This window comes from Cygnus atratus, chromosome 4 (genome assembly GCF_013377495.2).
Source record: "Cygnus atratus isolate AKBS03 ecotype Queensland, Australia chromosome 4, CAtr_DNAZoo_HiC_assembly, whole genome shotgun sequence".
Taxonomy (NCBI): Eukaryota; Metazoa; Chordata; class Aves; order Anseriformes; family Anatidae; genus Cygnus; species Cygnus atratus.
In genome coordinates, this window is record NC_066365.1 from 53,160,827 (window position 1) to 53,287,822 (window position 126,996).

The 126,996-nt window shown below is 44.2% G+C and overlaps 2 protein-coding genes across 7 annotated transcripts; one reads left to right on the top strand and one right to left on the bottom strand.

Annotated features, from left to right (window-relative positions):
* Positions 1–3,421: 3,421 nt before the first annotated feature.
* On the top strand, positions 3,422–83,018 carry RBM47 (RNA binding motif protein 47). Of its 6 annotated transcripts, none has more exons than XM_035551901.2 (6): positions 3,422–3,446; positions 5,794–5,927; positions 72,904–74,063; positions 75,596–75,802; positions 78,652–78,854; positions 80,283–83,018. In XM_035551901.2, exons 2-6 carry the CDS (start codon positions 5,878–5,880, stop codon positions 80,538–80,540), a joined length of 1,878 nt encoding a protein of 625 aa, XP_035407794.1. In that variant the 5' UTR covers positions 3,422–3,446; positions 5,794–5,877; the 3' UTR covers positions 80,541–83,018. The 6 variants fall into 6 exon arrangements, with proteins under 6 accessions (XP_035407794.1, XP_035407802.1, XP_035407811.1 ...); XM_035551909.2 differs by lacking the exon at positions 3,422–3,446 and adding an exon at positions 5,522–5,645; XM_035551918.2 differs by lacking the exon at positions 3,422–3,446 and adding an exon at positions 5,524–5,645 and having other exon boundaries at positions 75,599–75,802.
* A 24,722-nt stretch (positions 83,019–107,740) lies between these two features.
* CHRNA9 (cholinergic receptor nicotinic alpha 9 subunit) lies at positions 107,741–111,942 on the bottom strand. The gene is made up of 5 exons (XM_035551977.1): positions 111,873–111,942; positions 110,628–110,773; positions 109,685–109,839; positions 108,583–109,115; positions 107,741–108,297 (listed from the first exon to the last, which is right to left on the bottom strand). The coding sequence occupies exons 1-5, from the start codon at positions 111,940–111,942 to the stop codon at positions 107,741–107,743; spliced, it is 1,461 nt and encodes a 486-aa protein (XP_035407870.1).
* Positions 111,943–126,996: the final 15,054 nt, after the last annotated feature.

Sequence of the window (126,996 nt, forward strand, 5' to 3'; positions counted from 1 at the left end):
TATCTCCTGTATCTGGGTGACCTTCCTGTTTCATGGGCCCGTTTTCCTGCTGTACAGCCCTGCTGCCTGTGTGTGCACTGGCTCTGTGTGCAGCACGTGTCGCCGTGCTGGAGCACTTCTATCCATCTGAGAGTGGAAGGGGTTCAGCGCTCATTATTTTTGAGTCACTGAGTCAATTGCCTGTACTTTTTTGGCTAACCACCCGTGACTATTATGGGATGTGTGTGAACACCCCCTGCCTCCACAGGCGCAGACCTTCCTTCTCCTTCCCCTGACCTCTGCACAAGCTCACACCCACTGAGCACACAAGTGTGTGCATGTGCTGTGGCAATACCTGCTGTTGTCTTGGGGCCTCTTGTTCTGGGAGACAGAAATTGTGAAATTAGACAGCTTCTTTTGTTTTCTTTTCCCCCTTTGCAGGGATTAATAAATGACTGAATTCTTCTTGTCTTGATTTTTTTTGCCTGTTCTTAGAGCTTGCTTCAGTAAATAACGACAATTTCCTGCTGAAATGCTTCTGCTGCACTTTGCCTGTTTCACTTCCCTTCAAAAAGAAGTGACTGCAGAGTAAACACCAGACCAGTGCTCAGCACGCCTCTTAACCAGAGTTAAATCTAACCACATCGCCTTGTGATTTGACCCAGCTTCTGATTTCACCAGCTACAGCTTCCAGCTTTGAGCTAGAGAAAAGTTTATTAGTTTTGAAGACTGTGCCCAAGTCTTAGACTATGAATATACAACTTTTCACAGGGCAGAAGACATCTCCAAGATCCAAGATAGTGCAAACTATCCGCTCTTCTCATCTGGGAAACTGAGAGAGAAGCAATGCTACCTTCAGAGGCTTTTATCTGAGTATTTTCAGGTTCTCATCTTATTGTAAGGGCTGAAAAATCATTTCACATATGTGAGAGAGCTCAGCATAAAAACACCAGCAAGGGCATTACTCTTATTTCTGTGCTGTAAGAGGTATGTGGAAGTAGAGAGCTGCCTTCCCTCCGGAGCTTCACTAAAAGCAGGAGGGTTGAGGAGCAGCCACGTGCTGCAGCTCCCTCCAGGGCTGAGGTTAGAGGTGCAGCGAGGGTTATCTAAGGGCATGTTTACATGGAGCAGAGGTGTACCATGCACAGGGCCCTTTTAGGGAACTAAAATGCCCTAATGTGCCTCTCCAGCTCCGGGGCCCCCCAAGGAGCATTTGGTGGCTGAATGCAGGAGGAGCACATACCTGCCATGCCCATTTTCCTGGGGTGAAGGGCTTGCATCAGAGACAAAATAGAGCTGCTCCTATCAAAGGCACTGCAGCTTGCTCAGTGAAGAATTTAAGAAGACACCTGTAGCTTTTCTTACTTTTAGCTTGGGGAATATATTTGTTAACGTGGGGCTAGCTGTAGCTCTTTTCCTCTCCTACATGAGGAAAAGAGACGAGACTTTTATCCTACTCATAAAATATTTCTGAGCAGACTCTTCTGTGCAAGGGTGTGATGTTGTTTATGAAATTATGTGTCTGGATTTGACATGTGAAAGGAAATTCATTCTCAGATTACACTCTTTTGGACACAGTGGAAACTGATTTGAAGGCAAGCTGGTTTAGTTAGCAAAGGGCATTGTGTCCAGGCCGTGACATCTCTGTGCACATCCCAAGTGATAGGAGTTAGTTTAATAATTCTGGACTGGTACCAGCAGCGAAAAACCTGTAAATATGTTCTGAGGAGGAGCTGAGCATTCATGATATTGGGATCTTTGTCAAAAAGAGGCATCTAAACCTGCAGGCGGCAGCCATGCTGACAAACAGATGATTTCTGGCCAGGCTGGGCTTGGCAAGCTGATGGGACAGAAGAGTCCCTGGGAGGGGACTGAAGATTCACGAAGGGTTTCCTTGGGTGTCTTTCCTTCCACTCCCCTCCTCTATTCTCACCTCTTCTTCCCCGGAAATGCAGTTCCATGGAAATGTGGCAGGATGCATCTCTCTGCAGCACTGTAATCGTCCGGGGCTCCAGGCTCTGGAGGCAAGAGGTGGGATTGGGTATTCCCTCACTCCCACAGCTCTTCCTTCTTCCAGCATCACCAAGGTAAAGAACTTCCTGTTCACCTAAAAAAAAATGTAGTTTACTCCCCTGTCTATCTACTTTGCCCATATGCGTTTGGTGGTGTCCACATTAATGCTTCTCCTAGACAGAAGACAAAATGCCTATGGGCTTCCACGCAGGACCTCTCTAGAGGAGAAATTGCTGTGTCTCAGGCATACTGAGATCTTTTACTTAGGAAAACACCATATATTACAGACTACTTTCAAAAATTCTTGTCCTCCAGCCTTCAGCTTTAACTGGGAAAAAAAAAAAACCTGCAGAATTTAAATATAAGGTTAATAGCAGACTGTGTTTGCTTACTGAATTGTGTACAAATACTTAACCTGTAATCATGCACTAGGAAACATTTTGTGTTACAAAACAAAAATACAGAATTGAAATGGAGGCTTTTTAACCTCATTATTATTAGTATTAGTATTATTATTACAGAATAACAGATATTCCTTACCTCTCCAATTAGTTTTCTCTTATTTAGAACCATTTCATTATTGGGTAACACACCTTGCACTCATGATCTCCATAGCTTCCCACTTCATAAAACAAACAAACAAACAAACAAACAACCTGTAGGGGGGTTCATAATCTCCTGAATGAAATGCAGCCACCAAACTTTAAACAAGTGGTTTCTTGCTGCAGCAAAGTCAGCTCTTGGCAGTGGTGATAAACTGTAAAATATTTATTGCACATTTGATACCACAATAAGCCCTGTTCAGAAGGAAACATTACCAACTGGGATAACGTCCCCCCAAAAAACACTACCCCTCAGCTTTGACTATTCATAGCCAGAAATTTTTGATTGCCATTTTAAGATCAGTTTTGGAGGACACCTTCCTTGATCAAATACTCTTGCCTTGAAAGATTAGTGTTAGCGGCCTAATCATGCTACACTTAGCTTAATTCGCTTTGCTACGGACTCATTAAATTCTTTTCTTTCAGTTAGAAACCCCACCATGGCTTGGCAGAGGAACAGGAAATCTCTGCTGGGTGCTCCAGGGCTGTGACTGCTCTTTCGTTTTAACCCACAGACTGGAAGGTGCTGCAGCAAATTGTGTCTGGGTCACTCTTCCCTTCCTATGAAAAGAACTCACAACCATTTAAAACACTTTGTCAGCTAAACAGAGAGGGAGAAAAATTACTCTGATGTAAAAATGGCTCAGACTGGTGGTAGATCAATAGATTAAACCTAAAATTAGGTTATACCTAAAACCTCCAGTGGTAACAAGCTCCACAACTGATCATTAATTCTCAAGGATGCTTTCATCCCATCCCACCTTGCAATAGATCCAGCACTTGGTGGTCAAGAAGAGGCTTTCCTGAATGGCTGCTGTCATCTGGATGGATGATGTACACCGAGAAAGAAAAGTAAGCTTCAAGAACCACTGGGCAACATTTGCTGCTTCTTTGAATTGGGCTCTGTGGATCCGAGTACAATTTGAAATGCACTACCTATCGCCACCAGCACTGCATTTTGTGGAGGTTTGGCGTTACTGCTCTGCTGGCAGCTGTGCAGTTCAGAAATAGTTGTTATTGCCACAGCCTGGAAAGCCCTCAGACAGCTGTGTGCAGACCTGTCATGGACACCTGTGCTTCTGCCAAGGTGTGCAGGGAGATGTGGTGCTTTGCAGTCCTGCGTGGGTCAATGGAAAGCGTCTGCCGCATGCAAACAGTGGGCACTGGTCGATATTTTGACTGTCAGGTGGGCTAGTGCCTGGCATTAGCTCTAGCTGCAATCCCCCCGTGCTGTAACCCTCTTTACCTGCAGCTGCACTGCACTAAGGAAAATGTCAAACTCCTTCCTATCTTCAGTATCTTCAAGGCAAACCCCTCTGAATCCTCCACCAGAAAGAAAGGCACAAACTTGCTGTCAGAGCAGGTGGGGAAGTCTCCACGGCCTGATCTCAAGTGGAAGGATGCCCTGTGGCAGGATAACTGGCACAGGTGTTATTAGAAGAGGAATTTTTTGTTTTCCAGCATTTTGGCTAGGACTACCCTGGACTTCTTTGGGCAGAGATATACCAGTCAGAGCTACGCTTTTAGCAGCATACCTTACAAAATTTGGCTTCGCTGAACTGGTGCAGCCACATTTCTTGGTGGTAGAGCTGCTACACAGGACAGTATATTCATTATTTCTTACAATTTTCTGTAATATTGATTAAAATAAAACAAAGTCTCTCATTTAGAAGAAATAATCTGCAGATGTTGGCAAAGAACTTCTGCCAATAATGCCTATTTTGCTCCTCTGAACAGAGCAAATGGAGCATAAGCTGTCTATACACAAGGTAGATTCCCAGGGGAATTTATGGGCAAACTTATCAGATGAAAACACTGTGGAAAAGCCTTGCTTTTGGACAAATTAGCCATGTTTTTAAGGAAGGTGATGCTAGAATACTTAAGAGATTTTTCTACCGCTGAGACCCTCCATTTGCTTTTCTGGAATATTTTCCCTTAAAGAATTTAACTGCATAAAATATTTGCAGCTAATGTTGAACTCTCAATTCAATTCAATTCGAGTACTTGATGGCAATTTCCCTCCTGATTATTTGCTCACCAATGCTGGTTAGTTCTGAAAGATTTTTTTATACTTGCCACATTTGCAAAATCTGGAATCGCATCCCTTTCTCAACTTTTGAATTATGATAGTCTGGAGAGAACACACTGCTAACTTGAACTTTGCAGTATCTGACTCTTTGGCTTCGTTATACCAATAGTGGTTTGGTTCTTCAGTTCCTGCTTAAAGCGAAACTCTCTTAGGTAGTCAAGTGTGGTTCGCTCAGGTAAAACCAAACAAAAAGAGCACAGTTAGATAAATACCTGTTTGGAAGGACAAACCCCTTTCAAAAAAACATGTAGGTTATAGAATAGTAATAAAGCAAGATATTGTATACTCAACCCTGGATATTTCTTTTAAAAATTAAGAAGAATTAAGAAGAATCCTTAATTCAGAATTTGTAAGAATTAATTAAGAATAAAAAGAATTATTTTAAAAATTAATAGGAATTATGAAGAATGAATTTATTTCACTAGCTTTTATCACCATTTTTATTTATTCTTTAAAGATTTAACTTTCAGGACTGCCAATCTACTGTTTGTTAGGGGCTTGCTTTGTCCAGCTGTCCTAGATTAAGATCCTCTGTCCAGTCAGAAATTACAGAAATTAACTTGGGGGGAAACAACAATAACAAAACAGCTGCAGAAATGTCCTCCACAGGCAAACAAACAGATGAAGAAGATTTTAAGATCATCGCTGATGGGAACTGTTGATCTGTTAAGTATTTGCATATATACGATTAAACATTGTCTGTACTAAGCTTTCCAACAACAACAAAAAGAACTCTGTTTGAACAAAAGTCACCTAAGCTGAAACCCTTTTTTTTTTTTTCCCTCCCATGACAATGCAAGCAGGAATTACTACTTTTAAAAAAAATCCGATGGTGTGTGCTTCCTGTTCCAGTTTGTTTAGTCACTAGTCTGAATTAGATCTCTGTTGGTTGGTTTCATTTACTATAAACAGGTCTTGCGCTTTGTTTCAATACATCAAAGCCCATAGCCAGGCGCAGACAGGTAATGTAAAAGGGGGTGAGAAAGTTTACAGCCTTGCTTCATTGTTTCTCTAAGTATTCAAGACAACGGTCAGAGGGATCAGACAGAGGTTAAAAGAAGGCTTGGCAGCTTTTTTTATAAACTAGTTTCCCTTTTGTTCCTTTTCTAGAAACCAGATGTAACTGTAGGTCAGAAAAGGGTAAAATGAGGTACATGCTTGACCGCTGCTTTGGGGTGACTGGAGCGGAGAAACATGCAGGCTTCACCCCTTGCTATGCTAACTCCGGCGATGCTATCCTTCAGGTGAGTACACATGGTTTGTTTTCCCTTCAAATCTCATCCACCCCAAGGATACAGATGACTGAGGAGGGTATTTTCTCTTGCCTGACACTGGTGGAAAAAATAAAATAAAAAAAATCACTGGCTTAGCCCTTTAAAGATAAAAGGGAATTGCTCCCTCCCACAGTATTCTTAGTAAAGCTGCTCTAAAAGTTTGCTTCCTTCCAGCCTTTGCATCTCTACAGGTTTCCCTCTCTCTTTTCTTTTTTTTTTTCTTCTTCTTCTTTTTTTTTTTTTTTATATCTGCCCTCCTAAAACAACAGGAATGCTGCACTGGCCCTCCGCCAGCAAAGGCTCAGCGAGCAGGGTAAAATTTCAGTTCAGATTTACGGGAAGGTGTTGGGAGTAAAAATCTGGTTCGGTGAGTTTAAGGCAAGGGAGTAGCCAGGAGACAACCTTGCTACTGTGAGCGCAGGGAGAAAGGGAGGAGGAGGAGGAGGTGGGGGGAAGAAAAAAAAAAAAAAACCCGACCCATACTGGGGGGGAGATACCAATTTTTCCTCTCTCGGAGTTTCGGCGTGCTGCTGAGCTCCAGCAGCGCTATCAGGACTGCAGGCTGGAAGCGGGGCGTGCGAGCGCAGCGCAGCACAGGAATGTGCGGCTTAGGGCAGAGGCTTTGGCTGAGCCACTGCTAATCGCACGGCTTTCTCCCCACATCGGACTTCTCAAAAACTCCTAAAAAAAAAAAAAAAAAGAAAGTTGCATAGAGCCAAGAGAGGAGGTTAAGGCTCGGAGAGCGGTTGCTCCAAGTGGCAGCGTCGTGAGGAGTTGCTCAACCCTCCTCGCATAGCGGTGGGGCAGGAGGAAAAATGCATTAGGTCGCTGCCCCGAAGCTTGGCCTTTCCGTGCATGGTGCCGAGAGCGGCTGCGGGTGCACCGGGGCTCCAGGTAGGTGCCGTCCCTTTCTGGTTTGCTCTGCTGTCCCTCTGTCCTTCTGCCAGGGTTCACTCTTCTGAAATTGGGTTCGCAGCGTAATGGGACAGAAGTTTGCCCAGAAAACACATTTTGAACCCTTTTTTTTTTTTTTTTCTCTCTCTGGGGGGGATGAAACCGAGAGGACTGCAGAGATTGTGAGTGAAGTTTTGGTGGTCCTTTCCGAGTGAGAGCTTTTTTGCGCATTTTAGCCGCGCTCTGCGAGCAGATGACAGATGAGAGGCAGAAGCAAATATTAACTAAGAAAGTGAGAAGTCATCTGCAGGTTTGAAACTTTTAATTAAAAGGTGTACATTTCTCTGTATCAACACAAAATTACAGCGTGATGTGCCTAATGTCTTTGCAGTAAATTTTGGAAGGAGTATTTCATTTGTTTGGCTGTTTCTTATTTTCAACACTCAAAACCCTCAAGTTTGTGCAGCAGGCAGCGGTGACACAGCCCTGAGAGATGTCAAACGGGCTCAGAGATAGGCTGCTGTCTGGAAGCCTGTTACACACCATTAGCATAAGAATGGGATCTTATCTTGGAAAAGTTTCTGATGACCGTTTGAAATACGTGTATCAATCAGGAGGTCAAGCCTCTCCTTTGCTCTGAAAGTAGGTGATTAGATGAGACATGCCGGGGGCTCCTTATCCATGTTATAAGAAATAGCTGTTGAGGTTTTTTTGGGGGGTTGTTTTAGAGGGAAAGCTGCACAGCTCACTTCGTTGTAGGAATTTAAAATCAAACTTTGCGCTAAGACAGGTCGGGACCTAACAGACCGCAAAATCCCTCCTGAATGTTCCCAGCACAGCGGGGCTCTCGCAGCGGGCAGGAGAGTAAGAAGGGGCCGCAGTGAACCGCCTGCGTCCAGCGCCAGCTGACTGCTGGTGCCTGTGTGAGCCTTCGAGCCTTTGCAGGGGACAATTTGGGCAAGGCTGGGTTTGCATGATGTGAAGAGGGAAAGCCAGGTCTTTTATGAGCAGTAGGCCGGCAGCGTGGCTGCCGCAGGTGCCATGGTGTGGGGTGAGAGGTCGGCCTTCATGCTCGCTGGGCCTGGCAGGGAGCTGCAGGCCTGTGAGGCAGCGGCAGCCTGCGCTCGCCAGAGGGAAACGGAGATAACGCCGGGAATACGCTGCCGTCCGTGTCCAGCCGGCGCATGCCAGAGCTGCTAAAAGGCTAACAAACTGCTGTCTGGGAGATAAACGAAGAGACAAACACTCTCCTTGCGCGTTTGTTCTCTCTCTCCCCCACTCCCCCGCCTGCTCTCTTCCCAGGACAGGGATTTTTTTCCTGGCGGAGCTGAGGGCAGGTGCTCGTGGCCCGCATCCCTGTGAGGTGGGACCTGGCTGTCCCTGCACTGCCAGGCACTGCCGTGCCCTGAGACGCAGAACAAAACACTCAGCCCCGTGTGCTAGGTGTTGTTAAGGAAATGTTTGGAGTTGCCTGGCATGTAAATACAGTTGCTAATCGTTTCTGCGTGTCCCTGTGGCGGCCTGGGACGAGAAATCTTTGTTTGAAGTTTTAGAAAGTAAAGGAATGTGCTGCCTCCAATAAACTAGATTAAAAAATGTCAAAAACCTTGGGATAAAAGTATTTAATATAAGCAGCAGAGCCTGCAGGGAGTAGTGCTTCAATTGGAGTTTGCACCAGGGTCTGCTTTCAGGGCTCTCCATGTTTTGGGGTCCCGGTGGCCCAACTTGGCCTCTGTTGGCCAGTGTGTTGGTTCCCTGTAGGAGCTCACAACACTATTCAAGTGACAAACTCCAGCAGATGTTATATTTCTCTTACGAGTGAAGCAATAATTATATCTCAACTTTTTCATTCAAACTGCTGGCCTTGATTATCTGTGCATGATTTCCCAAATCACCAATGCTCTGATTTATTGAGAAATTTAATAGGGTAATATATGCACTGTCTGCGAAGAAATGGTGATAGGTCTCTAAGTTGCCAGATTCACTTCCTGCTGAAGATGACACAAATCAATGACTTTGATGGAAGTAAAGATCAGGTTTGCTTCATAGCAGGGAAGTAAATCTAATCATTTGGCCATGAGAGGACAATCTCCATGCCTGTGTATCAGTGTATGTAGCTGCCTCCTTAGTCAAGAGGTTTAGATCTCCAAATGACCAATGACCTATACCCACAAACACTTCTGTATATTGTCAAGTCACTTTGAAATTTGTTTTGTATGGGGATTTTTAGGTCCAGTTTTCCAGCTTCTAAAATGGATCCTGTGAGCAGGACATTTTTTCATGCCACTTTAGAAGAATAAAGGACTCTGACCTTTATCTCTCCAGTGAGAGGCTTAAAATAATATCTCTTTCTGTTGTTGTAATTTTTTTTTTCCAATAAAATGCTTCTGGGTACACCTAGCTCTTGCCAAGATCAGGAACATCTTCTCATAGCCTTGCAGAGACAATGTAGGCTTTGTATAGCTATGGCTGTTGGGGTTTTGGTGACACAGTAAACTCAACAGAGCAAAGCAACTTCTTAGCAACTGCAAAGCTGACTACCTGGTATGTAAGGGCATTTTTGTCCTTTCCAGTCTTTCAATTGCCATGATTACAAGCCAGCTTTTATTTGAAAAGAAGAGAGGGTTTTTTGATATATATTTTTTTAAAACATATGTTTTACAAAACATGCTTAGAGGCTGGATGTTATCTTTTACCTAGCTAGCTCAGAAAGCAGAGACTAAATCAGCATAGATGAGCTTATTAGGCACGGGATGGAAAGAAACTACAAATGCATGAGAAACCTCTGCCATGTGGTATAAAAGAATCATGAGACAACAGTAACTTTCAGCTATTTCCAAAGCAGGCAAGGCTTAAACAACCACTGAAAAATGAAACACTCTCTGTCCTATTCACCACCGTAAGGACCATCAGGAAGCACCACTCCAAGTGATGTTGTTCAGGGTCTGTATTTGTGTTTTGGCCCGTGAGTGACCAGTGGATATGCTTGAGTTTTGCCTTGAAATAAACTGAAATACTGCCTCTGTATTTTTGCCTTTTGTCATAGAAACCTAGTGAGATCCACCATGGGTCAGGGTGTAGGTTCAGCCCCAACAAGTTGAGTTCCTGGTAGAAGGAAAGATGTCATCTATTACTACATGGTCATAGGCCTGGGATTCCTGATCAGGGTGTTGCTGCTGTGTGTGTAACCAGACTGCCACTGCCGCGCGGGGTTTCTGTATGAAATACCCAGCAAGGGACAATAAGTGGGTAAGGCGTGGGGTGGAGCACAAGGAAATTGTGAGACGGGTCAGTCAGGTGTGAAGCGTGGCTGCTGCTGCGTTGTTTCAGCAGCACGGAAGAAATATATTGTATTTCCTAGAAAATAGAGAGCTGGTAAATGGAAGCACAAAAGTGAGCAGCTTACTCAGGCATAAGACTATGAAAATGACTTTTGTAATAGTATTTGGAAGATGTAGCAGTAGTTTGAGATTGCAGTTATGAAGTCAGAGAAAAGGATGTTGGTGCTACTGAGATAATGAGCGGGTAGGATCCCAGAGAAGAGTTTTAGCTATGAGGGTGGGTAGAACAGGCAACATCTTGGACATGGAAGCAGAAAGCATCAACAGGTCTTAGTTGTACCTTGAAAGAAAGGCTGCCTGAATAAAAATTGTACCCTGCCTGCCAACAGGACAGTAATTCTCACTGAGGAAAGGAGAGAAGAGATTTTGGGTATCCCTTGAGAGTGAGGGTGCCTGGCACACTGTTTTATGCGTGTTGAACTTGGAAGCGATGTTCAGGCTTTCAGCAGACTGCAGAAAAAGTGAGAGAGGGACATCAGCTGGGCTGGATATTGATGGGAAAGCAAAGCAAAAGAAATTGAACTATGGGGAGAATTTGCAATTGAACGTGGTGGAAAGAAGAGGGTTGAAAGCAAAAGAGAAGTCATCAGGGCTGATGGAGTGGAAATCACAGGAAGGCTGAATGGTGGGACATAAAGGGGGAGGCTAATGGATGGTGCTGAATAGGACCACTTGAAGGTTAGTGCAGGGAAAATTCAGCAGTGCAGTCTGAGCAGTGCATCTCAAATAAACAGTCTTTTTATGAGCAAAAGAAAAGAATCAGGGCAGCAGAGGAAGGGAATACGTGAGACGGACATAACATGATGAGGGGGTGATATGGGTCATCAGCATAAATCAGCAGCAGTGAGAAAGAAGCTTGTGAGAAGAGGAAAATGGAGAATCAAAACCAAAGGAGGAAGGTGGAGGAACTGGGTGAACGGGAGGCGTCTGCAGGGCAGGGAGGGAGTCAGAAGTGAGGGATCCTTGTAAAGAGACAGAGGGAGGACGGGGGAAAAGATCAACCCACAGGGTACAGCCTGACCCCAGTTAGGGAAAATCTGAGGAGACACTTCATTAAGGCTGGAAAGGCTTGCTGTTGAAGCCACAAGGAGGTTTTGGGACCTGGAGGGAAGGAAGCATGAGAGATTGTGGCTAACTGAGGTCTTTAAAGCTGGAATGTGTGCTGTAGGACAGGCAGGGTGCGACTGCGGGAGCTTCCCAGGCTGGGTAGGGAGGAAGAGCATGAGTGAGGAAAAATGGCACCAAAGGCAAGGAGGGAAGGTAGAAGCGAACACGAATGCACACGCAGGGACATGTTCTCAAGGTGTTTTTACAGTAAAAGAGCACATTCAGTTCACCTTAATAAAATATTCACATTATTAACATGACCTTAGGCCATGTCCACGTCATTGTGCGTGCTTTTGGCAGCAAAATTCCTGTTGGCTGTGGATGCTGCAATTTCTCCAGAGTTCATGCACTGGTACCCGCATTCTAACATGAATGCTACTCCTCACGGGCAGCATTTCAGTCATTAGTGTTCCCATTAAAGATAACACTAACAAGGTGCCTGAAGCACACAGGAACATTGCAGCAGGTAAAGCTGCGAGCAGAGAGAGATTTGATGGGCAGATGTCTTGAAATGGCTGGGACTGAAGTAAACTTTGGCTCTTGAAGGCTGATTCTGCCCTTTATTTTCTGGCTTCAGGAAGTGGGCACGAACAGACCATGTGTGCTCAGTGGATGGGAAGCTGGAGGTGCCTCAGGTTGGGTTGAGGTGATCTGCACCTATTGTAGCTGCCCTGTGTTGCATCTTACCGGGTGTTTATGAAGTAAACAGGGCAAGCAGATGCTGCTGACAAAGTTGTCTCTGGCTGCTCCTCCTGAGGGCCCCGAGGGTCACAACGAGCCCAATACAACACCTGCATCCTGCAAGGAAGAGAGAGATGAAGAGCTTTCCATACACACTAATTGTATTGAGCGATCCTAAACGAAAAGGCTTCTCTGTGCTCTTCCCACACATTGAAGTACCAAGTATCATCTTACCTGTGTGAATCCCAGGTCAGGCTGTACATGTGCAGAATAAATCTTCCCAGACGCCACAGGGGTGACAGGGGTGTCTGGTACATGGAGAGGGTGCTTTGTCCCTTTGTTTTTACTCTGACCCATGTTTTACCACTGCTGTTTGCAAGTCCTTCTTTGAGGTGCTGAGAAGACCAAAGACCAAGTCTTCCCATGTTTGTTTTTTATTTCTCTTGAAAATTCTTTTTTTTTTTTTTTTTTTCCAATGGTACTCCTCTACAAACTCACATTCCCAGTGAGCAGCAAGACAGACTGACAAACAATACTAGTTTTTTACCGTCTAGTAGCCGTATGACTCTAAGTGAGAAAATTCCAGCAGAAATTCCTGTGGAAATTCCTGGCCATTCCCATGGCCACTTGCCTTGGGACAGTTTATCAGCTCACTCTCTGCTTGATATATGGGACTCAGTAGGTACAAACCCCACAGCTCTGAGGGGTGCAGAGTGAACTGCACTAAGTACAGCTAAGTGTTGCAAAACACGTGGTCTTGACTGTTGGCTTTCTCTTCAGGGTGATAAATCCCAGGGACAGCAGCTATTTTGCTCATGGAGCAGTTCTAGGGCTTTTCCTGCCCTCTGTCTATGGCATTATCTGGAGTTTTTACCGTGGCCCTTTGATTCCTGGCATTGCCATCTAGATTGCAGGACAAAAACAAATAATAATAAAAAGAGAAGGATGTTGTATTTCTTTTGGTATTTCTTCTGCTTCCGTGTACAAACAGTGGCCTTTCTTGTGTCCTGGTATCAGTGACCACTGATTTCAGTGAACTCAGCAAGAGTGCTCTGGTAACCTCTGTATGTGAGGAGGGCAAGGCTTTGATAAATTTAGCTTTGCAGCTGTTTGAGGAATACCTCGTTTCTTCTAACCAGGCATAGGCTTCTCTGTATATGCACAAGTATCAAAACAGATGAGTCTTGGTGTTGTATTTTTAATTCACCAAACACTTGCCTTCATCTGTCAGTGCTTGGTTACCAGCTTTGTCTCTGGTTTAGAGCGAGGTGATCCTGAGGGGACCATTTTTGCTCACTGTGCCATAGTTTCCCCATCAATCGACAAGAAATACATTTTTTCTCTTCCCTTCTGAAACACTAGACACTGTAGGAGACAAGCTGTTAAAGAACACACTGCTTGTATGTGAGAGATGATAACAATACACCTGCCTCTGGCATGAAGCATCTCTCCCTCTGAATTTTCTAATAGTGTGAATTTTCGAAAAAAACAGTGGTGATGCTATTTTTTTTTTTTAATAAGTACATTGTGTAAGAATACAGGATCTCCAAAGAAAATGAAAGCAAAACTGCTGATTGTGCAATCTACTTACAGATAGGCAGAATAATAAACCCAGCTTTATGAAAAATGCCATATATCCAGAGGCCTTTTCTTAAGTCCTAGAAGTTTAGATTTGCACTAAAACTTTCCAGTAATAGTGAAAATCAGTTAAAGACCAGAGCTCACCATGAATACTGTCAGTGTTCAAGGCACAGACTGCGTAGGGCAGCCAGTATGCTGTAAGCTGGGGTGTAAGTTTATATATCTTCTGACACACCTTTGTGTTTTTAATACGCAGGCAACCGTATGTTCCTTTTTCTTGTACTCCAAAGTAATCAGAAAGGATCCTGCTGTAGTTTGGGAGCTGTAATCATGCTGCCACAGGGCGGCCACAAGGCTATCTGCCCCCCTGTGTGCAGCCGTGCCCTAGGAGTACCCACAAAAGGGTCGGACAAACCCTTCCCAGAGCTACAGCTGGCGCAAAGGGGATCAGATAAGCTTGGCAGTCGTTGTTGCGCAAGCTTCTTTCTGAGCTATGGATTCAAAGCAAAACTCGGACAAAACCACAGGGCTGAAACTTCTTGGTGGACTCCATCCACGGCATGCAATAGGGCAGCCAGCATGCAACCCATACTGCTGACTCACTGCTTCCCCATCCTTCCGTGTCCGCCTTCACCTTCCGGCACGGGCACCAGTTTTTGGGGCCACCATGCTCCTGGGCAGCTCTGCCTGTGTACCTCAGTGATCTTGGGTCTACAGCTGGGCTCCCAGGTCCCAGGCTGGAGCAGGATGGGTGTTGGCAGTGATGCATAGCAAGGGGTGGCTGAGCCGTGGTCTGTGGAGTGCGTGGGCACAGCCGTGCTGGGTCAGAGCTGCTGGTACCATGAAGGCGGAGGGGGTGAACCTCCACCCCAACAGGTCTGGGAATGCTGGATAGCATGGCAGGTGAAGGAACCAGGCTGTAATTTTCACTGTGTTTCTACGCTGTTCAAATCTGGGTTCCAGCTGTGATGCCAAAATGCAGAAAAGGCCCAGCAGCTGCCTTACCTCTGACAAGGGAGCGCGTCTCCAGCAACAAACCCTGTAACACAAGCAAAGTGAGAGCAGCATTTCATTGCTCCTTCTATATATCCAAGCCATTTCAATCACATTTCCTCTTCATCTAATCTTATCTGTTGCGTGTTGCAATCCTTGCTGTGCTTCCCTATTTCCAAATCAAAGCACGATCTCTGCAAAAATCTGAACGCGGCCTCCATTTTGAAACGCGGCCTGCTCCAAACAAAGGCTACCAGTCTGTTAATTCGCTGCTAATCCTTACCTGAAAAGTAACTGATGCCAAAATAATTGCGTTCTCTTGAGAGTGTCAATCACCGTTAAAAAGCTTTCCTCTCGGTTCACAAGTACTATTGTACATATATATGCAACAGGGTGTAGAACAAGCCAGACAAGAAGAAAATGAAAAGCATACAAATGACTGGTTCTGCAGGAAGGACACCAGCGTGAGGTCTGGGAAACCTGGCTGCACGTCCCTGCCCCACCACAAAAAAATGGTGCGAATGAGTAAATAACAGTGTGGCCAGTTTGCTGGTTGCTGTGGGTATTTCCTATGCCTGTAATTTATTTATTTTTTTTCTGCTTGTTTTAAGCCATTGTTTTGATGGGTTGGTTGGACAGCTGTGCTGGGAGAGCCCTGGGGTGAGACGGAGGAAAGTGACGATCAAAAAGGAAAAAAAAAATGGATTTAAGCAAGATATAAACCTCTGAAAAATCACAGTTTCCATGCACTTAGTGGAGACTTCAACTTCTAACATCCAGCTCCCAGAAAATACTGTTCGCACTGCATATGTTGCAGTCTGAGCAAGACTGCAATTGCTGTGGCACTATGAGGCTGCCAGGCTCCCTGCAGCTGAGTTGGAGAGCAGGGTTTATGGCATCTAAAAGTAAAGGGAGCCAAGGAAATAGGGCTGGGGGCTGGGGCTGGGAAGGACAGGCTGGATGGAGGAGCAAGGGAAGGGAAGAAGAAGAGGGGAGCTGGCAGGGTAAGGAGACTGCCTGGAAAAGCTGATGGGGAGTTGATAGAAAGAGACTTGGTGAGATAACTCGAACAGAGGTGACCGAGAATTGGTGGCTGGGCAGAGAGACAGCAGCTATGGCAGCAGAGTCCAGCGTGGGGGCTGCAAATGGAGCCCACCGGGCTGGGGGCCCAAGGGACAAGAGGGATAGGGGTGAGCCTGGGGCACAGATGGGACAAGGGATGGGTCTGGGGGGTGAATGGAGCCCAGGTGGGAGCATTTGGGATGGTGAACTTGGGGTCTTCCAGCCAGCATCGGGCCTGGAAAAGTGAAGTGTTGGCTGGGCAGGGGGAATGGGAGAGGGATTGGGATGGGGCAAGCCCCACAGTCCTATGTTTTCCCCCATTCCCACTGCTGCCAGCAAAACCCAGGCTGGAGTTTGCTGTGATTTGGTCTGTTCCTTCAGCTAGCTGAAATCTCCCTGTGGTAAATGGCATGTGCCACCCCTCCGTGTGACACACACGTCAGTGGGATGCCACATGATGGATTTTTTTTTTTAAGTTTGCAGAAAAAAAAATAAAGAAAGAAAAAAGAAAAAGAAAACACCTCACCAACATAAAAGCTTTGGAGGTAGTGCACAGATATATCCTCCTCAGAAAAAGTATAAAGTGTGTAATTCAGACAGTACCAGGTTTATAGTCTGCATAATCCTAATTTGCCTTCTGGGGTGTATTTTTATAGCGTGATTCTTCTCTTCTGACATTTAGTACTGCCGTGTGGTGGTGTTTTTTTCCAGGGCTCTTGCCTTATACCATGTATGAGGAGGAGGGTGGTCAGCAAGCAGTTTACTTTACACTTCCTTTTCCTGCTGTTCAGGGTGTACGTTGTTAGTTCTCTTGCACTGCTTCCAGCTATAAGGAGAATGATTATTTCTTGGCTTTTTAAATGGGGTTCATCTCTTTACATTTAATTACTTCACAAATAGTAATGAGCTAATCTGCACAACAGCCATTTGACATTGATTTAATAAAAAAAAGTAGAGTCACAGAAGGTAAATTAAAAAGTTTACCATAATGTTGAGAGCACAAATTAGGATGCCAGGGCAAGGCATGGGAGAAGTTTTTTAGTTAAATGTCTTCTATACTGGAAAATGTGTTTTAGGATTAACAAGCTTTAGCTACAGATTTATGTCAAGTTTAAAAGGTTATTTTGGGTGAACAAAAATAAACATATTCCAATAAGTTGAAATGTGTTATTCCCACAATTCCCAAATGCGGCAATTACATTCCTCTTGCTTTAGAATGACATTTCATTTAGAAAGTTGACTAAATTTAACAATAAGAAGTGGGTAGGGAATCCAGAAATGAAATGTTTGATTTGGGGCAAAACAAATTTCCTCCTTTTTTTTTTTTTTGCTGGTGCATTTCAGCTAGCAATGTGAGTCAGTCACACTGCTCGCCTTATGACTCTATTTTCCAGAAAGCTGCATTTTGTTTTAAGATTCTCATTTTTGAAGTGCATTTCCCAGCGAAATCACTCACAGCTCTCAGCACTCTCTGCTTCTGCAAGGGACTGCAGATCAGAAAATGTTCCCACCCCAAAATAAGGAACAAGCAGTTGGTGACCATCTGTACGAGGCTTGGCTTAAATGACTTGGCCAGTGATAGACAGGAACTGGGTGCAACGCGGGGACAGAAAGCAGTTAATTGTGAGCCAGTTCATCTGCTTCGGCTGTGAGTTCCCCTTCCTCGTGATGTGTCCCCTGCAGCATCCCCAGGAGGGTGGCAGGGATGGAGGCCACCTGAGCAGGGCCACACAGTGGGTAGAGGAGGCCACCATCAGCTGCGAGGGGCTGCGGAGGTGCAGGATCTGGTTTGCAGCAGCCAGCTTCCAAATTTTGGGTGCTCCTTGGGGCATCTGTTGTGGAGAGCCTGTGTGGGGTGTGCATCTGGGGACAAGTGGCCCCAAGGGGCTTGGGGATATGAGGAGAAATTGCAAGAAGAGGTGTCCTCACCACCACAGCTTCTGGGCTGGGAAGGGGCGCTGCCAGGCTGTATTACCTACCGCGTGGCCTGGCAGGAGTGAACACAGCCAACGCACCTCTGACTGCTGCATTACAACTCTTCCAGTGGTCTGCTTAATCAAAGTGGTTTGCAAAAGCTTGAATCAGGTACAGAAACCTGTGCTGCTGGGGTGTTTGTGTCTCCTTTTCCTCATAGTTGACTGGAGTTAAGCTGTTCTCAGGTGAGGAACTGGATTTTTGGAGCATGACCATTGCTCATATTTCCTGTAACACACACTGTGGATGAGACCAGACTGGGGTAGGCAACTCTAAACAAAGCAAACCTACACCTCTACACCTCCCTCAATGCCTGCAAGTGCATTGGCAGAAACGTACCCAGAGCCGCATCAGCACCACGCAGATTTCCCCGGCCATGCGGGATTTGCATTTTTTTTTTTTGGTATGAGCAAATGAGGAAGGACAGCAAAGGTCCTTTTATTACATTCTTCTAAAGCAGAAGTGGACAAATGAAAGATGCCCATTGCACTGGGTACCGCAGACAGCAGAGGGAAAGGCAACCTCTGTTCAATAAACAGGAAATCCAGAGGCAGAAACGAAGCCTGCCCAACAAGTGGCTGAAGATAAGGGTGAAACATACTGCTCCTGAGTGGGCTGCAATGCAGAGGATCACGCTGCAGCCTTCATTGAGCAAGCCCGAGCTGTGAACATGCTTATGGCAACTAGTGGGTGGATGATTCACAGCCAGAGAAAAGGGGAAAAAAAAAAAAAAAAAAAAAGAGGAGGAGTTTGTACCCCTCCAATAGACAACATGATGTTTAAACCCTTCTCCCAACCGGGCATTGCCCATTCTCCAGTTCATTTAATGGGGCGTTTGTAAACTATGCAAGCCTGCTCCTTTTCATATTCAAAGCTTTGGTCAGGTCTACAGTGCAAGTTTTCATGTGCCCAGTTGTGTTGGCCAGACCGTATTTAACTCTTCCTTCTCCCTCTTCTACCCTCCTGCTTTCCTGCACCAACTAAATTAGGGTTGATTAAGGCTGACCACCTTCCTCAGGTAGGAAAAGCTCCCATGCACCCACGGCTGTACTGGCAAAACTCCCTGCCTTGGGGAGAATCTATTTCACTGGGAGGCAGAGGGCCTGAGCAAACTGCTGGCCAGATTTTGCATGCATTGGCTGTAGGGTACATCACACAGGTGAAACACAGCCTGCATTTTACTTGAGCCATCCCACCGCAGCTCACCATCTCAGTTGTCTGATGGTGGCAAGCAGAGCCCGTGTCTGAACCGGTTATGACTAATTACTTGAAACTGGTGAAAACCAGCACGTGGTTTTCTGGCTTCCCAGGCTGAATTGGCATCAGCCCCCATGGAGGGAGCCTACATTATTGGGGTTGTATTTGATCATTTCTTTCCCTTTGTATTCTTTCTGTGTTTGGTTTTTGATTTAATATTCCTCCTCTCCTTCTGCTTTGGTTACTTTGTCTCTTAGTGCTTAGAGACTTCCTGCCCATATATATTGCACATTTTTAATGAAGAATTTCAGCAACGCCTGGCGTTCACAAGTAAAAGCCCTCTGCAGATTTTGACAGAAGAAGGAGTTATATGAAATTACTTCTAATCTCTTTATCCTTGTCACACCACTCTGCTATGCAGTAATACACCAAAGAATTTCCAGAAAGCGAAGGTTGGCAACTTGCAATACCTGCCTACTTGGTGGAAAAAAAAATAAAGAGGTGAATTCAATCTGCTGCTTTTCTGTAGCTGTGTTAGCAGGGGGACAAGGGAGAGAAAATTAGAGGGTGAAGGCTGGAAAAAAACAAATGCTTTCTCTCTGTGTTGTTGTTGTGTTGTTTTGTGTTTTGTTTTTGTTTTTGTTTTTGTTTTTGTTTTTGTTTTTGTTTTAATACAACCTTGAGTCCAAGCAAGCCATTACCCTCAAAAGTTGAGATCATGTTTTGAAAGTTTATAAACGAGGCATTTTGGTTGACTTTATCACGGCGGCTATCAATGGTACATTGTTAATCCCTGTTAGAGTGGCAAAGCTGAAAAACAAATAACAGTGTGTCCTTGAGTGCACCAGTTATGTGCCTGACAGGTTTTCATTTTTCACTCTGTTGCATAATGCTGGCATGCACAGATGACACGTAGCATATGAAACTTTCTGGGTAGGGCTCGAACCTCCTTCCATTCAAGTCAAGGGCAATATTCTTCTAGTTCTCAAAAGAAGCAAGGTCAGAGTGAGCGCTGGAGCCTACCTCGCCCAGTCTGAAGGCAGACGGCCGTGTTGTAGGGGATGTCAGCTGTCGCCCGCTCCGAGCCCAACCCCACATGAGCTTGTGCAAGGATTTACCTTTTGAAATCCGATACCAGCTAATGGCTTTTACCCCGTGCCAGCTGCATTCCCAGAGTTTATTCCTTAAAATAATTTAAAATAAATAAATAGAAGAAATCCTGGCTAGTATTTCCTCCTGAGATGCACGCATGCAGAAAACAATACATTGATTTTCTGGTACTCCGTGTTTGTCAGTCTTAGCCAAGCACTGTTTGTAGGTGTTGCGTGATTTTAAAAAATAAGCTGAAATGTGGGTGGGACTGAAAATGCTGTTGCTATTATTCATCTATTTATGCCATCATACATGTGTGATCAGACAGTGAGCTTGTGCAGCAGCCTAGAAACCTACATATTGCTTAAATCATGCTTCTGTGAGAAGGCCAGGAGATGTGTATAATCCTCCTACTAGATCAGCAAGATTGGTATACACCAAATTTGTATTTTGTAGTTATAGCCAGCATCAGCCTACACATGTGATGAAACATCAGCTTGGAAATCCATATCTGTACTTTTTTTCTCACCCTTACAATATGAAAAATCATCAGGATTCCAATGGAAAAAAAATGTGTAAACAAAGAGTTACCAAAAAGTGAAGTTCTTGTAAAATTGAAACTGTTTGGGTCACGTTTGCAGTACAATCTGGTCTGCATAAAAATAAAAATTCTAAGGAACATATTTCCACTTTTCATTTTGGAGCACATGACATGGAAACTGTAGGAAACTTTAAAGAAGAACCACAGGAAAAAAATGAATAAATCAGAAAAAACAAAAATTGACTTTTTATTTTGTCAAGAAAAACAAGGAAAAAGTATTTTTTTTATCCTTGTTTCCAGGGTCAATTTGTGATAGAAATATATATATGTGTGTGTGTATATATATATATATATACATATATATATAAAGCGTGTTTACACACCTCTATTGTCACCTTCCCAGCAGGAGTAAAGATGTGGCATTAACATTTGATGGCCATCAAGTTTGTACATGGGATTTTAATCCTGCAGGTTCTTTGAGCTCTGGTAATGTACCTGTGACATATGTAGACCATCCAAAAAAACTAGATACAGATCTGTTATCACGACTTTGCAGGCCCAACCACATTCCTGCTGCCACAGAGAGCAGTTCTTCTAGCTGCAGGCACTACAAACTCGCTGCAGTGCTGATTATTTGATCATCTTCCTCAATATTCCCAGATGTAAAAGATTTCTTTATTTTGGTTGTTAAAGAAGGAGCTTGGTTTTCTCTCTCTGCTCTCCCTTGGTACATCTCTGCTAGCGAATTAAACATGCCCAGAACCGCTCTCTGGCATGGATGCTGCCTGCCTCCTGAGGAGGATGCTCCCTCGCCTGCCAAAACCGAATGGCTGCACCCAGACCGCATGTGAGGAGTGCTCCACAGCTCACGCCAACCAGAGGCATTTGCCCTCTGGTTTGGGCAAGTGGTATTTAAGTGACGTGGACCAGAGGTGTGCCAGGGACCTTAGGAACCATTAATCACCGCAATCGGTTTTCAGTGCCCAGCAATGCTCACTGACACTATTTAATTTACTTCCATCGAGGTTGTTTGTACATCCCCGCCTTCCTTATTGGCTCCGACCAGCAGAACGCTCTTCTTTCGGAGGCTCCAAGATCGGATGCATGCTGATTATGTCCCCAAGCAAAGTATTTTCATTCAAATAAAAGCACAATTAGTCCTAACAACGTTAGCAAGTGTTATAGAATGAGGTTTGCTCAGGAGAATGAGACGATCAAGATAAAACCCTACCAGCTGTGGGATCCCTGCCCAGGAAGCAGCGGCAAAACAAGGCAGAGCGGTAGGTAGCAGCAGATGCTGATGTTGAGAGCTGCCGGCTGCTGCCAAAACGAACTGTCTCGCTGGGAATAAAGTCAAGAATTTATGGGCAAGAATAAGACAAGAATGTGTTTTCAGAAGGGGAGGAAGAGTCTGGAGGCTCTAATGGCCTGTTTTGCTGATGTTTTGTAGGAGGGAAGGCACAAATATATTGTAGGTCTAAATTCCATTTTGCCTGCATCTATCCCTACTGGGGATGCTGGTGCAAGCGGTTTGTTATGGCTGGAAGAAAAGAGTTGACTTGTGATTCCCATGGAAACACAAAGCAAATTGCCTCTGTGTAAGTGAGACCCCCTGGAAGGGCAGGGTGGGAAGTCGCCGAAAGCCACTGACTCCACGGCTGGGCAGGGCGGCCTTAGTGAGACTCGGCCACCTGAGCTTCGCAGTAGCAGACAATTCTTCTGATGAAAATTTGGAGTTACACTGCCCTTAGCCAGCTTTTGGTGCTATTTGTATATATACCTGTACCCCCAAATGGACTGAGGTAGTACACTTCTAGAATAATATAAAATAAGTACGTTTCCTTAACAAGAAGAATGTTGGAGATCAACCCAATTCGGTTAAATTTAAAAATTTCAAAACAGCAACATCTTCTATACACAGGACAAAATATTCCCCTGCTACATGGCAAAATTACATGCAAGGAAGACGCTTTTTCTGTGGAATATGCCTGCTGATTTTACTGCCATCCAAGACTTTTTTTTCACAGATTAATTTTCATTAGCCACTCATTTCACCCACACGTACTAGGGTAGCATTTGTAAGAACCAACAGCAACAACTTTGTTTCTCAGTTATGTCTAGTTTAACTAACAGCTAATCCTCTTAGCTTTTATACCTTCGCAAACAGGGATTTATTTGGCTCAAAACTTTTAATTAGCCTGATCACATGGAGCAGGCATTTAACAACCCCAAGGCAAACCCGTTTCAGACATCAGAGGTATCTCCCAGCCAGATTCGGAGAGCTCATTCTGGGAGACCTTTGCTGCAGAACTCGAATAGCAGGGTGGGTGAGTGACTGGCACCCAGTTTTTCTGCATAAGTGGGCAGCATTCTTCCATGGTAGCCTGCTACCAACATCGTTTTATGGCCCTTTCCTAGCCTCTTATCTCTGCCCTCCCCCCAGAGCAGCCCCTCAGTTTGTGCTCAGAAAAGTCCATCCAGCTCCTGAGAGAGAGTTTCTCAACCATCTCTTCCGATGGGTTTGGTAGGACTGCTGAAGATCCAATGGTACAGAGACAAATAAACGTGTTTGCAGGCTGAGCAGAGAGAGTGAGGGTTGAATTGATGGGGCTCTTGGCCCCAGTGGCTGCATAGCTCGGGCAGCGTGCAGGCCGTACCCCGGGAAGTGTGGGGTCACCGCTGCGGGGCTGGGAAGGAGCGCTGGTGCCTCTGGGACCCGTGCTCCTGCGGTGCCTGAAAACCAGCGGGGAAAGGAGTGGATAATGCAAAGCAGAAGCATGGACACTGGCAAAAAATGCACAAGTGAGTGCTTGCATAACTTGCTAAACAATTAACTAGTAATTATTAACTTGGGACAGAGTTAAACTCCAAGAGGGACAATTAAATCCAGATTGATATGACAGAGCTCAGTGGCTTTTATCCGTGTACTCCCCGTCTCCTCAGATCAAAAGACGTGTATAAAAATGCCATGGGGCTCACCAGCCCAAATCTGCAGGAGCTGGCCATGGGATGAAGGCTGCAGCTGTGCACGGCCCACCCATAGGTGCACAGAAAGGATCCTCTGATCCGGGCATGGATCCCTTGGCAGGGATCCTGTGGAGTTACGCTGAGCATCATCACTGCCCCGCAGACAAGGCTTCGGGGAAAACCAGAGTGATAGTCTGAGACTAGGGGGGAAGACTGTGAGTAGTGGCTAGCAGGTCAAGCTTGTTGAACTCTTCCAGGAGTAAAACCTTCCTCTGCTGTGTCTGTCCCTGCGAGCTTTTCAAAAGGCTGGTGCCAGCAAAAGTGATACTGGGCAAGTCACCGTGCAGTTATTTTCAGTCTCTGTTCTCCTCTTAAACACTCTTTGGAACATCTCAAAACACCACAAAATAGTAGAAATCTATAAATAATTGAGAAATAATCTCAGCACACTCCATTTAACTTCCTTTAAAGTTGCAGAGAGGCAAGTCCTTGGCATCTGCCACTTTCAGCCTTGACTTCACAACTTTCTCTGAGCTCGCCTAGACATCAGCTTTAGCTGTTTGCTAATTAACCCCAGGTATTTGATACATTTGTCCCCACATTCTCCGCATATTCATTCCTGGCTCCAGACGCTGCTCTTTAGGATGCCAATGCTAAACCTCAGAGCTGCACGGCCCTGCCTCGGCAGGGGAGCAGATGCCTGGAAAGCCTTTGTGGTGAGCAGAGCACAAGGCACCCAGGGATGTCTCAGCACACACAGAGCTGCGAGGAAGATGGCTGGCCAGGCTGTTTTATCAGTCCTGCCTGGAATGAGCTGCCCCTTTTGTAAACAATACAGAGTGCCTTCCCGTCCCAGTGCTGCAGGAAAGCCATGTAGCCACAAGGATCAAGTGCAAATACAGGGCACTTGGCTTAAAACATCTTTGGTCATGTTCTAGCTGGATGTAAAATCGTTTTTAAAATGAATCATTATGATGAATGGATGTAAAATCAGTCAATGTTATGTTGTTTGAACAAGAGCTGCATGATCATGCAGAATTTCTGCTACAAATCACTTACTGAGCAAAGCAAAACCGTGAAATAGCAGAAGTTCTTCCTTAGCAAGTCAGGTTTAAAAAAATAAAAATAAAAAACAACAACAAATAGGCAGTCTGATCTCATCTTAAAATTCAAGCTGTCAGAGGGCAGATGAAAAGCTTGTAGAGTCAGGTCAGCTGGATCATTTATCTCAGTAGGATCGTTTGCAAGCATTTGCAGATAACACTAAATATATGAATGCTCACAGTGTTGGTGACTTTCATATTATATTATTTCATATCATCATTAAAAAACCTCCACTTTCTCACTGGCTCTTACAGCTAACTGGAGGAAAAACATGAGCCAAATGAAAATCTGGCAGAATGATGTGATGAGAGAGAAACCCGTTGTCAGGTAGTATAACAGAAAACTAATGAATGCATCTAAACAATGAGGGGATCTTGAAGAGCACAAGTTTAATACACCAAATAAAGCAAAATCTTTGCTACTTCGCAGAGAACCAAGATGAGAGCAATTGTGGGAATTCATCACTCACAATGAAGCCAGTGAAAATAGTACCCTTGGAAAAATTGTCAAGGAGATGGGTTAGCTGTGCAAAGGCTGCAAAAGCTGCTAAGGCTCAATAAATCCAATAACCAGGAAGAAGAAAATATATAATATTCAAGAGAAATTAACTAAAATTGCGACTAGACCATGACAAAACCTTTTTTTTTCTTTTTCTTTTTTTTTTTCTTCCAAATTTCCATTCAATTTTAGGCATTTGCATCTTTGATTTAACAATCTGAGTCCCCCAAATGAGCACTCGTGCAGGGCAGGTCTGCCTGTGGATGTGGCCATGGAGGGCAGGGGCTGGACTGCATGGTCAGACAACTACATCAGGCTCCCTGTGTTGTAGGTGGCTGGGGCACTGACTACCAAAGCAGGAGGGTGGATTTATACATGTCTTGCTAGAGTATGGACACATTGGTGATTGAATATTTAGGATCACTGGCACATAATGAGCTCTGTGTGAATGTTAATGCTCTGTATGCTCGATGTCCAACCAACAAATGAAGTTCTGCAGTGAGGATGTACAGTGAGCAAAGAAACTTTATTACTGAATTCCCTAATCCCTGGGGAACAAGCAGGCAAAGCACGTGTAATTGCTCAGCCTCTGGCTGAGCAGGCTCAGACTCATCAGCCTGGAGAAGAGACCACCATGGGGGTGAATTGGTTCAGGTCTACAAAATCCTGAGTGATGTGGAGAGGGTGGACAGGGTGGGCTGCTCACTGTGTCTTCCAAGGCAAGAAGTAGCAACTGTTAGACAAAGCTAGTAGGAGTTTTCTCAAAATGATTGGGGGTATTTCTTCATGCAGCACAAACGAGACCTGTGAAACTCTTTGCCAAAGGGTGTGCTAATTGCAAAAGGTTTTGCACGCACTCAAGGGAAGATTGGGCAATCCCCCTTCCAAGTGAAGAAAGATTCACTAGTGGGCAAACGACATCAGGCTCAAGGAGTGCCCTGAGCTGAAAATGGCTGGAGGCTGGAAGAGAACTTGGAGGAAAGATCATATATGTTTGTCCAGCTCTTATTCTTCTCTGTAGGGGTTTCTTGTGGTCACTGTTGCAGATTACAGGGCTTTACTACCCAAATTACTTGGTACAGGGACCCTGAAGATCTGAAAACACTTTTTGTTTGGATGGTGGACAATTTTTATGCTGGTATTCTGGATGAGCATGGCTTGGACAGGTGATTTCAAGTGCCCTGTCATCCCATGTGCTGCTAAGATGGGGGGGAGAACACTGCAGGGAGTGGTGGTACTGCAGTGCCCATGGGGAAACAAGTCGCTCCCACAGCTATACCAAGAATTTTTGCAGAGGTTCTGGATTAACAGGTGACATGAAGTTCTTCCGTTACCCTCTCAATAAATAAAACACCCTTCACAGCAATAGAGTGCAACTTGTATTGCCCTTGTGCTTGAGAACATATAGCAGAAAACATTATAGTCAGTAGTTTAAATTAACTTGCTTATCTTAAGACCGCCAGAAAAAAAAAAAAAAGGCACTATTTATCTCCCTCTGTTATACTGCAACAATGGCTAGCACTTCGTCAAAGCGTATTGCATCACTGCAATTGCATTGCCGTGAAGTGTGAAGCTGTGAGGTGCTGAGACTTTGAGCAGCTGATTCTGGCCCACTGTGTCTTGCAGGTTTATAATCTGAGCACCTCTATGCTATGATGCAGCACGGTACTAGAAATATGTGTTATGAAATCAGGAAGAAAAATCACTCTGATGTTCCCATTGCTTAGGAAATGGTTGTTTTTAAGAAGCAAAAAATGTGATACTGCAGATTTTGTGCATATGTGCATCCACAAAAAGCATGAGAGTGCATCAAATGCCTGCACAAATGCATGCAGTCATCAGCCTTGAGTTTCCTTTCTGTGGCTGCACATAGAGTATGTTTTCTTACTGACTTTTGTTTGAGATCAGCACACATCCGTACTTCCAGCAATACAGCCTTTTATAAAGAGTTTTATAAATAGCATTTGCATTTTTTAAGTTGTGTTAGCTGCTGTAGCATTTTTAGCTTTTGTCTCAGAGGGGATAAAGCAACTTATTCCTGATATTAGTCACATTGCTTAAAGCTCTGCTGAAAAGTATTCAGACGCTGTAATGATAAGTACAATATAAGAGCATATCTGAAATAGTACAGCTATGTCGTTTGTAGTGGAATTATGCTAATTTGCTTCAATGAAGAATGCAGGCTCGTTAGGTTAAGAGAAGCTGTCTTGAATCATAATCTGATATCCCAGCTTGGTGGGTTCTGACTGATACATTAATTTGCATGATAGAGCACTGTATCTCATTTTTATTTTTATTTTTTTAGATTAGAAATGTGGGGCATTTAGCTTGGATATTGCTTCCACGTCTCAGTCACGAGGGAAAACAGGTCTTGGAGGCACAAGTTTTTACAGAATGCCCACAACACCAAAGGGTTGAAACCTCTTTTTGAGGGACTAATAATAGAGGCTCACCATTTCCTTCTTCACTCGACTGGAATAAAATCAATACAAAATTTAATTTCTAAAATTAAGCTTCACGGGGATATGTGGGATGTGCTAGCTTGTCCCATATGGCGCTGTATGGGGCTTGACAGTGATGGTAACCCAGGGCACAGGACATGTTAGACTGTTTGCTGACTAGAGGTAAATCCTGTACAAATACCCAAGGGCAGCTCCAGTGGCTGCAGAAGCCCAGGAGCTTGCAGAGCTCCCGATAATCAGCAGCACCATGCTGCAGGGATGGAGGCAGGTTTGTTTAAACAGTGGCAATTCTTCAGTACAGCTCTGGAATGTCAAATCTGTCTCTCCTTCCTTTCTCCCCCTTGTTGCTGTCAGCCCAGAGATACATTATCGTGGGTGGGAGATCTGCACACCAAAGGAGTTACAAGCTAACACTTTATTTTCTGCTCTTTAACAAAGAATACAATCAGCGCCATGCTAACACCCAAAAAGTTGACTAACAGGCTGATGAAAACGAAGTTTCAGTAAGTGTTAATCCGCGTGCCATTTTTTTTTTGCAGAAGATCACTGCAGGCTCTGCAGCACGGTCTGCAGACTGATTCATATCCTGGAATTTCAAGCTAATTCATGGTGTGATCCCTCACAACTGTGCCTGGTGCACATTTCTTGTGGAATGCACATGAACAGGGTTTAGCACCGTAAGAAAATGTTGATTGACACTGATGATTTGCTTAACCTCAAGTCAGTGAAATTGTATTCGATCTATCAATAAAGATGCATCAGTCAAGAACTAGAAATTGCACGTGAAGAATGGCAGCAAATCCAAAAGGTTTATTTTTTCCTTCCTCTGTGCTTTTATTTGCTTGTTTATCTCGGCTGGGCTGCCTTCACTTGTTTGCGTCTAGGAGTGACATTGTTCCAACATGCCATTGCCTTCGCTCCTGAGAGAAGAAGCCTGGCATGAAGAAACATCTCACTTTTTCCCTAAACGTGTGAAGGGCTTTCCTGGCTCCCTCCTGGCCACAGCGGGAAGAATTGCCGGGTTGGGGGGATGTCTGCCCTCAGTCTGCCCTCACACAGATGCTCAGGACCTGGAAAAGGCATGGCAATAACCCTCCTCACCAAGGCTCTGCCAGACCCAGCACCCAGTGGGAGACAAAGTAATAATATTTTATTATATATATACTTATTACATATATTAAATATAAGACTACTTAGTGAAGAAAAAATAAGTGTCCAACTGGAAATTGGCAGACACAGCGTAGGACAGACCCCAAAACAACCATAGTGGACTCGTTGCTCTTTCTTGTGCTGGACCTATTCTCCAGCATCCTTCAATCAGTCATATTTCTCTACTTCCTATCTGAGTAATCAGTATGGAAACACTGCATGGCCTAGATCCCTTTTTTATTTTTATTTTAATAATAAAATAGATGAGGGCTTTCTGACTTTTCCTAGGATTAATGGTGCTTTCTGCTAGTACTCTTAGAGACAGTGCTGTACTTTATTGAGAAGAAAATCTTTAAAAGTTGCCAAGATGTTCAACTTCCCAAGTGTCACCCCTACATTTCCAATGAGTAGCCTGATAATGTGAGAGGTCAGATAAACACATTCTCTCTCTCAAAACACTCACAGTAACCTTAGCAAAATCCAGTATTATTTGAATATCCAACTTTAATCATTTCACATTGTGTTCTCCTTCAGAGCTGACTGCATATCAAGGGAGGTGAAGATACTATGTGAAAATACTTTAGCAAGTAATCTGGGATTCCTTCAAAGAAAAGGCTATACAAGCATAAGCCAGTAATAGCATTCAAAAGCCCACAAGTATGTAAATATAATTGGAAATACTGACTATAACTGCACAAGACTTCAGGATTATTCCAAAATAATATTCCAACCAAGTCTGGGTTTAGATTTAGATGATAAATTGCACAAGAAAAAGGAAAGTGCAATCAATCATGATGAATCTCATTTTCAGGTTTGCAATACCATTCTCACACTTGTTGACATTGCCAAAATGTTAACACTTCGTTTAGTTTCAGAATTGGATATTTTATTAGTGCTGGGCAACTCTCAGACTGTTGCCTTGCAATCTTTCCTGAGGCATCTTTTAAGACCTTTCTCATAATTCAGTGATGCTTGGAGTGTTGGCAATCATTAAAATATGATTTGTCATCTCTCTTCACAACTATCTGCAACATCCTTTTAGCCCTCTGAATGTATGTTATTTCAGAATGATGGTTTCAATACATCTATTTTCCCGTGTTTAAGAAACAGGAAAATCTAGCTGTCCGTGAGTGATGTGCAGTGCCACAAAAATGACCTAATTGTGACTGCACCACATGGACAAAACTTCAACGCCCTGAAAAAAACAACCCTATATCCACATGGAATAAATGGAGCTGTGCTGAATCCAATACATGCTTTCATTTCAGGCATTTAAATCCTCACTGGTTAGGAGACTGCTCTGAATTCGCAAAGCCAAGGATCTGGCTCTAGTACAGAGGCAGCTCAACTCGAATGCAGACTGTTGTTCTCAGAAAGGTTTTGTTCTAGCAAAGCAGAAGACTTGCAAGAACAAGCTGAATCTGAGCGTCCCCCTGTCATGTGCAAAGATTAGTGAGAGCAAACTGTGTAGTTCCAGTTTTAATGTAAATCAAATCCAAGCCTGTCAAATTTAAGTTCTAGCCTGAAGGTGAGCCGGACTGAAACCCAGTCAACCGCGAATAGCTGCACCTGTACTTAAAAACAGAGAGCACTTTTTTCCCCTGAAATAAATTTATCGAGCAGCTCCCTCTTTCATAATAATGAGGAGAGGAGGGTTCTGTATGTCAGTTTTCAAAATACAGTGTCTGCATAATCTGAAAGTCTGCGACATGAATTTTGCAGAATCTGGTGAAAGGCTTTTGAATTCTAAAAACAGACCTAGGAGCAAGAAGTATTTTATAACTTGAATCAGAATCCTGTGATCCTCAGAGCAGATGTATTGGACAGATCACTTGGTGCAAAAGTTGCAGTTTACTACTGCCCTCAGAAAATGCATGAATATGCTTTTTAAAAAATATATCTTTTTTTTTTTTTTTCATGGAAAAGCAGATCCAGTGAGTCACTTTGAGCATTAATGGAAGATCTAAAAAAAGTAGAAATTCTATAAAACTACTCTGGGAAACTGATACACTGGCTAAATGCTGCAGTTTTCTGGTACAGAACATTGTGTTATTCACTTCTTCAGCTTTCATGCAATAGATGGGAACACTACAAGCATAAAGCATTACTGGTTGTGTGTGCATAGGAGTAAATGATATCTGGCTTTAGCCCTTACACAGGGAAAAAAAAATAAAACAAGTTTAGCAACATATTTTTGTTGCACATGTGATGTAGCTTCTGTAGAGAGGGTATTGCTGGTTCTCCTAGGCTCCTTTTATGTGAAGATTTTTAGTAAGAGAATCTGCCTTCGGCTATTTTTATCACGAACAGGAAAAAGGCTCATTGTTTCATTTTTCTTGCTGAACCGTTACCCCTCCAGGTCCTGCTCCCCCTTCAGCCCTGGCGATAGTGAGGCCTGGTCCCCCCAGCTCTCCCCGCTGCCTCGTCGGCAGGAGGCCGTCAGCCTTGCCCTCCTCTGCCACGGGGTCCCCGTCCCCCTGCGCCCACCTTTCCTCACTCTGGTCAAACACCCGCAGATGTGTCGCACCCCATTTGCCTTCCCCCCTCACATTTTGCACTTTGGGCTCTTTCTGGATGTCCCCATTGGTGTCCCAGTTCTCAGTAGAGCAGCTGCCATCCAGTGTCCCGCAGACAGGCCCATCAGCTTTCTGCCCTCTCATCCTTGCTGTTCTTCTCTGTGAGCTACCCTGATCACAAACATGGCTCTCAGCTGGGCAGTTTCCCCCTAAACATAGTTTCTTTTCTGGTCTTTAAACCTCTGGCCTCTCACCACTTTCAGCAGAGCCTCTTGCGTGATCTGCTAGCTTGCCCCAGGACCAGCTCCATCCCACAAGTGTTTTTATACCAGCCTCCCTGTTTTTCTGTGCTTGGCTCTGTTGCTCTCTCACCTCAGCTCTGTTCCTCTTCTCTCTCTGTGTGGGCTCCATCTCTCTATCTTTTGTGGCATTGTGGCTTCCAGCACCCAGTATAGTGGTGCCAAATGTGGTTCCTACACCCAGGGACTAATTGTCCTTTTTGCTATGTCTTTTCAGTACACAATTATTCACTTTTCTTTGGAGCCCGTGTCAGTAAATTCTGCATTTACTGCCTTCTCCGTCTGATACCCATTCAGGAGTTATTTTCTCTTTGTAGATCACACAATTTCTCCTTTCTCACAAACACTGCTGTGTTTCATTAGTTCTCCCTCCAAAACACCTTATCTCACCCCAGCAGCTGGGTTGCACCTTGCTATCTTTCTTTCTCCTCAGAAATTACGGATTTCCTCTAATCACTTCTCCACACAAGATGCTTTCCCATCTCTACTCCACCTTCCTCTCCAACTACCATCACCCTGTCAGCAGTTCACAACTCCCGTTCCTCCTGAGCCACTCCTGTAAATCTCAGTGACTCCCTATTAATTTTTCTCCAGACAATTATTGAGTCCCTGACTCCAACTTCCCAAACCTTCCTCATCTTTTTGTGGCTGGCCATCAAACCACTGTAGCCACATTGCTGCCTCTAGGCACCGTCCTGCCTTAGAGCTGTTTCTGCTCCAGGAAGCCTCCCTCCACCTTGGGGTTCCCCACTAATCCACAAATGATGTCTTCTGCTTTGGCCTTTAATTCAGTGACGAGGTGGAAGTGTTGTAAGAAGCATCTGAAGCATCTGTCTACTGAAGCTGAGGGATTTTTTTTTTCTTCCCTGGAGATATTTAAGAGCTAAATAGTAGCTTCCAAATATTTAAGCACAGTCCTCAGGAACTGGCCTCACAGAGATCTGTATCAATATCTCTGTCGAGATTTTCAGCAAAGCAAATAAGAACAAAAAATATTTCATTCATGTGCTTGGCAGTATCTGCTGGAAAGGCTGATTCAGTCCCAGCTTTTCCATTCAGCTATAAAATCTCCATATGCACTATCTTCCTCAGGATTATTTTTAAATAGAAATATTACTTATCTCCTGGGGTTCATTCAAAGCAACTAGCTGCACTCGTGGAGTTTGATTAAGATGTTCCATGTATTCAAACATTAGGTGCAGAATTAGATGTCAAAAGTTGCCCAAATTTAACATTGGATGCTAAGGACAACGCTAAGAAGACTGCTCACCACTAAAATGTGCACAGGCTAGTTTCAGTGCCAATGTTAAAGCCCAAGAAAATAGAATTAAGGCATTGTTAGCAACATATTTTGCTCATTTAGTATGAATTCTTGCATTTTACAGCTCCACATACAGAGTTCAATCTGCTACATCACTAGAAAAATAGATGGATAGACAGACAGGCAGACAGCAAATACATTTTAATACAAGTATTCTCCTGTAGAAAGTAAACAATTTCATTTTTATCTTAAAGGAACTAGAGGAAAAAGAAATGTCCTGTACCAAGCTGTACCTTATAGTTATTTAATTCATATGCATAATAATTGTATTTAACAAAGTAATTAATGAAATCCTTAATGGAAATGTAAGTGGAAGAAATCTGTCTTCCTAGTACTACCCTTTAAAGGAGAAAATTAATAAAAACAGTATGCTGATATTAAGGTTGTTTAATTTTTCAAACTTTTACACTTCCTAAGCAGCAGTCACAGACATCTGTAACTACTCTAGCCCTGAAACTCTTTTTTCTACCTGTTCTTCATGCCTGGCAGCACATCCCTATAGCAAACAGCACCTGCTGGGAGGGAATCCTTGCGGACTCCATGCTGCTTACTGCAGGCGTTTCGACACTTCAAAACCATGGGGCCCTGGGCCAGATTGGCAAAACATGGGTTTGCTGTGTTACGTGTGGATTCAGCATCTCCCCCAGAGCAGGGCCACCCCACCGGCTTGCTCTCGGTCTGCCTGGGCAGGCACAGGGTCTCAGAGTTGTGCCAGGGGCATTTCCTAAGCACCCAAACCACACAGATTGACTGCCCAGCAAGAAACCCAACTAAACAGCACTGTTGAAGCCTGATACTGAGGTTCTCCTAGTTCAGTAACTTATATCAGGGAAAAAACAGAAGCAGCTTAGCTGGGGGGTGTTTGCACTTATATCAAACCCAGGGTGAACGCACTCTGTGCTTTTGAGCCATCACTTTTCTAGCATGATTCTTTCCTAAGTGTGACTGTGGGTGGCACCATGCAATGCAGCAATACATGTAGAAGCGGTTGAACAGCTACAAAGAAGGGAATATTTTGAAATATTAGTCTGCAGTATGAAGTTGCTAAATCACTAGCATGGAGTGTTCGTACAAAACACAGATAAAGTAAAAATAGGCAGGTCTCAAGAAATGGATGGTAAGGGTTTGAAATACCATTTTTACAAACGAAAAGAAAAAAGAAAAGCTACAAAAAAGGGAATGAACAACAACTGTGGGGTGAGAGCTGTTTTTTGAATACAACAACTTGTTTTTAGGGAATTTTCTATCCTGGTGTTATACGATTTTCTACAAGCATTCCTCATTCTTTGCTAGCCAGGTATTTAACAAATTACCTCTACTGAAAGTGCTTGCAAACAGTTTTTACTATCAATATTCAGCTTTCCTGTGAATCATGAGCAAGCTTTCTTACCTATTTTGTGAATTTTGCAAGGTCTGTTCCCTCCAAGTGAACAGGGTTGACTGAAATCTTGCCCAATTAAAGCACTAGCAAAACAGCTCTGCGATCAGCTAGCAGAGACATTTTGTAAATAGTTCCCTTGCTATCTCTTTCCTCTTATCGTCGGGGGGAGACTGTGTCTGTCCAGCACTGAGGACTCATTCTGCAATAGATGAAGACCTACAGGGCATTTTGCTCTGAAAGCTCAGTCCAGAACACTAAATTATGGACCAAAGGGAAGGTATGGCATGGCCAGGTAGGATTTCTGAGAGCCCAGACACCCAGCCAAAGCTACAGCTGGAGAGGTGTCCTCACGTGTGCCACCTTCAGGACAACACTGAGAAGCCCTCTCAACTCACACCTCGTGTCTCTGCCATTTTTCTGTGCGATAAAGATTCTCCAAGACTTGCTGGGATTATTTTTCCCCTCCCACCGGTTTCTTTAGCAGCAGGCATTGGCAGTCCCTCTGCTCCAGAGGAGGGGATGCAGCTCCGGTCAGAGGCGATCCATGCAGCTCCAGCATCTCCTGGGGAGGTGGTTTCGTAAGGCAGGTTAGGGATGGGTCTGAACATATTCTTCCCAGCACCCTGTGCTCAGATACAGGAGGCTCTTTACTGGGAATATAAACTGTTCAAAGCCTCTGTAGCAGCCCCTCTGGGTCTGCCTGTGCTGTCTACCAAAGCAAGTATTGCCATGCAGGATGAAATACAAATGCATCTGTTGAAAGGGATCTGGAATAAAATTAAATCCTGCTTAAGATTCGCTGAGTACTGCAGGGAAGAAATTTCCCCGTCTGTTATCTTATCCCCACATCATATTTTTGTTGTTTGATCTGTTGTTAGGGCTGCTAACACTTTGCAAGTAAATTGATGTTTCATTGAAAATGCTTTTTTCCAAAAGCTTGTGAATTTTAGGTGCTTTTTCACTTTTAATATCTATATCTTTTACTTTTGTTGCTCCCAAGCCAGCCTGAGGGTATATGGTTTCTATACTAAACTAACGTTTGACTTTACGGTCTGCGTGCTGTACAATCCAGCACCTCCTCTTTTTGTGGTAAGTAAATATTCAAGTGTTATGGTGCCCTTGAAACCTATGCTCTGTGACAAAGGTTGTGCACTGAGGAGAATGAAATGCCAAGTTTCTGTGGGTCACAGTTCCTTCTGTCAGTGGCGCGTTAATCAGAAACTTGCCCCTGGTTATCGGTGAAAGCATGGTGTGGGGAACTTTGGACCAGATGACACAGGCAAACTTAGCCTCCTGAGAAGCATCCACCTCTCCCAGAATGGCTGGAGTAACTCTAGTGTTGTGAAAAACTCTGAAAGTGGAAAATAAGGAGAAGCAGAAGCACGTTAGACTCAGGTTGGCCAGAAGCTGTCTGCATTTGTTTGAAGAACAAAGGCAATGTATACCTGCAGGTCTCATTGCAGGCTGTGTGACCTTTGGGACATTATTTTATCTCATCCTGTTCAAGTCTGTGAAGATCCAAAGGTATCAACACTTCAGGGAAATATCTAGCAGTGGTACTTCTGTCCTTCATGTTCGCAACTTGCCTTCAGATGCAATACTCTCTAAAAATACTACTACTGCTCTTACTTTGTTCCAAAGAAATTTAAAACTCTTTGGTTTTGGATGATTTTTATTCAGAGGTTAATCTCTGAAAACCAGAGAAAAGGTTTCATAAGCTTATGTGCATGAAAGACTGAGTTTTCACAAGGTGGTAGCTGTACAAAGGTACATAGGGAAAATAATCTTTTTTTTTTTTTTTTTCTTATTGCTTGCACAACAATGAAATAATAAAAAGTTCAGTTTCTGTTGTATTATATTGGCTTGTCTACAGGGGCAGATCTAGTGGGAGGACCCATCAGCTTGTTATCACCATCCTATTTGTCTAGGGTGACAAAATACAGCTTTAGCTGTACCATAGCAGAGCCTTCACTTTTCTGTGGTAGCTACACCAGGCAGCTGCGACTGGTACTGAATTTCTCTGAAGTCCTTTGGCCTGCGTGGGCCAAGACTATGCACAACCTGAGTGGCTCTTCAGCCTGCACAGAGCTAGCAGGCTTTGCAGAAGTATTTAGCACCGTGGAAAAGCGAGTAGCTGTACAGCCTTCCCACAGCAGGCAGCAAACGGTGGTCTTGTCTACCCTGCCAGTGTGCCTCTTCTCACTTCCAAATCTTACTGCTGCTGCCTCAGTTTCCAACCCTGCTGCAGAGTGGGCCGGCAGCGTTGCTACACAAAGCACAATGGTGATAAAACCTAGATCTCATCCAGGTGAGTGGGCAGCACCACTTCAGGGTCTTCTGGTGAAACACTTCCACAACCCGGAAATGCCGAAGCTGCCGAAAGCAGGCCTTTTTGCAGAAAGGTAGTCCCATTCCTCCAGGTGTTGTTGGGAAGGTCTGGGAGACCTTGAGAGGAGTATTCAGGAGAGAGAGACAGCACTGCAGCACTGCTCCCAGCAGCTCCTGCTCCCCCAGAGCTGGTTAGGCAGGGCCACGAGCACAGATAAGCTCTTTCAAACAAAACCCCGCTTTCTGCACAGCGATCCCACAGCTGATAGCCACAGCTGAGCCTCCAAACAGCTCTGTGGAGCAGCAGGTTGTTGTTATTCCCACCCGTACGTGGGGGATCAGTGAGGCACCGATAGACTGACACGATTTGGCAAGCATCTTACTGCAAGCCAGAGGAGAAGCCAGCAGAAGAAGGTGGGTCTGTCCCTGCCCTGCCATTTTACTCACTGTGCTCTTCCTCACAGCTCAGCAGCAGATGCTGTAAAGCAGCTGTGAGTCTGTGGGTTTGTTTTTTTTTCCACAGGTTGGCAGCTGGGAATTAATAAGCCATATTCAAAGACACGGTCAGGTCTTGCAGTTTGTTCTATGGCAACATGTCTAGCCGCTCCGGGGAGGTCCATAAACCTTTTCTGCTCGTGCCAAGGGCCTGCCCTACCAGGAAGTCACGGGTCGCAGTGATGGTGGCCTTAAATACCAAATGTGTGAGAGATTCCCCTTCCCCTTCTCCTTTTCCAGGCGGAAGGGGAGGGGAGGTGTGTGCGGCTGGCAGAGCGAGTGCCACACCTGAAAACACCTGCAAGTGGTGGTGGTGCAACGGAGAGCCGCACCGGCTCGTGTGCGCTGCAGCAAGCAGCATGGGCTGCAGCCACAAGTCTCATTTTGGACCACGGCTGGCCACACTTCAGCCACTCTGGGCTCACTTGGGGAAACCTTCTCGGGGGCCCTGGTCACCACCGCCTCCAGGGGCCTGGCACCGCACCACTGGAGGCCCACCATGTGGAAATGCTCCTTGTTGCCCTGTGTGGGCAGTTATTGTAGCTAATCTGGACAGCTAGAGCAGCCATGACGTAGATTTTCTTCTTAAACAAATGCCATTAAAATACACTCTCTGCTCAAGTCAGAGAACCTAAATGAGACAAAACAAATCAGTGTTTCTCAGCCCAGGACACAGGACATGGCAGACAAGGCAGTATCACAAAACCAGGACATGCAACGTGGCCTAGATATTCCCCTCGCGTCTCCATGATCACACATCTGCCTGTCAAGGCCGTGAGGGTCTCCCCGGCTGGGAGCAGCCACCAGGTGCAGGTCCCTGAGTCCTTCCCAGGCTCTGCAGTTGTTCTCTCCTCCCGGGGAGTGGCAGTGGCACCTTGTCAGCGCGGCGCTCTGGTGCCAGCCCGTTTCTGCTGTCCTCTGCTTGTAATTGTTAACTTGCTGGGAATGTAAAAGCTCTGGTTAGCGCTGGTAGAGCTTTAACTTCGGGGCGCTCCCAAGCAGCTGAAGCTCAGGAGCAGCGTCTCTGCCTGCAAGGTAATCCACGGAAGATTTCTTTTCCTCCTCTTTCTCTTCAGGCTCTTTCCACAGTGTTTTATCCTGCGGTTACAGGGCACGGCAAAAAGTCTTTTTGCTGCCATTTTGGTTTTGAAGTTTTAGCTGTCGTTTGAATGACCGCTCTGCTAACGCTGAAGATTTGTTTGGAAATCTGTGTACTCCCATAAATTAACTGTTCCCTCTCAGCTTTCAGCCAGGCACGCCTGGGCTTGCAGGCAGTGTTCGAACAATACGGAGAAAGGTTATCATGAGTTACCTGCCACTAATTATCTATTAATAGCACCATTTATGTAGTGTGATTTTTTTTTTCCCCGGCACGTTTTCCCCCCTCTCAGTGTGTTTCCCCCTCTATGCTTTGCTTGCCCCGTGGAGCACAGGGGCAGCAGACACAGGGCCCCCTTCCTGGCGTTTACCTGCCCCAGCGCCGCGTTCCCCGTGCGGTGTTTGCAGGGAGGGTGGGACGGAAGGCTGCCTGGTAAAACATTGACCAGCACAAGAAGCCCTGCAGGCACCCAGGGGAGGCAGCAGCAGGAGCCCGGCGGCCACCAGCACCCACGGGAGCACGCCAGCTTCTCTGCAGGTACTGTTCTCCGCTGCCCTTTTCTTGGCTTTCAGAGGCAGAAAGGCGATGGTGCTCAACAATAGGGTTTCCAAAGGTTCTCCCATTAGAAATCTGGGGTGGGAAAAGTGGTCAGCGCCCCTTTTTGTTTGTTGGTTTTGCCAGCTGTTTTTGGCTGTGTGTTGTCATCTAACACGCGGGTTGATTAACAGCTAAGTTTTGGTTTTGCTGTGTTTTCATTTACAAAGAAAATCATGTACAGTTGCTTTTGAATACTTCATTCATGGTTTTCTAATAAAACTCAGGACAGCTGGCTTCTGCTCATCTTCTAACCAGCGAGTACGAAAAGGAGTCACAGTTTCTAAAGAAAATGTGTAATCTAATTACTGCAGCAGGGATGTGCTTGGTGACTCATGCTGAAAAATACTTGCTGATTGTTGAAGGAGCTTTGCAAAAATAGACAAAGTGACTAATTTTTCCAGGACTTTTTTCCTTATGTTCCTATGTTCCAAGACCATAGATATGGAAAAAAATATTGGGGTTTAAGTTCCCAGTATAATATTATGCGTACGTTACTGAGAGAGGTGAAGCTGAATAGATTCAAATAATTGGTTTAAGTTTACTCAGGGACTGAATGTTTTTACCACACTGAGGAGACTGACTTGTTCTTACTGGAACCATTCCCTGTGTGTGATTTCCTGGTTTGGATTTTTTTTTTAATGTAAGTACCCATGGTGGCTCCCCAGAAATCACTTTAGGCATCCCATGTGACTATCAAGTAACCCTGAAGGGTTTTTTTCAGAGTGCTCTATGTGAAGGGACTGACGTGTATTCAGTATTCACAATTTAGCTGCGGCGTAGTTTGTGTGTGAAACAGAATGCAAGGAAAGAGATTTTTTTTCAGTTGTTTGCTTCCAGTTTCTTCTTATGAAAAGAGAGTCAGTGTTGGGTCCTGGCTGTGCTTGCTGGTTGCTTTCTGATGTGACAGATCTTCTTGATCTGTTTGCTAACTGGGCTTGCACATGACATGCTATTTATGCTTAGTCAATGCTTGGTGGTGTTAGGCAGTACTGAAGTGTGGTAACACATTTACTTTATTAAAAGTAGTCCAAGCTAAGTGTGGCTTCAGTTCTTAGCAGTGCTAAAACTGGTGGAGCAAAGTGCAGGGAAATATTGCTGGAGAACAAAGCAACCGTATTCCTACAAGCGTCTGCTTTAAAGAACTGAAGCATTACTCAAGGAAAAAAATGGGTGAAGGCTGCCCCAGAGTTCCAGTCTGTTGGTGAATTCTTAGAGGTAAAGCATAATTATGACTGAAAGATGTGATTTTTGTGTGTGTCACAGATCATGTGCGATTCGTGCCTTCTCCTCCTGGGAATGGTGATTCCAATAATAGACAGTAAATTGGACAGATGTAGAAGTTCTTTGCAGTAACTAAATAAAGAGTTCAACTGTTATCTCAGAGCTTACTGAGACTGAATTAAAAAAGAAAAAAAAAGAGAGAAAAAAAAAAAGAAAATCTAAACCAAAAGTGATGACAATGTTATCTTGTCTGTTTTCATACAATGATAAGGTTTTAGCTGGTGACTATAAGGAAGCTTATGTGGCTTAAATGGAAGTAATAGGACAGTTAACGAAACCTGTTCAGTCTTTGAGCTTTGTCTGCGGTATTGCAGACTGCTTTCAGAGCAGCTCCAACCCTTTTCCATCTCTGAATCAAGGGTCCAAGGGGAAACGTTATCAGACAGACAGGTTTCAGGGCAAGGGGGCCATAACAATTTAAAGTCAACTGAGCAAAAGGTGATACAGCCCATCCTTTATGACAAAACTAAGTTTCAGACAGTTGTTGATCCCACAATAATTTTAGTTTTGCCTGAGGAATTATTACTGTGATATCAACAGCACTGCCAAATCCAAAGCAGATTCTGTGCTAGAGGGAACTAACTGCCCTTACTCAGCAGTTATTCTCTACTGTTAGTAGTTTTGGGGCACTTGTTTCATTTGTATTTCAGGTGATCTGATAATCTGGATAATGTGAACAACTTAGATTGTTTCGCTAAATAATAACATTATTATTTGCTAAAATGGAATGAGCAGATTTCATTTCATGGGCTGTGTTTCCAGCAGAGCTGTTTACCAGGACTCGGTTAGTTAAACTTGTGTAAATATGCTGAAAGAAGCAGGGCTGCACAGATATTATGAGACGCCTTTGTCTGCAAAACGTTTTTGCTTGGTATACAAGGTGGAAAAGACCGATACTAATGCTTAGCCTAGGCTGTTTATAGAGCTGCTAGTTAAAAAGTTGTTGGTCTTCACCTTTAAAGAGAGCTCCTGTGACACAGACATTATTGCTAGACCTATGCTTAATAAAATATCATGGATTCCACAAAGATCTTAGAGACCTTTTTCTGAATTAGCACTATGATAATCCTTCATAGAAAAGAATAAAGATCTATATTTGAACCAGAAATAGGCAGAGTAAAAGGATGTATTAAAATGGGAATATTTTTTTCATATACTTTTGGCAAGGAGTGATGCGTTGTTAGCAGAGTTGAACAATATTTCGATGGCAGAAAATGAGTGCTGCCAAACACACAACTCCATACAACCAGGGCTACAGATGAATAAATGTACGTGGCAAAGCTCATTCATTTATCTCCTGAAATTATTTTTCCTAAACGAGCCCGGTCACAAAATCACATGCCGCTAATGTGTTCAGGGAGGTCGGGCACAGCTGCTCAGCAAGCAGACGTGGAAGGACCAGGAGGTACTCGTCTGCCTTCTGCTCAGTGTTGGACCTCTTTAAGGACCTTCCGGAGATCATCATATTTATTATGTTTTTTTTCACCTGATACAGCAGCTGGATAAAGCAATTGCAGATGCTTTGGGCTTGAGACAGAAGTAGCCTGAAAGTCGTTTCGTTTCTTTTACAGCAGCGCGGCTCTGCACTTTTCTCTCCATGAGTGCTGGAAAAGCTTTCCTCTAACTGTCCACTTGTACAACACCCACATGATAGGAGTGTCTCCTTCACATTACTTTGTGAGCAATTTAAACCATTAGCATCTAATTCATTTATTTCCTGGAGGCAGAAGTGTGAATTTTACTGAGGGAGTTTTGCCTTTTATATAAGCAAGAGCTTTCTGAGGGGAACTATTTACTTTTTCAGAGCCAGTTGCAAAAGCATATTTTTGTGAAAATAAAGTGTTTTTTCTCTTTCTGTTGTGGTGAATGAAATGATCAGGTAAAGTGCAAACCTTAAAAGACAATGATTACAGGCATGTAAACTTACCCTTGTGCATTTCCAGCTGAGCATAAGGATTTGTGCTCCATTGAAACCTCAGCTTTTCAATTTTGCTAAAATAATGCAGTGTTAACCCATGAATTACAGCTGAATATGAAATATAATTTCCATGAAATGAAGTAACTTTAATTATTTTAATTACCAAAATTATTTTGTGCTGAGTGCATGTATATGCAGTTCCCAATGATGTCAATGAGAAATGAGTGCTTAGATCTTGATTTAGTTTTTCTGCTCCGCAATGTGTTCTTTCAATGAGAATACTTCTTTCTGCAATTTGTTGCTCTCAGTAATGACTTTCACAACTTTTGATCTCATCAGAAGTCAGATGTTGTACAGATCAGAGTGCAGAATATAGTTGATGATTAAACATAGCTACCCAAATGAATGGCAGCCCTGCCCTCCCCTCCCCAGAGCTGGGTCACAGTGCTTCTCTTTACTCCCAATATTTAACAGCAGCTGTCAGTATCAAGCAGTATTTGCTCACACACTGGGAAGCAGAAGTAGAAATAATAACCAATAATTTCAGCAGAAATATTTTTCTGAATGCCTGACTTAAAGAAAGCTTACTTCTCATACCACAGGATCCAGACTCACGTGGATTTACTGGTCTGCTTCAGAGTTTCACTGCATCTCCCAGGGAGTGAGAGTGAAACAAAATACACTGAGCAAAAGCTGCAGTGCCATTTAACTCTTGTATTTGAAGGAAATTGAGCTTGAGAAGTCTACAGATTGCCTCTTGTGTATTTAATAAATATTTGACTTAAAAAGGAAACCAATTTTTTCAAACTTAAACCTTTTTGGTTGTTGAGTGAAGGAAGTCATTTTCCAGATGCGAGGCCTCTCCTGGCTTTTCATCCTTTCTGAAGAGCTGTAGGGAACACTCATTATTCCAGTCCTTCCTACCTCCTGCAAAGATATTGTCAGACAAAGAGTGTGGCACTATAGCAGTGACGTATTTTTATAATGGTTACCAGTAAAAGTGCATGTCTTGCTTGGATCTTTTTTTCTTCTGGGCAGCTTTTGTTATTGCAACTGAGAGCAGCCCCAGAAGCAGCCCTTAGACAGATCGTCATCTGGGATCAAACTAAGCCTTATTGAACTGAATACTTTCACCTGAAAAATTGGAGGTGCTTTGAAGGGAAGGTTGCTATGTTAACATTCAGTAAGGCACAGAAACAATTTTTTCTGGCCTGGTTTATGGCACTTCCCCAAGCAGTACTCAGGGCAGCCACTTTATCGTGAAGTTCTTCCACTTGAACAGCTTGCTGAGATGCTCAGATCACACCTGTAGTTAGCCCTGTGTAGGCATGCAATATTATAAATGAAGCTGAAACTAAAGATTTGACAATGGAAAGTGGATGGATCGGCAGCTCCAGGTTGAATTTATTGGGATTACTCTATCTGTTGGTGTTAATCAGTGGGATTGATGGCCTAAATCTTGATTTTGCAAACCCTTCTCTACCTTGCATAACGTTCATTCCTGCTAACATCATCTTTGGGAACTATATCGACATTACTTACTGCATGCCAAAGGGGCTTCATCAGGCTATGCTTATGAGTAAATGCTGTATCTGACAGGGCCCTACCTGACTGAGTCCTTCACTAGATATAACGCAAGGGATGACTCTGAATCAAACCTCATGAGGTTCAGCAAGGCCAAGTGCAAGATCCTGCACCTGGGGCGAGGCAACCCCAAGCACAAACACAGGCTGGGCACAGAATGGATGGAGAGCAGCCCTGAGGAGAAGAACCTGGGGGTTTTGGTTTATGAGAAGCTCAGCATGAGCCGGCAATGGGAGCTTGCAGCCCAGAAAGCCAACTGTGTCCTGAGCTGCATCAAAAGCAGCGTGGCCAGCAGGGTGAGGGAGGTGATTGTCCCCCTCTGCTCTGCTCTTGTGAGACCCCACCTGGAGCCCTGAGTTCAGCTCTGGCTGGGCCCCCAGCACAAGAAGGGCATGGAAGTGTTAGAATGAGTCCAGAGGAAGGCCACAAAGATGATCACAGGGCTGGAGCGCCTCTCCTGTGAAGAAAGGCTGAGAGAGCTGGGGATATTCAGCCTGGAGAAGAGAAGGCTCCAGGGAGGCCTTATAGCGGCCTGCCAGTGCCTAAAGGGGCCTACAGGAAAGCCGGGGAGGGACTCGTGGTCAGGGAGTGTAGTGATAGGGCAAGGGGTAATGGTTTTAATCTAAAAGAGGGTAGATACAGATTAAATATATGGAGGAAATTCTTTGCTGTGAGGGTGGTGAGGCACTGGCACAGGTTGCCCAGAGAAGCTGTGGATGCCCCATCCCTGGAGGTGTTCAAGGCCAGGCTGGATGGGGCTTTGAGCAACCTGGTCTGGTGGGAGGTGTCCCTGCCTATGGCAGGGGGTTGGAATTAGATGATCTTTAAGGTCCCTTCCAACACAAACCATTCTGTAATTCTATGATTCTGTGAATGATGACAGGAGAAAACAGGCTGCAGTACCAAAAAGTGATAGGATGTGCCTAAGAACCTCTCTAGCTCTCTTCAGACACCACGTCTACATGAAAATGTAGGAAGAATGCCTGTGATTTCTGCTTGGAAAGCTTGTTTGACTTGGTGATGGGTACCATAAGCATGGGTGGAGGGCAGTAGGTGGAGCAGAGGTTACTGGAGGTATTACCACTACTTCATTTTTACTTAAAACTTCTTGCCAGCAAGTCTTGAAGCATAAAGCTTAGCTCTGCATCAGCTATTGGGTGTAAATCCCTAAGAAAGGAGACACTGTTTGAAACTATGCAATGCCATTTTCCTTTCCAATGTAAGGAGTGCATACAAGTATTTTACAATGAGGATGAACAGAATAATTTATTATAAAAACCATCCCTGTGATTCCCTACTACCACCATAGGTACAGATAGCCCATTTTAAAACCAGAGTTGTGCACAGCTTCGTAATATGGTGCAGCTCTTTAGGCAGCAATCTATTTTCTGCTGCAGAATATTTTGATTTAAATTGCTGGTGAATTAATGATGATGTTGTATACAAATACTGTGTCACTAACTGGAGGAATGTACATGCCTGCAAACATGGCATGCAAACTGACTGCCTTCTGCACAGATGTAAAGGACTTTTTTAGATGAAGAATCTGTTTCTTTTTAGTTACTTAAAGAAGGAAAACAAACAAAAAAGGGTGAGCAGCCTTTCATAGGCAGAAGCAGGATACATAGAGAGCTTTGTTTTTAAATTAATGACACGTCTGCCTTATGGAAGAATAGAGGGAAGGAACGGAAATTAAATCCGGTTAAGGGAAAAAAAAACGTGTTTCAGTGTATGTCCGTTTAGCGCTGTGGTCCCAGCTCTGCTCTTCATTTGCATTTCATACAAGGAAGTTTCAATAAAGAAATCCTTGAATTACTTGGGAGTGTCTTCAAGTTAGCATGAAAGCACAATGAAAGCTCTCCTGTGTATTAGCTGTAATGACAGGGAGGTTACCGGGATCTTTGTCTGTGTTTGGGGAGAGGTCCACACCAGCCAGCACATTTATAATTTTAAACACATTGTGATCGTGTTAATATAGATGCGATGTAAACTGTTTTTACTTGCTTAGAGGCCTCGCTGGCTCGGTAATCTAATTGAAGACGTGTTTTATGAAAAACTGAATCACAGAATCACAGAATCATCTAGGTTGGAAAAGACCTCCAAAGAAGAACTAGGTTAAAAAGAAGACAGTAAGAAGAAATTCTCTTGAAAGACATACACAGAATTATGTTTCTCAGTCAAATCTTAGAATTTCTGGTGGCCGTTAGCAAAACTGTCAAACTCGTGCTTTCAATAGTTCTTCCTTTTCTTCCCTTGGGAAGGTGGTCAGCCTTCCTGAAGTCCTTCCCGATGAATGGAGGGGGCTTGGTGCAGATCTCCAGCAGCCTCACTGGGCTTTGTCTCCAGAGTCCATGGTTGCTCTGCTTGGCAAGTTATTAACTGGCGTGTCAATTTGTCATAGAGATGAACTTTGAGGCCTGGTGGTTTTCTTCTTGGATATACTCTTTTGCAGAACTCAAATTTTGATGGAGTTTTAGGAAGTCAAAATTTGACGGTGTTTTGGGAGTGGAATTGTGTTAACATGCCAGCTTACAAGAGATAGGATCTGTGTCTTCTCTTTTGTTTTTCTGCTTGCCCAATCTGGTTCAAGGGAGTTTGCTATTTTGATTATACTTGGGTTTTCCAGAGTTGTAATTATGTAAATTACTTGTAGTTAATATTGTGTTTTTGTGACTGAAGTCCAAGTCATTTAAAAGAAATGGATTTTCTATCTCACAGAATAGTTCCTATGTTAAGAGAATAGGCACATCTTTTTTAAGGGAAATGAAAAAACTGAAAAAATCTCTGGTCTGTGTCCTTCAGACCATTAGCATGCAAGATTGACGAGTTTGTGTAAGGGAGGAGGGGCATCTGCAATGATATGACAAGCAGATTTGCAAGTAAGCCAGTGAGGGCAACTTCCCTGTGCTTCTCCCCTTTAACCCAGCCGACCACCTTGATTCTGCAAGAGTTAGTGCTCAGTACTCCAATATCTGCAGGTGGAGTTTTGATATCGGAGATTACGGCAGTTCTCCACAGGAGCCTTTGCACATAGTTCAGCAACTGGCATGTGGCCATTGCAGGTCTAACGTGCCCCTGATCAAAAAAAAAAAAAAAAAAAAAAAAAAAAAAAAAAAAAAAAAAACCTGCTTTTTTAGTAGCGCAACTTTATAAATGTTAAATATTTTAGCTATGAGGGCATTTTTTGAGGCATCAGGTGAACATTATATTGGTGGTATTTTTATGTGCAATAAATTTTCTTATTTGCTTATACCAATATTTGGGAGTAGCAGTTTTTAGACAAAAAGTTAACTTACAGAGAGTATAAATTTCCTGTCAGCAAGAGATTAATAGGATCATTTTATTTATTTATTTATTTATTCATTTATTTTTAAGAAAATGAATGTGGTGTTGGGTAAAGAAGCTGGGAGGTTTTTTAAAGAAAACCATCACCAGAATGAATGTACCAGTCTGGAGCATCTGCTCAAGTCAGCTTTCAAGCAGGATATATTTCTGATTCGTGCCCTATTCATCATTTATTCCTCTGCTGCTCATGGGGAAAGGAGCAGACACAAACACCAGGAAGATGTGGGCCCTTCCACGGGCCTAGAAGAGAAGAACATGAGCAGCAGAGGCCTGGGAGTTCAGGGGGGGCTCTGTACCCATGTCCCTCCCGTTTGTGAGGGGGGACACATCAGGATGCACAAACATTACCCATGTTGGATGGGTTGGTGCTGAAGAGGAAGCACTCAACCTCTGCAGTTTTTCAGATCGTTAGATGGCCATTAAAATAGCGCCCCACGTGTAAAACGCGCGAACAGGTAACAGGACACTTATTAATATGCCCCTGCCAAAATCTTTCCTCGGGGTGTTCCAGTTTCTGGCTGGGGCCAAGATGTTAAATCATTAACTGCTCCCAAAATCTGCGAGCCAGGTATTTGCTGGGTGATGGGACCAGGCTCCCACAAACACAGCTGTGCTGTCAATTGCTTGTTAGATGGCTCCCTCCTTCCTACTCCAGAGCATTTGTAAAAATAGCCCATTTCTTCTGCACAGCCTGCCAGCCCCAAAGCAGAACCCCCTCCTTAAAGCCTGGCTGTGAAATACGACTTTCCCATTCACCTGCTAGCAGCAGGATGTTTTTCTGTATGAGCTGGATGTAATAGCGCAGTATTTCATTCGTGGTGTTCAGTGCTTTGGGTGTGCAGTTCATAGCGGGCTGTGCTATGAGATGTGTGTGTGCGCGTGCATTTTTGCAGTAGGTTTCTTGGTTTTCTAGGGTTGGTTTTCAGCAGGAGCGGCAGGGCAAGGTGGGGCATGGTACCAAAGGACAAACCATCCGCTGGGTGCTTGGCTTGGCAGCGCTACCTTGAGCACAGTGTGCGTGCATGGGGTCATCACACCAAGTGATGGATTGTTAGGTGCAAGTTTCTCCACATTTATAACTGAAATACCCTGTTAGCCATATGCCTGAATTTCAGATAACTACTTCACTCGTAAGCAGCCAGAAGGAAAAAAAGTTTTTGCTCACCTGACTTAGGGGTGGGTTTCAGTAGAATCACTCAAACCTTCTGGAGATACAACAGATGAACATTTGTGGCTTGCACCTCCTATTTCCAAATTTATTTATCCTACTGGACATCATTTGTGTTTAGAGAATCTTATACCCAGCAGTTTTCACTCTGGTGGGTGCAGGGATCCTCTGGGAAGGCCGTGCTGCATCAGCCCAGGCAAGCACACCCAGCACAGCCTGGTCCGTTTTGCCTGTCGATGGAGCCACGTCTGGGCTTTGTTTCAGGAAGAACTGGTGGTTCTGTCCAAACAAGGACCCAAAACCAGACATTTATACGGTGTGGATGCTCAGCAGACCAGGACAGAGCATGACCTGGGGAACCAAGCTATTGCATGGTGCAAATGTGCACCTGGCACTGCCCCGAGCTGCTCCAGGGACCAAAGCAGGCAGAGCATTTCCTCAGCAGGGGCAATGGAAAGGACACGTACCTTCCTCTGTGTCCCTTCTCCAGGCCAAAGGGAGGTGCAGCACAGGCAGCATCCAGCCCTTCCTCCACTGGCTGGTGAAGCATCTGTCCTACTGCAAGCTTCACTGGGTGTAACTGGCTTGAGCCTTCTGCTAGGGGTGGAGGTGCTCTTGGACCGCCTCAAGCTACGTGCTCTTCCAGTGCTTCAATCCGTAAGGGCACAGTGTGACCCACACCGCTCTCCTGCTCCCCTTGTAGAAATAAACGCGATGCTCCTTCAGAAGGGAGTATCCACAGTGCAGCTCCTCCACAAGAGACAAGAGGTAAGAAGGAGGGTATGTTATGGCTGGTTGAGACTTTTTTTTTTAAAACAAAACATAGTTTTGGTGGAAAGCACGCATGATTAGAAACAAAAGTGTTCAGAAGGAATCACAATTGCAATTAAACGTTCACGTCGAGGCTGTCATTTCTGGGCCAAACCAAGAGAAATGCTCCAAAGCAGCCAGGAGGACAGAACCGACCTGAGATGTGAGGCCCCCAGCAGCAGTCTTTGTCCTAGCTACAGCACCTAGGGCTCTTGCATGCAGCTCTGCCACCTACATACAATATATTCATCTTCCTCCAACCTTATCTCCAGCTGTCGGTTCCTCTTTCCAAGCTAAGAACTCACACCAGGGGTAGTAAAACATTGCACTCCCAGCTTGACAGGCATTTAGGGACTCTCTTGACAGGTAGTGATAGGTTCTCCCTGCTGCTATTACAGATTCTCCCTGCTTTCTTGCAGTTCCTTATTCTCTTTGATAAGCCCAGTCTAAATTTATTGTTATATTCATTCTGGCTGTAAAGTTGAGCAACTGTTGCCTTCCCTGTCCTGATGAAAAACAAGAACATTGTTTGGTATTAAACAATACATTGTTTTGGGGCTTTTGCTGCTTTTGAGAATAAGAACATCAGAAACAAAGCCCAATAATGGGGTAATAAATAATCTGACTTTTCCCTTTGCAGAAATAAGCACACAATAGTGTGCTGTACATTGGCTTTCAGGGGTTTCCAAACCACCAGGTAGGCAACTAGTGGGATTGTTCCCTTAGAGACCCTTATTAAAGGACATTTTAACTCTTTAGATTTCTACCTGTCTTAGGTGTTTGTAGCTTGTTTTATTAGGTCAGTTCTTTCTGAATATGTCTCCTTTGCAATTATTGCCTCAAAATTAACCACTGTTATAAAGAGCAACTGAAAGATGAGAAAAGATAAGAAAAAAAAAATTCTCCTTCAACCATTATGTTCTTTATGTGCATTACCCCCTTTCTAGGAAAGGAGGGAAGGAAGGAAAGGAGCTCTCTCTGTAGCCAATAATTCCACTAGTGAACTGAAGAAAGCAAAAGCAGCAGGCAGGGTTTTCCAAACACATCTTCCTCCTTCATGAGTGCAATAATCCAATATTTTATCTCTCTGCTGTAAGCCACACCATTAGATGTTTTTATTACATCTGTGACAACCCAGTAACTTTGCATTCATATCTGTAGTATACTTAATAAAGCTAAAATTTAGTGGTTTTGGAGGAAGAAGGACCCTTTTTAGAGTCTATGTTAATTTAAAAATAAGTTATGTGCTTAACAAAATGAAAATGTAGCATAGCCTTGGAAATCTGATTTTTACGCAGGGTTAGAATGTAACTGTGTACTTTTTTTTTTTTTTGCATAATTTTGTTGTTAAGGTTTCTGCTAATTGAGGAACGTAACAATTAAAGTTTGTGTCTGAAAGACTGAACTTTTGTTTTATTGATATGTTGTCATTTTAAGATATGGGTATTTAAAGTCAGACCTCCTGAGGCCAATACCTAGGCACTTACAGAGTTTTCAAAGGCCCTTGATCATGCTTAGCTCCTACTTATCTCAGTGTGAATTTGACAGACACAGACTGGAGGATTTAACATCATTATAACCGGATGATCTATGAGTAACAGAACTTATTAAGTCTGGTTCTCTGCAGTGCCACCATAGGAATGCAGAGCAATTCCTCCAACCTCTGTCCCCAGCTCCTCCCATCCTCCCACCCTTTGTATTTCTCCCTTGCTCCTTTCAGCACCCCCTTCCTTTTGGTCTGAGCAGGTTTGGGGGCTGTTCGGGGCACATGTGCACTCAGCCACAGGTCATTCAGACCAGCAGACGCTGCTTCTCGGGGCAGGGAAAAGCCTGGCCATAACCACTTCTCCCTCAGGCAGATACAAATTCTGTTTCTCTCATTCAGCCCTGGTTTTCCTGAAGCTGGCCAGCAGGTTCAGAAGTTATGAATGAGTAGAATGGGGCTGGCCACCATGGCACGGTTTCATACACCGGGGCTGTTTTTAGGAAACCAGGCTGAGAGCACCAACTGTTCATCACAAACAGGAAAAGTGTGCAGGACCTAGGAATCGTATGCAAACAGGGAAATCAACTCCTAGGCAAGGACAACAAGGTCTATTCATTACCTATTTGCTCTGTCACAGTGACAAATACTGTGCAGAAATGCATTCCCTCCCCTTCCAAACTTAAATGTCTAAAGCAGTTTACGTCTGTGAACTTTGAGTTTCACAGAAGCTCTACTTCTGGACTGCCTATGGTAAGCTGGAGTGGCTTTAGACATTTCACCGTGAATTACTGCTGGACTTTGCTCACTTCAACATGCTGACCTTTGGCCAGCTGGGGTAGGAGAGAAGCTGGTTGCTCTTGGTGAAACACGATCACAGTGTACCCAGGGAGGGACCTTTTGTAAAGTGCCCCTTAATCAGCTCAGGTTGTCATTGAGGGTTTGCAATGATTTAGGTTCCCCTGATAATTTCACTAGAAGAGCATTTCAAAGCATGATTTCTGTTCTTTCTGTGACCTAAGAAGACCCCACCATGGTTGACCTAAGAAGACCCCACCAGATGGCCTTATGCCTTAGACATGAAGTTTTTTTTTCTTTCTTGAAGCTGACCATGCTCTGAGTACAACTGAATATCTTTGTCAGAAACTGACAGTCGTTTGGAGGCTCCTGCCCTTGGTTGTATGTGGTAGCAGTAAGATCCACAATGGATAATTTCCTTCACTAGTCTAAAATTTACAACCCTCCAGCTTCACTGGAGGAGACACTGCAGTTATGCTGTTGTTGAAGCACAGGGAAATGAATCACATCCAGAGCCAATATGTTGTCAGGCTTGCCCCTGCAGTGGGAGAGGCTAGCCTCTTCCCGTGAAGTGGGCACACACTGAGTCAGAGCACATACCAGCCAGCATCTGCGGTGGCTCTCAGGGGCCATGTCCAAGCCCCGAGTGTCTCCCCAGCCAACATCTGTCCTCCTCTTCCTCACACGAGTAGGAGCATTAACTCTCTCCTTGCTCCAGGTCGCAAGTGGTCCATGTCTTACATAGCAACCATCACACCGTGCTCAACAACTGCTCTTTGAATATCATGTTTAATCTTCTAAGGATTTCCATAGCAGACCAGAGTAACCTTTTCATATGTATAAAATGGTCTTTTCAGAAGTAAATGTGTGAATACAAAATTGTACATTTTTTTTCCTGTCTGAAATGACGTACCTCAATGATTGCATAAGGAAATGACTTTTCCTTTGTTGGCATCATCAATGTACTTAGGAAATTACATGCAAGGCAATTTTAATCCACTTAGGTTTCATTTTTAACAATAATTGGTCCCAAAAGAACTGAGAATTTCCAAAGAATGTCCATTATAATGACACAAAAGCAGTCACTTGCCTCAGTATAACCTTACTTCTCTTCATTGTCTTGTGGCACATCCTCTGGATAAGATTTTGCTTGAATTTACAAAGGTCAATGATCAAAACAAAGGCACTTTACCACCTGATCACTTTATCTGTATTTTCTGGAATGCACTGCCTTGTACATGCCACCAGTTTCATACCATGAAACATATAAGAAATTAAATTAATTAAAATTAAATCCTTGTTGTAACATTCATGTCAAAGCATGCCTAGATGTGGTGCTTAGGGACATGGTTTAGTGGTAGTCTTGTCAGTGCTAGGTTAACAGTTGTACTTGATGATCTTTTTCGAACCTAAATGATTCTGTGATTCTATGATTCTATGAGTGAATTGTTTAATTCAGATTAACAAAATTTCCACCAACAAAAATTCAACCAGCTTTTCACATTCACTCCTCAGCTAAGCAAATAATTTCTTCTACAGATAGAAAATAGCTTTATTTATTTATTTATTTTAATATATATGAAAAATGTTCAGACCTCAGGCGTGACATGGAAGTCTAAGTATTTGGATAGGTGGCACATGGGTGACAACCTGCTTGCTGCTACGTTAATCTGTGTACTAGACAACGTTTCCACACTCACAAATTCTGTGCTAAATCATGTTATTGAATCTGACTGAGTAGGACTGGAACAGTCTGCACAAAAATGCCTTCCTTTTTCTTTAGGAATAATCTCCAGCAACAAAGCAGGAAGGGAAGCATCCTCAAATGCAGGTCTCTGCTTACCTCCAGTGGTGCTCTGAAGATAGCACACACCCGTAGAAAGATCAGAATTCAACCATCTTTGCTGCTCTGTAGCATCTCTTTCTCTGGATATTTGGTAACGTTTGCCTTTAAAATGCACCTATGTGTATTTTCACCAATTAAATGCATTTCTGTAAAAAATTACCTTGCATGTTTTTGAGAGGGGTGAAGGGTAAAGAGTCACTGATATTTTTGTTTCTGAGAAGAATTTAGCCTTTTTTTTTTTTCCAAGAAAAGGGAGTATCTCACTGGTATTATGGTCATTTGTCACCTGGTTAACTGCATTTTCCTGTTTAATTGTAAATGCTTCCTTGAAAACAGCTAAGGTCTCAGATGTGTGGTGAACATTATTTATGCCTATCAACTGAGGACAGTAATTCCCATTGGTTACACCTCTACTAATGAATCAAGCATGCCAGGGTCTCTTCCCTGGACCCAAGGTCAGCACAGCACACAGTATTTTATCTGAAGTCTTCTCCTTCCCCCCAAAAAAAGGTGGATTTGACCACAACACCTACCATGGGCAGTCCCTAGCCCATGCTCTTTGAGACTGTGCCCATGACAGTGCAGGTTGGCTGAGCCTAAAACACTGCCAAGGAGCACATGGGCAATTAAACGATGTGAGTAATTGCTTGGTCCCAAAGCCAGCTCTATACACAGTGCCCCAGGAGGCTGGGTAGAGGCTCAGGAGAGCTTGGTGTGCTGCAGGAGAGATGTGGGAATGGGTCAGGGCCTACAGGCACCTGCCCTGCAGAGGAAAAGATATGAGACATCAAACAGGGCAGAGCTGAGGGGCAGATGTAGAGTCCATTTTGTGCCTCTACCCCCTCCTTTAGCCAAAGGAAAGGATGCTTCCTGTCTAAGGACCTTCTCATGTAGCTTCTGAGTCTAACCTCAAGGGTTTGGTTATTGCTAGTTTGGAAATGTCCTCTTAAAAATACAGACTGTCCAGACTTGTACAGAGATAGGACATGTGGGGATTCGGTGTGTCCTGGATTAGGCATACCTCCAGCTTATGTTTTGTGAGTGGCAAGAGAGCGGCAGATCCTAGGTCATAGTAGAAACATTTTCTTAAGCAATGAAGGGAAGGAGTGATTTAACTAATGGATTTAATAATTACACCTTTCAGACCATTCTTCTCATTCTTAAACATTTCAGCTGTTATTGGCCTTGAAACCACAGACACTTTGCCTGTTTTATCTTGTCAAATATCTGTAGAGGAAAGTTATGTCAACAACACTCTCGGGTCTTTCTTTGAGAGCAAAGTGTTTTATAGCAGAAGCGTGGTCCCATAAAAAAATCACCGTATCGTGGGGTTTTGTTACTGCTGCCCGTTAACACTGTCCTTGAGCGTTTTCAAGTTTAATTAGGGCAGCTCTACCCGGCAAGGTGACCTGGGGTGGCTCTGGCTGTCAGAGGCACCACCACTGCCCGAAAGCGCTGTGCCGGCGGTGGGCCCCATCTCAGGTGCAGCCACGGAGGTGAAAGTGCCCTTTTACTATTTGAGTGTGTTTGGTTACAGTGGGTGGTTTCACCACAGGGTTGCAAAGTTCATACCAGGAGTTACACTTGTTTTTCTGCACTGTGAAAAGAGCTCTGTATGGAGGTGGCTCTAGGACTGCATATAACAAGTTTGGTGGAGTAAATGCTGACAGAGGGGTATCGGGCCCCTCCTGTTTCCTCCGCTGAGGAAGCACATCTTATTTTGGCAGCAGAGTACTTTTGTTTGCAGTGCTTAAAACCAGAATGAACTTGGGAACAGTGTTTCTGATGTAACTCCAGCCACTGGGACAAAAGCTCTGCTGAAGGAGGCTTGCAGCTGTACTCCTAGAGAAGGAGCAGGCAGGAGGCCACCCACGGACAGGAGGAGCCTGGGCGATGGGGTGAGGTGAGGCAAGGCAGGAGCTGCTGAAGGCGTGAGCAAATTTGCACTCAGCCATGGGGACAAAGTGCACCGTGCCAAGGTGCCAGGAGGGGGGACCATGGTTCTGGCTCTGGATGCTCCTCTCAACTTCCCCACCACCCTAATGTCAGAGGACAGGTGTCTGGGCCTGTCATTATCCCTTAACCCTAAGCTAGTTTTAAACAGGACCTTGTCACAGCAGCTTTTTACCGTAAGAAGTCCAGTCCCAGATATCCTGGCAGCATTAACCATAGTGTAAAGCTCATCTGCTTAACGCTTAGACTTCTTCAGTAATGATGCCTTCACTACGGATGGTAGCAGAGACATTGTCTAATCCATAAAAAGCCACATTCTGTAATCCTGACAATGAATCAGCATTCTCTGGCATGTCAGTTGTGAACGTGTAACAAAACACAATGTAAGCGGCAGGAATTAATGGATGCAGTATACGCCCCTGCAGCTTGTTCACTCTCCTTCTCTCATCAAAATTTTTCCTTCATGTTACTGGAAGACAGAAAAATAAATTTGTCTTCCTGAAGGAAGCTGTCAGTTTCCTTATCTGAATACCTCTTTTTATAAATGATTTCCAAGTGGTGTGTAATGTCTTATTTTCAATAAGACTTTGAGAACTGAAATAGATAAGAGTATGCCCTAACCAGAGACAACACCTGTTAACTGGAGGAAAAGCTCTTTCTCTAAATATTCTTATGATCCACTGTGAGCTGTATAGGGGAAAGCAACTGCTGAAAGAGAGGAAATGGTGCCTATATCTGCTAACCACACTCATTTTCGTACCTGGGGTCTGGAAGCCTCCCTTCATCCTGCTGCCAGTATGAGTTCGGAGGTCTTTATCCTCCCTCTTGTGAACATGCGCCCCCAAAACCCTGTGATGCAAAAAGGTCTCAGAGGGAAAGAGCGAGAATGTTATGTGCTGGGAACCTCTCAGACACCCAAGCTGGCTGGCACATGGTTGGCTTGTGCTGGCTGGACACCCACACTACCACAGAATGTGGTCACCAGCTGCCCCTCCATCCCATGGGCTTGCAGTGACTGTGGAGCAAACACCACTGCTCTGTGTCTCCGTCCTCAAGTCCTCCAGTACCTTCAGCCTCTTGAGACCTGCAGCACTAAAATTCACTAGCTGCAACTTGTTAAGGGTAGCAGGTTGCTGTTCTCCTCAGTGATCTCACTGGATGGTTCAGTGAGCTCCTTGGTACTGCAGAAAGGCCCTTGTCTACCTCCTGTGAAATCTCATCAGCTTCTCCAGAGCAGGAGCTGTGCTGTAAAACCAATTCAGCAGGCTTTTGAAGAAAACCTTCCCTTATTTTCCCCTGAATTTGCTCAGTGCTAGTAATCTGACAAATGCTTCAAGCCAGCACTGGTGCCAAAAGGACTGGTCTCACCAGCGTGTATGTGGTGTGGCCACATAAATGTTTGGGGCAGCATAAACCAAGGGTCCACAGGGGTGGCTGTGGGGAGCATGGAGTGGGACCTCAAATAGGCAGTTCACAATGTTTGTGAAAAAGTGGTGGGAGACATTGGTCTCAAACAGCCATGTTGGGCTAGGGAGAGCTAAATCTTCTCCCCTTTGAGTGTTTTATATACCAAGAGACCAAAAAGCAATCATCAGATTAATCTCCCTTGTAGATATGTCTGTCGAGAACCCAACCTGTATTTATTTATTGGAAAGCAAACATCCTACAGAAATGTAATGGTTGTGGCTAGATAAAAATTCTTTGGGTTTTGCTGGTTTCCTTCTTTTTTTTTCTTTTTTTTTTTTTAATGTCCTAATTAAAACCCATCACACTCAATGGTTTTATTCAGTATCCATCTTCTTCAATATTGGAACTTAAAGCCTGCTTTCAGGCTGAAATGAAAGCAAAAAAAATTGCATGGGGAAACTGAGCTTCCCCTCCAGGGAGATCCTCTGCACTGACTTTGATTGCAGGGCAGCAAAGGGTTCGCTAAAATGAAACACAAACTTTGTATGGCGACAGTTAAGGTTGTCAGGGCAACTCTGGCTGCCCATGAACCAGAGAAGCCTGAGATTAAAACACAAAAGGCGAAAGCCCACCGTGTCCTTGGCCACCTGCATAGCTCCGCAGGACTCTGGTCAGCAGGTCCCCAGAGGGACCCTACCTCCAGCCCCAGCTCTCAGTGCCCACGCAGCACCTTGTCCCAGCAGCAGCAGGATGCAGGACTGCTGCTCTCCGTGAACCTGGCAGGCTCGTGTGGGATGACGTTGCATTTAGGAGCACCTCCAGGACTGCAGTTTTGATCTGGAAAAGCTCCCGGTTAAAATCAGAGCCAGTTTTCCGCCTGGTGGAACTCCACCTCCAGGGCTGTGACATTGTCCTCTGCAGGTAGGGGCATGGGAGGTGGCTGGGGCTGGCAGGGCAGGAGGGGAGTCCGCCTTTGCGAGGGCGTTTTCTGGGAATCCTCCGTGATGTGGCAAGATAAGGGCCAGAGCACTGACGTGGCTTACACACTGAGACAGCTTCAGCCGTAGGGAACCTGGAAAATTGTTGTCTTTGAGTGCTTGCCTGGGTGCCTGAACACCTCTGAAAACCTCTCGAGACCATATAGTAAAAGCTGCTTTGAGATGCATAACTATATGTTGCATACTATCCATCCGTAGGGAAAAAAAAAAAAGAAAAAAAAAAGAGAAAGAGAGAAAAAAAGAGTTTTGGTACACAAAACAAGGGGCTGTACTTTCTCTGAACAGTCTTAGCAATTTTTGGTCTGCACAAGCTTTAAGTCAGGAAATTGAGAACTGTGCTGTATTAACTCACATTTTATAAGAACAGGTGTAAAACAGCATGTTATTCATTTAAATAAAGTGATGTTGCCTCTTTAAACATTCAAATAGGCAATAAAATGGTTCTACAAACATGCGAGAACCTGTTTCACCAAACACAAAAAGGTTTTGTTAAAAAGAGAAGTAAAAGAAAGAAAATGAAAAAAGAAAAAGGAAAAAAAAAAGTTATCAATGTTAACATTATGAGATCCTAATTTTTGTGTCTGTATCGTGGCTGAGGTGGGGTTTATATGCAAATATACTGATAAACTCTAAACACTTTTGAGATCAGAGACCTTGCAGGTCAATCATAAATTTATGTGTCCTTTTGGTGAAATATTTTAGCTGGCACATTCCCTTCTTATTCTAGTACAATCTCTCAGTAGTCTTTGAAGACCAAATGTGACCATAAAAGCCAACCCATTGCTCCCTTCTCCTTTCATTTTCTCACGTCTGCACCATCACAGGATGCCATGCTGCCAACCTGAATACCTCCTGACAGCCCATTTCCTAGCATGCTCATCAAAAACACTAGCTCTTATCCAGATAATGACCCTCCCCAGCTAAATGATACACCTGTGATCAACCTCTGGATCTCCCAAAGCATTTGGGTTTGATCTTTGGAAAAATCCCAGAAAGCACTAACAATGCTTTATTAGAGTTTTTCATTGTGTGGAGCCCACCTAATTAGCAGAAGCAAGAGCATACATCTGTTTCTAGAAGAGACAGGTGAGAGGAAGCTTACAATCTCCTTGAAAGCCTTTTCTGCACCAGGGAGCAGGTTCCTATCTGATACCCATTAGTATATTCCAGTGCATCTCACATTTTCTTCTAATATCCAGCCTTTTCTCTCACTGTATTCAACAGAACAATTATTTAGGAAAGGCCTTTCACATGTAATCCCACTACAGGCAAGAACAAAAGGAAATGGAAGATCTATGGTAAATAAGCATGGACAGGACCAGATCTCTGCACTGTTCCCATAAACATCTCTTGGGATTTGACCCCTGCTTAGCTATCAATCATCAAAAAGAGGAAATAATTACATATCTATGGTAGTATTGTAGTGAAGGGTGACACTTCCTGATTGCAGTCAAGATGTACCTTAGGATAGAAGATGTGTTTCTATTCTCACCGCAGCTCCGGGATGCTCTGTGAATAAAGTACAGTAAGGCCTCTGCGAGCCTTCTTTTCTCCAAGCTAAACCCCAGCTGCTCCTCATAAGACTTGTTCTTTAGGATGATGCCGGCGTCCTTACAAAGAGGCATATGAAAAGATGTATAATCACTATGAAACGCACTGTGTGAGAAGCCAAAGGGAAGTAGGTGCCTAATGACAGGGAAAGCTGGGAGACACACATAGGAAAACTTCCAGAATTCTGCCCAGCTTTCTAAGTTCCCTCTAAAAACACAGCTTGCAAGAGAAAATAATGTATTTTCGATTTCTGCCATTGGGAATACTAACACTTCAGAACACCATGCAACAACTTGATCTGCTGATGTTCATTATTGTAAACGTTAATGGGGCATATCTTGGAGACAAACAACAAACTGGGTCTAAAAGTGAAAGTACAAAATGAAAGCCAAGAGTTTGATCCGCCTCCCTACGTGTTCCTGATCCACATGATATGTTGAAGAGCCTTCTAAAAATGAGTACACTGCGCACAAGCTCATCGGCTTGCTAGCAGCAGTGCTTTCTCATTCCACTCACACCAGACTACTCTTCCCTGTGCATTCAAATATGTGCATGATAGGTGAGCTGATAGGATTCATGTTATAATGCTTACAAGCAAGGTTAAGATTAGCTTGTTTTCCAACAGAAAAAATGCAAAGTCAGGAGATGGATACTGATTGAAAATATTAATTAATCTGGTTGGTGGGAGTTTTGTGAGCTTATACCAACTAAATACCATTTATACTCCCTTCCCTATATAGATAAGTGAGATTGAAGGATGGACCTGATTTTGGCAGAATCTCCTAGATTTTAACCCCAGATTTGAGACTGGTTCTTTCTACAGTCTTGGGCAAACCGCTGTATTTCCATGCTGTGGCTTCCTTGCCTGGAGAGCAGCGCCTGCTTCTCTGCAGCCTTCTCACAACTAACAAGTTAACGTTTGCAGAGAGGAATTCTGAAGATAAAAGACATGAACTAGGTTTGGGCTGCAGCAGTATTGGGTCCAGGATCTGGGCTGCAGGTGTGTTTGTGCAGTGCCTAACACACCGTGGCCACAGTGTTGTGGATAAACAAGTCTAAAAAGTTGGAGCAGACTGCACGCAATCACCATTTGGATTTGCAGTGTGAGTAGAGCAGATAGTCTTTCTGTTCACTCCCGGCAGCCACCACAATGATGTTTCTTTTTCCAGTCCTTGCCATCCTCCGAGTTTCTCTCTACAGCTTGGAGACTTCTAATTTTTGAGCTGTTCTCTCTATACCCTTTGAATCCCCTATTCCTTTTCTCTGTTGACCAGTGTCTGAATCTGTAGTATAAGGGCACCTCCAAGTTTGCATGCCCAGATTAAGCCACTCTGAGGACAAGAACAAATCGTTACCAAGAACCTTCTGATACAAGCTGACAGCACTTTCTCCACAGAATCCATCCCTCACACAGTCTGTCGTTGAGAGTAAGACACTTCTTCCGTGCAGGGATGTCCTGATGTTGCTGGCTGTGTGCTTCTTGGCTGGAGCTTTGGACCAAGCTTTACTTGGGCAAAAAAGAGACAGGAAAGGAATAGGAAATGGCACGGCCCAGGTGGAGGCCCTTCCTAGAGCCAAGCTGAGTGGGGCCGTGAGCTGCCGGTGCTGTGCTCCTGCTGTTTGCCTTCCCTGCAGGCCGCCCTTTCCCCGGATTTGGTCGGCTCCCAAGGCATGCCCCGCTCCCTCTGCTCCCGCCGGCCGGTTATGCTTGCTGCTTGCCAGACTGGCGAATCCATCATCCCGAGCGTGTTTTGGTTTGGTTCCTCCTCTTGACCGCTCGAGAAGGTGTGTTGTTTGCTTTGCCTAAGTGCTTCTGGGGCCTAATGTCCCGTTGTTATGTACAGACCATTTCTGCTGTCATGAATCATGTTTTACCACCCCTTTGCCTTTGCTTCTGCACCAGGCTTTTTTCTTCCAAGCAAACACATTTGAGTTCCGTGTTTGCGGCCGAAACAGCGTGCGCCAGGCATTCAGCACAAGCTTCTCGCTCCAGGAGCCGCAGACCATTTCTCTTCAAGCGTAAATGGGCCTGGCGCAGCCTTAAAATAATTTTTCCAGACACATACGAAGAAAAAGATTTTCCTGAAAACTTTGTGCCGTCAAGCAAAATATGCCCTTCTCTTATCTTATCTGTTGTGAGTAACTCAAGCTATTTGCACAACGCCTTGTGCTAGGAAGAAGTTGTTTGTACATGTTTCACTCCCTTTTCTGCAAGTTTTGAATTTTGAATGAAATCTTTCTGTTCAAATGCCCCCCCCCAACCCTCACCCCACCCACGACAATGTCGAAGTTTCTTTTGCCTATTCTTCCCTTAAGGTTTGGCCCAGCCCTCCCAAAATCCATTCGTTTCAGACAGTTTCCTATTAATTTTCAAGCCACCGTTGAGAGCTCTCGGCGTCTGGCAGCGCTCACATCCCCTTTCCCTTCTGTCCCACCCACTCGGCCTCGGCCTGAGAGCCCTTAACAAATGAATCCCAAGGAATTTACATGGCTAGCGCCGGCTGACCAATAAAGCAATGCACAAACTCTATAACCGGGTCGCGCAGCTCGTGCGATTAGGAAGGAAGGCTGCTCCGGCGAAGGCACGAGCCCTCCTAACTCGTCGCAGTTGGATCGCGGGACCGGGGCGGTGAGGGAAATGCTGCTTGCTCCATAAGGGCTTTCTGCACGGTTTTCCTTTAGCAGGTTGTTGGGATCGAACGTGTGTCAGCGGCAAGGTATCGGATTGGGGTTTTTCCCTCCTTTGGACGGGCTTAAAGGGTTGTATGAGAAGGAAGCAACTCCTGAGCTGGAGCTATGAGCTTAGTTTATGAATAACTACCAGAATCTACATGGCAGCTCACACAGCAAATGTCAGAACCGTAAAAACCAAAATAATGATATGTCAGACAGAAGAAAACAAATCAAATCAGGTTCCGGAGAGGTCCTTTCTATTAATTTAAATTATTGAAGTGGAAGGTAGCCATTTACAGCTGTCATATGCTTTGTTTTCAATGGGATTGTCTCTGCCATCATCCTTTTGTGCTGACTGTTATTTTGTTCTGTACTTATTCGAGAGATTGACACCAAAATGGAGCTTTAGAAGTGGGTTATCAGCCTTAAGTAGAGAATTTGGGGCAGATAAATTGAAGGTGGCTAAGAAGTTTGAACAAGCAGAATATGTATGCAAGTATTATTAATACATGTGAATTTATGTAACTCATTCTGTGTACTGATAATATTTTAGAAGAACAAAGTTCTGATATTATTCTATTCACATTCTACCGAAGTAGCATGTGAAACTTTTAAGGCTGGTCTGTGACACAGGACACGTGACGTTAATCTGTTCATCCTTATTTATTTATTTGCTCATTTATTGCTTTATTGGGGTCACTGCTGATAACAACAGCAGAGTTTGAACTTAAACCTGGAAAAAAAAAGCACTTGACTGTGTTTTTTTTTTTTTAAGAAACGGAAACAGTAAGGTTCAGGTGTGCTCCAGCTTAAACCAATGGCAAAATTGTTCATTCACATGAGGACCAGCCATGGTGCAAAGTGCTCCACCACACTTTGCACACCCAAGCCTGCCATGGGTGAGCTGGCACTCAGCGTGTGCAAGGGATGTCACAGGAAAACTTTACTGTCCTCCCTTGCATCTTTTCCAGTCATATACTTGTAGGCCTTTACACTCAGCACAATCTACAGTGACCCATGTTGGTGTTGGCTGATGATGTTGGTGTTGGCTGATGATGTTGATCCTAAGACCTTGCCAGGTGTCTGAAAGAGTTGAGAGAGATTTTTAATTAAATTAAGCTAACACCGTTAATCTAACGGGCCTGCTGAACTTGTCCTTTTTTGCTCTTCCAGACAAGTGTGCAGGACAGTCTACCAAAAGTTTGTTGTAATGTTGTTGGTTTGATTATTTTTCCATGGGTTTCTCATTTAGCACTGTACTGTATAACTGAGATTAGATAACATGTTGGATAAAATTATGTAAAGTTAACGAAGGAGGAGGCATTTTGCTAGTCTGTTTAATCATTTCTATTCAATTTTGTATTCCAGTTACAATCTTTGCTGAAGAATCGATAATGAAACAGATGATTTTTGTCTTCGTTCTTCAGCCTTTAATTTGAAAAAAAAAAGAACAAAACAAACAAACAAAAAAACATACAGTTAAGGTCAGCAGAAGGTGAATTTCAAATGACGTGTCTCAAATCCCATTCTTTTTCTGAAATGCATGGCAATTTCTTTTCCAAACCATGGGTATTTGCAACACAGCTATAATTTCAGTAGATTTAAATTGTTTTGAATTAACTCAGAATAGCAAGGGTGCCTCCTGAGAAAGTCCCTGCCTTGGTTAAACATTTTTTTTTAATTTATAATATTAACCCTGGGCATGGGTAACGAGTACTGGAAATCTCTTCCTTGTACTTGTAAACCTTGTTTCTCAATTTCAACCCAAGGTTCAAAGGTTTGCACAACCTTCTTAGATCAGAGGTCAGGTACAAATTGCTGCACTTTGCAGCTCCATTCTGCCGATATGACAGAATTTCACAGCAAAGACGATTGCCTTTCATCCCCCTCTCCTCTGCACACGGGCAACGCCAGGCAGTTAAAAGCGTGATATGTACAAGCCAGCCATTGGTACCTGGGTTTAATAAATAACTAACTAGGTTTCAGTGGTGCAAGGTGCATGTTATAAAAGGGGTCAAATGTCAGTGCACAAAGAAAAAAAAAAAAAACATGGCAGTCACTGACTAAGCCAAATGCTTTGAGTTTAATGTACTTTCAGTGGCGAACGTTCACATCCAGCTCTGTGGTTTGCTCCATGCTGATTTTCATTTCTGTGACCGGAGGGGAAGGGAACAAGTTGGGCCACTTTCAGCTTTCCTTTAAATCACTGCTGAAATCCGAGTGGCAGGCTGGGCCCCCCTCTTGTTGTTGCGGCATTCACGTGGTAAACACAAAACTGTGAGAACACAGCAATAAAAATAGCACAAAAGATTAGTGCGAACTGAAAAGTCTTAAGCTATTTAATTGTTATAAAATCAACTAAGCGAGTAGACTTTGTATGAACAAGCTGTGTGTGCTGTGTTTCGTTCTGGGATCTCTGCAGGAGCTGGATGAAAAAAAAAATAGATCAGAAAAGCTGAAAATGGAACTGCAGTTTACAAAACTTTTTAGGTGTTCTCACTTGCATTGTAGAGTGGAACATGCTGCAGTGATGCTAGCGTAGGTAGATAGACAGACAGACAGACAGAGACAGACAGTGTTCTACATTTTAGTAACCAAAAAAAATAACAACTATGCACATACCTATCCCTACACCTCAGAGTTCAGGAAAGCATTACACAGACATTTGAAGTGAGTGAATGACTTGGATCACTCTCTTTTATATATATATATTATATATATGTTTTTTTTCTCCTTAGAGACAAGTGGAACAGGCAAATGTATCTGTCCTGTACAACAATTAACAGGTGGTTCTACTTTTGTTTTTGCTTTTCAGCTGTCAAAGATCCCTTTTACTGTCTTTCTGACAGCAAAATCTCGCACGTTCATAGTCCACACAAGGTGAAACACTTCTTCCTTTCCTGGGAAGTATGCCTTTCAAAGCAGACCGTTGGTGAAGAGGACACACTTACCTGTACCAGAATCTCTGCAGAGAACACTGGTTAATTGCTTTCATGGTAAACAAACTCGACAAAAAGTTTCCCATCAAGTCTAGCTCATCTACTATAGGAAACGTTATATATGAAGTGATTACGTTGCACTTTATTTATAAGTCATGTATATTCCTGTTTGACGGTAGTAATAATAGGCTTTGTGGACTAAATTGAAATATGGGAATCTGGGGTGAAGGGAAGGGTTGTGTTTCCTGATTTGGAAAGCTGATAATAGTGATTACACAACCCATCTCTCATCTTCTCAGCTTTCCTCAACATGTGGCTTCAGTATCTTGCAGGATAGTAACTTCAGGCTTAGCCAGCAACCGATCCTATTGAAATATCTGAGAGTTGTATAATTGTTTAGAGTTGGACTGGCTGAAAGACAGAGCTGGGGCAAACTATACAACACACAGGTTACACAACTTGTTGGGACAAAGTTCTGAATGACTTGCAGCCAAGTGTATTATACAATACAGGAGGAGACTGGGTTTCACTCACCCAAACTTTCTTCAGAAGTGGCTTAAACTGAGAGGGTTGACTTTGCACAGCTGTAGATCAAAAACACTCAGGGAACATGTGCTTCATTGCCAGAATGCATATTGCAGAAACAGGGAAAATAAAAAATGTTTTGGTAAGAAGCTGTAGGTATTGGTGGTGCTTTGGCATATTAGTAACTTTTTTTTTCATCAGCATTGCTTCATTCTTGCCTTGGAAAAACTGTATATACGTGAACAGACTTTGTGCTTGTGATCATAGAAAAGCAATGGCATTAAGCACAGCCCAGGCTCAGGAAATTTTTCTCATTTTATTATTTGGGTTATCATTATTAAAACTTAGATTCTTTTGCTTGAATACTACTTTTGCAGTTTTTAGGCCAGGAGGTCATATGGTTGAGGGGCCTTCATCCTGTGAATGTTCACAGTTGGGCTTAGATAGTTCTGATAGATAATGCAAGTGGAACCTCTGACAGCCTTTGTAGGATCACTCTCCAAATTAAATATGCCTTAGAAGGATGCACAAAGAGTTGGTAACCAAATAGACAAGAATCTGGCACAATACAAGCTTATTTTGTAGGGGAATCATAATTTCAGTTCCATTTGTTTATTGTGTATAAAATTTCTGTGACATAAGATTAATATGACCACAGAAAGTGGTATAATATGACTAAGAGAATAAGGTCTGTCATAGTTACTGTCCTTAATGATGGTGATGGAAACAAGAAATTTAACCTTCAAATCCTACTCTGAAGTTGTAGCCAATTGTTGACTCTACAAATTCAGTGTTCAACTCTCTCACTAACATTGAAGTTCTAATCTGGGAAATTCCAGCATGTTAGCTTAGAGAATAATTTCAGGTGTTTTCCTCCTAAGGAGCAAGGAATTAAATAACAGACTTACAATAACTTTGCTATCATTTTTAAACAAATACATTGCCTTTGATTGGTGCCTGGGGATATAAACAGTCCCTGCAAGACTTTTAAGGCAGGGTTTTCAGCAGTACTCATCAGTATCTTAAATATAACCCTATAGAAGCCATTAGAGTCCTACAAATGACATCAGGGGGAGTAGTGCTAGATGCTGAGTATTCTTGGAAATATCACCCTTAATTTTTTGTTTCTTTTAATTGTGTTCCTTTTTGGATGTTCCAATAGGAAACATGACTGGCCACAAAATAAATAAATAAATAAATACATACATAAATAAATAAAATGAAGCCAACAGCTTTTAGCATGTTTTAAATGAAACCAAACACTGCTAACATGCTTGGGCCACTTAGGACAAATTTAAACAACTGAGAATAGTGCATGGACCCCTGCTCTCCTGTAGCTCCATGCTGAAAATGGCTTCTCATTCCCAGAAGATTAACCTGCTCCATGACAGGAAAACACATACTGGCCAGAATACATTCAGAGTTTAAGCTTGAAATACAAACTCTTCCACTGAAATCAGTGGCTAGACCTCTGCTGATAAGAACCAGATCAGGATCCCTGGTGTCACCGTTAGCAGAAGTGGGAAAGTCGGCAGCTAGTCTAGGGATTTAGTAGGTCAGAAAATCCAACTGTCCTGGAAAACTTTATGTGTGTGAAGGAAAAGCTCAGTCCAGAGGATGTCCTCAAAACATATTAAGCATCTCTTCTCTTCCAGCGGAACCATTCCTCATATAATCACAAAGTCTCTAGTATTTTCTGGTGTTGGACTTTGCTACTGTACCCTAATCCTCCCTGGCCTTACTTCTCCCCATGCCAAGTTCTAGAAGAGAGATGCTGACGAGACCTTTTGACTTGGCTCAGAGGTGTCAGTCACTTCTGTCACCTCCCTGGCTCCTCTGTCTCTGCAGAGACCTCCAAAGCTCTGTAAACCTCTGTTCAGCCAGTTTTCTTTCCTTGTTTTCTCTCTCTGCCTTGAGTGCAGCACTTCTCCTGGGCAGAGAGCTGCTGCTGTACCTGTTCATGTCTGAGCATACAAGGGAGGTGATGCGGTGCAGCAAACGCTGCTGCATGTGCATCTCCTTGGGTTCCACACGGCACCGGAGCCGAAAGGTGCCTCCCTGGTGACCCCAGCATGACTTGGGCATGTCTGATTGCCGCAACGCAGGCACACACATAACTATGGGAATGTGCAGCGCTGTAGCAGTGCCAACAGCAGGATAACTCACACGGCAGACATGTCCTTGTCAATACCTGGCACAGGGCTGATCCACGAGATTACTCTCCCAAGCTGCTCACCGCAAGCTGCTCATCAAGTGAACCACTTTCTCCAGAGTTCTGCCTCAGTGACCCAGACTTGGAAAAGCCACCTTTTCAAAGCATTTAAGGTAGCCTGGGCAACTTTTTCACCCCACTCAGCTGCAGGTAAAGCGGTGTGTTTGACACACTGCAGACAGGTGTCATGACCTGTAGGCCTCAAGCATTTCTTTTTTCTGTTAAATGTCCATCCCTCATCCATCATCCATCCCTCTGCTGAACAAAGACTTTTTCCCTAGTGATCCTCCCCTTCCTGTAGGAATGACGTACAGAAAAGATCCCTGACCAAAAAGCCGTGCTGAAATGCTGCACTCCCTCTTGCACGACACAGCACGAGATTCAGCTTCAGACGTTCCCATTTTGTGAGCGACAGCAGGTAGGGATCCCAGCTCTGGGATCCAACTCCTGCTGCCCTCTGTTGAAAACCATGTTGAGGATTAGCATTTGATGCTTTAAATGTTAATTAATTTGGAGTCAGGCACGTGAAACAATATTTGAGCCACTACGTTATTTCTAATTGTTGGCCATTTCCTTTTGCTGTTCAGCTGGTAAATCTGTAAAGAGGCAAACTGTTCTCGGCAAGAGCATTTCTGTAGATACCCAATGTCTATCATAAAGTTACACAGTCATTATTAGTAAGCTGTTGTTGTTGTTATGTGTATTTTATGTAGGTAAGGTAATTAGAAAAGAGTCCACTTAAACAATAAAGACCTTTAGCTGCAGCAGTGCTTCTAGAGCTGCTACTAGGCCAGGAGCAGGAGCTGCTACTTCTAGAGCTGCTACTGCAGGCCAGGAGCAGGATTACTGTTTGCCCTTATTATTGCCCTTATTATTGCAACCAAAAAAAAGTAGGAAGGTCACATTTAAAACAGTAGCTGGTATTTCACTCTATCAACACAGTGTATTTAGTTAAAACGTTGGTGACTGACCTTCCCTCTGCAGCGGCAGGGGCTGCGGCTTGCAATGCAAAGCTGTGGCGGTTCCTGAGGCAAGCAGGCTGGCGTGCTTCCATGAAGGCACACGGTGTAATCTCAGCGGGAATTTGTACAGTCCAAAGCTCCCAAAATTGTCATCAGGAGGGCAGCTGGCACAGAAGTCAGGGCTGTCCCCAGAGAGGGGTCTGGTGCAGTGCCTGCTGGTGGGACGCAGGTGCCCCCGAGCATCCATGTGTATCTCTGTACCTTTTTCCTTCTCCCCAGCCTGCTTCTGGGGAAAGGTCTGTGTGGGTTGCTCCGCACACTGCCTAGGCTGATTGCAGAGCAAATGTCAAAGTTGTCTGGAGCCCATGGGTGTCCCTGGGTGCTCCTGCTGCCTGCCGTGGGGCCAGCACCCATGCTGTGTGACTGCTGGCCTGCAGAAGGACACATGATGCCACCAAATCTATGCAAAACTGGAGGGATGAATTAAAGCAAATATGAGTAAAACCCTTTATAGGGAACAAGAGTGGAGTTGACAAGTGATTGCAGCCACAAGGACACCAGCTGTGGCCCTGTGTTTGCAAAAGCCTCTTTTATCATAGATGGATCAACAGAGGTGCAGGTGGATGCATAACTTCATGGGGCGATGCTGAGCACTGTACAAGACCAGAGATAAGATGCTACAGGGACTGCCTTTTTTTTAAGGCAATCCTCTTTGCTTCAGCAAACAATGAAGCTTTCTGAGAAAGCAGGTGGGATTGCCTTACTTTGTACCATGCAATTATTTCAATTTTTGTACTTCTCTGTCTCCTCGGTACATAACTGTACCCTTTTTTGTGCCTGCCTACCGAGTCCCAGATGTAGAAGTTACTCTCCTTGCTGCTCCTTGTGTCTGCAGACCCAGAGTCATGTCTTTGAAGGCAGCTGGGTTTCTTCAGCCTCAACCCAGTAGCACAGGCCACCCCAGAGACGCAAAAGCCAACCCTTCTTAGCCATGGGAAAGAGAAAAAGCAATGGCAGAGAGAGGACAGCTCTTGCTCCCCGTGGGGGCAGAAGAAGGATGGAAGGGGAGACGTTTTTCTTCCCCTCCCAGCAGCAGCCAGCTCTTCTGCAAGCCCTTGGGCATCGCCTTGCAGCTGAGGCCCCGAGTTACCTTCATCCTGGCACACGAGACACCAGCTCTCAGCCCTGCATTGTTGTTAATCAAGGCGTGGTGTTTTGATTTAATAAAAGGTCTGCCGTGGTGAATCAGCCTGCTCACAGTGTGCTTTAGGTCAGTCCCTGCCAATGCAGTAGGTTTCCCATTTGATAGTCTGACCTGTGAGGCAAAAAAAAGATAGGTTAAAAAGAAGGTAATTAATGTTTAGGGCAAGAACTATTTGCACATGCTTGATTGGCAGCAGGGACGGAGTTTCATAAGCAGGAGGAAGTGAAATTTGAATGGTTTTAGTGAAATGTGTACATCTGAGAGCTCACCTGCAAGTGAAAGATAGGCCTTGAAGCAGAGACGCTGACCCAGAAGGCTTGAAGGTCTTTTGATATGCCAGCAGAAGTTAGTATCCATCTAGTGGGGTGTTGAAAAATCCAGCAGACTTTACCTTTTTCTGGGAAAAAAAAAAAAAGTCAGTCTTGTTCAGTCTGAATAATTAGTCATTTCAAACTTGGTCATCTCCAAAGTACAACCTTTCTGATCAGAAATTAATATTTATGCCTGTCTCTCTTTTATGAATCTTTACCATGGAGATCAGGTGTACTTTCCTCTTTGGAGGCTAGAAACCAAGCTGTTATATTTCACAAGACGCTGCATTTTAATGTAAAACTTCTGCCTCTGCTCTTGGCACTGATCACACCTCAGGGATGTGCTGGACTTTATTAAGACCACTGGACTCACAGTGTTAGCTCCTGGGCCTTGTACACCTCCAGATGCATGGTAGCAAGTTTTCATGACTAGGTTACTGGGGACTGAAAGAAGGCATTGGTTGTGTTGAACACTTCAGAAATAGGTAATTTTGAAAACAGTTTTGAAAACAGTTTTCTTGAGAATGATCGCCTTTCCATGTGGACAGGTTAGGCTGTGCCTGCAGTCCTTCAGTAAGGCAGCAACAACAGGAGGAGGGAGCTCTCAGACCAGACATCCTGCATTTCTTCTCATCAAAATGGGTGATATCTGAGCCTTGTGAAGGTGTTGATTGTGTCACCTGGCAGTGACTGCTATCAAGTGCATACTTAGCTACATCAAATAGGCCTTCACGGGCTGTGAAGCTGCACAGAAAAAAATAAATGCATTTGATCATGAATCTTGATTCCCAATAAATTACAGGATGATGAAAGGCATTTTAGGCTCATGATGATTTTTTTTACTACAATATGGTAATGTTTGCAGGTAAGGTGGCCATCAGCTCTGAGCAGCAGCTTCAAGTACAGCTTCTGATGTTAGAAATCATCTTAGTGAGGCTGGGAGACCTGGTGCAATGCAAAGTGTTGGAGAACAAGCCAGTTCATGGACAGCCACTGGTGGCCCCAACCGAATCATACCAGCTGGTTTTGTTGGGCAGGGGAGGCTTTGCTCCACCTCTCCTCTCTCCCAGTGACTATTTGCAGCTTTCTAGGCTGTAGTCCCAGAGCCTGAGCCCTGCAGATAACAGAATACAGAGACTTTTATTTTGTAAGCTGACCTAAAACTGATGGTAATGACTCATTTTTAAACTTACCTAAACCTGGGACAATAAGTAATTCACTTGCCAACAGGTGGCCCATGTAAAGGTAATGATTATTCCCCAGTAAAGTGTCTGTTTAACAAGTTTAACGTCTTTAGGAACAAATTGTCAAGAGAAAAATGAAAATGTTTTTCTCCACTTTAATTTCTTCTAGTGATGTCAAATAATTCCCAGAAGTAAAATTGAAATGTCTGACTCTGACACATTAAAAAGGGGGAACATTTCAATCTCAGAGAAACAGTTTTATAAACAACATTTTAAACCAAGAAGTTATCAAAACTGATGCACAGCCATGAAAGATCTGGCTCTGAAAGAAATTATGTTTTCTGAAGCAAAAATACTGCCTGGGCATCACCATCACTATTAGTGCCCCTCCATCTTCTCTGCCTCCCCCTCTACTCTCCATATTTTTGAAATGAAAATGGCTGCACCACGCCAGAAGCACCAGTGTGGAATAGTTATGGCCCAAACACACCAGGAAGATAAGGCCCTTCCGCAGACCAAGGCTCAGAGTATGATTTCCTAATCCCAAATGCATTTGAGACCTACCTGCCTGGTCGCCAATGTGCCAAAAATGTTCAAACATTGCAATAAATGGTAAATATCAGAGTCTTCATGGGTCTGTGACTACTACACAGAATAAATAAGTCTGGCTGAAGCTTTGTCCTTTACTGGAAAACAAACGGACAAGCACAGACTGTGAGAGGTGGGGGCTTCCAGAGTTTCCTACAGGAGCCAGTGCCCCATGACAGTTCCACCAACAAAACAGTCATAAATGCAAATCATGGCTAATTAATCAGAGATGATGCAAAGGCTGATGAAGTTGTAAATAGCAATGAGGAGAGACACTCAGTAGGTAGTGTGGCACTCAGTAGGCAGGATCTACTTAAAAGGTAGGTGGGATATGGCCGAGCACATATGGCCTTGGTTAGACAGAGAAGTGGGGAGAAGACAGAAGGGTGGTCTTCATCCCTGTGTACAGCAAGGGTGAAAAAGGGCTGAAAGTCTAGAGTACTGTGGAAAGAGACACAAAAATGATTCTGAATGGAAAATGACTGATTGTGAAGGAATTAAAGAGTTCAGCCAGCAAGTTATTAAAAAGAAGACAGAGCTGTGGCTTGATGACACCACTTAAGCATTGCAAGGTAAAAACAGAGGTATTGAAAGACTCTTTACTCAGAAAGGTTTAATGTAATGCTAACTGGAAGTAAAAGACAAATCTCATGAGAAACAGCATACACTTGCTTGTCAGAGGGAATGATTAACAAACAACCCATAAAGGGAAGTGCTAGGGTTTGCAGCAATTTGATGCCTTAAAATCAAGGATTTCCTGGATGTCCTTCTGGAAGATGTAATTTACTCAAATAAATGTTATAGGACTCAATGTGCCGATAATAATAAAACATAATGGTCCATGTCATCCACAATCACTCATATTAAATGGTCTGATGGTCATTTCCAGCTTTAAAAGTCAGTAAATTAACGACTCTGAGTCCTAAAGTGTCTTCTTTTAATTGTGCTCAGAGAGGGATCCCACTGCCTTGCAGTTATAGTAGGTGGCATTTTCAACCTCCTCCTGTATTTCTGCATTTCCTGCCCTCTGTCTGGGTTTGAATGAAGATAGAGATTTCAGAGATTTACCTTTCCATTGCTGGCTCGCAGGGTTGTACTGGCCGATTGCTCTCAAGAACGCTGTGTGTAATAAAGGAGTGATTCTCCTCCGCTTTTGTGAAGCCCTGGTGTAACAAGGAAAGAGACCAACACACCAGACACTATACCACAAGCAGCAGGCTACTCAGAAGCTTGCCAGATTGCACTTTTCACAAGAGAATGAGAATCGTTTCCCCCTGATGCTGAAGTGTATTTATTATTTCCCACTTGACTGTTCCTGTGAAGGCCTAGAGGAGCCAGGGGGTGGTACTGAATGGGTGCTTCTCACATATTTGTTTGATGTGGCTCTTTCAGCTGCTTTTCTGCAGCCTTATTCCCTCTTTGAAAAAATGAGCTTGCAGAACAACTGCAGGAGGCCAGAAGAGAAGGGTGGCATTCTGGTGGTAGCTAACACCTTCTAATGAGTGTCCTGCTTCTTCCTTTGTCCAGGTTTTATCGGGTTTTGAATGAGTTTGACATCATGACTGCTGAGGACTCCACTGCAAGGATGAGCAACGATTCCTCCAACATGGCTGCCACGAAAGTCCCCGAAGGTGTAGCCGGTGCACCCAATGAGGCGGCTCTGCTGGCGCTGATGGAGCGCACCGGATACAGCATGATCCAGGAGAATGGGCAACGCAAGTATGGCGGCCCTCCTCCTGGCTGGGAGGGCCTGCACCCTCCTCGTGGCTGCGAAGTCTTCGTGGGCAAAATCCCCCGTGACGTCTACGAAGACGAGCTCGTCCCCGTGTTCGAGTCCGTCGGCCGCATCTACGAAATGCGCCTGATGATGGACTTTGACGGGAAGAACCGCGGCTATGCCTTCGTGATGTACACGCAGAAGCACGAGGCGAAGCGGGCTGTCAGGGAGCTGAACAACTACGAGATCCGCCCTGGCAGGCTGCTGGGTGTGTGCTGCAGCGTGGACAACTGCCGGCTCTTCATCGGAGGCATTCCCAAAATGAAGAAGAGAGAGGAGATTCTGGAGGAGATTGCCAAGGTGACAGAAGGCGTGCTGGATGTCATCGTGTACGCGAGCGCTGCAGACAAGATGAAGAACAGAGGCTTTGCTTTTGTGGAGTACGAGAGCCACCGAGCAGCTGCGATGGCCAGGAGGAAGCTCATGCCGGGAAGGATCCAGCTGTGGGGACACCAAATTGCTGTTGACTGGGCAGAACCAGAGATCGATGTGGATGAAGATGTCATGGAGACTGTTAAAATCCTCTATGTGAGGAACTTAATGATTGAGACCACAGAGGACACCATTAAAAAGGTCTTTGGGCAGTTTAACCCCGGCTGTGTAGAGCGGGTGAAAAAAATACGTGATTACGCCTTTGTGCACTTTACAACCAGGGAAGATGCCATCCATGCCATGAACAACCTCAATGGTGTGGAACTGGAAGGCTCGTGCCTGGAGGTTACCTTGGCCAAGCCGGTGGACAAGGAGCAGTACACTCGCTACCAGAAAGCAGCGAAAGGAGGGGCCGCAGCAACACCCGAAGTAGCTCAGCAACCTAATTATGTTTACTCTTGTGATCCGTACACACTAGCATATTATGGATATCCGTACAATGCCCTGATCGGGCCCAACAGAGATTACTTTGTGAAAGGTTAGTAAGCACAATTAGGGGAAGTGATGGGCAGGCTTGATCTCAGGCTGGCATGACCCAAGGTCTGCCTGAGCCAAAGGACAGCTGGTGCTTGGCACTTTTTTCTTAAACACTCTTTTATAAGTCTTTTTATCATATGCATGTTCCATCTCACTTAAAGTTATGACTATGCAGAGTGTGTTTATCTAGAGATAATTGCTGAAGTACATGCCAGTTTGAAGGAGGCATCAAAACTATGCTAAAAGAATGAGCGAACAGACCAAGCGTGGGGTGAAGAAGAGAGAGATCTGGTTTTTATGAGCGTTGTACTGTCTGGGTAAATGGACAGTCTGAGGACTTCAGCTTCTGATGCCTCCTTCTGAACAGCTGCATCCTGAGTATTAGAGATCATGACAAAGGATGCTCCCTCTGCCTTCTCCTAGAGATGTGGGTCTGGTGAGAACCACATGGCAGACCTGGTTATCCAAAGGGAAGGGTGTTGGGAAAAGCCTGTTGGAAACTCTCCAGGTGTCATCTGCCCTCTACATTAATATGACAGCAAGTGCTGTGTCCTTCATAAAGTCTGTTAAGAACTATTAGCAGAAGGAATAACATGAGTGCAGAACAATTCTTTTATTATGTATGCTTTAATTAGTTATGGATTACAACCATTAAAAATTAACTGAAAATCAGTTATTCATAAAAAAATAAAAATAGCAGCTATAACTGGTGTAATAATTACAATTATCCTGTACTTACAGGAATTATAGTTTCCTGAAACTTAATGTGCATTTGCATACAACGGGCAGTTTAGCATGAATGTATTATTTAGGCACCCATGTAAAACAATAAATATTTTTAACTCTAGCTGATCAAGAATTACAGTCTCAGCTCAGTTTCCAGAACTGTACTTGTAATGAACCACAGATGAGCTAAGCAACAGTCTAAATGTGCAATTAGGCCATCACAGAGCACATTAATACCACAATGTCCAAAGTACCGTTTTAAAGTGTGTGGTGCTGCTAAGATAAATAGAGGCAGTACTGTTGGACATGTGTAATATTCACATACATGGAAAGAAAGCAAAAGGCTCTATTTAAAAATATATTCAGTGGTGGAATAAAGCTTCTTAAAGGCCAGGTACAGCTTTGGGCCACTACTACATGGTCCCATTGGTGAGAGGCTGTCTCCTCTGAAGGACAGCTGCGAGCAGAAGCTGTTTCCACTACACAGAAATTACCTCTGGAGGAGCCTCTCTCTCCCTGATGACTGTGTTACACTCATAAAACTGGCCACAAGAGTTGCATCACCATAAATAAGCCATTAATTTACAGTCAGAAAGATCAAGAGCAAAACCTCCGTAGTCTTACTAGGCGCATCTAAGGCCAAACTTTTCTATTTTCATAAGCAAAGTCTCTAAGATCAAACTGACAGCAGCAGCCTCATTTCTAAGCATGTGCCTCCTGGTTTTGCAAAGTCTGAGGCTGTTCACACTCCCCACAATGCTGCTACTGTCTGTCGTTCACCATCCTCTTCTATGTTTTTATCATAAGCAGGCAGCATACGAGGCAGAGGGCGAGGTGCAGCTGGCAACAGAGCCCCCGGACCCCGGGGCTCCTATCTGGGGGGGTACTCCGCCGGACGTGGCATATACAGCAGATACCATGAAGGCAAAGGAAAACAGCAGGAAAAAGGATACGAGCTGGTACCCAACCTGGAATTACCTGCCGTCAACCCAGTGGCCATTAAGCCTGGTGCAGGTTAGTGTGAGCAGTTGGGTTGACTATGTCTGTGGGAAGGGGGGGAAACACAAAGGTGGCCGGAGAGCTCCTGCTCTGAGACCACGGTCCAAGACCAGCCCATGTGGTGGTGGAGATGGTCCCATGTCTGGCTCTGGCTGGGCTTCCCGCAAACAAGCAGTAGGACAGCGGACAAGAGCATCTGGGAGCTCTTCAGTCCAAAGGAAAAAATAACTGAAGCTGCGTCCACCTTTCCTGTCCCCTTTTGCACCTCCTCAGGAGGAAGCAGACTTTCCCCTTTGTCTAGTCTTGTACACTAGAACATGGTGACTAAGAGCAACCTTCCTGTCCCCAAATTTCTTAACTGTTAATTTCACCCTGGGCAATTGCCATCCCAAATTTCCAGCCAGGCCAGAACTCTCCCCTGCTCAGTTCTTATTTCTCCAGTTCCATGACTTTGGGAAAAGGACCTGGGGCTTTCCCATGGCAGGAAAGTCCCTGGTTAAGGAGAGCTCCTCCATCACCATCAGCAGTGTGAGCAACGCGGGTGTCCTGCCCACAGCCACCAAGCAACCTACAGCAGGCCTCTGAGCTCTGCTGAGCTGCAGGGAGCCAGCCTAAGGGCCAGGGCAGGGTTCGCCTCTTTCTGCCACATCCTCAGCTGAATATCCAGCCTTTGCTTTTTTTTTTTTTTTTTTTTAAAGCAGCCTAAGGAAGAGGTGAGGGTGAGAGGGGCAAGCTCTCTTGTACAAGTCCTCTGATTTTCTCTCCACTCCTCTCCCCATGCAAACTTTAATTGCAGACCTAAACAGTGTTGAATGCTAAAGTTGCAGTGGTTTACCAGGACAAGTTTCATAATGTCAGTGTAAACTACAACCTGCATCTAATGAAAACTGTGAAGAGTTCTTCGCAACAGCTGCATTAAATAATGTGAGAAGAGGTCTAGAGAAGGAGGAATGCTGTTAAAAGATTAGGATCATTTCCAAAGGAAGATCTGAGGCTTCCTGAGAAAACTACCCACTCACAAACAGAAAATATTACTACTATGCATGTTTGTAAAGATACTTCAGGAATTCCAGGTATTACTAAAGGATGCTTGAAAAGTGTTTTTGAAACACATGCTTGATTTTATCCTAGTATTTATTAGTGGTGTCTGTGTAATTAATTCAACTACCAAACAAAACCTGAATCTCAAGTCTAAATGTTTCTACACTTGAAACATGTTCAGATTCAGATCTCTTTATCTGGTCTTCCCATCTCACGTGGTTCCAGCACAAGCCGTGAGCACAGAAGCACTTGGTCTCTTTTCCCCAACCAGACCAGCTGATCTGGTAAAAGGAACTATGTGTGAAACTTACCTCTGTTATCAAAAGGAAATTACTCTGAAATCACACTACCAGAATGGAGAAGTAGAGAGGAACAGACTCTGCAAAGTTTCCCTCCATTTAGAAATATCTTAAAGCTCAATTCTTTACAAATGATTAGGAAACTTTTGAGAGCTTACCCAAATACCCCAGCTGCCTGTTTCTGCTTTTCTGCCAGAAGTTACTGCAGAATGGGGCATGTGAGCTTTCTGCCTTTTCTTCAGTGGGACATTATTCAGGTTATTTAAAGCACTGATAAAATTTGGGTTTGGCTGACCAGGTGTAACTGATGTAGAAGGAAGACTGGAAAAGGTCACAGGCAGCAGTCTCTGCTTGAGATAATGGGAGATCACCAGAGGTGGAAACATCTCTGCCTGAAAGATATATGATCAGATCCCTTGTTGAAGTCTCTGTGATCAAAACGAGAATACTGCTTGCTGGGACCTGTCCTGCCCACAGGCAGAATTGCACACTTCTGTATTGTTAAGTTTCACCCCAGTGAAACAAAACCGTGTACTGATTTGGCTTCGTTTCTGACTTAATGGCTGCCCCTCTCATAGTTGCCAACATCACCTCTTAGTCCATCATTTATTACTTACCCCATTTTCCTTACGAATACCCTTCCTCCTGAAAGGCTTCAGAGCTGAAGGCTGAACAGCACATTATGAGGCAACGATGGAATTACAAATGTGGTTATTGGGAATGTCTAGCAAAGCACATTTCTTCCCTAAGCAGTGCCGTGAAGCTCCCCTAGAAGCACAGACATACTCACTGCCTCTGAACACACAGTTATTCTGATCAGAGCATTTTCCCTTCATCTGTAAGACCTTAGCTCTAATTATTTTGCATTGTCCAATTTTGGCTTGAGGAGCATTCTCTTAAGAGTAATTTCTTCTTTAGTGCCATTAAGCAAATTGATGCTGTACCAGAAAGATAGGTTAAAATGTATTTAGCCAAGTTAGTCCTAGGAAATGTATAATAGTAAATCAGGTGGTATTTCACAGGGTTGGCCAAAAGACAGGATATAGACTGGGCCAGTTACTGCCTGCAAGTTCTGCAGTACAAACTTCACCTTTCTTTCCTGAAGTAACCACACGTCCCTCAATCTCAGCAGCTGGAGCAGGAACCTTGTTGGGGCAGTAGGTACTACCACCCATCTCTGTGCTGAGGCCACATTCTTCACCAGAGAGAGGATGGTGATGATCAGAACGGGCTGTGTAAATCCAGGGCAGGGTTCTGGCCCTAGGACACCCATGCCAAGGGGACAAGTACAGGGCAGAGCAGGCAGCACCAAGCCCATCACCATGCATAGCTCCTGAGCATCGGTTGTGGTGCTCCGACCTGCAGGGAGGGTAGAGGTGCTCCAGGTCCCTCACTGGCACATGGGGCTACCTGTCCCGATGAGAGGAGCATGGGAGAGCTGGCATAGCCAGGAGGGAGGGCTGTGTGCTCTTTGAGATGAGGCTCTGGAGACCCTCTCCACCTGATGTCTCTGGTCTCTCCTAGTGGCCATCCCTGCGATCAGTGCCCAGTACTCCATGTTTCAGGCCGCACCACCAGCCAAGATGATGGAAGATGGCAAGATCCACGCAGTTGAGCACATCATCAACCCTATTGCCGTCCAGCAGGACCCAGCCAGTGCAGCAGCTGCTGCAGCAGCCGCAGCCGCAGCTGTAATACCGGCTGTGTCAACGCCTCCCCCCTTCCAGGTGAGTTCAGGGTCATCCCAGCACAGCTCAGGGCTGATTTCTGCTTCTGTTATTTTGCCCTTTTTGCCCAGGATGTACAGAGAAATTTGTCTCATGTAACTTGAGACTTTCATTTGGAGCTTATATCTGGCAGCTACACCTTCCTTTACATGAAAATCTTCCTTGTTAACCTGACCCAAACCATTCCCTGTATAAAAGGAGAGAAACAGGCACCCCAAAAGTGCTGCTTATTTGACCTTAGACATTTGCACATTGGACAGTTGCTTTCTCTCTATGGGGGACCCAAATCTGGTAGGGAGGGAACAGCCCCCAAGAGGACATCTCTTTCACCCAAGAGGGTAGGCATTGTCTATCCTCCTGTTATAATCTCCTCTTCTAGGGGGTTTGCAGTTCACCAGGTGGAAATGAGATATTACAGCAACTGAAGCTGCAAAGACTTATAAAACACTTTTTCACACAGATGGGAATGGAACTACCCCCCTTTACCTGTGCAGCATCCAGTTTTTGTTCTCTAGCCCCACTGACCTTTACATCTCCCCGTGTAGACATGTCCAGGTAGCATTGCATGGGTAACCCCAGAAGCCTGCTAGCCTCGATGCTCACTGCCCAAGTCCTATAAGCGCACCATCCTGCAGTGCTGTCCTCCATGGGGCACCTGTGGCAGTGAGCAGGTGGCCCAGGATGGTGTCCACCTGAAATATTCTTGTGGGAGAGCAGAGCACATGGGTGAGGGAGACGCCTGGTGGTATGTCATCCTGCTTGCCCCAGCTCAGGGTCAGGACCCCATCTCTAAGTTCTGGTCTTGCATCATGATTGCCTCTAAAATACTAAAAGGACACATGGACAGGAAAGTGAAACATTTTCTGCTTAGTGCAGCCTGTGCAGATAATGCCAGTCTGACCTTGACATTTTTCTTTCTTAGGATATAAAGGGGTAAAGGGTATAAGGGCATATAAATATAAGGGTATATTATAAGGGTATAAGAATATTAGAATATATCCAAAAGATGGTGAAGGGTCTGTAGGAGAAGACATACGAGGAGCAGCTGAGGTCCCTTGGTTTGTTCAGCCCAGAGCAGAGCAGGCTGAGGGGAGGCCTCATGGCGGCCTGCAGCTCCCTCACGAGGGGAGCGGAGGGGCAGGCGCTGAGCTCTGCTCTCTGGGGACAGCGACAGGACCCGAGGAAACAGCATGGAGCTGGGACAGGGGAGGGTCAGGCTGGGGGTTAGGGAAAGGTTCTTCACCCAGAGGGTGCTCGGGCACTGGGACAGGCTGCCCAGGGTCATGGCACCAAGCCATGGGTGGTCAAGAAGCGTGTGGACAGTGCTCTTAGATTTGACTGAGGCTGCTCTGTGTGAAGTCAGGCGTTGGACTGGGTGACCCTCACGGGTCCCCTCCAACTCAGGACTTTATACAACTCTGATTCCAGGGCCGCCCCATAACGCCAGTGTACACCATGGCCCCCAATGTGCAGAGGATCCCCGCTGCTGGCATTTATGGGACAAGTTACGTGCCATTCGCGGCGCCTGCTGCAGCAACGGCGACGATAGCCACGCTACAGAAGAACGCGGCCGCCGCTGCCGCCGCTGCTGCTGCCGCCTATGGAGGATATGCTGGCTACATGCCTCCGGCGTTCCCGGCTGCCACCATCCAGGTGCCCATCCACGACGTCTACCAGACGTACTGAGACTGTCGGCACGGAGGGCGGCAGAGAAACAAACACTGAAGGAACACTTTACTATTTATGAAGAACGTGCCTGCTGCAAAACAGTAATGCCTGGACTCTGTAAACTGATGCAGAACCTGAAAGTGAAGAATGTCACGGAAAAAAACGTGTTTGAAATGTTTTCTACGCTTGAAGTTTTCACTAACTTTTTTAGGCTATTTTTAAAATTTAACACGCCTGTATTCATACATTTCTAAATGACCTCAATGCATTGAGCCCATCACTTATGTGCATTTATACGCATCACAGTGGGGTTGCATAAGGTCTTTTTTTTTTAGCAGTTATATTTTCAATATATTTGTGGTATGAAGGTTATTTTTTAGTAACTTCTGCACTCCAGAGATGTCTATTTTGTAGTGCCTTTAATAATATATCAGCTATATATTAAAAAGCACACCTGAGCAGCTAGGGAAAGTTTAAACAATATATTTTGAAGAATATATTCAATATTTAAAGAATATGTACCTTAGATTTTTTTTTTAAGAAAATAAAAAACAGCAAGTATCTTATTTAAAAAATGTTATACTGGAAAGTGCAATTTGAAAAATGTGCAAGACCTCTGCATTTTTGTGCTGGCATTAATACAATCTGTTATCATTTGAAATCAAAAGTACTAGTATTGTCTTTTTGGAAAGAAAAGAAAAAAAAAAGCCTCCTCACACAGATCTCTTCACAGTGTGATTAGCAGGCTTAGAATAAGCAAAGGAAAGGCTCTGAGTTTTCCTTAAGAACTGGATTTTCTATTTATTGAAGCTACCTGTAGTTCAGCCTTGGAGCACGTGCAGAAACGAGCACCTGATATTTCGTGCAAGGTGTCTTGACTTCAATCTTCATCCAGTATAAAACCTAGGCTCTTTTTAAATGCTCTTTATTTTATTCTTTGAAGTAAATGCTGTAGTGACTGAGAATGTACGCTGTTGTAGGCAAGAGCACGCCTGCTCCTGCCAGCAGGACGCGCAGTGCTGCTTACCCATAGCTTCATCATGTTCTGTGAGAAATTTCCAAGGTACTAGGGGTGGTAGTGATACTGGAATTAATACAGCAGGGCTGGCATCCCTCCCAGCCTCCCTTCCACACTCAACTCCAGTTCTCCGCACCTGGAGTTACACATGCACATCAGGGATGGGAGGGATTGGACCTGATGATTTTAAGATGTAAAGCTTGTAAATATACATTTTAAAAGTCATTTTATGTTGCAAATTTACATGGTATGTGGTTTGCCACAAAACAAAGGCAGTTTATTTCGATGTTATAAAAAAAAGTTTGTTTTATTAAGAAGTAAATATATTATTGCAGTGTTTTGTGGCCTGTTTAAAGGCTTTTATTTAGTAGTGCAGTGAATGTAAAGTATAGTAAAATGTTAAAGAAATATCTTGCCCATTTGATGAAGAATGTCAGCTCTGCAAACACAACTCCAGTGAAAGGAGGTGTGAAGCAGGGACTGAGTAAACCATTTTGCTTTGCTTTTTATGGTATAAATACCAACTGAAGGGGTTTCATATAAAGTATGTTTTGACAACTGAACCACTTCCAGATCACCTCCAGCTCAGTAAAGTGACCTTCTAATGCATATTTTTCTTGCCTCAAAATTGAGCGGTTGTTTTTTAGGTGCTCTTACTCAGCAAAGCTGAGCTCTATTTAAAACTGTCCAACTGCTATCAGAAGCACTGTGAGGAAGTTAACCATTAAGTCGGACTCTGCCCCTCTGTGCCCCCTCCCTGGAGGCTTTCATTGTCTGTCCCAGAGCTTTTGGAAACGCAACGCTTAGCCCCAAAACCTGAAGGCCCTGCCTGTTTTTAGGGTGAGAGGAGGTGAAGCAGGCAAGGCCTTCTCGGAAGATCCTGGTAGGGGTGCTCAAAAAGTGCTGGGGACTCCCGCTAAGGCCTTGTACAGCTCAACACTAAATGCCACCATGGGTTGCAGCACATCTCAATGGCCTCCAGGCACAGTGGGCTCTGCTGTTCCCTTTCCAGCCCCTCCACCACAACCACGGCCAACTCAGAGGAGGGGTGAAGGGTGATGGCCCTCCCACCCATCCTCTCCCCACTGGTTCCTGTTGCTTTCAGCAGGGACAGAAAGGAACCCAAAGAGGGTGAGCCTCCAGGCCACCACACCAAGGCAGAAGTAGGCAGGATGTGGGGGCTGCAGCCTCCCGCCCCCGTCTTTTCCGCTTGCTTCTGAACCATTTCATGTACACTACTACTGAGGTAAGTCTGATAACTTGAAATGTGAACATCTTTAGGTTAAGAACAAACTATTCAAAGAAATATATATATATATTAAAAAAAAAAAAAAAACTAGCGTGCCTTATTCTTGAAAGAGCTGATATTTTAGGTGTTTTATTGTATCTCTGTTTTCTGTACTGTTGGAAGCCTCTGAGTTTATTTAGTTCTTGCTCTATTTACGGTACATTTCTAGGATGTAGTGAATAAAGCATTCTTTAAAAACAGCGACTGATATTTCTTTGTAACATCCCACTGCCAGGTGAAGCCTGACGCTGCATAGGCTTCCTGGTGGGCAACGTGCTCCCTCCCGGCTGGGGAGGGGGTGCTTGGGGCAGGAGGGTGGCGGGGTGCCACAGCCTGCATCCTCGTGCGCTCCTCAGGGAGGGGAGATGGACTGGAGGATAGGGCCCATCCCAACATGTGTATGGGGCACCTCACCATTCTTCCAGCAGCCTCAGATCAGCCCAAAACTCTTTTCATGTCCAGTTTAGAGTCCATGCCTAGATGTGAATGGAAGAGACGAAGATGGTGTCTCCCCATGCTTTCCATTCACCAGCTGCACAAAACCCCTGTAACCCCACTGTGCTCCCAGAAGTGCTGGGAGCTGGCACTGAAGTGCCCTGTTGAGAGAAAACGGCACATCATTATCATCTCAGCACGCCTCAGCCTTCAAAAGCAGTCCTTTCAGGCACAGATAGGTAGGCTGCACCTCCCAGCGGCACTGCAGTCCTCCAGAATACCTGTTTGCTTTCTTGCCCTAAGTCCATCTGAAGAAAATTTGCTGCAGATACCAAGTCTTGGGAGAAGAGCAGTGTGAGGGAGCAGAGTTAAACCCTGAGGCAAAGCGGAAGGAAGGCAGAGGTGACTAAAGCAGGCATTAGCTTTAGTGAATAATCCCAACGCGAAGGAGAGCAGAACAAATATTGCACTTCCTTCCATGTCCCTCATTGGGAAGCAAAAGTGTCTGCAACTTCCTCTCTTTAACCATCTTTTCCCACAGTGCCATCAGGTCAAGGCATTTCATGATAACATGCCTTGGATTTACTGGAAGATACTAATCATGAAAGGTTTCCCTGTCTTTTTTTTTTTTCTCCATTTGTTTGTGTGTGTGTGTTAGAAAATTGAAAGGTTTTGGAAGAGTAGGATTTGGGGGTGGGAGACAGTCACCTAATTTCACCTGTTTTCCTTGCAGATTTGGTTTAGGGAGTCTGCATGCCCCAGCAAAAATCCCCAGAACCAGGTCACCGTATCTTGTTCAGGGAATGGATAATCACAATGCTGCAAGCAGCTTTCAAGGCGATGTAGTCGCATTAGGACTTTACCTGTCAGGCAAACCACCAAGTTACACAGGAAGACTAATGTTTTCCCTGCAGTTTCTTGCTGACCTTACCACTCCCTAGCAGTCCACCTCCATCTGGAGATGAGAAAGACACAAACCACAGCCCTTACAGTTGTTCAGAGCTAAGACATACACTCCACAGACATCAGCTTTTTCCAAGTGAGATGAAGAATTGTGCCACACTAAAATGTTTTAGTGGAATTTTCCTCTTTCCCTTTATCCATGCTACCCTAAACTACAATGAATCTACACAGCATGCTCTGGCTCTTTCTAAACAGACACTTCACAAGAGAATTTGTTATTTTCCTAGATTGCTGGTTTCTTATTTCAGTGTTGTAAGATCGTAATTAATGATTAACCCATCATAAGGTTCAAATATGCAAGTCATTCTCAGGATATTAACATAAACAATGCCAGAGAAATGCAACTGTACTTTTAAGATGACCTTGCTGCCTCAGGAATGTCAGGAGCTCTACCAAGGCCTTGGGCATCATGACAACTCAGAACATTGCCAAGTTGATCCCATTCCCTCTCTGACCATATTTCTTGATGGTCTTGAAGAGCAGACGTGCCCTTCTCTGGTTGGTATCAACTTAAAGTGCTAAAAGCAGCTTTGACTTTTTTTTTTCAGGAAAGAGCACACATTAATACCCCTGTGACACAGCGACTATATAAACACATTAACAAGAAATTCAAGTGGATTAACACCACTCTGATATTGCAACATCTTATTTATATAAGCTCTAGAGCTCAAAGCGTATGCAAAATGCATTTTTGGTGCATCTGAAAGGCATGCACAGTATCCTAAGTTCTGCTCTGTGACTGGTGCTACGCGTGTAGCATCTCTGGGCTGGGTCCTCAGCAGCTACTGGCAGAGTTTGCTGCTCCCTTGATGCATATCAGCCACAAAAGTGGCCCATCATGCTGACCTGTAAAACAAATAAAGGCCAGACCTACCTCATAGCAGGGGAAACTACCTCTGCTGTGCATCTGAAAGTCAGCAGAGCCAGGTTTTATGCTCCAGTGTGTCAATTAAATGCTGAATCACACTTGACTGAGTTTCAGGGCTATGTCCTGCCTGGAAACGAAACAGCAGGAAGGGTGTTGCAGGGAGAAGGTGGAAGTTAGGAAATGAAAAAAAGGCAGTTCTGTGCGAGTCCTTCTCTCTTAGCACGAAGACAGGCACCATGCAATTACAGCCATTCAAGATGCCAAAGAGCAAAGAGAATATGGAAATTTTCAGGAATTTGGTACAGGCCACACAGTAGAAGTATTTCCATACAAAATATTTCCCGTCAAGCTGACGAATTAGATCAGATTATTTCTTCCTCCAGCCAGAAGGCCAGGACTGGTGTTTGCTGGTTTCCTAATAAAAGAAGACAGGAACTCAACCCTGCTGTCCTTACTGGGGCAAAACTACAGATCCTGTTTGCAGGAGGTGACCAGTCAAGGGCTAACTCTTCATTAGAAAACTGTGCAAGAAACAGCTCAGATGTGCTCAGACTTGTCCCACATGCACCTAACAGCCCCATCTTTCCAACATGGTGACAGACGTCTCTATCTGAATGGGTTGTGTTGGGCGATGCCCTGCCCCATGGCAGACTCTGAGGCTACTCCTCCATCCTCATAAGTGTACCCACAGCCACCTTTCATCCTGAGGGAAGATCAATGGACTGTGTCCCGTTCCTGTTAAAAAATCCTGCTGTCATTCCCAAGGGTATTTATAGAGGTAAAATCACAAACTCTGCTTTGGTTGTGGGTTTGTGCCTACCCTGGCAGCTCCCATGCTTCTGTACGTGACCAGGTTGTATGGTGGTCACCAGACAGAAGTAGTGCCACATTTCATGCTCTGGTTGTCCATGGCTGTACTTTTACTTTGAAGCACGATATGCTGTTGTTCGTTCTTTCTTACCTCTTTCCAAACCACCACATTTAATTTTTGCCAGAGGTGAACAGGTCTGGCTGCTCTTTGAGCCTGTCCTTGGACATGTTTGCAATGTCACTGAAGTTCTGTGTCAGCTTGGCCTCTGCCTGCAGTCCACTTGCTTGTGGGAAGTGGGAAGCCACAGTTAACCAAACGATCTCACTGAAGCGTGACAAAAACTGCAAGCAGCCTACACAAGCCACGGGAGTGACCTCAAGCTAGCTTGCTGAGAGAGAGAGGCATTTAAATTGGTCAGAAGCAAAACAGCCTACACTTGCCAGCAGTTCCTTTGTTCCACTGCTTTGAAACAATAACTGCAACAAGCAATTCTCACTCCTGTAACAAATCTGCGGGTTACAGACCAGGGTATCTTGCAATCACTCGACGAGGCATGCGATAACAAGGGATTACTTATTAAACCTGTATGCCTGCACACAGGGCATCCTTAGTTTCCCCAGTCTGTGACTTTTCAGCTGCTGTCCCTTACCGGAGTGTTTTCCAGCCACGTGCATAAGTGAAGGATTCCCTCAAGGCCTGGCTTCACTCCAGGCAGCCAGACACCTCGGCTCACCAGCTTTTGTGTAGGACACACCACAGCCAGCAGCTGCAAGGCTGGCCTCCAGGCTGCACCATGGAGGGACCTTCAGCTCTCCAGGCAGGAGCAGTGCAGCTGCTGAGAGCATGGCAGGGTGCACGGGAAGGCCCTGTGCTGCCCAGGCAGGGGGCTGGTAGGCAAAATGTTGGGGGACACCAGCACCTCACCAATGACCATGTCACCAAGGTTATATCCAAGCAAGAAAACACCTGATCTCCTTTCCCTTTGTCATTGCGTAAGCAGTCCAGGCTTCTGCTCAGAGAACCCCACACAGTAAGACAAGGAAGCAGCATCCTTTGGGGGCAACATTTTTTTGCCTCCTTTGTGGGAGGAATGACATGCACCATCACTAGGCCCCTACAATTAGTTGTTGGGACAACAACGACAATATCTGGCAAGTTCTTCAAACCAGGCTACCTCCTCCAAACCTCTGCTACCATCAGCTGGAGAGCTTCTTGCTACCACCCGAAGTGTCGCAGCAAACCCTTCCAAAAGACAAAGCATCCAAAGGAGTGTTAAAATTTGAGGAGGCTGCACCAAGCTCCGTGCAGACACACCTCCTCCCATGGTGTCACTGTTGGCCATGACCTGACCCCACAGTGCTGCAGCAGGACCTGGAGCACACCCAATCGCCCTCGTGCCGTGGAGGAGCCCCAGGAAGCATGAGGTGAAGTACGTTAGGATTGCCCTACGTCAGAAATGAAAGGTGGGGAAGAGCATGATGTCTGACTCAGACTTGCAGCCTGAGTCATGAGGCGAGGCATTTGAGGGAGACCAGAGGAGACACACCTGAAGAATGCACTGCAGGCATCATCGAGACAAACTGGGAAGCTTGACATTGGGCTTTGGTCTGTGGGAAAGCTGATCAGATGGGAATGGGCATCATACTGTGGCAGGGAAGAAATCCTTTCATGTCCTTAGTTTGGGCGCACATCCCTCCCCGCTGGAGCTGTCCCCCCACAGAGGGAGTGCAGAGCAGCTCCTCCACACCAATGCACCTAGCATTGGCCTGTCAAATTCGGGACTTTGGCTGGGCAAGTAGGTAACATCCACAAAAGGCAGGAAAATGTCCTCATTTGTCTTTTCTGTTTTTTTCTATTGAGCACTGAGAAGGGCAGCAATATGAGTGTGTTGGCCACGCACCTCTCTTTCCTCCTAGCAGCCCTGAAGGGAGATGCACAGAAAGGCTGATCTTATTTCTGCCAACAGAGCCTGCATTAGTCTTCAAGCCAGACCTCCCCAGAGAGACCTCCTGCGCCATCACAGGCATGATTTTTTTTTCACAGGGTCCCACAGAACAGAAATAAATGGAAGAAATAATTCTGTCTGTCTCTTTGGATCAAAAAGCTTATTTCTCTTTTGCCGGGGAATATACTGAAATCTGATTCACTCCAAGAGATGGAAATAGCCAAATACATGTATGCAAAGTCCCTGAAATTCAAATGAGGATTTTGTATTCACCAGTGAAGAGGGATGCTTTTCAAATGGCTCTGATGCTGAGCAGTCCTGTATCTGCAAGGTGACCGACACCATCAGTAGCCGTAGGATCATTGCAGACATCATTACCACTGGTATCAAAGGTGCAACGTTAAGTGCATCACAATTTAGGAAATGGTTCTTTCATCCCTGTAGGCACCATCAGAGGCTCATTCAGAACCCATCACATGCTTTCCATAAAACCAGACAGCATCCATACCCTGTCCAACAAGGCGTTGCCAATTGTACTGCACATAAAGCAGTTACAACACACCGCAGTTAGCGTTGTGTTTTTCCTGTTGGTTTCACTCTTCTCTCATACGAAGCAAAAAGGGATTTCTGTGGAGCACAGACTCCAGGTTGTGTCCCATGCCAGGGCTGGGATTCACCCACGAGTAAGTGCTTCATGTTGAACTTTACTGGTAACAAAGACTTAGGCTGAGCACGGTGTCAACATGTCTTCAGCATTCACAAGCACCACTACCGCTCAGAAGTAATGGATAAACACTCACCACTGCTGGGGCTGGCTTCAGGTGAGCTCCAGCCACGGGGCTCAGAAGTGCTGAAGCCCCAGCATCTGCTTTGAGTGTGACAGACGTGAGCCTACTGCCTCTCCTCTGGGGGCACAGAGCATTTCCTACGTATTCCAGTGTCTCTTTGGAAGTGACAATGAAAAAGGCTCTTTGTAAAGAGAAGCTCAATTGCTTACAGCCTAGTGCAAGAGCCCCACCAGGGACAAAGGAATCATTTAAACAAACCTCTACATTTGTATTGGCAAGGAGAACCAAGTCCTGTTTGGCACCGTACAGTCCCAGAGTCCCAAACTCCTTCTGAACCAACATGCCCTACCCAGCAGCCACGTTCCCAAATGCCAACCAGGTGGGCCTTCCCCACCACCTTCCCCCGAGCCCCCAGTGCTGCTGTTAGCACGAGAGGTTACCAGCTGCACAAGGGGCTCCTTCAGAGCTGACAGGTCATTTATTGATGTATGAGGTTCTGAGATATGCATCCCATCTGTGTTGCTCACGAGGTTTTTTGAGACGCTGACTGCTTTGTTATAAGCCGGCCTTCTGATTTTGTTCAATAATTTGGCTTTTGTATGGCTGAGCAGGAGTTTCTCTCAGTTTGTTCCTTTTGGGGTTGGGACTAGGACAGCACTGAGGTCTTAAAAGATTAGATTTAAGAATAATAAATGATGCATTACGTTTAAAAAAAAAAATCCACTCCCTGAGAAAGCAAACTTCCTCGTCTTTCTGTGGCGTCTTTGTGAGCGATACACAGGGTAGAGAGCATACGGAAATGTACAGCACTTGGCACTGCTACACCTCAAACCCGTTCTTCCACATTTTACAACCAGCTCTGGCCATGTGACCCACGTGGAAAGATAAACCGAGACATTTAATCCTTTCTTTTTTACCACAAGGAAGTGAATTTTATGTGGTTGTGATCATTAAATTACAGTAAATGATTTGCCCGCAAGAGGAAAAAAAAAACCAATGGTTTGAAGTGGGAAAGGCTGGGGATGGGGAGCTGCTCAGGGCCAAGCGCTGTAGCTTGAAAACCCTCATGGTGAGCTTTACTCTTTCGCCCTGGCTGTGGCATTTAGGAAATCAGTCCTGTAACCTCATTGCAGGTGAGGATTGCTCAGCACTTGCTTTTGCAACCAGAGAATTAACAACCACTTTCCAAAAGCCAAGCTTTCGCATCTGCCCTTTGAGTTCGAGCAGCAGCAATTAACGTCAGGTAACAAATTGGGAAGTTGGTTAGCACCGTATTACCCCAGAAAGCAGCAACATTTAGTTTTTGCTTCATCTCCAGAACACCATCAGCTTCTGAAAGAAAAGCTCGATGCTGGGATGGGGAAAGCCAGTTCAGCCCAAACACCTCAGCACGAGATGGGTCACAAGCAGGAACATCGTGGCTGAGGGCTATGGCCAGCCAGCGATGCCCGCTGGGATGAGAAGACCAGCTGGGGAAATATTAGAAGAAACATAATACAGGCAGGAAACCATGCAGACCGTGCCTGTGACTCGCTCTGTTTGGCCCATCCTACCTACCCATGGTATTCACGTGGACATTTTCCTGTTAGCTCGCAGAACTGCCCCGTAAATGACTCCCGGTGCGAAGGGCAGGGGTAGGGGTGCCTGTCACTGGGACTGTCCTCCCCTACAAGCGAGGTTGCACGCTCTCCGACTTCCGACAACCGCGGCTCTGTGCTTTTGTTTTTCTTGTTTGGCTGCACTCCCGTGTGCTAACACAGACCAGTATTTCCTTTACGGCAACATTAGTCTGAGTGTTTAAACAGCTTTTTGCTACAGTCTGGTCAGTTCAGGATGCAAGGAAGCCTTGGTGTAACCACGATAACAAGCAAGGCTGAAAAGTTCCTATTCACTGCTGTCCCCTGGGATGTGCTAGTGGAGCATCCTCACGGGCAAAGCTGTTTTTTTGACTATGACAGTGTGATGCCCACGTTTCCAAACCAGAGCAAGAGCAGGTGAGCCCCGCACCCCCAGCACCCAGGGATGCTCGCCCACCATTTGGAGAAATGTTGCTGCCAGCGCTGGTGCTGGCCGAGCCAGCCGCTGAGATGGGCCGCAGGGGAGGAGCGAGGGCTTGTGTTTAACCAGGCTCAGCTTTCTGGCGCGGTTTGCCACATCCCTGTGCAAACTGTTGCCCTGGTACAGGGCAGCAATGGAACCATAGGTTGGCGAGGACCTCTGAAGGCACCTGCTCAGTTCACACACTAGACGTGGACGCCCACCGCTTTTCTGGCACCCATGCAGCCTCTTTGGGAATTTTGGGGCATTTGGAAATGCCCCTTTTTATCACTGCAGTCGTAGCTCTTTCCATGAGGCTTCTGAGGTTTGGTCCCAATATTTCCTGCCACGAGCCATTTTTACTCACTGCCAGCTCTGCTGCTCCCATTTACTCCTGCCGGTAGTTTTTTTCCAGAGAGAATTCCTGGGCATGAGAAGCCTCACGTGCCTGCCAGCAGCCCCGCTGTATCTCCTCCAGGTCCTGTCCAGCCAGCCTCTGCTCATTTGCTCTTCTCATTCTTTTCTTTCGTTACCCACCTCCTCAAGGGTTAGGAAGGGCAGTGGGCAAGCACAGTCAGTGAGAGGAAAAGGCAGGACCCAGCACTGACAGCTCTTTCTCACGCCAGGGCAGCAAATACAATTGTTTTTACTCCTTTTCACCTCCTGAAGAAGCTCCAGCACCACCTCCTCTAACTTTGCTGGTGTTCCCACAGACACTGTGATCACCCTCATCAGCCCTCAAAAGGTTTGACCCCAGTTAACTCAAGAAATGTTTTTTCGTGTGTGCAAAAAGCGAAACCTGCAGGGAGAGCTGATTTGGCCACCGTGAGCCACAGTAGGTATTTTCTTCTGGTCTTAAAATGTCCATGCAAAACCTGACTCTGACAAAACTTAGGAACACCCTGAAATGGCCTGTGTGAGATAAGCAATGGCATATAACGTACATAATACTCTTAAATACTCATAATTCAATGAAAGTGGTGATTTCCAGAAAAAACCTTTATGAAGAGACTACTAAAGCATCCTGACACCACACATTACCTTGGAAAAAAGGAAAACATCTGCCAGAAAGATATTTCAGAATAGCCTTCTGATGGCTCATTACAAATTTAAAAGCATTATTATAAATTGTGCCTGGCAAGATTTCCTCAAGCCCCTCAGTATTTTTGTATTGTTGATTCCAGGCTTACAAGAACAGGAGCTTTTTTGTTTGTTTTTGTATTAATTTCTGCCTGTCTATTCATTAATTGGGTCAATCCATAAGCCCCAGAAGGTTTAAATCCCTTAGTGAGTAGAAAGGGGGTTAATTGTATCTCTCTGCACTTCCAGAATGTTTTTCCTTGGAGTTGGATATCACCATCCCGGTGTGATCGGCAGGAAGATCACCTGGGGCTGTACTGGGCATGCCTTTTCATAGAATCACAGAATGGTTTGTGTTGGAAGGGACCTTAAAGACCATCCAGTCCCAACCCCCTGCCATGGGCAGGGACACCTCCCACCAGACCAGGCTGCCCAAAGCCCCATCCAGCCTGGCCTTGAGCACCTCCAGGGATGGGGCATCCACAGCTTCTCTGGGCAACCTGTGTCAGTGCCTCACCATCCTCTGAGTAAAGAATTTCTTCCTTACATCTAATCTAAATCAAACCTCTTTTAGTCTAAAGTCCTTCCCCCTTGTCCTATCACTCCACTTCCTGACAAAGAGTCCCTCCCCATCTTTCCTGTAGGCCCCCTTTAGGTACAGGCTGCCGCTATGAGGTCTTTTCCCTGCAAGTTTTCCACTTCTGTCATGTTGGAAGTGAATGCAGAATGAAAGGGCCAACACACAAGTGCATGTGGGAGCACACACCTCCCAAGACAAAAGATGAAAGCCACTCTTTTAATGAAACCAGAAGGGGGAAAAAATGAAGGTAGAGTGGAAAAACCTGCAAGAGGTCAACAAAAGAAACAAAGGGCAGCTTTATGTAATCAGCTATTTCACTCCAGAAATGGTAGGGCTGGTTAAGGCACTGCTGCCTGGCATTTTCAACACAGAAATTCAGGGTAATTAGGGCTTTTCTTCTACCAAGAAGATAATGACAAAGAACCCAAAAGACAAATGTAAGATTTAAATAGTAAATGAGGTTTGGAAGGATGAAAGAAGAGAGCAGACAAGGAACAGGGCCCTCCCTCTCAAAAAGCGAAGAACTGCTAAGGAAAATGGAGGTGATTCTCTACGTTTTAATTTCATGCTTGGATCAGGCAGGACAAAAAGCTTTTGATGACTCTTATAGGATGTATTGATCAAAAATGAAAGCCAGGTTCAAATGAGCTAATACCTATAATTGAAGAGTAAATAAATTGCAATCTTTTGCTAAGAAAGCAACTTCTGAGCAATTAGTGACTGACATTAAAAAATAAAAACATTTTTTTCCAGAAACATGTGAGGCTCAAACCAATCAAAGCTAATTTATGTTTAAATAGACATAAAAGGATCGGTGTCAAGGATGAACCACTATCACCATGAAACGACACAGGAACTAGCAAATGATAAAGCTGGGCAAATCCATGTAAGATCTCTGCCAAAAAGCTGTTCATATGCATCCACTTGAGCTGAATCCCAAGCAGGACAAACGCAGACACACCAAGGGAGCAGTGCAGCACGGGGCAGCTGCAGTGCCCACTCTGTCCTGCTGTCCTGGCCCTTCACTTCTGCTCCTGCAGGATGGGCCTCGCAAGTTCGAGCTGCCAACACCTCCCCCTTGGTAGGAAGACTTGCCCTGGCAGCTTGTTGAATAACAGCTTGCTGTCTGTCTGTTGCCAAAGTGACTGCTTGCAATGAAATTTTGATTTGGGTTGGACATACCCAGTATAATGAGCCCCACGTGATGGCTGTTTTGATCCAACATAGCACGCGTTCTTTGACAGGAGACAACTCTGCCTAGTTAAGCCTCTTGTACTTCCTTGCTTGCTAAGCCCCAGCTGCAGAGCAGCTTGGTTTTAGCTAACCTGCTTGCTACTGCAAGGAACCCTAGGAGAGAAGAAGATACTTCAACATAGCCCAAGGTTAAAAGCATAGAAGAAGCGGAGTCACGGCATCCATTTTCTTCCACACCATTCACAGCCTGGCAGAGAATTCATCACCCCAGGAAGGCCTTCCCATCTCTTTAGCAGCAGCACAACCAGAACTTACGGGCAGCTGTGCTGACTCAGATGCAGGATCCACCTCCACCAACATACTGTCTCCTACAATGGCAGAAATCAATAGCTAGGGAAGAGTAAGAACAGGGCAAGTTTACCTACGGTGCCCAAGTATTCACCCAGCCACAGCAGATTTCTGGAAATGAATGTATTTTCTGTTTATTTAGTAATTATCAGCAGATCTCTCTTCCAAGTACTCTCTCTTCAAATCAAACTAAAGGCAACTTAACTGAATGTCCCACCATTTATTTTGCATAGCTATTTTGTATGTTCCCCTTACTTTCTAACACATGGCTGCTTCCTTTTAAACTACATGACTTTCCTGTTCCCGAAACATAGGATGAGAACAATATTATTTTCTGCAACACACAGAGGAAGTGAGCAAACTGAAAAAGCAGGGACAGCATTCATCTGCAGGGATGGCATGGTAAACAGTCAGTGCTTCATTCCAACATGCTGACCCCAGCCATCAGCGCCCGCTCATCAGCTCTGGAAATGTAGCCCCCATTCTGATGCTGAGGCAAAAATACCTTTTTTGAGGCACTAAGCTCAATTCAGAACAATGCATCCTTGAAAATCTGGTCTTCGTTGCTTTTGAAAATGTCGGTATTGGTCACTGTTGATTTTATGGAGGGAATTATGGATGAAAGAGCTACTTTCCACAAGGCAGCTCAAGATTAGCATATGGAGAAATAGCAGCCACACTCTGCCCACAGGAACAATTAAAGCTTACAACATACCTAATATTGCAGCAAGCTATTTGTATTGGCAGCTAGACTGCATCTTCAGGGGCAGAGGTTACCATAGGTTTTCAGGCTATTCAGATCATGCCTGAGCACTGTGCTGATTGGGAATATAGCCCACAAGCTGGCAGAAATGGAGGAGATGTAATGGACATGGGGAGCATAGCAGTGCTCATGTATCCAGTATGTTCAGTGCACTGTGCACAAGGGGAAATGAAGGCTGGCTTCACCTGGGAATCTCATCTATCCAGGATCAACTACCTAGGACATGCTGCAAATGATTTCCAAGATGGGAAATGGTGGAGCAGAGCAGCTGTAAAGTTGGGCTTTGGAAAAACAATATTCACCGAGAGCATAGAAATGGAGAAGTTGTGCGGGCTGGAGCAGCTCCCTTAGACATGTTCTAAAAAAGGAAGGTAGGCAAATGTATTTTCTTAAGAATTATTATGGATGTTGCCTCTAATCTTGTTTGGGGCTCATTCTTTATCAAAATCACCCTAGCTTCCACCACTTGCTGCCTAGAAAGCTGCGTTAAGGCACATCTGATCCTTGCATCCACACTGTGTTAAAATGTAGTCGAGCAAGGGGACTAACAGACACGCACTGCAGGGAGACCACTGAAGTCAGCATTCCCAGCACAGCAGGACACAGGTTCTGCTGCACGTGTTCCTCCTCCATACGCTCTGCATAACCCCTGCAGGCCCGGACCTGCAGAGGAGATGAACCTGGGGACATTTGGCACCGGGCTGCAGGCACAGCACCCTGGCTGAGCATGTGCAGCGCATCTGTGGGTATGGTAACACATCCATGCAGTCTTGAGCAATTCACGCTATTCGTACTGCACAGCTCTAACACAGGGATACAGATCAGCATGCAGCTAATTCGTTAGTGCAAGTATGTAAATACCTACAAAGTACTTGGAAAAACTACAAACACATTAATTGCTGCCTATCTTCAATGAACCTTCATAAGCATTTCAGGACTCTCCCATTTAATACAAAAGATTGCATCTTGCCTCTCGATTCTGTAGCCATAAAAGTCCTTGCAACCTAGTTTTATTCTCACAAGCAATATTTCACAGGTAGCATGCTGGCTTTGCTGCAACTACTTCAGAGACACCCTTGCCAAAAGGCAGTGCTGCTGGCAGGAAAGGCAAGGCTGGAGTGGGATGCTAGCTGATAGGGACCCTGGAGCAAAAAGAGGAGACAACTGAGTCTCATGCACATCCCTGGGCTGACTGCCTCTGCAAGTAGTGGTCTTCCCCATTATAGCTACCCTCGAGAGCTTGCTAAACCTAGGTAAGTCCCCAGCACACCACCATGAACAGCTATCCTGCAAGAGCTCCAGAAAAGCAGTGAGGCTACTCTGGTGATGCTGTCCCAGACATGAAGCACAACCACCTCAGCGCAGATGAGCTGAAGGGGAGAGCATATAAAAAGGTCAGGGAAAATAGCCACTTCTGCACAATCTCACCCCAAAGTTCACCAAACAGCTCACAAAACGTAGAATCACAGAATTGCAGACTGGTTGAGTTTGGAAGGGACCTTTGGAGGCTGTCTGGTTCAACCCTCTGCTGAAGCAGGGACACCCACAGCAGGTTGCCCTGGGCCATGTCCAGGAGGCTTTTGAAGATCTCCAAGGAGGGAGGCTCCACAGCCTCCCTGAGCAACCTGTGCCGGAGCTCCCTCACCTGCACAGCACAGAAGTGCTGCCTGGTGTTCAAAGGGAACCTCCTGTGCTCCAGTTTGTGCCCATTGCCACTTGTCCTGGCACTGGGCACCACTGAGAAGAGCCTAGTTCTGTCCTCCTTGCACCCTCCCTTCAGGTATTTATACACGTTTATAAGGTCCCCACCCCGAGCAACCTCTTCCCCAGGCTGAACAGTCCCAGTCCTCTCAGCCTTCCCTCACAGGAGAGGTGCTCCAGTCCCTTCATCATCTTGTTGGCCCTCTGTTGGACTCTTTCCAGTATGTCCTGGTCTCTCTCATACTGGGGGACTCAGAACTGGACACAGTACTTCAGGTGTGGCTTCACCAGTGCTGAGAAGAGGCGAAGGATCACCTCCCTTGAACTTCTAGCAATACATTGGCTAATACAGCCAATAGTCCCATTAGACTTCTTAGTGGCAAGGGCATGCTTCTGGCCCATGTTCAGCTTGGTGCTCACCCAGTCCCTTTTCTGCAGAGCTGCTTTCCAGCTGCGTGCCCCCAGCACCTCCTGGGGAACACAGGGCTCTGCACCCCTCCTTGGTGAACTTCATGAGATCGTTGTCAGCCCACCTCTCCAGCCTGTTGATGTCCCTCTGGATGGCTGCACAGCCCTCTGGTGAGTCATCCACTCCCCCCAATTTCATGTCATCTGCAAATTTACTGAGGGCACACTCTGCCCAATTGCCCAGATCACTAGCGAAAATGTTAAATAGACCAGGCCCAGTACTGACCCTGGGGGTACTCCACTTGTTACTGGCCTCCAACCAGACTTGGCACCACTGCCCACTACCCTCTGGATCAGTTCTCTAACCACCTCACTGTCAGCCCATACTTCAACAGCTTCTCGACAAGGACCTCGTGGGGGCAGTGTCAAAGGCCTTACTGACGTCCAGGAGACAACCTCCACTGCTCATCCATCAGGCTGGTGATTTCATTAGAGAAGCTTATGAGGTTGGCCGTTCTGTGGGATTTGGGATTAACTCAGCTTCACCTGCCCTGCTGAACTCTGTCAGCAAGATGCCCAGGGAGAGCAGCAGGGACGGCCCCGTGCACCTCAGTTCATGGGAGCAAAGGCTACATGGGAGTGCCAGGTGGAAGCAGCAGGGCGACCTGAGGTTTCTGTGAGGACATCCCTAATAGAATGCCTATGAGGTGCCAGCCGCTCCTGGTTGCCTCAAACAGGTTGGTTTGGGGTACTAAATCCCATTTTGTACATGGGTAGAGCTTTGGAAAGCAACACTGACCTTCACAAAGGCCTACTTTCATGAATGTGTTGTCCACAGGGGGTAGAACGAACACTCAGTACTGACTGGTGTGGCACTGAAACACCATTGCCTTGTTTCCAGACTTTGCTCCCTTTTCATCAGTCTGGAAATGTTCTGTGTTCTTCAGGAAGCAGGGAAATGATCCTATACAACAGACTGCTCAGGGTCAGGTTCACGTCTGACGCAAAGTTGTTTCTACCATCTGATTGTGTCCTACTAAAATTATAGGTTCCTAACCTGAGCTGAGTTTGAGATGTCATGAAAAAAATAGATGGCAGTGCTCTACAAAGGCAAAATAATCTTTCTTCTTACTGAACCTCAGCAAACTTCTTCACTGCCTTTCATAACCTGAAATGTACCAAGAGTTTAAGCCACAGAGGCCAAGTTATCTTTGTGAACTTTACAACCAGGAAAATTTACAAATGGCAATTAGTAGATCCAGAGGCCAAAATAATTAACCCAGACAGAAAGCATGTAATAAATCTCCAGCATTAAACTCAGGAAGGCTGAAACAGAAGAACCAAGACAGAAGTTACGCTGTATAACAACAGTGCTATGCTACAGCCACTGACCGCAGCAAAAGGAATTGGTATTGATCTTCTCATAGGAGGAATTTTACAAAATGTCACCTAGTTTTTATAGGACCTAGAGCTGCTGGACAGTATTTAAGGGAATAAGAGCAAACTACAAATGACTGTATAGATCCCTGATAAGATACTTTTTCACCCAGTTTCACAGTGAACCTTGGAACCAGAATGAAACTCGTTTCTCTCGATAGCATGCAATTAGGTAAATCACTTGTTATAGATAAAGTTCTGTGGAGAGATAATACTTACAGTGAGACACCATAATCCCTAGGAGTGATTTAAAAAAAAAAAAAAAGGCAGCTCAAGTACCAGGTAAACAGTAAAGAAATTCTAAGACAGATTTTGCTGAGCAACCACCTCCCTCCCAAACCCCTCCTGGATTAAAGTAATGCTCTTTTCCCTTTTCCTGCAGATTTCATTCATTGTGAGATTTATTTTTTTTATCTCTAATAAATATTGCCTTTGGTTATTCACCAGTAGCACCTGAGTGCACCTGAAGGGTGAACATGTGAAAACTGCACAGCCCAAAACGCTGTTGGGAGACCTCCAAAGTGGTGGTCTTGCTCCCAGGGCACCAGGCTCCCACAGGTGCCAGCTTTGACTGGATTCCGATTTAAAGCACTAATGGTGGGTAGCCTCTTTGCAGGCTCCTGAGCTTGGCCAAAGCAGCTATTCTAGCACAGTGCTCTATTTCTACATGTGCCATCTCTCTAAACCATCAAAAAGTACCTCTGGAAATAAGAAACAATTAAGTTCTAATAGGTAAGTAGGGAAATTACTAACACAATATACACTGTCCTGGCTAAGCATCCCCCTAAATGTATCAGGCAACAACAACAAAAAAACATCAAAGTTGTATTTTGTATTCAAACCCCTCTGGAGTGGTTTATTCACACACACACACTACAAGAAAATTGCTGAGTGCTTGCTGCAAGGCAAACCACAATGGTGGCCTTGATCCCAGCCAGACCACCAGCAGCAGGATCTTGGTACAGATATATAATGATATTTAGATGCCTCGTTTTTAATATCCTGAAGCATCTCATTGAAAATATATGTCAAACCACGGTGAATCTGCCCTTTGGCTGTCACCAGTCTGTGATAAAGCCCCACTATCCACACACAAAGCCTGCAATTTTAGGTCCCATCCCTGTGATACTTCTCTCTTTTGAGTTCACCTCTTGTAATATTTTGCATGTCCTGTATGAACAGGAATTTCTGAAATCAGTAATTGTCCTATGTTCCTTTACTATAGGCAGGGTTTGGTGTATGTAATGGATTTAAGCCAATACTCATACCGACGTGGTTCATAATTACCTTGCTGTTCTGGCTGGATGTCTTTTGTGTTTGGAGGTTTTGCTTGTTTGTTTTTAAAGAAAATACATGCTATAAACCAGCAATTCAACAGCTGCAGTGCAACAGAAACGAATGGTGACATACATTTTGCTGCTGTACAAAAGTTCTGCTCCCCAAGCTGACCTGTCAGCAGCAGATCCCGTTAGGGTTAGCACTCAGTAACATTTCCAGGCCTGGACTGTACTAATAACCATCTCTGAGCCAACTAGTGCAAACCAATATTTGTAGCCCAGAGGGAAGGGGAAGGAGTCACCCACCAAGCTGGGTTCAGGAGGACCACCTCCAGGGAGTAGCTGGAAACAGTGTCCTGGAAGAAGGTTAGAGCATCAGCAAGGACCACTTGAACTGGACCAAATTACCTCCAACAGTTGTAGTATACCTGTTACCTCATTTGAGTTGAACAGCCTCTGCTCTCCAGCTATGTTCCAACATAGGATTGTAATCTGATGCAGAAGTGAAAGGTTAAATCAGCATTTTGAGAAGAACCTTCATCTCTAGGAGCAAGTGCAGGCTCTGATTACCACAGTGAACCTGCCGGAACAATCAGGAACCTCTGTATGATACATCCCGCTCCATTTCTTCTGACTTGTTCAGAAGTTACAAATGGCACGTATCAGTGCTTCCATCTCTTGAAATGAAAGCCAAATATTGAACTGCCTCAATGATTTTCCCTTCCTCAGCCTAACTGTACATAAAGATAGTCTCATATATAGAAGAGACCCTTTTTCATGTTAATATTACATTTGCAGCAAGATGAGAATGAGATTTAATGCAAATCAATAGCAAGAGCAAACAATCCCTTTCTTCCATGTCAGAGACATTGCCCTACCCAGCCACCATTTATGATTACTGAACTCAAGGAGACATATTTACAGGGTGCAGAGAACAGTACCACAAGGCTAAAGTTGATTCCTATGCCCTGGATTATGACCATATCCATACCATAACAGGATTCTTTCCACACACACAAGAGGATATAAGGACTGAAGGACAAGTACTGAGGAGCTAAGAGTAAGACAGTCCAGTCAAGAAAGATCAGTGGAAGAAAGCCATTTGCCCAAAACCTGTTTTTCCAGGCTACTTGACATTGGTCAGAAACTGTAAGTTAACATATCTCCTGCCAACCTGATCCCAATGCCTTCAGCAGGCATTTTCTCTTTGTCTCAGCATTATGCCAGACTGCCCCGACCAGGTGTGGGACCACAGTCTGGACTGCTCACGAAGCCTTCATTGCCCAGTACTCTGAAGACTAACAGACTACCTCCAGTCAGTTCTGTTCATAAGACTACTGGCCCCTGGGTCTGTAAATTAAAGCATAGCTTCTGAGGAGGAGAAACTGCCTTTCAGAACAGCAGCCTTTGCACTGTCCCATAGGATACATTCCTTCATTTATCTAGACCTTAATAAAAAGCTATCAGCAGGAGAAATCATACTAACAAGGCACCAAGTCTACATTGCTCATTGCTTCTTAGAGAAAGGAAAACAACTATGGTTACGTGCAGGTAGTTTGGGGTTGTTTTTATTTTATTTTTTAATCATTTATTTTAAAAAATTGCCCACTAGTACTGCCTTGAAGTGCCCAGGCAACAAGAACAGCACTCGTGTGACCCCTAGAGGTCTCAGGAGTTAGGTGACGAAAAGTCTCCGCAAGAGGAGCTTTTGCAAGCTGCTGAGTTCTTTGGCAGACGCCTGGGCCCCAGACGTTGTCACTGTCACCCTGCACCTCTCCTCCCTTCACCCCAGCTGGGCCCAGCTGTTTTATGGTTCTTCTTAACCTTCCCATCAACCTTGCCATTTCCAGCCTCACAAACTGCTGAGACTGCACAGCCAAGAGAGCAGGGGCCATCCTAAACCAGGAACAGGCACACAGGGCAGGAGCTCTGGGCTGGTTTGCTGCTGTCAGCTCAGGAGCCCAGGGTCCCAGGGAACTTGCTGGCTAGAAGCACCACTGAGAGTCATGTGTGGGTTCAACAGTGCAGTGCCAAGTAAGTGCACGTCCTACCCATTCCACTTTGAACCGTGGTGTTCAGAAATGCTGTTTGATCCAATTCAAACAACCTCTGCAGGGCAGTGAACATGGCATTCAAAAGCAGAACTAAGGCTGTGCACCTGAAGGTGACTGTGACTACATGAAGCATGGCCCTTATCTCAACACCAGACCCCTGAGCTTAGAACAGTAGGTAACAGCAACCTAAGTTTCACTCACCTCTTACTGGCAGCCACCTAAACCATTAACATGATGAACAAAAATAGGCCTAACTCCAGCACATGACATATTTGGACAGCTCTGAACCATGTCGGGTGTCCTGTGGAGGAAGCACATCTATCAACTGCCTGTGAAAAGGCCTGTGAGATGGACAGAAAATGGATCTGAATACACATGGGTGCTAGAGGGAACTTAAGACAGCGAGGTATCCCCAGAGAAGTCAACCTTCCAGACTCTGTGAGAGAAAATCTTCATGCAGTTGAGGGCCCCTAGACACATCTGCTGGAACTACGCAGAGGGACAGGGTGGGATGGTATGAGGTGACAGTGGCTCCTCAGGTGGTCTCACCTTTCCATCACAAGCTGCTGCAAACTTGGACAGACAAGCATGACACTAACAAAACACTAACAACAGCCACTCCTCTGTCACTGAAACGCAGTGAGCAGTTTGGTAACATTCAGCTAGAACCAAAAACACAGAATGAATAAAGCAGCCAGACCTACTACTTGCCTATGGTACACTAACGATACAACCATGCATGCATGCATTAATCACAATGCCTTTCTTTATTTGTTCACATTATACTGGCTCAATCATTTCCTGCTAACATGCACTTATACACGTTAATGGAGAATGCACAAGCAAACAGAAACAGAATATGTTATTATTACGTAGTATTTAAGACCACTATCAATCAAATTTTATTAGTGGTGACACAGAAAGCAAATACAGTGAATCCTAATTTACTCGTTTTATTCACTGAAGCTCTGCCTACAATCATATGGGTTACATTTAAGCAATAAAAAATATGTATTTTTTTCTCCAATGCTCTTCTTCCTTTGCCAGCTCTGTCACTGCATTTAGAGTAACACAAACCAATGTAGTGACAGACCAAAGGGAACACAAGCCAGTCTTTAGCATAATCCCCGTGCAACTCCCAACACCATAGATAAAATAATTTTCAGTGAAGGCTGATAAAAATAATAGCATATAAAAATTTGTTTCGAGTTCTTTTGCAATAGAAAAAAATTGAGTACATATATGAATGTTGTAAGGTCCATATCCTGGCAAAGAATAAATGTTCAGAATTGCAGACAAAGCAGAGAATACGCATTACCCAGAAAAAAAACTCAACACAGTTCTAGGTAGGTTATTTAGAAGGTAGTAGGACTGAATCACATTTAAACCGAATCACATTTAAAACAAACATTTTCAGGAACTAGAATGAAAAACTCTTCTCTTTAAAACTGCAGCTGCCTTTTATCTTGATTTGTTCTTTACAGATGTTCACTAGATTTGCTTTCTACTCTGAAGAAGTGCCCAAAAACAGACCAAGGCATAACAGTTCTGTACATCTGGAATTAAACACACCCATGTTTTCCAACCTGCTGTGCTCCCCATCAACTGTTATCTCCCTCAACAGCTGCATTTGGATATTTATATTGTTGTCCTGTTGCAAAGGTATCCCTGAATTGTCTTCTCAGTCACAATAGCTGGAACTTCAGCTGGAGATGCAGCGCTGTCATGGGCAGACAAACACAGGACCCCACATGACCAAGAAAATATATGATTGAATGAACCACTAGCCTGCTTGCGAGGTCTGTCCCTGCAGCCCAGGTAACCAGAAGGCAGGCTGCACTGCTCGAAACTCACCTTTATGGTAGCTGAACTTAACACATTGTACTCCTGACAGCTCCCAAAATTTAATATGGAAGTTAATATGCCTTCATCTTTTATTTAATATTCATTGCCCACTGCCATCAAATGGTTCCCAAGCGGCTGAACTGGATAGCATTTAGATACCAGTCTCATAAATCCACAAGTGTAGCCAAATGGGAGGATGGCTTAAAACAGTTCCATTAAGCTAATGGAACAATTGCAGTGTATCATTGTTGGCTTTGCAGGTCTTCAGAGAATTAAAGGAATTCAGAGAATTAGGAATTAAATGCTGTAACATATTTGAAAAGAAACAGACAAGAATGAGCCTGAGCTGGGGCACTTGATATCTCATTTATTCCTTACTGCAAGCAATGTATAAACAGAATGGTTCACTGCCACTGTGCAGAAAGGAGATCTTAGAATGTAGTGCAGTTGGAAGGGACTTTCAAAGATCATCACTAACCAAAAGCTAAAGCAGATTCATGAGGGCATTGTCCAAATGCCTGTTGAACAGACAGGCATGGGATCTGGAGACAATGAATTTTTAATTTGCATTTGTTCCTTCCATCCAACTGGATTTGCCTCTAGCAAAAAATAATGACTACTTCTTAGTGGACTTCACAGTCGGTGAGAAAAGAGATGTTCAGTTTGCTCTGCTCCTTTAAATGATCTCTAGGTTATTCACTCTGTCTGCAAGTACAAAAGAGGTGGTTGCACACAAAGTACAGAGGCCACCTTCAGTCTTATATCCTGTTGTTGATGAAAAGATTTTAAGAACAAAAACAAGAGTCACCACATTATTTTCAACAGGTAACAGAAATTTTTAAAATGAGTAGATGGATTCTTCCTGGCTTTAAAGGGAAATAAGGGAATTCCCTCGCCCCATGCTCTCCCCTTCCCATCTCCTAAAATATCAAATTACAGGTCTTCTGTTTCTCAAACAAGGACAGACCTGCACAATCAGGAGTTCTTGCCAAACTCCTGCATTTCTTGAGAAACAGCTCTCAGATATTTCCCATACTTCTGGCAGGGTCAGAGCAAAGCTTTGTCAACCATAGGATGAAACATGCTTATAACGTAACACCTGAATTCTTGAAACATACGGGATAAAGAGCACAGAAGAATATGCAGTACTGAATTCCTAAAAACACTGCTCTAGCTTTCAACACTTCATGACTATATTTAGTTGTACCCTGAGAGATTTTTCTTCCATTTCTCCCCATCTCTTTAAATCCACACAATCTTTTAGCATTCACAAATTCTGTTGCAAGGAGTTCCTCAGCCTTCTCACACATAGTATACAGTCAGTCCCATCCACTGTCTCGCAGTATATTTGATGCACCTGGTTCCTGAAGTGGAAGAGACAGCAAACAGTAACTCTATTTTCTTTATCCCACCCATAAGCCTTGGACAAACACTCCCTCAGCCATTTTTTCTCCACCGTGAAGACCCATGTTCTGAATACCTTACCTTTATCTTTAAATACTTCACTCCCCAGGCTTTGGGGACAATATCTTTTTTCCACAACAAAGAACAAATCAGTTTCCTAAAAGAGGCAGTATAAATGTCAAACCCTGAGCTCCATGGCAAATGTCTGCAACCATTCTTCTGCACAGGGAGAATGAACAGCTTGGTTTCTAAAGCAGATATTCAAAGTTACCCCAGTTGACTGGAAGCTGATAATATATAGGGAATACACTTGAGACTTTTTCCACATACTGAGTTTATTCTTGGCTAGCTACCCAGTTTATCTTTACATTAGAACCTGGACTTTAAAGCTTGCATTATGTATGAGAATCCAGATAAGCTTACAGCATTAATTATTCCACACAAAAGAAAACCTGGCATTGAGAATTCAATGCATCATTTACATAATAACAATAACTACAAATCCCTTTCAATAAATTTGGCCATGACAACTGCATCGCTTTGCCATTTTGACTCCTCACTCTTAAGTTACAGCTTCACAGGTGTGCTCCTATTAACTGCAACAGTTATGAAAACTCATTTTATCACATGAACTTTTGACTGGGATCCATTACAGTGTCCTTCTGCCTCTCCCACTGCATCTAGAATATCATGGTTTCAAAATTCAGGGTGCTTTGTAAAAGCAATTTATCTGCCGAGGGCATGCCTGGGCTTTTAAGCTTCTCACTTTACCATGAAACATCTTCTGGAACTTTTGTCTGAGGGGTTAAAAGAAATTAGCACAGAGGAGAGGGCTTTTCAGTGTTGTCAGCAAACACATTCATGTAGGCTTAAGTAGCAAGGTGTTGAACAGGGAACATGTTGATTACGGCGCTACTTTAATGATAGTGCTGTAAGATCATGCTTTTGTGCTAAGTAATGCGCAAAGCAACCTTGGCATTCCTCTAGACAGCTTATAATTTAAGTACATTTAGATGAGCAGCCAGTGAGGTGGACTGAGAACTGGCTGGATGGCAGAGCTCAGAGGGCTGTGCTCAGCTGCACAGTCTAGCTGGAGGCCTGTAGCTGTGTCCCCCGGTGGGCTGTGCTGGGTCCAGTCCTGTCCGACTTACTCATCAATGACCTGGATGAAGGGACAAGAGTGCACCCTCAGCACATTTACTGCTGATACAAAACCAGGAGGAGTGGCTGATCCACCACAGTGCTGCATTGCCATTCAGAGGGACCTGGCCAGGCTGGAGAGTTTGGCAGAGAGGAACCTCCCGAGGTTCAACAAAAGCAAGTGCAGGGTTCTGCACCTGGGAGGAATAACCCCGTGCACTAGTACAGGTTGGGGGATGACCTGCTGGAAAGCAGCTCTGCAGGAAAAAACCTGGGAGTCCTGGTGGACAGCAGGTTAACCATGAGACAGCAATGTCCCCTTGTGGCCAAGAAGGCCAATGGTATCCTGGGGTGCATTAGGAAAAGTGTTCCCAGCAGGTTGAGAGACGATCGTCCCCCTCTGCTCAGCCCCGGTGAGGTCACACTGGAGTACTGTCTCCAGTTCTGGGCTCCCCAGTACAAGAGGGACATGGAGCTCCTGGAGAGAGTCCAGCAGAGGGCTGTGAAGGTGAGTAGGGGACTGGAGCATCTCTCAAATGAGGAAAGGCTGAGAGAGCTGGGCCTATTCAGCCTGGAGAAGACTGAGAGGGGATCTCATCAACGCATATAAATATCTTAGGGGAGACAATGGGGCCAGACTCTTTGGTGGTGCCCAGAGATAAGCAACGGGAACAAACCGAAACACAGGAAGGTCCATCTGAATATGAGGAACACTTCTGTACTGTGAGAGTGACAGAGCACTGGAACAGGCTGCCCAGAGAGGTTGTGGAGTCTGCTTCTCTGGAGATATTCAAAACCCGCCTGGACGTGATCCTGTGCAACCTGCTCTAGGTGACCCTGCTTGAGCAGGGGGGTTGGACTAGGTGATCTCCAGAGGTCCCTTCCAACCTTAGTGATTCTCTGATTCTGTGATGCAAAACCGGGTAACAGACACATGGGGCGAGCATTGGTCAAGGTCAATAAAATGAGCAGAGACTGGACAGACACAGCCTATTTTAATAGTCTCACAGTTGACATTTAAAGGCCCATTTTGCACAAATGTCCAGGGCAATGAAATAACTAGGGAGGATGAAAAGCCCTTCCTAATGTTAGAATAAGAAGGAAGAGAATGGAGGAGAGGCCCTGTGACTTGGTGAGGAATAAGTCCTGTCATTCTGGCTTACTGTGCCTGTAGTAACAATGGAGCAATATTTAGCAGCAGGAGATGATTAAAAGGTAAATCAAGGTACCGTCATATTTAGTGGTATACTCAATGGTAGCAGAAGTGAAAGGCACACCATAGAGCAAGACAGACAGGCAGAGCCTACGAGCAGACATGAACAATGACCAGAAAAAGCCATTAACAAAATAAGCTAACTTAGGAAGGCAAGCTTAAAAAAGGAAAAAAAGGCAATGCCATGAAGAGATTAATTCCAGGTTCCATCACAATCTCAAAGATACCCCGATTTTGTTCTGGCAGAGAGAAAAGGCCAGCCAAGTTACAAGGTGCAGCCCTCAGAATAGAGTGCTCCCTGCTAGGCTGTCTGCTCCACCACTGCATTGCTCCCCCGATCAGCCTGCAGTCGTGGCCACCATTCGTTAAGACGGAGCACACACTGCTCATCCAGCAAGCCCCACCGGGGCTGCACTCCCATATTAAAACACAATGAAAGCCACTAATAAAGCCGTCAGCTGAGCAATGTCTCAACGTGCCGTTGCAGCCTACTGAGCCAGTTTATTGTTACAGAACAGAAGACACAAAGATCTCAGAAGCACACCTACCCCACAGCTCCACTGAAACGAGCTAACCCAGTACGTTCATTCATACCTACAAAACGAATGTGTTCATCTGCAGTTAAGCTGCTTTCCCAATGATCAGCACACTCATAAAAAACACCATGATAAAAAAAATCCACATGAAAAACCTGTCCATCACTTTTGCTACTTTTTTCCACTCAATTCCTTTCGCCCGGTTTGCTTTATGGTCTCGAACACAGTTAGCAATGTACTCGATATTTTTTATCAGCATTTTGTAACAGGAACAGCAATTAACATTCTCCCTAATATCTTCACCATGAACTCCACAGCTTTTATTCAAATTTCCATTCAGCTTCTCCTTGAGATCACTGTCATCATTTCTGTTGGAAAGTTGACTCCTTACCTCTTTGTCTCCCCCCCGACACACATCATCCCCCTCTAACTTATGTTCTTGCTCCTTCTCTCTTTGTGGACTTGTACAGTTCTCACCCACATCATACACAAAAAAGATTTTTGACATGTAGTCCAAGATAACCACCCTGGCCCACTGGGGAACAGGCTTCGCTTCTGAGCCACAGTGATGGACATTCATGATAATGATCGTCAGCGCAGTGGAAGCTGTGATCATGGTCATAGTTGCTATGTAATACTTGCCTGGAACACAAAATAAAATGATATTAAAGATGCTACCCTAAAAAATCAGTGCAGAAATAATGTGACAACATAATGCTAAACATAAGTGCAAGTGAAACCAAATTTTAATCACCCTGATACTCTGTATTTGGATAACAATTACCATATAAGAATATAGATTAAAGTATTAAAGTAAAACCTCATACTCATTACAGGTATGCCTTTATCAGATGAGTGACTATTGAATTAGCATTGTAAAAAATGCTTAAAGCATATAAAGCCACCTTTAAAGCACGTAAAGCTCACCTATCAAAGGTACATTTTCAGAGGGAGGCATGATCTCTGCAACCATAAGCTGGAACACAGTCAGAGCAAGAAGAACCGTAACGCCTAGTGACACTTTTTCTCCAGAGTCTGCAGGGAGGTAGAATCCCAGTGGGGCGAGGAAAGAGATCAAAATGCAAGGAAGCAACAGATTAAATATGTAGAAAGATGACTTCCTTTTCAAAATCAGTGTGAATGTTACATCTGGATAAGGCTCAGAGCAGCAGCCGTAAGTGATTACATTCTTAACCGCTGGCATGCCATGAATCTCCCATTCCACATCTTCTATGAAGTCAGAAAGGTCACCACTATCAAGAGAATTGATGATGTCTACCTGATTACCATTATAGGTCCAGGAACCAAACGTAAGGTTGCACTGCTGGCTGTCAAAAGGAAAATAAGATACATCCACTACACATGAGCTCTTTGTGATAGCAGGTGCATCCCAAGTGATTTTTCCATCATATCTCAACACAACATTAGTATTCACTGGTTCTGAAAAGTCATCGTCAGCCCTAAAAGACAGGAAAGTGACAGTCAGGATTGACATGCAGCAACTTAGCGTGTAGGCTGGGGAGAGTCAGGAGGAGACCCTCGCTTCACACCATTAAAAGCATGCTTCTGAAACCATATTATTTATTTACACTGATTTTTATTAAGAACTGACTATTAACTATATTATTTACAAGTACCACTGACACAGTGGGATATTCAAAAATTATGATAATCTGCTGTTCATTACTGGCCTGGGAGAGCAGACAAGTTACGGAGCCTTTGCATACCACCTTCTTGTGCACACAATCTTCTAGAGCTCTTCAGAAGCTTCTGCAGAAAGCACTTCAGATCGCTGGGGGGAGAGAGGTGTTCAACTCCCAGTGCAACCAAGGAAGCTGGATCAATACTCAAACAATCCTATGACTTTTTTGCAAAATATTTAGATGTTCAACAACAAATATTAAGACAACAAATATATCCCTTCCTAAGGCAAAGTGATTTGATGAAAGTTGAGGCTCCACGGGTCATTTCTCCTTCTACCCCCTCTTTCATACACACATTCGAGCCGATTGTCTCCAGCCTCACTCACTTGTTATATAGGACAATATCTGGCCTCCAGACCAAATTGCTTGGAATCCTGATAGAATCCAACCCATCGTATTTATCCTTGTCCCATTTGAGGTATGCATCATACCAGCTTTGTCGAATCCATAAGTAAGCTGTCAAAATTTGGTTCCTTTCATCCTGCATAAAAAATAGAAATATTTCTAGCTGAAGGTGAAAAAAGTACATCTTAGATGCTGACAGCATTTGTTGTGTAACTTTAAAGCAATACTCAAAACTGGCCAGAATACTGACAGGCCACAACAGCACCTCAGACAGGTACATATACTATACAGTGTGGAGGGGACTTCTGTATTCAATTTCTCTGTTGGCCAAGCCTTCCTCCCCTAGAGGACGATTCTTTTTCCCTGCACCCTCCCAAGCTTTAATCACAGCTGTCTAAGGCTCTTAATATCTCATGAGTTTTCTTTTGCCAGCCAGCTTCAGAATACCAAACAGCTGACAAAATTCAGTCCAAAACTCTGAAAGCTTGTTGATTCACAAATCAGAAGTGATTTTCCATTCTCCTTCCAGACACATCTCTTTTGCCTTAAAAGCATATCTGGCTGAACCAAAGTTATAAGAAGTTAAAGGCTAAAATAGGGAGTTTACAAGAAATTAATTGCTTCCTAGAAAGAGCGTTTGCTCTTTTTATTTAATAGCAAAAGTTGCCTGAATGCTACAATGCAAACATCTAACTAAAACTACGAAGTCTTTGCAATTCAGCAGCTATGTCTGTAAATATGTAATGGAAATCCTAGCATTGCAATCACATAAGATTCTGTTAAGAACCAGAGAACATGACCCTTGTGAGGAAGCATTACTGAAGTTGTCACAACAAAATTTAAGTTGCTTTCCCACTCCAAGCAAGTTTACGGCTGACACACTCCTGTACACATTCAGAAAAACAGAACTGCATTTTTACTCACCATGTCTTTAATTTGGGACAATGTTATCTGAAGGGTAACATTCAGCACTTTATCTGTGTCTTCCACTGGTCTTAGAGCATTTGAATAGTCTTCAAACAGGTCATTGAACAGCTTGTGAGCATATTTTCCTTTGGCTGATTCTACAGCTAGATAACACATTTGTTCAGTACATCAGATTAAGCACTGAGCAATATCAGAAGATAGCCTTTTTCTATAGCTTCAATCAGTATTTGCTGTATTTATCATTCACATATCGTAGAGTATCATTTAGTGCAAAAACAGAGTAAACCCGATGAAGTTATTCAAATAAAGACAGCATTCACCTGTAGTAAATGAATAGCTAGCTTTAGCTTTTCACACCCACTGAAAAAAAAAAACAAAACCTCTCTATCCAGAGATTCCTACCATTTTTGAAAGTATCATTACTTCTATTTTACTGATTTCTTTCATAGGCATAGAGATTATTGGTTTAGAGTCACACATCTGCTAAGCTAAAATTAGAAGCCAAGCCTGAAGTCAAACCTGCTCCCTGGCTAATGGCTTGTGATGTCTCCTTAAATGCAGCACTGATAGATTCATGCTACTTTCAGAATTTACCCTCCCACTGCCCTATTTTTAAAGAACAACAACAAACAGCACTTGGAAGAAGTCTAAGCTGCTTTTCTTCACAACTTGACAACTACATGAGGTATGAACACATCCTCGGACTAACATCTTTCCCAAACCATGTATTTCTTGCTATCCAGACTTCCTATGGATATTCCACTAAAATTTCAGATTTACCACACTTTTGCTGGTCCACACTGCTTTGTGCATCACCGTTTCTCTAGGCAGTGTCTGCATTACCTTTAGACAAATTCACACATTTCTGCAAGCAAAGGACAAGTATGGTAACCTTCACAAGACTTGTGCAAATGCCAGCTGGCACAACACAGGAAACGAGTGCTATGGAGGACATTGCTCTCTGGTGACTCACGGTGACTTCCTGGACTTATCAGAGTTCAAAGTAAACCTTCCTGATGAAAAAGAAATCCTAACAAATCAAAGCTTCACAAGGAGCATTTGGATCTACCTGGCTGTACATGATCATTCATTTTGTCTATGCATCAGTAAGACAAAAAAAAAAAAAAAAGCAGATGAAGGAGACTTCTGGAGCTCAACCATATAGGATGCATCAGGACACCAGCTCCTACCTGAATAAAATAAATGCCAATACAACACAAACTACCAAGGAGTATTTCTCACCTTGAGGCATCACGGCTGTGAACAGCAACCAGAGAGAGACATAAAAGGAGGATGGACTTTTTCTCTTCATTTCTGGACCTTCTCACCATCCAAAACTATAACAAAACACAAGTTGCACAGCAACACAAAGTTGCTGCCGCACTGATAAGCAGCTAGAAACAACTCAGTCCTCCCTCAGCAGCTGTCAGTGTCCTGGAGCAATGGTCTCAGCTCCTGCAGCTGCCTGGGGCTCTGATGAACCCTCCCTCTCCCCGTAACCTGAGAGCTGCCTCCTTGAAGCTAACACTGTGCAAGACAACAAACAGATGGGATATCAGCAGGAAAACTGTGTTCCATTGCATTTCTCACTACAAATAAGATGAGGTTTCTTCACAGATTGGACATTTCTCATTTCTTCATTGGGCCAAGTTTTACTGCCCTTATGTTCAGCAATAGCTTCTCAACACCAGTCCAGTGAACCTATGAACCCTCACCAAAAAAAAAGCAGTAAGATCTGCCTCAGTAGTTTAGTTGGTGTGGTTACACCAAGCACCACACATCCAACATGTCACATAGCAAAAACCACAGCCTACCTGCTCGCATATGGACAGAAGTGTTTCCACCTACCAAAGTGACACCACGCGTAAGATATGCAGCTACAGCAACTGCCAAGTCTGACAGCACAGGCAAGGTTTGCAGAAGCACAATACAGCTGTGCAAGCTACAGCTTCCACTGGCACAGACAACTCCGTGATCAGTCCACGGCACAGGAATCAGGAGCAGAACTGGATTCTGTAGATAAAACGCTATTTCCCAACATAGTACAATTTCCCAGGTGAGCTTAACCAGGGTTTACAAATGATTACGGAATCACTGGAACAGCTCTTGCATTTAGCAAAAAGACTCACAGGAGAGAAGTGTGACTGTAAAGCGATACCACAGCTGGCCTCCCTTCTACCCAGATAGCCAGCTCACTGTTAGCTCTGCCTATATTCCTCATATTGCTGAGTTGTTTCTGCTGAGTTGTTTCCTGGCATCGCAGGCATTTTCTTACAGTTTTCTCACAAACAAGAGGAGGTGACTTCCTCCTTTCCATATAGATGAATCCAACCCCTCCTCATTGTATACTGCAGCACATCTTTGCCATCCTATTGGGACAGGTAGCAAAAGTCATTAAAATGGACAGATGAAAAGACAGGATGAACTACCAGTAAAAAAAGAATTGTTCCAGAACAGTTCAGATACACACAAAAAATACTGCTGTTTTACTCTTGTGCATTCCTTTGGCTAAAAGGAAATTGATCCCTTCACACACACAATTTCTATATAAGAGCACTGTGGTGGTTTTACCTTTTTAAACCTGCTCCACCAGAGGCCCAACCAGGGTCACTCTCTGGCTTGGCTCAGGCCAGCAGCAGGTCCCTTTTGGAGCCAGCTGGAGGTGGCTCTGATCTGACCTGGGGCAGCTGCTGGGCTCTGCTCACAGAGGCCACCCCTGCAGCCCCCCTCCTACTAAATCCTTGTAACATAAATGCAGTACAAGTACCAGTCACTGGATAACATCTGCACTTTAGCGGGGTCTGTAAATCAGTGACATTTATGGCCAAGTTCAATAGGTAAGCACTAAGTAATTTCAGTCAAAGCACCTGTAACGAAATCCATCTCCATCACTTCAGTTACTTGTCAAAAGGGGGAAAAATGGAAAACAATTTAGAAGTCAAGAAGGTCAGAGCAGCCCTTAGGCAGCATGTGATAACTGGCTTTTTGTGTGGGTAAAAAGGTGTACGCTGTCAGGTGACAAAAGTTAGAGACAAAAGGGTTTGGGGGGGGATACTGTCACATCAGTGCTTTCTCAGGTGATACCTTGAGCCTAGTTTATCATTTTTGTCAGCAAGCAGCTACTGCTTCTTACTAATTACAAGGGAATGACCAGAGTACTGCTTTAAGTGTGCTGCTATAAATGCTGCAGGAACCAATACGAAGGTTGCTTTGCCACAGGCTGGGGACAATCCTGTGAGCAGTTACACCAGCAATACAGCTCTGCTGAGTAGCACAGCTTGATACACAGTAATTCACATAAGATCACATATATTAAAGAACCCTGCACCTTTATTGTAATGTGTCCTTTCCAAAGGAAATGGCAGGTTTTCAAAATAAGAAAACAAGAGGCATGCTTGCATGTGTTATTTAGTTTATTCCTATGCACATGTTTCATGTTATTCATTATAAACTTGTAAAGGAATAGATCATAACCAGTACTTTCCAGTCAAATATATCCAGGAGCTGCCACATACAGGGCATGCAGACAGCGAGCACACATACAGAAGAATACAGAAGACACTTATGATGCTACATTAATTGCAGTGCTTATAATAAAATATATCCAAAAGCCTTTTCAATATTAGAGTTAAAAAATTTAACAATCAGTACACCACACCATTCAGCTTTTTTTTTTATAAGAAATTTAATCTGTAATTTTAAACCAAATGTCCCTTAAGTAGACGTTTTGTGTAAAGAGTATTAACATTATTTGTTATTTAATGATCTGAGAGATTCATCCACAAACCCACGCTTCCTTGCAATATAGTTTTAAATTGTGGCTTAATCTACAATAATGCTACTCCCAGATGAAACATCCCATTTAACATTTGAATGGAGCATAAATTTATACTCAAGCAGTTCTCTATTTTTACAGTAATAAGTTCTGCTACAGAGTCGGGAATTGACACAAGTACAAAGCAGCTTACAACGATAATTTCAGAGTCATGGTTGTTTGCAAGTCAGAATCAAGTCATTAACCTCTCCCCAAACTAGACTTGTTTCCAGCGAAATCTGAAGTTACCTCCTGAGAGTGCAACCACCAGCAGATGGCCCTGTTAAGCCAGCCTACTGGTTTACCCAGACACTCAATCTTTGTTTATTGCATAAAATCATATCACATTTTAATCTACTTTGATTAATTTCGCTGATTATTTACCTTAAATTTAATACAAGATTAGCAAAGAAAAGAGGTTTTTTTTTAAAGAAGATAAGCAGAAGGAACAGAACTACTTAATGGCTGAATCTGGCTCTTGGATCTGCCGAATATACACAAGGCCAGTCACAGGAGGATCTCAGTGCGAGCAAATATAAATCACTGTCAACAACTGCACAATGTGAAACCATATTTAGAGCAGAGGCTGCTTCTGCTGAGGCAGAGTTCAGTTAAGGCACAACATCCAACCCTGGTTCCATATGATTTTATTCAAACTTTTGAATTTGTGAGTACATGTATGGGCTATAAACGGAGCAGAACATTGTTTTCATGTTTACATTCAGTGGGACAACAGGGTACCATTCGTTCAGCAGTGCACTGAACCTGTACGACGCTCACATGCCATGCAACTTCTGATGGTTGTATGGACAAACACAGGTTGCAATCAAAACATCAAAAAAACTGAATTCAGTGTACTGCCTTGTTAGGTAAGTTTGACTTTGCATGTACCTTAAGGACAGACCAAAGTGGGGGGGGGATATTTTCATATTAATAACTTCCAGTTTAAAATATTTATCTTGGACAAACCACAAACAAAGCAGGAAAGAAGTTTAAAAACATTTTAAAAGTTTGTTCTTTCAATTAAAGATACCTTTCCTCCCCTGCCTAAATAATTGTTTGCTCCTGAAGCTGAGGTTTTGACATGTACATTTCCAGACTTTTTTTTAAATGTATTTTCATCCTTTTTTGCATGGAAAACATTAAGAGTTTAAGCCTCCAACTGGAAAAGCTACAGATATGGTATTATCACAGGCCTCAAGGCCGTCTGTACCATTTATAATCCATCCCTTCACCAGAGAACAATAAAGAAGAACAGATTGGTTTCTAAGCACAGTTTGTAAGAAGTGTCTCACAGTCTGCTTCTACTTGCCTTCCTGCCAATTTTTCTCCCCAGAAGCTGTTGTGCTCACATTCTTCACAGCATTTGCTACAGAACATTATCTTATGATGGGGTCAAGCAGCACACTAACTCCTCAGAGTCAAGACTCCTCTCCTTAGACAGAACAAAGTCTTTACAGCACAGGTAACAACAGCTCTTCTTGCCAGTAGAACAACCTTACTGTGCTTGCTCTAGGGAAGCAGAATACAGCACTTCATTTACATGCAGCATGTTCCTCTCCACCTCATTTTCTCAACCCACCTACTGCTTCCTGCTTCCTTCTCTCTCAAAATCCCCTACCACCTGAAACTAGCATACTCATTCATACTTTCTTCTTCTGTCATACACACAAGATAGGAAATACATTAGGAAGTGTTCAGCATGTTAGGTCATGAGATGATGTGGAATATTAGCCACATTTTCCAGAAACAGAAAAGCGTAATTTAAATGTTAGTCATAATTTTTTTCTGAAAGTAAATTTTATTTTTGGTCCACTTACACATACAGCTCTATCAACCACCTTGCAGCACATGAAGTAGAGGAACCTTTTGTCCTGAGAAGCCTTGTATTGTTTAGTAAGACCTAAATTGCAGCGCATTCATCCTTTTTCACCAGGACAAGGTACTTTATTGTCCTTGCAAAGCATTCAGTAGCTGTCAGGGTTAAGAACAAAGCTATTTTATAGCTTTAGCTGTCAGAAAGCTATTTTATATACAGCTCTCTCTCATTGGGGTCACTTCCAGCTTTAGATCATGCTTTTGAGTGGCTGACTGCAGGATCTATGCTCTACACAAAGACGGGCAGCCTGATGCTCTAAAACAAATCGGATTATTATAGAAATTTTTTACCCTGTTACAAGGGTATAGAGAGACTCAAATATCTTCTGCCTGATTGCTCTTGCAACATGGAAGACAACACAGTACCTCAGCCTTGAGAAGTGGAAAGAAGCCCCCCAGCTACTGTGGTACAGGCAGATGACAACTGTAGGAACCCCAGAACACAATTCCTTCAGCTCAGGTGGACTTCACAAAAACTGAATAAACTCAGAAGTTTACTGAAGTAGACTAAAGGGCGGACATCATTTCAGATGCTAACTCAGAACTAAATTTTATCTTTAAAATTCAAAGTGGAGGAGAGGGTCAGAAGTAACATCCTTATAAAGAGGTACCAAAACATTATATACACAAGGGAATCTACATAGAGGCAATCCCTAGCACCCCCTGAAGATAACAGCTTTCCTGGTAAACTCAGATCTACCTTGCAACACAAACTAAATTACATCTAAACATTTGTATCCTTATCCCATTTGTATCCTTATCCAAGTTCCCTGCAAACAGCTAAGATTAATATTGTGTACTAATACAGAGCAGCTGGCTGCAAAGGCAGGATGCCAAAGACAAAGTCAAGAAAGAAACCAGACCATAATGTATCAATCTAAACAGAACTCCAATTGCAGGATGACTGCTACCACAGTATTCATACCTGCTACTTGACCAGTGTTGCATACACTTTTGCTTACATTGTAAAACATCTAGAAAGACACTAAGGAGACATTTTTGTCACAAATTTTGGCACTACCTAATTGTTTCAGCTCCATCTAATCATACATAACAGTCCACCCAGGGAATTTCTCCACATTTCCAGAATTTAGAGGAAGAAAAAACTGCTTTACTGAGAATATAAATAGTTCCCTTGACAATCCACTCCAAAAGTGGTTTTCTAAACTCATTAAACTAATTTCCAAGATCACAACTACTGCAAAGCTGCCTACTTTAATATATATATGTTCAGAACAGCCTCTAAACTATCACAATACAAAAGCTTTATTTGTGCCTAACAAGCCTCAACATAGGATGAGACAAGCAGTAACAACTCATCTCTGAGGGAAAACAACTTTTTATAAGTTTTAGCTATTGAAGCATCTTACAGTATGTGCATACTTTCATTCTTCAGGCTTCCTCCCAAGAAGCATCTGAGGCTGGGAAAAATTTGTTGGCTTTCCTTTTTGGCTACTTTTCTGAAAAGTAAGTTTCGATCACAAGAATGCTAGCATAAACTCAGAGCAACTCTACCTTCAGTCAAATTATTCTGGGTTTGCACTAATATTAATACGACCACAATTGATTTCTTAAGTGTCCCTTTTGAAAGCACCTTGACAGGACAGAAGTGGCAGAAAACAGAGGAGTCCCCACAGAAAAGAGATACAGACCTCTCTGCCATACTCATCTAACCAACAATTGTTCATTAAGTCACTGATATGGCAGATCAGGTTGACCTCAAAGAGAGCAGCTCTGTCTTCATCTCCAACAGCAAGGGACCTGAAGCTTCTTGTAAGGGATGCATAACAGCTGGATGCACTCCTTTTCCTTGCAGACTCCGCCAGTTTTTTCCTGTTACAGAATCTGACCAAGCTGCATCATCAAGAACACACTGCCATTTATGCTAAAACTTGGTCGTGCTCAGCTCACTCAGACGCCAGCTCAAAACCAGATGCCCACAATAAGCAAACCATCAAGCACATTAGGTTTAGATGCTACAGCCTGTGAGGGAAAGAACAGACAAGCCAACAATTAGAACAGACCATCTGAGGCTGAACAGTATTAAAGACATTTCTTGCATTTCTAGTCCCATGCTCCAATTAGCTGTGCACTTGTCACAGAAGAGGTACAGGCAGCACTGCAACCAGACAGGCTCAGTTTTTGGGGCTGGACAAATTGCCTCCCTACAGGTCCCTCAAAACTTAGGCAACATTGCCAGGATACAGATTCCCAGGCACACCCGTTTTAGGCTACACTTTTCATTGTTTTACCAGCTTAAGAGTAACAGTATCCCACTCCAGCAAGCACCTTCTAGCATGAACACAGCTACTTTATGCTACAGACCAATATAAAAAATTTCACCTTGAGCAAGATCAGTAGTAAACCTGCAGTTTTACTCAAAGCCTGCAACTGTGCTCATTCTGGCATAACAGGCTCATTTAGATCTTGGGAACAAAGCACCAACATGAGCTGAAGACAGTACCTCTTGTCTTAAGCATCCATGAACACAGTGGCTCCAGGACACACTTAAGAAAGGCTGTATGAATACCATTGGTTTTCATCTGTAAGGTTCTAAGTGATCATCTAAAACCAAGATGATGTTTCATTCTTTTCAACCTACACCAAGTGCAATGTAATGAATGCTCAGTGCTTCTTCAGTTAACTGCCTGAAAAACTTTATTTTGCCCATCAACCAAAGATCTGCTATCCAGAAGTGTTAACCTGCAACACTGATCTCAATCTTACGTGCTTAGTAACTGCTATTTTTCAAGTTCCACAGAAGGGGATTATGAGGTATAAAAGTAGTTAAGACCTTAAGTTAAGAGTTAAGTAAGTTAAATTGTGTGTTCTAGCATTAAAATGCTACTATAACCACACGTTATAACTGGCTGGCTTGTGCACTTTGGGAAACATTTGCTGCTTGTCTGACAACAATTGGCAGGGGGCTGTGAAGTATTATCTTTGCCAATTGCTCAGCTGCCTTTTAGCTTGATGAAGGGCATGAAGAGTGTTTTATTCTGAAATAGCACAGAACCAAGATGTTGGGGAAAAAGCAAGAGGGATTACATCACAGCCTACAGGTAGCAAAACTATGAGAGGACAGAATCCTACAGTCATCCTGCAGTTACAGCTTTTGGGAAACGTATATGAAATTGCAAGAGGCAATTCCCCAAACTAGTATGAAAGAGCTAGCATAAGAACACTGTTAGAAGCTGGAACAGTTTTAGCAACAAATTCCTTATTTACTTTACTCCTGGGCTCTATGCAAAAGCAGCATATTACACAGCCATTTCAGAGAGCTGCTCTAAATCCAATAGTAAGGACTGATACGTTCAGGTCTGGACTTTGACTGACCTGATCTGGTTGATTTGCTGGTGGGAAGCCATGCATAAGGACAAAAAGCATTGGTTTCTTGTACACATTCTCTAAATCTTTCCTTTCTGCCAATAATCTTATATACCTTCAGTAATCTTCTGCAATCCTAAAAATTAGTAGTAAGTATGACAGTGGTACAGCTGAGCACTGTGTTACAGCGAACAGTGAATACGCAGCCAGCCTCAGAGAAAGGCTGGCCGCTCGTTACAACATCTCATTGGAAGGCATGACCCAGTGAGCTGGCAATGATTGGTGGATTCAGCACTGTACTGATGCTTCCAGCCAAAATTATGTCATATCACAACACAAACCAGAGCCTTCTTTATCCATTTAGATCAAAAAGCACTGTTTTCCCTTTAGTTACTTTAAAATAAATGTACTTTTAATGCCTACTTACAGCTTCCAGCTCTGCAGCCTTAGCAATTACGAAGCTCTGAGGTGGTATGTCCTGAGAACATGAAATGAAACAAAACGTCTTCAGCAGAAAGCCAGGGCAGGGTAAACAAACCAAGAGCACGAGCATGACATGCCCTGTGTGCTGCTATGTGAGCTGCTGCAGAATGTCTGGTGTCCTCCTTGCTGTGTAGTGAAATAAGCAAGTCTCTACAGCACAGAAGCAAACATTTCAACTGCTGGATGTACAGATGTTATATCACAACTATATATTACTTCTACGTATGTTATAAAAGGAAGTCACTGTCACCAAAAAAAATTCTAGGCATGCAAAAGGCACTTTGGGGATATTTCAAGCAACAAATCAATGGAAGCCCTTATTTTTGTATAACATTTTTAAGGTCTTCTTTTGCCAGCTACTTCCCAGGTGCTGGTTGCAGACAAGAAAAATATATGGAACATGCAATTGCTTGTACTTGCAGATTAGTCTCATAAAAGCCCCTCAGTAGTTTTTATAGCAGGAATAATACTTTATATAAAGCCTGAAGAGAAAACCTTAAGTTGAAAGGCATTTGTCTATTTATCTTTAGCTTTCTGGACTTGGGCCTTTGGGATCAAAGGACACTGTATGCTGTAGAGCCGGACTAGCAGGGGATGTTTTCATTCCACAAGAACAAGAAGTACTCAGGGACTTTGGTGTGAAACCTGGCAAATATTTAACTTAGGTTTCCTACTTTACTTGCAATAGCTATGGAAAGATGCCTTTCCTTGCAAATTTCATCTACTCAAAGAACACAAAAACTTGGCAGTACAATTCAACAATGAAAAATTTAACTGTCCAAGTACATACACTTGATACTTGATTAATTAGTGCTGTACTAATTAAAGGGTAACATTACTTCTGTCATTCTAAGGAATATATATTTTATCTAAGCATCACAATCTGGAGAATCAAAAGCAAGCCAGCCAGGTGTACAAAGACTTAAGATACAAAATACAATTACTCACTTCTTTTACTCTTGAAAAGAGTCTAATTAAATATAACAATTATAAATTGTAGAAACTGTAATAAGAGTTCAGGCCTCTACATGAATATTGATTCACCAGTATCTCAACAGTAATACATAATACCATAATTTCCTCCAGCAGACAGTGATTAGTACAAGAGTAATTTAGCTTTTTCTGCAGTCTGTGTGCTTAACCTTTCACACTTAACATGATAAAAAAGTGTGAAATCATTAACATTGTAAGAAAATTCAGGATCTTTAAAACAGCAAAGTGTTAAAGGAAAAAAATCTGAAAATATGAAATAACCATGTTAGGATTCTAAGCCAATGAAACTCCTAACATTCACAAGAAAACAGGTTCTTGGTTTTATTGTCACATAAAAGCAAACATACAGCTCCAGCAAGTATAGATCAAGCACCACACTTATAACCCTGTTATCTGAAAAAATATGCCAGCCTATCAAAAGACGACTTTTTAGATAAGCAGGAAAAGCTAATTACCTCTATGATAGCTGTCCCTTAAACAGATTTCTGTTCTTCTCAGTGCTGGGATCAGAGAACTCAGCAAAGTTGACATCGTGGTTGAGTCTTCATCACCTCTTCAGCTACTTCCTAGACTTCACTTCCATTTCAGGGGTACAAAATGAAAGCCTGTGGTGACAGCTACAGAATGTAGACAGAAATAAGAACAGAGGTATTTTCTCTCTTCTGCTTCATGTATCACACTGAAGACAAATATTACATATAAAACAGACATCCATTTTTCCAGTAGTGTAGAACAATCGTTGTGGAATTTATTTGCAAAATACCGGGTTCCCCAGAAGCCAGACAGATTTCTGAGGTTTCAGAAAAGTATACACAACACAACAAAGGGGCTAGGATCAATACTGCCATCCTGTCTTACCTGAAGATCCATATATACTATATATCTTCTCATCTCCCCAGCTGAGAAGCACCATTTATTGCCAAAGTCAATTAAATGGGAGAGTCCTGGTACTGAGTAAGGACAGCCAGGCATAGCCACCAAGCTGTTCTTGTACCATGTTTATTTTGATACCTCCCAGTTCCACCGGCTACTTCCATCTACTTGGAACAAAGGACTTTTCATCCCTGAACAGTTTGTGAGGTTTTCTCCTGTTAAAAAGCCTTGACCAATTTCTACCTGTCTTGAACATATTTTGATAAAAAAAGGCTAAAATCTTAGAGGCTTCTCTTCTTCCCCTGGAACATGCATTTTAGGCCAGACTCTTCCACTGGAATTCAGTTTTCAACAGAACAGAAAGCTCTCACCTTCAGACGCTTCCAGCTATGTCAGTAAGTAGGGGGAGAAGGGGACAGAGAGGAATAGATGAGCTTATGTACTGTGGAAGAAACCAGGCACATTTTGCACCTTCAAATACATCATTAGGAGACAGTAGCAACTCATTTTCAACCACAGTCTTTCCTGCCACCCTGAAGCAGACACCAGCAAAACTAAAACACCAGTTTACTTCTCTGCTGAAGTCTCATGATCAACATGAAGCTGAATGCCAAACTACTTTTTCTATATCAAATAAGTCAATTCAGCTAAGGACATCCTCTGGCAAGTCTTTCCTTCTCAAGGCAAAAGAAGATACCTTCCTAATCACCACTTTACATTACAAGCATTAATAACCCACAGTAGCCTTTGTATTCTGGAACCTCAGTTGTATTTCTCAAGGCTTAGGTTGTGGTTATTTTTTGAGAAAGATTTGCATCCTTCTGTGTCATTCTCACCTATACAACTTCTGCAAACCTATCAAACATTTACCATTTATACTAAAAACCCTCATCAACTCTTGCAGGAAAAGCATTGACATAACCAGCAGTCAATGGAGCCAAAAGAAAATGCACTTGTGTGGCAGCCTTGATCTGCCTAAGATCATGCCCTTCTCCAAGGCACAGGGCAGCCAGCTCAATCCCCCTGGGTGGTGGCACAGGGCCACTAATCCCTCAGAGGGGCTAGAAACATCTTCTGCAATAAGGCCATCACAGGAAGCAAAACAGTGGGGTTTTTTCAGCTAGCAGGGTATAAAATCAAACATCAGCTGCTCTCTTAATGGTATTCCAGTGGCCTGCCTTAAGCCCTGTGGTATGACATTACTTCCAGGACTTTTTCTAACTCACCATCATGAAGGAGCCACAGTGACTTGTGTGACTAGCTGAACCGAGCTGCCTACTCCATGGTGCTTTGCAGCCATCCCAGGATTTCTCCCACACGTCTCAGATTTACCAGACTGCAGTGGGTTAGCTCTGACTTATAGCCAAACCCCTTGCCAGTGGGACAGGGGGAGAAGACAGGAAGAATGGAAGCAAGAACACTCACACGTCAGGACAAAAATGGGGAGATCCCCTAATTACTGCCGCTGGTAAAACAGACAACTTGAGAAAAATTTATTTATTGCCAGTTAAAACAATCAGGTAGTGGGAAACAAAAGGTAAACCAGGCAGCCTCTTATCTCTTCCTATAGATGTCAGCCCTGCAGCCCCACCACCAAAACCTTGCATACACAGACCCTTCACAGCGAGGCGGAGTACTTGAGGCCAGCACACCTGGGACAGGCCAGGGAGCAGACATCACATACACCAAGGTCAGCAAAAAAAGCTTGAACACTTAAAAAAAAGCTTGGACACCTACGAAAGCTTGCAGAGAGCACATAAAGCAGCTCCTTATGCAGGTAGGTATGCAGCAAGCCTCTGCTCAGCCCAACCAGTGGGCACCTCAGGGTAAGTCCCTTGGCAGATGCCACATTAGCACCGCCTTAGTTAAGACATTACTTACAGTTAGACATTATGCAGGAGTTACTGTACAAACAAGCATTTCCAGTGAACAAAGCCAGCTTTTAACTGAAACGCAGTTAAAAACAAAGATCTCAGATACAGTGCTAACCACTGAAGTCTTGCCACACTGTAGTAAGTCCCACGCTCAACACAATGCAGCTCTCATAGTAAAAAAGAGGAAAGAGTAACAAAAGAGTAGCAGATTGGTGGTGCCCTGCAAAGTGTTAACTTCCAGTAACCAGAAGGCTTGAGAAATCATGGCTAATTATTTCCATGGCGATCACACCAGCATTAAATTCCAGCCAGCTCCCACGCTGTAATCCACATCTTTGCTAAAAGGCAGCACAGGGCAGAGTAAAATACTAAGCTACCCTATTTAGCAGCACTGTCATTCCAGGTTTGGAGCAGTAATAGCAGTAAGGACGATCAGGCAGCTTGCTGCAGTTCTCTGAAGTTGCCACAAGTCCACCTGACCCACCAAAGCCCTTCCCAGTTTGGCCACAGGGTGAAAAATATATTCTATCCCATACCACTGCAAGTGCCATAACTACAAAACTGGAAGTATTCAAGCCATCGAACTTCACAATTACGGTTGAAGGCTCCTCAATTTAAGAAAGTTAAGAAAGTACCTTAAAATTCAGGAAAAAAAAAGAACAGGCTGAATTAAGGACAAGTAACACATCCTAAGGAAATAATTAACTGTTAAGTGAACTCTGTGATATTTTATCTATTTAAAATTCTGATCAGGCTAATTATGCTCAGAGAGAATTGGGGCTAGCAGATTCAATGAAATATTTTCAGAGCTAGCATTTGCTGAACAAAAATGTTTCAGTCCCCCATCTAAGCAGAAGACAGTGCTTTGAACACATCTTACGAGTATCAATGTTTGTTTCTGTTGTGTTGGTTTTTTTTAATTCAATTTTTGGTGTCTGTTATTAAGCTAGTAATGTAACTTATATTTACCTTTTGACCTTAGTGACATCTTTTCATATAGCCATAAACTGTAATATATCTTGTTTTAAAAAAATGTGACTACTTGCTGTCTTACAGTAATTAACTTAAATTCTCAGGAGTTTTTCTTTAAAACTTTAGTCATCTATTGCTCTTAAAAAACCGAGTCTACAATTTCTTTTGCATAAAAAATAATATTACTAGTAAGCATAGGCTGTTTTAAAAAAGAAAGCATTTATTAATTCAAGTTACACAAAATAAAAGCATCTGCAGACTTGCTGTCAAGGCAGACAAGGTCCACATGCAGCAGGTCTGACACTCCCCCACCCTTGGGGCTACAGACAGTGTAAGCAGCAACTGCAGGCAAACATCAGGAGCCACTGTGGTGTGAGGTAGAAAAATCATTACAGGCATTGGTACTTAAGTTACTGCCACCAACTAGAAACTATGTGGTTAAACCCCTACAGAAAGGGGAGAAGTCAGGAGCTACTTCCCCCCCGGTCTCCATGGCTATGGCCTCCCTGGGATCACGCAGGGCCACCTTGCCAGGCAGGTGATGTCCTCCCCAGGATACCTGCAGCGTGCAGCAGTGACGACAGTCCCCAGCCAGAAGGAATGCACGCTGTACTGCTCCGCAGGCAGCCCCAGCAGCCTCAGGGACCATCAAAGGACAGTCAGGAACTCCCTCTTCGTGACTGGCATGTTATCTGTGTGCACAAAGAGAGGCCCTTCAAGTGGTGAACGCAGCATCACATAGCTCTGGAGGGCCAGAACAGGGCACACTCACGGCTCCCCAGACAGCCCGAGGCTGATGACATGTCTCTCCTAGCCAACAGGAGAGTTACGCAGACGAAACACCACTCTGCTTTCTGTCACCTGGATGTCACTCAAGTGCAGCAGTTCTGGCTGCAGTACAGCACGGTGCTTTGCCACCATCTCTCCTATTCGCAGTGCCCCGAAAAAAGCTGCAGCGAACAAGGCACGAAACAGCAAGCATTCGTAATACGATATACATACTGACTCCAGAGCTCCTAAGAGGGAGCGTAACACCTCAATTGTTATAGGAGTGTATTTATCCCTCAGAATGCCCACTTGACACTTCAACCCTATCACCATGCAACAGGTTATAACATCTTCTAGAGGATCAGGGTTACCGGTCAGTCTTGTCAAGTAAGACAGTGCTGCCACATACAGCAATGTCTTCGAGGATGAGTAAAGAGACTCCACAGCCAAAAACCCTCTAACTTGATCCTCTGGAATCGGCCAGGCTGCAGGCATCCCCATGCCTTTCCTAAAGGCAAGGAATTTCTTCAGTCCTTCAAGGTAGGCTTGCCACAGCCTAACATCCCCTGAACACTCCAACAACGACAATGTCTTCATAGGCCAAGGTCCCAAGGAGTGTTTCCAAGGGCACCTGAACTCCCTTCCTATAAGACAGGATCTATATTAGCACATGCTGACAACAGGCACAAGCATGTCACTCAAAGAGCAATAAAGAGAGTGTTTAGGTGTGATTTTAGGTGTGACACACACCTAAAACAATGCTCTAGTAGTTTATCTGCCTAGAGACATTCACTTCACACACAGCTACACCCAGAGCTGTTAACAAGCTGAGATATCTTTCAAGTGAGAAAGGCTACAAGTCACACACCTGACACATATTCAGCAGTAGATATGGCAACACTAGAGGAACTTACAGAGTGGTACCATAAAAGAGAAAATTTAAAAACCAGCCTTTCTAATGTTGCCTACAGACCTTACACTGCAAAGGTAACAGAGCACACTCCTGGCAGACGGCAGAGTAATTCCTCAACTAGGAAGAGCAACACCCTGGAGGCCTCCCACAGGGACTTGAGCAAGGCACAGAGAAGGGCCCCCAGCAGGAACCACAGCAGCCAGGAACCCACCCACCTCCCTCAGCAGCCCACTCCCCACACAAGAGCCACCACACATGCTCTTTGCCCCCCGACAAGTCACGCTCACACTCACCAGTCGCCACACCGCAGTCTCCGCACTGCCACGAAACACCAGGATGTGCCACCGCCACGGTCCCACACGATGGCAGAGGATCCGCCTGGCCAGCGAGGCCCAGCTGCAGCCACTCCATGCCTGGCTCCTGGGCCAGCAATGCCAGCATCTCCCAGAAGGGTGCGGCGGGAGGTCCGGC

Bases quoted from the DNA above. Each gene is read 5' to 3' on its own strand.
- RBM47 (XM_035551901.2), top strand. From the start codon at position 5,878: ATGCAGGCTTCACCCCTTGCTATGCTAACTCCGGCGATGCTATCCTTC. The intron at 5,928-72,903 runs GTGAGTACACAT...TCCTTTGTCCAG, and splicing joins CCGGCGATGCTATCCTTCAG to GTTTTATCGGGTTTTGAATG. The intron at 78,855-80,282 runs GTGAGTTCAGGG...CTCTGATTCCAG, and splicing joins CAACGCCTCCCCCCTTCCAG to GGCCGCCCCATAACGCCAGT.
- CHRNA9 (XM_035551977.1), bottom strand. From the start codon at position 111,942: ATGAAGAGAAAAAGTCCATCCTCCTTTTATGTCTCTCTCTGGTTGCTG. The intron at 109,116-109,684 runs GTGAGTGAGGCT...CCTGTCTTTTAG, and splicing joins GATATTGTCCTATATAACAA to GGCTGACGATGACTTTTCAG. The intron at 108,298-108,582 runs GTGAGCTTTACG...TTTGTGTTCCAG, and splicing joins TGAAAATGTACCTTTGATAG to GCAAGTATTACATAGCAACT.